The sequence below is a fragment of the Dermacentor andersoni genome, chromosome 5 (genome assembly GCF_023375885.2).
Source record: "Dermacentor andersoni chromosome 5, qqDerAnde1_hic_scaffold, whole genome shotgun sequence".
Lineage (NCBI taxonomy): Eukaryota > Metazoa > Arthropoda > Arachnida > Ixodida > Ixodidae > Dermacentor > Dermacentor andersoni.
This window is the reverse complement of record NC_092818.1, coordinates 52,766,609-52,910,787: the sequence shown is the minus strand read 5'-3', so window position 1 is coordinate 52,910,787 and position 144,179 is coordinate 52,766,609. Positions and strand designations below refer to the sequence as shown.

At 43.9% G+C, this 144,179-nt stretch overlaps 4 protein-coding genes across 7 annotated transcripts in view; 2 read left to right on the top strand and 2 right to left on the bottom strand.

Annotated features, from left to right (window-relative positions):
• The window catches only part of LOC126530282 (angiotensin-converting enzyme-like), a 19,905-nt gene extending 7,262 nt beyond the window's left edge, over window positions 1-12,643 (bottom strand). The window contains exons 1-8 of one of the 3 annotated variants that reach the window (XM_072288076.1): window positions 11,953-12,643; window positions 11,710-11,869; window positions 11,415-11,606; window positions 8,259-8,353; window positions 7,310-7,491; window positions 4,482-4,606; window positions 4,006-4,098; window positions 3,349-3,496 (exon numbers count right to left, since the gene is read on the bottom strand). In XM_072288076.1, coding sequence (XP_072144177.1) covers window positions 3,349-3,496; window positions 4,006-4,098; window positions 4,482-4,606; window positions 7,310-7,491; window positions 8,259-8,353; window positions 11,415-11,606; window positions 11,710-11,869; window positions 11,953-11,985 — 1,028 coding nt within the window. In that variant the 5' untranslated portion in view covers window positions 11,986-12,643. The remainder of the gene's footprint in view (window positions 1-3,348; window positions 3,497-4,005; window positions 4,099-4,481; window positions 4,607-7,309; window positions 7,492-8,258; window positions 8,354-11,414; window positions 11,607-11,709; window positions 11,870-11,952) is intronic. The other 2 variants (XM_050177598.3, XM_055070287.2) reach the window with 2 other exon arrangements.
• A 15,381-nt stretch (window positions 12,644-28,024) lies between these two features.
• Window positions 28,025-46,150, bottom strand: boca (LDLR chaperone boca). Its single transcript, XM_050177601.3, has 5 exons — window positions 45,733-46,150; window positions 45,498-45,651; window positions 42,125-42,206; window positions 37,482-37,629; window positions 28,025-28,467 (listed from the first exon to the last, which is right to left on the bottom strand). Exons 1-5 carry the CDS (start codon window positions 45,883-45,885, stop codon window positions 28,435-28,437), a joined length of 570 nt encoding a protein of 189 aa, XP_050033558.1. The 5' UTR covers window positions 45,886-46,150; the 3' UTR covers window positions 28,025-28,434.
• A 1,362-nt stretch (window positions 46,151-47,512) lies between these two features.
• LOC126530289 (beta-secretase-like) lies at window positions 47,513-88,779 on the top strand. The gene is made up of 11 exons (XM_050177602.3): window positions 47,513-47,676; window positions 47,786-48,046; window positions 48,235-48,323; window positions 48,516-48,726; window positions 60,164-60,271; window positions 61,164-61,286; window positions 63,775-63,870; window positions 68,592-68,729; window positions 78,579-78,654; window positions 78,767-78,901; window positions 88,359-88,779. Exons 2-11 carry the CDS (start codon window positions 47,834-47,836, stop codon window positions 88,547-88,549), a joined length of 1,380 nt encoding a protein of 459 aa, XP_050033559.1. The 5' UTR covers window positions 47,513-47,676; window positions 47,786-47,833; the 3' UTR covers window positions 88,550-88,779.
• Window positions 88,780-95,219: 6,440 nt separating this feature from the next.
• Window positions 95,220-142,817, top strand: LOC126530290 (protein maelstrom homolog). 2 transcript variants are annotated; one of them, XM_050177606.2, is made up of 15 exons: window positions 95,220-95,266; window positions 95,743-95,878; window positions 96,232-96,342; window positions 96,609-96,702; window positions 96,849-96,992; window positions 97,081-97,122; window positions 99,602-99,790; window positions 102,811-102,949; window positions 108,249-108,311; window positions 110,562-110,679; window positions 113,105-113,248; window positions 121,368-121,413; window positions 124,016-124,165; window positions 136,495-136,737; window positions 142,610-142,817. In XM_050177606.2, the coding sequence occupies exons 1-15, from the start codon at window positions 95,235-95,237 to the stop codon at window positions 142,630-142,632; spliced, it is 1,674 nt and encodes a 557-aa protein (XP_050033563.2). In that variant the 5' UTR covers window positions 95,220-95,234; the 3' UTR covers window positions 142,633-142,817. The 2 variants fall into 2 exon arrangements, with proteins under 2 accessions (XP_050033563.2, XP_054926263.1); XM_055070288.1 differs by lacking the exon at window positions 95,220-95,266 and having other exon boundaries at window positions 95,814-95,895.
• The last annotated feature ends 1,362 nt before the right edge of the window (window positions 142,818-144,179 follow it).

Sequence of the window (144,179 nt, the reverse complement as noted above, 5' to 3'; positions counted from 1 at the left end):
TATTAAGACGGCGATAGTCAGCGCAAAATCGAATGCAACCATCTTTTTTTTGTGTGTGTGTGTGTGACGAGAACCACCCGTGATGCCTACGGACTATATCAAGACCGAATGACGCCGCGCTGAAGCATGTCGTCGGCGTGCTCACTGATAACTTGACGCTCCTTGGCTGAGACACGGTACGGGCACTGCCGCAATGGTGCGTTGGAGCCAGTGCCGATGTTACGGCTGATGGTCGATGTACGGCCCCGAGTAGGCTGAGCGACTTCAAAAGAAGAACGAAAGTGGGCAAGCAGGTGAAGACGCTAGGAGTGTTGCTAGGAAATGAGGTCATCGGTAACGAAAGTTGCGAACACGTCAGGGGATGGCGAAGCAGAAGTGGAAAGTGCACAAAAGTCAGTGCGCTCTTTATACGAAGCATCTGGCACGTCGATAATAATCATGTCATCAAGGGGCTGAACACGGCCAAGTGCTTCGCCGCAGAGAGCCTTCAGTGTTGTAGAAACGAATTGCAAACAACTATGGAGCTGGGACCGGCTGAAATGTCAGTTGTGGCGAAAGGAAGAGGATCATCATTGTGGGTTATGAAGAGTTCCGAAGAAGTGAAGAGGACAGAGCCTTCATAGACAGCACAGCAGAAAACGGGAACAATGGCAGGCGAGTACGGCGGTAATGCGATGTGTTCTTGAAGGACCAGATTAGCGGGAAGCTTAGACCGCCCTTCTCTTCGTGACGGCTGACCTATATTTATTTCTTCAAAAATTGCGCACCGGGCTAAAATGACTTACCAGCTTATGACTTATGGAAGTGAAGTTCTAGCCCTAGACATTTCTATTTCAGGTCCTGTCCCACTGACATTAGTTGTTGCTCATTTCCCCGTAAGGCATACTGAATACTAGTGTTCTTGATACAGTAATTACGTCCTGTAAAAAAGAAATAATTTTTGCCGCGGTCTTTAACTCCCATCATACGTCGTGGGGCTGTAAGACCACTTTGAGTGGCAAACGTTTCATGTGTTGGGCTGTTAACAATAATTTATCATTCATTAACGCAAGCACACTCACAGTTATTTGTAGTCAGTCGTTTCCCGCGATAGATCTCACTTTCGCTGCCTCTAATTTGTCTATTCCCAGATGGTCTGCTAGAAACTCGGGCACAGGCAGTGACCATCCTCGTATAACTTTTTGAGCTTGCATGCTCGTTGACCCAAATTATTATGCATTCAAATACCTTTCATAATTTCAGCAAATTCAAACGGGTCTTACACATGGCGTTATCTAACCAGCAATAGGATAATGAAGAAGAAAAAGCAGAAAATTTCCCGCTCACATCACACAAAGGCGATAGTTGGACTTCAGCACGCGCATGGTTGACGACGCGATTATTTCGAGAGAGCGAGTCTTAACCAAGTATAACGTCGTGAGAGCAGGATGGCAGAACCACAAGCTCGACAATGTAGAGAACGCCCTGAATAAGAACTCTTGCTGTGCCTGCCACTGAACGCTTAACTGACTGGGCGCTTGCTGTGCGCAGAGAAAACCCAGAAAGTGGCGTCGTGACTTTTCGTAGAGCGCGAGAGAGGCGTTCGTTCAGTACACACACGGCTGCCCCAGTATCAATTAGCGCAACGGTAGGCACGCCGTCAGCAGTAAGGTCGACAACGTTCGAAGGCGACAACGGAGGACTGGTAAAGAATATTGGCGAATCAGTTGCTGCCTCCTGAACCTCGACGCTTAGTTTTCCTCTTGCGTGGATGAAGGATGCCGACGCATGGGAGAAAACGAGCGGCGACGCGGGGAAGGTGAACGACGTGCAAGTAACGGGCGCTCGGCTGTTGGCCTACTCGACTACTGACTAAAATAAGCGTCGTGTAAAGGTTGCACGTCGGCGCAGGGAGGTGTCTGCACAAAGCCATTAGAGTGCAGCATGCGGTGGCGGCAGAGTCGCGCAACATGTCCGCCGGGTATACCGCTAGGCGTAACATATGGGCCTGTTGTTTTGCATGCCCCAAGGATTTACAAAAGCGCGAGCAGGTCGGCTGACAGAATGATGAACGGGTGGCAGGAGCCGTGGATGTGTCGTAACGAGCGGTTGGCGAAGAGGCTGCGCAGGCGACGGATACGTAAGTGAATGGAGCAGCAACAGGGTACTGCTGATGCTGCATTCGTAGAGCCTCAGCAGCTTGCTCTTCAATAAACAGCCAGAGTGGCGGGCCGAGCTGTGTAGGCGGAGCAGCGGATGTTGTTGGGGCATCACAGTGATTGGCAGTAGAGAAAGCTGACGTGCAACTTCCTCCCGCATGATTGCTTGGATTTGTATGAGCAGGGGCGAGTGATCAGAGCAGACGGCCATGGCAAAGAGGGCTTCGTCAGCCACTGAGGGGCGCCTGGTCAAATCTCGCTTCCTCTTCAACTCGTCGTAGCTTTGGCACAAGTTTATGAGCTGCAACTACAGTACGCGGACTTTTGGCGATCAACACGTGAAAAAATGTCGTAGGCGATGCCCTTAAATATGTGCTTCACCTTGTCATTTTCAGGCATAGACGCATCCACACGTTTGCACAGGTCTAGTACCTCTTCAATATAATTGGTGAATGTTTCACCCGGTTGTTGCGCTCGCCCTCTTAACCGCTGCTCGGTGCGCAACTTGTGGGAGCGACCGAAAACTTCAGCGAAAGTGGAGCGCCGACCAGGACTTAAAGTCGGCTCCGTGATTTTTGTACCACAGGCGAGCCACACCCGCAAGTTGGAAGATGACGTTATTTAACTTGGAGGTATCGTCCCAGCGATTGTGCAAGCTCACCCGTTCGTACGAAGAGAGCCAGTCGTCGACGTCATGCTCATGCGTACCGCTGAATAGCGCTGGATCTATGTGCCAGAGCAGGCCACGGACGGTGTCGGCAACGTCTGCCGGATAGAGTCAGGCATGACTGGTGGCAGAGCCTGAGACCGGAGTTCCAGGTTGGAGATGTTCTTGAATACCCAGCACCTCCACCAATTGTAAAGGGGTGTATTTAATAAATCAGCTGGTAGCGTCAAGCGTAACCGAGAAGTCGGGCAACGTAGAGCAGGAATCGCTGGATGGCCGAGTGGCTCTCTCTCGTGCCAAGCGCTGGCGATCCGGCTGACTCACTGGTTGCACTGCAGGTATTGAATAGACAATCAGGCTGGCCCTTGTCCATGTCCTCTTCTTTTTCGTTACAATTCATTCATTCATTCATAAGTAATCGTTTGAGCAAGCGCACACTTCTCGCTTGCCTCATATCCCAGTACAGTGAGTCCATACGACATTCATTCATTCATTCATTCATTCATAAGTAATCGTTTAAACAAGCGCGCACTTCTCACTTACCTCATATCCCAGTATAGTGAGTCCATACGCTCGCGGCTTACAGGTTCGTCCAGCACTGTCCACATCCACTTGCTAGTTGCGATTCCATGAAACAGTTGTCCGACGTGGTCGAATGCGAGCGCCAGTAGGTGATGTGTCTCCGCAGCTGCTTCGTTGTAGCAATTGCGACGCGTTTCATCAATGGAAATAAAAAAATATGGGAGTTCAGCAAGAGCGTGTCGCTATCCTGGAGCTGCAGATTACGGTGCATTTTTTATTATTGCTGTTTTTATGGCAGTCATGAATGTCTACAGAAAAAAAAACTTTTCAACTTCGCTGTACAAGCACTAGCACTCTGTCGAAAAAATCTCGCGCACGGAGGCCACGTATCCTGGATAAGAATTAATGTCGTATGTTCACATGCTCTATATGATATATGTTATACCAAATAATGTTCCAAAGTTACGGGATATTATAATTATGCAGCATGTGGATTTCATTTCTATATAACTCGAAGCTGCCAGGTGCCACTGCAACAAGCAATGGAAAACAAGCAGCATCTTTCACGAGATAAATATAATAAACGGGAGGGGATGGAAATGCCTGCGCAAAAAGAAATAAAATCATGCAATTTTTCGCCCTTTGCATCAAGAAGCAACTTCGACTTTTTTTGCTTACCGGGATCTGTTATTCCAAATCCGAGATGTTCTCGAAGCCGTCTAGATTGAATCGCCAACCATGACAGCGCGTCTGCAACAGCTTCGTGGAATGCTGGTCGAACACGACCAGAACAGGTATTAGTCAAAGGAACAGAGAACTTAGTCATTTTGTTTGTTCTTGACTGTTCTTGTTAGCTAATTAATAATTTATTCGGGACGCAAAGAAATGTGGAAAGTGGCGAGAAAAAACAGTGCGTCCAAGGTTGATATAGCCTTCGTCTGCAGAGCTTCTTCTTTCTCTCTATATTTAATATTTCAAAAAAGAATACGAGTAACGTCAGTGTGCACGTAAATCGCTTCGGTTTCGCTATTCGTCCTTCCTTAGTTCATAGACTGCTGATGTTCCCTTGTGTCTAAGGAAAGCGCGTTTCCGAAAGAGAGAGAGAGAGAGAGAGCTGCGTTCAACTCTGTAAGCAAAATCTAATATTCACTTACCTGCGTTTGCTCCTGTTCGAAAGACATGCGGCAGCTCCGCGTACAGCATGAAGTAGTAAACGTGTCCCATCTCGTGGAACGCTGTTCTCAGGCCACCGACTGTTGCTTCGGTGCACATCTTAACCCTTTTTTCGAAGAGAAAGCAACATGGGCACACTGGTCAGTTAACAATGCTCAAGTACGTGCAGCTGCCAAATCTTTTAGCTATACCTCGCGCGAGCACTCACTTTCTGTACGCCATGGACAGGAACAAACCAAAACGGACGACTCTCGTGTGCGCACTAACTTATGTGAGCATGAGCTTTCGTAATCTTTCTTTGTTTATTAATTCCAGGCGTGTAGGTACTTGGGAGCACATAACGCCACTTGTACATCACGTGGCTGAGAAAATGGCGAAAACAAGTCGAGGTTATGCGGCTTGACACTGCTCCCATCCCCCTTGACCTTGCTCAATCTTGGCCCGCTTCGCAAGCTCGATTCATCGTATACTTCGCGCTGGAAAGCATAAAAAAAAGCCGCGCTCGCTTGAACTAACTAAAGATTTGGCTGGCCGTACATGGTATGAGAGCACACTGGAGTGAATCGGCTTCCTCATAACCACTCTGCAGACTAATTCTTCCACATTCGTGGATTACGTTGTTATAGAAGAAAGCCAGTGCACTTAAGCTTCAAGCATACAGAGTAGCTGTACAAAAATTCGTGTACTCCATTCGAATTTATGGAATTTGATTTTTTTCTTTGAGAATTCGTGTACACCAGTACTGGTGTAGCAAAGGACCATAGGTCCCCTAAGCGAACTTGCCACGCGTAAACATAAACCGCATATGCGGTAGCAAAATTGTGGACACAGCTAACTGAGTCACCTGCTTATGGTGGCCGAGAGCTCTCAGCAATAAGAAATGCGTCTCTATTTAACTACATAGAATGAAAGCGCTGTTATGTCAAGGATTTATTTCAGCATTTAATCAATTTAGTTCAGCCATATCTAACGTGAAAAAAAACGCTACCGCCACTGAAGCCGATCCCGCTGAGCTTGCTTTTCTACACAGGTACCTTGGTAGAATTTTCGCAAGGTAGATTATAGTTCAGAGGAATATTTTGTGATAAAGTAGTCGCCTCCTTCGCAATACGTTTCAAGAAACCCAGACGTAATGTGTCAAGACGGCTCCACAACGGAACACACGGAAAGAGGCATACAGGTGCATACTAATTTCAGATTTTTAAGATTTCTCATTTTAGATTTTATTACAGTAATGTTCTAATCGCGATAGGTTGCCCCAAGGTTAAAAATTGCCAGAACCTTACAACTGCAGTGCAAAAGACACAGCAGACTTGTGCGACTTTTGCAGAATGACAACCCAATCTTCAGCGAGGCTCTTCGTTTCGAACAGTTGTATTAGTAATGCTTTGTATATACTTAATGAGACAGCACATATTAAACTCTTCCCGCACATGTCCCGTAACAGGGCCTCCTCCAGCTAATGTGAACTCGATGTCTCATTTCTTTCTCCCGGGATAACGGGAAAACTTGATTATGTATAACGCATGTCGTAAAATGCGTTCGAACTAATAATAATTTACTGAAAAAGCCGGAATTAACCCAAGCCCTTTAAATTTTGAGCGCACATCGGCCATAACGTGGCTCCTACTTCCAACAAATATGATGAACATGGTATCATAGTCCTTTATCCAAAGACATCGCGCAAGCATTCTACAGAGTTCGTAAAACGCGCACAACACTTTGGATTACTTCCATCCGTACATTATTGAAAAGGATTTTCCTACTGAAAAGGGAAGACCCACTCACTTTATGTTCTGCACACACATAATCCCCGGCATGCCCATAGTTTCCATCAAATGCGAACCCGGTGCAAGATTCAGTTGTCCCAAGAAACGTTGTTTATAACGACTTTATAACGACGCCAATCACATGCATAAGTGTAATACTATGTGTTTTTAATTAGCCCGAACACCTTATACTTTGTTAGCACATATCGGCCGCAATGTGCACCCTCATTTTGCGCCAACGACGTCTCACTTCGACGTTACGTTACGTCCTCTAAGCAGTGGCTTCAAACTTATGCTGTTCTATATGTTGTACAGGTGATTTCAATGCATGTTTGCTCTGCTCGCTTCACTTTGCTGAGCGCTTGTAGCCTCAGCCTTGCGGGAGTACGAGCCATTGCATTTTTGCTTGGTTACGAAGGTATGAACCATTGCTTACGGGGGTATGAGCCATTGAGAAGGCCACGTGGCTTTTTTTTTCTTGGTGATGGTGGTCGTAAACATTATTGAAAAGGGGAAAGGGAGAGGGAGAGGTGGCTGAGGGATCGGGCTCAAGTAAGGCCCTGGGCCTGCTTGGCCTTCTCCGCCCAGTCCACCAGTTCAAGCTGTCGGTCGACGTCCCCGGAACTGAGCCAGGCTGTCCAGTCAGTCTCGCTGCTGACGGGGGGATGAGAAAACGGGAGCGAGGCGCATTCCCACATTATGTGTGTGAGTGTTCCTGTTTGTGAACACAGCCTACATAGGTCGCTTTCCTTGCCCCCTGTGATTTTGTTAATGTACTTTGGGTGTGGGTATGTGTTTGTTCGGAGTAGCCTAAACGCGACCGCTTGCGTTTTATCGAGTTGCTTGGCCCGGGCGAACTTTCTGCGCGTTTTATGTTACGTAACGAATTAATTCATTTATTCATTCTAACGGCATACGGCCTAGCCTGCTCCAGTTGTTTTCGTTAATTTCTGCCAACTTTAATCTGTAAATTACATCTTTTTTTTAAATGTATGAAGTAACACTGCTGCACTCACTCAATGAACGCGAATGTTTCCTACCTGTAATCTTGTCCATCGCAAAAGTCCCAAGCAGACGCCTCGCAAGGGAAATCGGCGTCCCGCGACGATGACGTTGCAATCATAGACTTCTTCCAAACACTCCTAGGCAGCTGCGGCAGCCCCAAAGAAACGTAGAAGTACTCCGCCTCTTTGAACGCTTTGAATGCAGTAAAGTTTTGGGACTGAAAGCAAAGAAGGGCAGTTAACTTCACACCATTCAATCCGTTAATGGCATCTGCCAGCCCAATACAGCACTTGTGTAGGCGTGACAGCGATGTGCTCCAAATTAATTGTCACGCGGATATAATGAGAGAGAGGTGGGTAAGCTGGCGCGGATTTCATAGTTAAACCTGTTAGTTAAATTTGTGAGCGGTGGCTCTGGCTAACACTCCCAGGGTTAGTTCTAGTAGTAACACATAAATGCCCCAGAAAGTGGATGGGCGAACGGCGCCGCGGTAGCTCACTTGGTTAAAACATCGCACGCCTAATGCGAAGACGTGGGATTGTTCCCCATCTGCGGCAGGTTGTTCCTTCATCCACTTTCGATTCCACTAATTTATCATTTCATTACTTCAATTGGTAAGTACAAATAATTTCCCCTGCGTTGTCCTTGGTGTCTTTCTTTATTGGATTCTTATGCTATGATTAATAAAAATCGGGTCCCTCGGTTAACCCCCTTTATTCACGGAAAAAAGAAGTGAGACGAAGGGCATCGACAGTACACGCGCTGTAAAATCACAACCAACATTTTTATTGCAGAGGAATGCTCCTATATGCGGCTAGTTGCAAGATCATATAAAAAGTAAAATAATTCATGAAGATAGGTTGACAGAACAAAGCGGCCGTAAAAGAATGACAGAACATGTTGAACTAGACGGCGTTGCTGGTACGGTGAAATACCGACGGCACGTTATTGTGCAAGACACCCGATGGCCAGGATTCTTCTTACCTTCGAATTCACAGGAGAGTTTTCATCATTCCATGCCGACGCCATCAAAGGGTCTGTCAAATCTGCCGCATTGCTTGTCAAGTAACCCTGCACGCCTAACCAAAAACGTAAGTCGTGTTAGGTCGTAGCGTTTACTAGACCGAGTGTTCTAGCGAACACTTTCAATTTAAGATAAAAAAATTCCCTGTGGCACAGAGCACAATTCTAGTTGATGAGGTCGTCTACTCTAAGAGGCGGGCACTACTTACACAAAAAAATTGAAATCCCTAAGCGACTAAATACCAAAGGATGCCTAATCATGTTTAACTAATTACATCATGGCCCATATTGCAATTTACAAATTCTCGCCGGCGAGTCCGCAAGGCGGATCCATTTGGAACGAATTTCCAGGATTACACCGCTTTCGATATATTAATTCCCGAACCTTGCGGAGAAATGCATTGGCGTTCCAGTTACTTTTGTGCTTCAACGCATAAAACGACGTTTTGTTAAAGAGTAAGTGGAACGACAGTGCATTTTTAGCGCAAGTTTGACGGCGCATAATTCGTAAATGATGCCATCCACGCACTTATGTTCAAGTGGATATGCCTTCCAGTCTCACTCGCTAGAATTTGTAAATTGCAATGCGTGCCTACGGTAATTAGTTAAAAACTTAATTAGTAATTTCCGTTAATTAATCAGTTGTGTATTTCAATATATTGTGCAAGTAATATCCGCCTCTTCAAGTAGACCAGCTCATGCACTAGAAGTGTGTCATCAGCCACAGGCAATACTAAAAAATTTTGAAAATGTTCGCTGAAACACGCTATATACTAGAGGCGGGCGAATATCAACTTTTTCGAATATGAATCGCATACAAATAGTAAGTATTGAATACGAACTCGAATATCAAATAGCCAACGCAGACGCATGTATTTGCAGCAGGAATATATATTTTCTAGTAATTAGGTACCACGCCTGTACTGACTAGTGAGAAAAAGGCAGCCAACTATCACGGGCAATCGGGATTAGTTTGAAACACAAATAACTAAACCTTATGAAATGAACCGCACGAATAGCCTCTCCATATCTTTAGAGCCTGGTTGCAAACAAGGGGCCTTTCCAAAATTAAATGGTTGTTGCATGGCTATCATTCCAAGAACGCTAAATTATTGGTCGTTGAAAATAAACCAGAAGAGTTGTGGAAAAAGAAAAGAAAAAATGGCTGAAGCACTTGCGTGCCGTAGACACACATAAAAAGGCCCGTTGCAAGGAAAACAGCTCTGTGTGGTTGTAGCCTAAAATATAGAAGTACCATATGACTAGATTGCAAGAAACACTAAATTGCAGACTAGAAGCAAAAATCACAGGTTGTCATGTAGGTTTCCGCCGCCAAAGTAAAAGAAAACTAAGCTTGCATTACCTATTTAGTTTCTTCCGTGATTAAAAACATTTGTCGTAGTTTGACTTCTGATGACATACGACACTTTGCTTAGCAGACGGAGGACAGTAACCGGACTTTAACAGTCGGATTGTGCGAAATGTTTTGTTAGTTTCGATATTCGGAAATACTGAATAGGTCATTTTTGAATACGAATACGAATAGTTAGTGTGAAATATTCTATTCGTATTGGAAACTTCAAATGTTCGCCCACACCTACTGCAAGCATTTAGAGGCAGCACAACTCGGGTATATTGCATTGCCAAACTATGCGTAAAAACTAACTGGAGCGGCTCTAGTTATGGATCACGCCATGCCAAAGCCGTGCGTTTGCGGGTGTGAACGCTCTAACCGATACCACAGCAATACATTATGGCTTTTTAAGGAACACTAATCTCTAAATGTTAAGAGTGAGAACATTCAGGCAATACTGGAGCCCACTGATGAAGAACAGGGGTAACTGGATCTCGCTGATAAAGTCCTTCGTGCGGAAGTATAGGCATAGACGGATAATGACAGGCGGTTTGTGTTTTAAGTATATCTTGAAGCCAATTCTTACAGCAATCGCTGAATAATGCTACGTTCAGAGCGCAGTCGCAACGTTAACAAATCATGTTATTTTAGAGTGTTGACCACACTAGGACGTACAATCGAAAGCGGTTCTGGCGGTTCGCATTGTCCGTCAAAATACGGGGCGCCGAACTGACATCTGCACATCCACACGTGCACATTTACCTGGACGTTGGCAGGCGCAGACAGAAACGTCAGCACCGGCGTAGCGCACTCGCATAAAAGACAGCACAACCAACAGAAGTACCAGCACTGGGCTCAAGCCCACTGTTGTCAAAAGTCCACACGGCTTGTACCGGCCAGTCGTTTCACAAAACGATAATTCCGGAACTCCTGTAACCGCAAAACGAAAGCTAATACTGTGGCGCTCATTGGCCACGTTCTGTCGCTCTGTGTTTGACCCTCCCAGCAAATGCTTTAGAAAATAGGGAGTATTGGTTTAGGGGACGCAAGCGGCTTGCGTGCGCAAGAAACTAGGGGCGACGATACTGCGCATGCGCAGCCCTACAAGTATGTATCTGCGCATGCGCAATACCGGCGCATGCGCAGTTGCGTGCGCAAGCCGCTTGCGTCCCCTAAACTAACACTCTCTAATGTTGAGGCTCTGGCACGCTTGAAGCCTGGTGCGACTGCATCTGCGCTCTTTGCGCTTGCGTTTCGCGCGATCTGTGCATTGCGTGTATTTATAGTATGAACGTGGGTAAAATGAGCGCAGTGAGAATACGTGGCTTGCCCTTTGGTTACGGCTTTTCGCGTATAGAATTAGGAGGAAGAATGTGCTCTCACGCAAGAATACTGCGCGATTTCACTCAAAACGTGCACGTTGGCTTTTCTGTGCAATTCTATTCGTTAGTACGCCTATTTTGCCAGCAAACGCACTTGTATCGAACACACTATTCCTCCATGCAGTATTATGTTCCTGCAAACCGACATAACAAAAATCTTCGCGTTTCTGTACTTTCCTTTTTTTTATTTGCTTATAAGTATTTCTAAATATTGCTCGAGATTCTTTAGAGGCAAATAAAGCAATAGTGAACCAATGTAAAACAATGAAAATTCATTCACGCCTTATTTATTGTCTTGTTCATTAAAGGGTGAAAATATTACAGAGTGCAAGAAAGCATAGCTTAAGTACAGTCAATAAAAAAAAGGTCAAAGCGCTTTACCCAGTAGGTGAACGTCTATAGGACCAGTCGGAGACACGATCTTAGAGCCATACTTTCTGATCAGCCTCTCTCGCACCAGGCGATGCATACGCTGGTACAACGGGAGCAGTTTGTTCCAGAATGCTTCCGCATCTTCCCTGAACGTCGGCCATTCGTAAGAATTCATGACGTAGTCTGCTGCGTTCCTAAAGCCTAAAGAGACAGTTGCCATAAAAGAGAGAGGGAGAGAGAAATAGAACACCAGAACGTCTTTTCATTGCGCAGCTATACTGAAGTGAGTACTGAGTATATTTACCATTAATCTCGCTTTCCATGGCGATAATTCGCAGAAGCTCAGAAAAGGCGTCTCCGAAACGCCTTGCCTGCTTCATCCGCTGCTTGAAATAATGCAGGAGCTCAGCGCTGTTCTCCGAGAGGCTGACGATGCGTTGCAAGTCTTGAAGAGAGCGCACAGGCTGCAGTCAGCAGCATAATGATGTCATGCATTCAGAAAGCGTGAAACTTACAAAAGTCGCTTACGCTGGGAACATGTGCATACCTGAAAAGGTGAGATGACAACTTTCATCGCCATCTTTCCAGCCACCTTTGTATTGGCACAAGGTGACGTTGGAACGAACGCCTGAGAGCAGCGCCTCTAGCCGAAGGTACTGGGAAAAAAAAGAAAAAGCAACAGGCAACCAGTGCCTATACGTCAGCTGCAGATATTGCGACCGACGTCCCTTTTGTAACATCGCGTGAGTTCGGAAATATGCCGGCAAACATCATGTGCCGTTCAAGAGAACGCCTAGCCATTAATAAAGCCAATATAACTCGAACTTCGTTTTTCGCCTTTGTCGCGAAAAAAAAAAAAAGCTGGCTGCTGTAATTAGTTTGACATACCAGGCGTCTTTTTTTTTTTAGCTGCATCAATATTTTTTTAAAGAGCCTGCGGCAAATGTCACAATTCTAACCTTTGAGCTAAATTTCACGGTGATGCGGTCTACAACAAACCAACATGCTCAGTTGAATAACTAATATAATTACGCTAATTAATTTTACAATTATTAGTTTACGTACGGCACATATTTAAATCTGCGAATTGTAGCCGGTGATTCGCAGACGAGTTCGCAACTTATAAAGAATTCTCAGGACTGCGCCAGTTTCGAGACATTAATTTTCAGTGCCCGATGAAGTGCAATGGCGTCCCAGCTGCTTTTGTGCTTCAATGTACGAAGCAGCGTTTTCATAAGAAAGTAAGTGGAACAACGGTGCATTCTTACCGCAAGTTTGACGGCGAACACCTCAAAACCAGTGCCATCCTCGCAATTCGTTCCAAACTGATATGCCTAGCAAACTCAAGAGCTATACGATTCGTAAATTGAAATATGCGCAATAAAGTAATTAATTAAAAAGTTAAATAGCGTAATTATGTTCATAATTCAATTAAGCGTTTCGATTTCCCGTAGAAGTAATGGCCGCTTCATCGACTAACTTAGCTCCAGGGTTAAAATTATGCTATCTGCCGCAGTCAATATTTAAAAATTTGGTGAAGCTAAAGAAACACCCTGTACGTACATTGCTGTATATGTACACATGTCAGAATAAACCGTATTTATTTTTGTGCATGAAAGGTTTGGGGTCTTTGTGTCAGCCATAACCTATGGCACAAAACTAACTGCATGCCAGTGTATACGAGTAAATACTCTGCGTGCGTTTGAGTTTCCTATCTACCCTCTCTCTGGTGAGTGGCTTTTGCATTATTTAGATTGCAGAGTTGGAACACGCGCACTTCAAATACTTGCAACCGGGAACTTAAAAACTGGTGCCGTCACTTAACAGTATAGCAGGTGTCCACGCCTGCAACTGCACCCGAGGCACTGCACCATGAATAGCAGCGTCAAATTTATGAGTGCACATTACGGGTAACTGCGGCGCCAGGCGTCATATTGTAACATGCACAGAGATAGCCTGGGTCCTTATTGTAACAACTTTGAAATAACTTGCTCAGGGAGGCATTGGTCAGCTATTTGGTTTGGCAAGAAAGGGTTCGCGCAATTGCCGGGCTATGTTCTCACTTCGCATCTTTTTTTTTTTTTCGCACTGGTCAAGACATTCGAATTTCGCACTATGAAATCGTAGATGGTCTCAGGCTCATTCAAGTCTTTACTTCTAAGATAGTTGAACTGTAGTCGTGAGTAAAATTACAGATTCAGAACAGGGCTTTCAGAAAGCTTGAGAACGCGCCGCAAGCTTCTTATTTTTGTTTAAATCTTTTCTTTAATTGCGCAGTAATTTAGACACACAGTTGCTCCTTCGCCGCGACGGCATACACATACAACCAGAATCGGCTCTCTCCACATTCCTGTCGCACCCGTAATGGCGCGCTATAGACACGACGAAGAGCACTTACCTTGGCGAGAATCTCGTCATCCAGGGCGTTCTTACCCAAGAGGGACAATTTGCTGAAAGCGCGGCGAAGGGTCGAACTTGTGAAAGAAGTCCAGTTGAAGCGAGTCGCATTGCTCCAGACCTCAGTTTGGAAAGCGGAGTAATGCTGCAAGGTTTCCGTCTTCAAGAGACGAAGAAAGGAAAGACGGTTGAATATTCGCCAAAAAAAAAAGAAAGGCGAATGCAGCGGAAAGGAAAAAGGGAACGATCGCCTGCTTCGGCGAAAATCTTGCGATGCCTTGGGCGAAGCAAGAATACAGCTTTTTGCTTCAGAATGCGTGCTACATAAAAGTGTTTGTTTCGAGCGTGAAAGAAGCCCGCACGAAAATACAAGCAAAATTGCCGTGCGACTGGCCGCTCGAGGCACTTTGCGTGCATTCGCGGGCTTCTTCAACGCTCGGAAAAACACTTTTATGTAGCACGCATTCTGAAGCAAAAAGCTGTATCAGGAGCTTTTCATGTTCCTCTACAATTTTCTCATTGACGCTTTTCATTTAATTTTTCGAGAAGTTTGTTAATTAATTAAGGCAAGTTATCCAGTTACATGGAATGAAAATAAATTTGAGTATCTCCAAGCGACGGAAAACAACATCACCTTGGTTCTGTCCCGCTACGTCTCATTTGCATATATTTAATATTTGGTCCAAGTTACGTGGGACGCCCTGTATAGTCAGAAGGACAGAGGAATCGCCCGAATGTGATCAGTGATTAGTTGAAGCGAATTTCCTTCTTCTTTCGATAGATGCACCTCTTATATTACCGATATAAGTATCAGGACGACCAAGTTTTCGCGACAGCGAAACTTTCTTGTACCAACACAGTCATTCCCGTTGCTGTGGATATGTTTCTCTTTATCACGATTACAATGCACTTCTCGGGAATCTATAGTTTCTTATATGATTACGAATCAACTATTTAAAAGAAGCATGTCAATTGATGCAATTTCGGCGCGCTATTTGATTCACGCGGGCATGCGGGTAGGTACCAGAGATTAATTTTCAAAATATGCTTGCGCTGCAGAGCGAGATACTTATGCGGCACGTATACTTTGTGCGTGAGTATCCCGTTGTCACGATACTTATAAACGCGGCGATTGCAAGAAAACCCGCGCGCTCTGCCTTGAAAACACCATACTAACACGGCGCATTGTGCGCGCAAGCAAACCACCAGGGCCACTACTGACGAAGAGGTCTTACGCTAAAAATGTTCGTAAGAAAAACATTCCAGTCAGTCCTGAGGTTGGACATATTATTACCGAAGGCGGTCAGTCAATGCCAAAGAGTGTAATTACGAACGAAAAGCTTTGCGAATTCGGCTCCGAGTCAAATAAGTCATTCTCAAGTGCGGATATTCGTGGGTAACAACTATACTCCATTCCAAACATAGCAATAACCGTTGTGGAAGCTACACAAAATGTTCGGTGTCAAAAAGTTATAATTCCGTGCTTTCAGTCCACGCTTCGGTGCGCGCCAACAGCGTATCGCTCGCGCGAGCATGCACGAGAGGCTTATTCTCGCGACTGGTTGCAAATTAAAAAAAAAATCTAAAGGAACAACAAAAATAAGAATGATCTAAAACAACGCATTAGCAGCCGTATATACTACAGTGTGTTTGTTTCGAAGGATTAAAACTTGTTTGCGCACAAGTGCGGTAAAAAAGACACCGAACCATATCCAAGTGCGAACGAAGCCACTGTAAGAAGTCTCTCTAGCCTCCAGAGCGTTGACTGCTATGTATGCAACGGAGTATCGTTACGCTGTATACGTATGTGTTAATCCTCGCTCACCAGGGTGAGAGCGCTGAGTTCGCTTGGCTCGGCGTTGTAATTCCACAGCGCGGTCGCGATGTCAGCGCACATCCTGTTCTGGGCCGACTCCAGCTCGCCCGTCAGATATCGCTCAGCCGCCGCCTCTTCTCGTCCGGCACTCTTCGAAACGCAGCGCTCAGACCGGCAGGCCGACCCCGCGACGGACATCACGGCACACAGAACCAATGGAAGTATGCGTTTCATCATCGGAAGCTCCCATCGACGGGTTGGCGGGCAGTTAACGCACAGCCCGAGTAATGGCCCAAGTCGAGAGTGTCGAGTATACGCGTCGGCGAAACCGATGGTGCGTGTAAGCAAGAAGGTTTCGTGACGTTATCGCCGAGGAAGCGTGCCCGTGGCGGAAACAACCCGTCAGCCCCGCGGAGCGACGCGGGGTCAGGGTCACGTCACGGACGATGCCAGTTATACGAAGACCTTTCCGGGTGAGCTCCCCTATGCGTGCGCTGGCTAGCACGATCCCACGCGTCGCTTCTCGGATGGAACGATTCCAAAGCCGCGCTGCCAACGGCCGAGTTTGCATAATGCGGAAAATTGTCCGTGTATAGTATATATAGGCATTGTACGGACAGTGTCTGTCACTTGTCTGCCGGAAATTCGAGCCGCAATAAGTCGAGATTCGTGACCTAAAAGACTGGCTGAATCAGTTGAGCACACGTATTAACGACAAGATGATGATTTAGTATACCGGCTCAGTGCGCACATACAACGTGGCTGTGCTAAGAAGTGTGCACGAACGCGTTGCGTAGGAACAGTATATGCTGAGCAGCTCTCATCGTCGACATCTTCCCCATGCCGGCAGCCTCCTTCCTCTTCGCATCCTATCCCTGTTATTCCCCCAAATCCCTTCCCCAGCGTGAAGTAGCAGGCTAATTGAGGCACTTCACTCAGGCCGACCTCTCCACCTTTTGTGCCATTAAGATATCTCTCCCCCCCTCTACGCTAAAAAAAAAAAAAAAACGACAGCGAAAGCGGCAGCGTGGCTTAGCGTCGCCCTTGAATACAGTGTACTAGAAGGTACACTGTACACTGTAGTACACTGTGCCTTGAACTCCTCGGACGGTGTTCAAACAATACGTGCACATGTGCGCGGCATATTGGCACGACCAAAGTTGCTGGCTCCACGACAGAAACGTTGGGCGCGACACAGGAAACGAGGGAACTTCTGCTGCGCCGTAGAACCTGCGTCCTGGCATCTCTTAGGCATCTCCCAAGCATGGTATAATGAATAGCACCGCAACCGGCGTTGCAAACGTCGTACCTCAATACTGCACAATATGAGACCGAAGAAAAAAAATACTAAGAAAAAGCCGTCAGCGTTTGTAGGTTCGTAGCGTGAAGCGCTTAAGTTACTGTATGCACCACGATGCAGTATGCGCACGGTTTCTCAGCAGAAACGCCATAGTGCATACCCTTGTGCGCATAGTGCTCACGCCAGCAGCGTAAATACAAAAGGTCGCAAGCCGTTCGCCACACGGAAGCTTGCTTGCGGGGCATCGCGCTACCACGGAGAATTCGTGCCGCTTTGTGCTCTGATAAGGAAATGTGGTTCGAAAGATCAGCTCCCAGATTTTTGTAGCGATCGCTCCCGCTCGATTGAATGCCAATGTTATTCATCACCCACCGTTCGCGACCAGCTGGCCCCCTCGATAATGCGGGCGGTGCGTCGCCCTGACCACCGACGTAGCGCGAAAAGCGTGAAAATGAATGTCATAAGAAAAGGCGCGGCCACGTAATCGCAGCCCTGTATGGACACGCTGTTCTTACAGCAGCGAATAAGTGCACTAGATGTGATGTGACTTAGGAGATCTTTATCGATTCTGTGGCCGTGTTATGCCAGCATCTTCTTTTCGATTCTTTTTATTTCTTATCACCCGTCGCAGCGAGTGGCCGACACTGGAGATAGCGAAGACCTGGCGTCATGCCACCAAATAAGGGCTACGTTAGGTTAAGTACGGTCACAGCACTCGTCCCCGTTTGCCTTCTGGTCCTCACCGCTACATTCGTCTTTTAACGCTACACCTAAAATCTTTCATTCCGTCCTTTGCACGGTATTTTACGTCTTCTCAAGCTTCCTTGTTAACCTCGAAGTTTCTGCCCCATATATGTTAACACCGATAGAATGCAACGATTGTACAGTTTTCAACATTAGTAAACTCGCGGTTTGATACCGGTTCAACCCGACCGATATGAGTACTCAGGTTGTTGTTGTTGTTGTTTTTTTCAAAAGGAACAGAAAAACTCATTTTTGCTCGAATGACGAAATTTTTCAATAAGAAGAGCCTGGTTACTGATTCACAATACGGATTTCGAAAAAAACGGGTCCACAGAAATGGCTCTTCTTGCGCTAAAAGAATACGTTTTGCAGAGCTTTGAAAATAACTATTACGCAGTTGGCCCTTTTATAGACTTTAGCAAAGCTTTTGACAGCCTCAATCACCAGATCTTTATTCGGAAGCTTTGTTTGTCCGGAATTCGTGGAAAACCGCTAAAATTACTCAAATCGTATATCAGATATCGAAATAACCATAATTCGTCCCTTTTACCTATTGTATGTGGTGCGCCTCAAGGAAGCATTCTTGGGGCACTTTTGTTTAACGTTTTTATAAATGGTATCGTAACTATAGCCAGTGGCGTTAAATTCATTATGTATGCGCATGATTGCACATTGTGTTTCTCATGTGCTGATGCGGACAGACTTGTGCAAAAATGTAATAAAATTATGGCAAATTAGTCCGAATGGACACAAGCAAATAAGTTTAAGTTCAAAGGAAACAAAAGCTGTAATATTTCATGCAAAAAATAAGCTATGTATACCTCAACATTGGTCATTCCATTTACTTTCAAAGGCAACGCATTGAATTGGTTGAAGAGTCTAAATTTCTTGGAGTATGTTTTTCTTCACATTTACGTTAGCATGCCCATATCAAACATCTCTGCGACAAACTCTACGGTTCTGGTGCTATGGCACGTTGCCGCACTTTTATACCTACGAGAGCAAAACTTCAAATATCCTATGGTCTCTTGCTATCGTATATAAATTACTCTTACCTCATTTGGGCAACAACATCTAAAACTAATGTGCAAAGGCTGGTAATACTTCAAACGAAAATCGCTCGATATATAGAGAACGTTATTCGGCGTACATAATCAGAAAATTGATATTTCTCAGATACATACTAAACCGGGTAGATAAATTATACGAACATAGATTACTCGAAACAATTTACTTCTGACCCGAATATTTTGCTTATTTGACATCACTTGCTAAGTTAGAACTCTGCGAAAACACACTACACGAAATCCCGAGGCATGGTTTCGAAATAATTACAGCCTCCTCAACACATAGTATCCCGACTGTATAAACAAATAAGAACACACAGCTACGCCAAATAAAAATGGTTTGCGTGATTAATTTCTTTCTTTGTAGTGACAGTTCAGTATATAGCGCTCAAGTGTGGACTGTCATTAGTTATGCGTACATGCGATGTGTAATGTTTGTTGCGTTTGTTGTGTGTTTGTTCTGTGTGTATGTCACGTGAGTGCTACTGCCATGTAAGCGACCCTGGGCCTCCGTCAAGCTGCTGCGACAGCTTTTTGCCCGGGTGTCCCTCCAGTTCCTTTTGTTTGTGGTAAGTAAAACTGATTGGTTGATTGATAACGCTGGTTGTATGATCTCCAACTCTTTTTTATTCTTCTGTAAACTTTGTAGTGATCAGGTTTCCCTGTGAGTAATTGGCCTATATAAATGTACACCTGCATCGAATCTAGAAGCAGACAACCGATCATGAATGCTTTGTCTTCAGCCAGTCTATTGAACATTAGCTTTGTCTTCTGCATATTAATTTTCAACCCTACTGTTGTATTTCCTTGGTTAAGGTCCTCAACAATTTGTTGCAATCCGTCCCTATCGTTACTAAACTGGCCAATGTCATCCGCAAACTGAAGGTTGCTGACATATTCGCCGCTGATCCTTACTCCTAAGCCTTTCCAGTCTAATAGCTTGAATAGTTCTTCTAAGCAAACAGTGAATACAGATTGTGTATTTTGCCTGGCCCCTTACTTGATCGGTAATTTCCCACCATTCCTCTGAAGAACCAAGGTAGCTGTGGAGTCTTTGTAGATATTTGCCAAGATACTCACGTATGCTTCCTGTACTCCTTGATTACGCAATACCTGCATGACTGCTGGTACCTCTAATGAAACAGATCAGTTTTCATTGTCTATAAAGCCACATAGAGAGGTTGGTTGTATTCCGCACAATTTTCAATTACCTGGTTCATGACATAGATGAGATCCATTGCAGAATAGCCCCTTCCTGAAGCCTGCCTGCTCTCTTCGTTGATTAAAGTCAAGCGTTGTCCTGATTCTGATGGAAATTACCTTGGGGAATATTGTATGCACTACTGAAACCACGCCCTCCTAGGTCTATAAATATCGTTATCTTTGACGTCTCCCTTCTTATGGATTAGTATAATGTTGACGTCTTCCTGCTCTCTGAAGTCATCAGACATTGCCTGGAAAGGACAGCAAGCTTTCCAAGCATATTATCTTTTCCACCTTTCATTAAATCTGCTGTTATTCCACCTTCTCCTCACGCTTTTCCCCGGACATGTCTTGCAAAGCCCGTCTAACTTCATCGCTATATACAAGGAGCCTGTGTCCTCTTGGTCACTACTTCCAATCAAGGTCGAGTGGCTGGTCTGAGTGTTACGCCAATCTTAGAGCGTAACAATTATACACGCCCTTGGGTGCTTGTCTCGTTGTCTGCAAACAATAACCGTCACAGACTCTGTTTACAGGGCCCATCTAGCCTTCAAACGATAATCGCCATGAGATCTGCTTGCGCTTCCTTGAAAACTCTGCGCTCGCTACTTTTATGCGCGAAATTTTGTGTCGCAATGTTAACATGCATGCCGTTCGTGACTCGAAATCACCGGGCACGCATCGTTAAGAAAAAGTCAATGCATGCGAGATGAATGAAGATTTCTGTTGTGGGATAAAAGAAACGCTTTAAAGCCCGCACACTCTTTTCAGAGTGTAAAATTTTATGCCATGTGTTGCTTGTCGTGTCCCCAAACAATAAATGTCGTACACTCTACACTCTTTCACAAATGTACCCCCTTTGAGGTGTATATTTGCCACACAACGATAATTGTCATCTGTCTTGCTCGCGTTTCCTGTCATGCTGATAACGCGTATATGCCGTTCGTGAATTGGAAGTACCGGGCTCGCAGCGTTAAAGAGATGAAAGGCGGACAAGACAGATGACGATTATTGTTGTGTGGCAAGACGCGACCCAAAGGGTGTAATTTTGTTTAAGAGTGTACACTCTTAAAAACACTTTACACCCTTTGGGTAATCCCGGTATTTCCAAGTCCCGAACGGCTTGCGCGTTATCAGCGTGACACCGCATTCTCGACAGGAAAGTAGCGAGCGCTGAGTTTTCAAGGAAAGAAACGCAGGCAAGGCAGATGATTATTGCTGTGGGACAAGATAAGCCCCGAAGGGTGTAAACATTTTTAAGAGTGTACACTCTAAGAAAAGTTTACACCTTTTGGTGTGTATATTTGCCACACAACAATAATCGTCATCTGCCTTGCCTGAATTTTCTTTCTTGAAAACGCTGCACTCGTTACTTTCCTGTCGGGAATGCTATGTCATGCTGATAACGCGCATGCCGTTCTTTACTGGAAAGTACCGGACTCGCCGCGTTAAAGAAAGGAAATGCGGACAAAACAGATGACGATTATTGTTGGCGCGCCGCGTTAAAGGAAGGAAATGAGGACAAGACAGATGACGATTATTGTTGTGTGGCAAATATACACCCCAAAGGGTGCAACTGTTTTTAGAGTGTACACTCTTTAAAAAGTTACACAGTAAGTCTGGCTTTGACCAATCCGTGCAAATCCTGCACCTTTCTCCGATTGTCCAGCCACAGGAATTACTGCCTGGGACCTTTCCTCCCTGGACACTTTCGCCTCTAGATATAAACCAGCTTGTACCCGGTGTAAATGGGATGAAGAGCCGCATGCCATAGGCCACCCTGCTGCAGACCACTCTGCTCTACGTAGCCGAGAAATATACCCAGCACACCCACATCTTCACTGATGCCTCAACCACTTGGGAGACTTCCTCCTGTGGCCTTTATGTGCTCCCAACAAGACAAATGCTTTCTTATCGGCTGCAGCGGAAGACATCCTCAACGACAGCAGAGCTTCACGTGCGGCATCAAAGAAGCTGTCCTCTATATACTGCGCCGAGCGCCTGACCAATGGACGATTTTCACTGACTCTAAAGGAGCACTACAAACATTGTGCCCCCAATCTGTTAAAAAACAAATCATCAGCCCGTTTCTTTCGACATCGCGTACTTTAATCACTTGGCCATTGCATCAGGCCACTGTGTCACATTTCAGTGGACACCGGCTCATTGTGGTATTCTGGCTAACAAAAAAGCAGATGAAGCCGCACGCAAAGGTCTTCAACACCAAAACTTTAAGCAGATTTATTTCACTAGATCTGATGCTTCCGAACTAGCTAAAAGATTTGCTTCTGAAGAAAGGGATCGGCTCTGGAGCTTGCCGACCCACTTTACTCAATCGACCCACATCTCAGATCCAGATTCCCATCCAGCATTCCTCGACATCTGGAAGCTCTATATCATCGCCTGCGTGAACACTGCCTATGGAAACGGGTTACGGTACCGCTTCGGTAAAGTGACAAGTCCACACTGGAACAACTGTGGCTCAATTGAAACCGTGGAGCATATTCTGTTTGAGAGTGTCGAACGCATGCCGACGAGCGTGCGTTCTATAAACATTGCATGCATTCACTTACATTTATCATTTGACTGTGCCTTAGGCCCTTCAGCCTGCCTCACGCAACAGAGGCGTGCGATGAACTTTTTATTTAGATACTTAGAAAACATTGATAAACTCAACAAACTTTAGTTCTGCTTTGTCACCCTCATGACTCAACAAACTTTAGTTCTACTTTGTCACCCTCATGACTCAACAAACATTACTTCTGCTCTGTCACCCTCATGACTCAACAGACTTTAGTTCTATTCTGTCACCCTCATGACTCAAGAAACTTTAGTTCTGCTCTGTCACCCTTATGCACCTTTCACGCGGCGAATTGCCACCTCGTTGTAGGACGGGCCATACACTGAAGGACTCTATCATTGCACGCCGTTGCCCATGAGTCGGAAAGCTCAGTGGCAATTTTAACTCGTGACTTTTTTTGTGCGCCTCTCTCCTTCTGTCTTTCTCTCCCCATTTCCCTTCCTCACGCAGAGTAGCATGTAAATTACCGATGTTTATGACCGGCTTAAATCACTGGCTTTAATTAAGGGGTTCTCTCTCTGCCTCTCTCTGCACCCTTTCGGGCTTATCTTGTCCCGTAACAATAATCCTTATCTGCCTTGCTTGCGTTTCCTTTCTTGAACCATCCTGGACCGTTTTCGTGTCGCAAAACAAATTAACTCGCGACGACGAGCACACGTGGACCCCGTATGTCGCAGCCGCGGTATGCCGCATGTTCAGTCGCATTTCACGCCTTGCAATTCTGAGACAAAAGAAATTATGCAACATCATGCTGTCTACCAAGTTGACATTTCCAAATTCCGCGAGTTTTCCAGGTTTTCCCTGAGTGCCTTTGCAAAATTCCCTGAGTGAAACAGAACTTGGTTTTATGTCAAGGCGGGCTGAGAGCATGTCGCCCGATGCTGTCACTCTAGCAAGCATATTAAAAAAATAAAATAAACGACTTGGTTCAGTTTTAATAGTAACGAGTAGCGTTTATTCAATTCAAGAAGAAAACAGAAGGGTCGGGTTAGTAAAATAAACAGCAAATAAAATGTATTCGAAAAAAAGGTAAAGCCCATTGCAAATCGAGCCGAACATTCTCAAATACGAATAAAAAGAGATGCATACAGAAACAAATATTTTCGAATATGAGCTATTTCTATAAACTGATAGCAAGCTTCTTGGCATGAGGCCCTAACTTTGTCACAAGTGAGATTCTCTCCCAACAGCCAGTAAGTCAGCCTCAACTGTCTTGACATACTCTCAGCCCGCGCAGAACACTTCAGTGCTGCGTTTCACTGCTTTAAAGAGTTAATTTTGGTTTGGATGAGGGACACCTGCATATTGACGTTCGCTAACGCTTTATTTTATTTCTTTATTGAGCTCAAGCTCCTTCAAAGAAGCGGCGGCACGCTTCATTTTCCGTTATTTCCTCAATGCATTCATTCCTCTATCCTCGTCCTCACGAGAACAGAGGAACAGACGTGCTCGCCCCACGGACTATTTGAAGCATCCTCTTGTGCAATCAACGTCCGATTTTTCGGATCTCCTAGGGGCCGCGAAAAACGTCCGAAAAATCAGGCTGTTCGAAAAAATAAATGCATGTCATTTACTGCCCTTAAGGGCTCAAATCGCCACAGGCACATCCGAAAAAGCTCTGAAGACCTGTCAGTACACTTATTAGGCATATCGGTGCTCGTACTGTAACAGGAGATGGCGGGTGCACGCGTGTATAATCTAAGGAATATACAGTTTCCCGAGGCAATTGCCCCTTCCCGCGTTTGTTATGCTTCACCGCAATACTTTCGCGTATGCTTCATTGCGTAACGTTTCGGTACTGAGGCAAAGCTCACTTTTGGGAACCGGCATTATGCAACACGCCGTGCTTTCCAAGCTTCGAAGCCAATCGCGAGGACCACGAAGATGGAGTCGGTTCCATTGGTGAACGCGGCAAATTCTTTCAGTGAAACACGCAGCATCGAACGTCGAAGCATCTAGGCCTAGCGTCACCGCGATGGAGGCTACCGCTGCCAGCAGATCTGCGTGTGAGAGCGCCAGTTCGAAGCGGTAAGGTAATCAAAATGATCGCGGTGTCGGCTTCGATTATTGCCGTTTCGGACCTGCGCTCACGGCAAAAGGTCCCGAATATCGGACGGCAAAGGGTTCTTGCGTCCGAAATTTCAGACATTCTTATACGTTGGCTCTATGGGGTACCATGGCGACGCCGCGAAGCTGTCCGAATTATAGGGCGTCCCATAAGTCGGTCGTACAATTTCTCCAGCCGATGACACGGCATCATAGACGATTCGTTATGATTCCTCTCTGTTATTCGAGCCAGCATTACCGCGACTTTCGTTCCCTTTCAATAAAATTACAGCCAATTTCCTCTGATAGAAGCACAATTTCCCCGAGTTTTCCCATACTATTCAAAATCCTCGAGTATTCCCGGTTTTCCCATTTTTCCCGGTTGGTAGACACGCTGAACACGTTTTTCCAGATTACATAGTCAAGTAAACAGACTTAATTTGAGAAATTGTAAAGAAAATCAATGCTGGCCTTTTTAAAGATTTTTAAAGTACTGCTAATTTAACATTAAGTGTAAACTTGAGCGCTTCCTGCATTTTCAGTGCCGCCTGGGGCCCCCCGAAGGTATTTGTCTCAAATTTCGCCGACTTTCACTGAGACAGGCTGAAAAAAATTGAGAGCAGCACTGCTCTTCTCAGATACGGAGAAAAAAAATCTCGACTTCGACCAATACTGTGCAATGTTACGTTACCACGATTTTTTTTCTCCCCATCACAACAATCACATCGTGTTATTCATTAGAATCTATGCTAACGACCCACACTCTATCATTCAATATTTTTAGCGCCATAGCCACAACACTTTTTCTTTCGAAGCTAACCAAAATTCGGCAAAATTCTCAAAAAGCGCTTCTGAATGACTGGGTGCTCCAATATTTCTTTTTTCAAAAAAATTTTTTCTCGCAACACTAAGATTTATTTAGTCTTTTTTGGTACTCGGGTAGCCAAATATATCTTTTCATTAAAATTAAAGATCATCACAGGACTTGCCCAGTCGAACTTACCTGAACAACGCCAAACAACAGCTGTCTATACATTTATCAATTGAGCTCAACCATAAGGTATCCTGCCTTGCTCGACACATACGTTCCGGGCAAAACGTAAAAATGTCTTAAAATTCGGGGCCCTGTTCAGAAAGTTCCCAAGACCTCTTGCCAAACTGTCTAATAATATCTGAAACATTTTTCTATAAAACCTCCATAAAACCACAGACATCTAAACAACCTTCAACACTTGCAGTTTATTTCATGTCCTTTAATTATAGTTCTCTTCCCCTTCTCGCCAATATAGTGGCCAGTATTCATCCTAGCAATCCATGCACCGACTAGCGTATACACTCATGTAAGGGCCGCACCCCTACTTTGGAGGGCAAAATTTTGGGAAAATATTCAAAACCTGCCACCAGAAAGCGATGTTAGTTCCGTTGCCGATAAATGATGCTAACTGCTTTCCCATCGACGTCGCTCAGGCCGGCACCGCCACACCATTATTTACTTGTGCGGCACGTCGTCTCGGCTGAATTGGCAGTGTTTCCAATCAGATCGGTGGCATTTCACCTCTAGATAAGGGAGTCCTGTTTGGGTCAACGATGGTCAGGGATGATGGACCTACATCTGAGGTCATTTGCTGCAGTGTTATGTCGTTTGCGCCTCTCTTACCCTCTGCTACAGTTGTGGAAACAGTATGAACTTTAGTGGGCCGTCACCAGCCTGATTCGTGTAAGGGCCGCGCCCAGCCAAGATTCTAGAAAAAAAGTGGGGCCCTTACGCAAGCACACACAGTACATCCCCTGGTTATGCACATTGCTTTCATTAAGCACAGGAATCACCACCACCATATTCCCATTAGCACATTTGATGGCAGCAGTCATGGAGGGTTGCATCGCTGGTAGACATGCAACACAAAAAAATTAGAAGTGTGCTAGACCATTTTCTAGTGCACTCAAGTTGGAGAGACCATGACATCAGACGGCTAGCCTCAGCAAGTTAGCCTCCTCAGACACCACCCCTCCCTCTCTTCAGGGCCCATCTGCACGTTGACAATAGGGAAATAGGCCCCACAATGGTTGCCGAACTTCTAAGGAATTGTTTGGTTTGTGGTAGCGTTCAGTGAAACCCTTGTTGCAAGTGTCCTTTGCCACCTGCTCTCCTCTCCCCTGCTGCACATTCGGCAGCTAGAAATCACCATTTGCATATCATGTGGTGAGGCTTATTTTCCATGAGCATTTCCTTCATATTGTTTTGCGACTCAGCCTTGAAATCGCCACTTAATGCTCCTTCCTATTCTTTTTCCTTCCTCCATGCTGGTAAAGGACCGAGTGATAGCACTGGCACTCAGCGTTTATGGCTGCCATGTTGAGAAATTTATATTTTCTGTAACAGCCAAGGATGAAGATAGTAAAGAAAATAGGTGAAAAGTAGAGGTTCCTTATAGTGAACGTTAATATGTTATGATGGGAAAGCTGAATTTTGCCTCTTCGAAGACACCGAGCCTGTTTTTTTTTTCTCTCTCAGCTAATCTCAGAGGTTGTGCTTACCTGCTCCCGTTATGCAGAGGTTGCCGCCAGTTAATGCACAATTATTTATGAATCATAGGACCAACATGACCTTTGGCAATCTGACAACTCAGTGAACTAACTCGCCGGGCTACTACAAAAAAGTTTAACCTCCTCCGACTCAAGCTCAATGAAAGTCTAGCGAAAATTCCTTTTACGATCACATTTTACAAACCTGAAAAACCCATTTCTCTATCATGTAGAACAGGCACATGGACACAGCAGAATGTCAAAGGCAAATCAGTTCTACGGAGGCATGTAAGGTGGAGGAAAGTTCATTAATGAGAAAAATTGTCATCCACCCAACTGTAGCATGAAGCTCCAAAGGAAACATATGAGCTTCTCAGCAAGGAAGGTTCACAGAAGAAAAAGAAATTGCCCTGATCCCTGAGGAGGACGAATCTTTTCATCAGCAAAGCTTCCATTCTAAGAACCCCTTATGGTTTCCCTTTGTAGCTTCGTGCTAGTCGGGTAGATGAATTTTTTTTTCCTTTCAGGCAGTACGTAGAATGACATGAGTAGAAAAGTTGCCTCTCTAGTTGGGTCAATTAAAAACGTCTTTTGGTTGCCTAAACACAAAGAAATAACATCACATGTGGCTTGTTGCGCTGATTATTTATTCTGGATTGCAGCATGTTCTTGCGACACCTCAAAATTCTATCACCAGAAGTACCAATTCACGTAAAAACTGATCATCTGGCAAGAAGCGAAGGAAGAAATTTATTGCTCATCAATTTTGGTTTAAATTTAAAAAAGGAAAACTAAAAAGAATGCCTGCTAATGTGAACACTTGGTCTGAGGAGGTCCTACATTTCCCTGCACAAAAAAAAGTGAGAAAGAAAAGTGCTGGCTACACTTGCAAGTTCAGTCATTGCCAGATGTGATGATGGCTTAACACAAAGCACCAGCATGTACAAGATCATATCTGTTTATTTCAACACTTTTTTTTTTCTGTCAAGTACAAAACACAAAGGAATGGTGGCCCTCTAACGAAGGCTGAAGCTTTAACAAAGGTGACACCAAGAAAAATGGAGCACACATTTCGCACACAGTTTGGTAGTACAATCTAGTCATTGCTTTAATAGTGGTAAACACAAGACTTATTTGTCATAAATTAAATAAAAATTCATTCATACGTTGCACAATCTTAACGTAAACGTTTCGAAATAAATAAGTACCTAAGCACTTCCAAACAACCGTGCCAGAAGACCAGGAGAAAAAAAAAACACCACTGGCACATATGTCAAAATGTGAAATTCGCACCATGAAACAAATGCAGATATGATGAGTGGCCTTGGAAGTGGCGGCAATGGCGACGAATGTCACAGCTCGTCATTTGCCTTCTTGCTTTGAGCCTGCACAGTGGGACAGATGGAAGAGTGTCATTTTGCAACATCCAAAGTGCAACAACGCGCAGTGAGGGACTAGTTGGTTGAATTCACAGACAGTGCAAACGAGAGCAACCGAGCTTGAAGCCATCATCATCGTTACCACTTGCGTTAATATTCTCTGGTGTTTGTCCGCGTACTCTCCACAGCTGTGCTGCCTCTACAGCAATAATCATCATCAGCTTGTTCTATGCACAAAGCAGGACAGGAGCCTCTTCACCCCGGTTTTGTGCCAGCTGGCTCTACCTGCATAAACTTGCTGATCCTGTCTCACCACCTAACCTTCTGCCACCATCAATGGTGCTTGTTACTTTAATCATTAATGAACCATCAGCTCTATGCACTACACCCAAAGCCATTCTTCCTCTTAATCTCCACTGGAATGTTGGCCACCCGTTTGCTTTTTATTACTTAGTGCCATCTTCCCGTCTTAACGCTTCACTTATTGTTGTCTCCATTGTTCATCATGCAGTACTTAGCTCAAGCTCCTTTATCAACCTCCAGGTTTCAATGCCCTAAGTTAGTAATGGCAGCATACATTTCCTAAGTACTTCTCTTCTCAAGGATATTGGTAAGCTGTCATTCAGGAATTGAGAATGCCTGTGACCACACTAAAATTAAGTTAAGCTTTAAGAGCTAAACCCACAGTCTGATCATAAGGCACGCTGTAGTGGGGGACTGCAGGTCAATTTTGATCAACTGGGGTTCTTTAACATGCATCCAAGTTTAGGTACACAGGAGTTTTAGTATTTCACTCCCATCAAAATGCAGCCGCCAAGATCAAACCCGCAACGTCCAGCTCTGCAGTGCAACACCATAGCTACTGGGCTACGGCAGCAGGTTCTGCCATCACACTCCAAACAAATAAACATAGGTGGAAGCCGATAGCTTGTTGCAATTACATGTTGAACATGTTGTGTGACTGACAACAAATATGGCAAGATGGGCACAATATTCAGCAGCTATCACTACAAGGGTAAACAGTTGCCAAAAAAGCTTCTGTCGCCTCCTTGCAGGCTTATACTGGTCCCTCAGGCGCAATAACACTGCACAGAAAGCGGAGATCGGGACTGGCTGCAAAAGACTTATTTCCTGTAAAAGAAAAATTGTGCACCCAGATGACTCTCTTTTATGGGCAATCATTGCTCAAACTGCGTCCAAACAGCAACGTCGTAATGCAGAGCCTAACGAGTGCTGGAAATGGTTTCTAGTAGGTCATGTTCCAACTTTCAAACTGACTGGGAGTGCATCTTCTCATTACAATGGACATGACCGTGAACTGAGCTTGGCTGGATTCATCAGGCTAAAGCCAAGTGTTGAAACAGCCGTGCCATCTAATGTCATTCAAGATGTGCTGTTTTCATGGCATCCCTATTGGTCAGCGTTAGCATATTTTCAGACTCAAACAGCCATAGTAACTTTACTAGTCAATGCTCCTGCTTTCGTGTACTTGGCTGTCATATTGAGTGTGCTGTTAACGATCCTCATTGGCAAAGTGCGCCTTCTAACCATGATTCATAAGCATACCTGCCAACCTGTGAACCTTAAGATTTGTGATAATTCCACAGATGGAAGGGAATGGCAGGGACGTTAGCATGCATATTTAAGAACTTTGCCATGAGTACACAGCTTTTGTGGCATACATACAAACATCATTAGGAACGATTCAGCTTTAGATGTAGGAAAGCAGCAGCAGCAAACTTGGCACAGCCAAGACTAACATTTTTTTTTAGATCATGGTTACTTCTTCAGTGACTTTGTCGTCACCGATTGAATAAACTTGCTAGAACTAAGAAGCCTTCCAGTACACAGCGTCTTCTGTTGGCGCACAAATGCGACGACACAATCACAATTTATTCTTTGCAGGCATATTTTGCAATCGCCTTTAAACCTTCAAAACTGTTTTATGATCAGCATTTTTTTTTTTTTTGTAAAATGTGACGTAAAAGTTGTGAAATGGGCCTGAAGTCATAAACTTTAGCAAAATTCAGGACACTTTGCAGGTATGTTCCGAAGTGCTAAGCTCCAGGCCTCAGTAGACATCCCATTTGTGTTGTCATTTTTGCATATCTTAGGCCCATTTCCATTCTAAATCAATTAAACTCAAGCAGAATGCGCATTTCACAGTATCACAATCTGGCTTGCCATTTCTGCAGGTCTCGGCTCAATATGGCACACTAACATTGACAACCTCACACCCGTCTTGCCATTCTAGGAGATTTTTGCTTTTACAGCTGCAAAATGGCATAGTTAGCAGGTGTGCTTTCAGCAGATTTTGAATGTAGTTCTTGTTTTTTATTTCACAAATTGTTCGGTGCATTCTAGCCAATTCTGATTGTCTTTAATTGAACATTTACTGAAAAGAAATGGCAACACTGACCTGCAGTGCCTGTCTTTTGTAATGACAGATGTTACAATAAAATGTTGGCTCTCAATACTTGTTGCAGCCAGTCACCCATGGAATACCATAACAATTTACATGTCTTAGATGTCCCTTCCTGCTATCTGTAGCATCAGAAGCCCAATTAATTAATACTTAGTACTTTGAGGCACCAATTTTTTTCTGTTCATTGAAAATTTATTTCACCACACATTTTTGCACCTTCGGAATCATGAAAAGCGTACAGCTTCAGAACAGATTAAGAATTTTAAGTTCTTCAGTAAGTTATGCCAAGTCAATAAAAAATGTGGAATTCATGCAAGATTTCTCAACAGGAATGTGAAACATGTTAACGTCAAGTATCTCAATGAGTGAGCCTGCAAAGCACACATCCAGCCACTTAAAAAAGCTGCCTGATGTAAAATATTACAAAAAACAATAAAAGAAGTGAATCCGCCACACGACAGCACGCTGACGTTGAGAGAAAACATCCTGCCATCTACCTCCCGGCTAGTTATACCAAAAAACTTTATCCCTACTACTGAAATTCACAAGCAAGTGCAATCAAAAGCAGTTGAAGATGTATGAAACACTTCCAATTATAATTATTGTTTAATTTTTGCTTTTGATGGAGTGTCTTGATGTCCACAATTGTGCACGCAGTGCCTCAAGGGGTTAAAATACTTAAAGGGGATATGACACGGTCACCCAACAATTTGTGGTTCCCCACGAGAAACTGTAGCAGAGGGTTTATTATGGCTATACGCGCATAAAAAACTGGGCAGTGAAAGCACATTTCTGTCCAAAATATGAGCTAGAACTCGGTGCTCTAAGCCCCGCCCTCCGGAGCCCACCGCCACATTACCAAGCCGTGTGCAACATTATGCACTGCATGGAACCGAGCCATCGTATGCTACAAAATTAGCCTCCACACCAAGTGAGGTCGGGGCATAGCTGCCGTTTCTTGCCATATTTGCTACAGATGTTGCGTGCCATGTTTTCGACACTGCCAACTTCACATGATTAAGCAAGCGAGGAATCCTTGAGTAGGACATGCAGCGATGGCGTAGGATATGCTGCGCATTCTGGCTTCAACCTCATCGCCACCAGCTCAAATGATAAAACACGGCCTCCGAGATTCGTGCGTGCCAGTTGGCTTGTGCAAATCTCAGAGGCCATGGATGAAGGCCATGTAGTAAACGTGGTCAACATATATGGTGACACTGGTGTTGCGCTAAATGCTGCAGATGCCTTTCCGCGCTCTTGGTATTTAATGCATTCAGCACTGCTTAGCCATCCGTTCACGGGAGGCGAAGTCTGGTGCTACTTCGCACAATGCAAATTGTTACGCGCGTAGATTGTTTGCTGGCATGCATTTCTCTAGGATCCGTACTCAACAAAACTATAATGTTGTTAAGCTGCCGCGTGTTCCCACCAGTTATTTTTTTCCCCCACTGTAGTTGTGTGCAGCATATGCAAACAAATGCCCTTGCACGTATCTGCGGCGCAAGGGTTTGGCGCGATGTACACTTTGGCTGAACCTTCACTTGAACTTGCTTTATTGCACCTGATATCCATAACACAAATAGCAAGGCTAACGCTTGGCCGGGGCGGTGCCTGCCGTACGGGTCGGTGCTTGAACATCGTCGGCATCGCGTCTGGCCACAGGTTCAGCCTTTTCCCGGGTATCCCAAATTTGACGAGCAGTCATATATCATCGTCGTAGCTGCCTCGCGTGAAGTGTTTGGAGAACAAAACAAAATCGTCACATAATCACCAGTCCTTCCTGCCCCCATTTATCTTCCAAGCCTTAAGTTTGACCGGCTCCTTGGGGAACCTGAAGTACGACACGGAGCACTCCTTGCTCCGTTCGCTCCAGCACCCAACAGTGCTACATAGGTGCCGCGGTGGCATTGTTTCAGCCAATACAAGTTGAACAATTCCAATGGCAAACTGAACAAAGCAGAAGTTTCCCACATGCGCGTGCAGCTGACACACCAATTCTTCGTCAGAATATACAATATACATGCTCACTCGGCAGGCATGCAGCCTGTGACGTCACGGCTCAGGAGCATGCCAGTGTTGCCCCACTGTTATGCTGTTCAAGTGTAATATAAAAAATGCAATTACAGATTACTTGCTAGCTCAAATGCGCTAAAATTTTGGCAGTGCATCTTGAACGCATAAAGATTATCTCACACAATACAGATTATGATCAAAAATTGGGGGTCATGACACCTTTACAGCAAATAGGTATTATACTTGCCGTAGTTTACATTCTGTCACAAAAAGACTTCTGCAAATTTTCAGTGGATTTGCAAAACCCCGAAAACATGAATGTATATTTAACAGCTTCTTGCAAATTTCAAGTGCTTTAGTGGAACATGTGCAAAAAATGAGAAAGAAAAATGGCAATGCAGTCTGACACCCAACATTGCGAGAAAGTCAGACCAAAGGAGCTTGCACTTTTAATGAGAATCTACAATTAGTGGCGTCGCATTAGAGGGTGCAAAATTTCGATGCTATTTCTTTGTTTTGCACATTCTTGAGTTCCGAGACCAAGTCCAGTTTGGCATATATATATATATATATATCTCCATTCTTAAGGGAAGCCTCGGAATATTGTATATATTCGATTCGCTATTCTTGCCATAGAAATAAACTCAATTTCATCATTGTTATTTCAGATGGAGTACAGTATCACTACTTATTTTTTTTTTATATGCTTATACTTCTCATTGATAAGATCTATTACATCTTGAAGTTCCTGGGAAAACAGAAAAAAAGATATGATTTGGTAGAACCAACATTTACTTTTAGGGTTACTTACAAAAACTGGTAAACACAACAGTAAATGACTGAAGGTGCACATTGCCATATGTGTAAAAACACAGAATATGCAACTGCAGGCCAGAGCTTGCATAATAGAAATCGCCAAAATTTGCACAGAGACCTCCCAAGAGTCACTGGGAGAGAAGGAGCATTTCACCAAGCTGAAAAGTTTCCCTTTCCTAGTGAACCAGCTGATAATTCTGACTGGAAAATGTTAGTTCTGAAGGAACACGAGGACTAACAAGGCCAGCTTGCAGCTAATAAAATGGGCTCCCAAGTTGATAACAGGGACAGAACAAACATTTATTTAGACAACCAATGTAGGGGTCGGCACAGGTTCCTAAGTTCAGCTGGAAATTCTGGGACAAGTCCTGACTTTAGAAGATACCGATGATGGTTACAACAAACAATAAATACCCCAAAAATTCTTTTCATGGGTTACCATCGACACTGGGGTCTTGAATTTACACTGAGCCTTATGTCTTTACACAGATGAGTGCTGCAACCGTCAAGATTTTCCAATAAGCGTCTTGCCACTTCACAAGACAAATAGGTCACAGGAAGACAGGAAATTTCAGTGGCCAACTGTAGGCAAATAAGGGGAGCTGACGTTTCAACAAGAGACCTGTCTTCGTCACATTGTATGCAGGTTGAGGCTGTCCTCCTTTGGCTGGTGCTGCTTGCTAGTTCACAGACATTCATGGGAGATCGCGCAAACAAAAATCAACGCTAAGCTTACAGACTAGTTTATGTTATTGCTAATGAGAAACGCTTTAACAATTTCCTTAGCATCGGTATCTGTTAGCATAATGAAATATAGTGCCCTGAAACACTGCCATGTAGCCACATTTTGAGCACTGCACTGACAAATGCAAATTAGGTATGCCTTTTAAACTACTATTACAGTAGACTTCCGTTAATTCGACCTCGGTTAATTAGAGTCCTTCTTTATTTTAAGCACACTTTAAAAGTCCCGGCAAGAAACGATACACTGCTATGGAAGAATAACTCATTTAGTTTGAACATGAAAGCATGCCGTTTTGGTTAATTTGACCTCCAACGATCCCAACTGGTGCCGTTCATGCATGCAGTTGTTACTAAAAACTTGGAAACACAAGAAATTTTGCAGATGGTGCTACTGCTTCTTTAGGCGATGACGCTGACAGCAGCAACTTGTCCTGCAGTGGTGGCGACGACTTGCACTGTGGCGTAGGCAATCTCTCTTTTGAGGATTTTGTCAGTGCCAATGACAGTGTTGAAATCTACGAGTGACTGACCTACTATGAATTGTACATTTATTATAATACTGTACTGAAGTAGCCTGTCAACGACAGACTACTTCGAGCAATAATTTTAAAAAATGATCTCATTTCTTTCATTTTGCTGCCGTTCGCTAATTCGTCCTTTCGGATAATTCAACCAAATCTTGCACTACCACAATGGCCGAAGTAATGGCAGGCAACTACACTATGCTCCTGCAGGCACTGCAGTTGCCTTGACTAATGTCTTTGTAATTTGACTAAACCATGTATTTTGAGGTAGGTTGGTACCTGTCTCACCTCGTCAGGGGACTAAAAGATATGTTCCCAGCAGTGGGATTTGAACCAGGGTCCTATATAGTCCAACAGCTGAATGCTCTGCCACAGATGCAGGCATTGAATGAGTGAATAACTCAAGTTTGCCACGCTGCTAACCTTTTTGTAGCCCGCACGAGATGGCTTGTGCGTATGCAACAGTGTATAGTGACTATCTGCTTACAGCAGCAAGAGTTTGCTTGAGGCGCACCAGTTTCCCCCATGGCTTTAATGCAAGGACTTAGAGCTGCTGAGAAGGAGGTGCAAAAGTAGTGCACCGAGCAAGCGAGACTTAAGTATGCCATGAAACAAGGGGTAGAGTGAGAGCGTGTCCTGGATCATCTGTTCTGCCCGTACTACTACCCACCATGAGCGCCAACCAAATGGCCTAGCTTTCTACCCTGCTGCTATCCAACAGAGACACCTGTACACAATGTGCCTTTCACCCACTGGTAAAATCTTTGCACCCATGACGACTGAGGGTGACGTTCTTTCGCATATGGTCCTACTGAATATGCAGTAGCGTAGGCAGAAAGAACTATCTTAAAAATTGGGAGACTGACATGTTTTTCAGCATTTTCCCAACCTGTTTATCTGCCCTGAAGGACTGTTGTCACCAGGCCACCCGTAGGCTAATTGTCATTTGCACAACATCATAGGCACAGATGGCAGCAGTACTCTTAGCAACGTGTTGAACTTCAGTCCAACCACACTGCGTTAGAAACAGTGTTATATTACATGTGCGTTCTTGTCAAATGAATAAAAGAAAAAAAGCCAACACGTGCCCATGAATGTTGCTGTCGTCAACCTTTGCACCAGCAGCCAAGGAAAACCTTATTTCAATTAATAGCCATGCGCACTCTAATTGAGCTCAGCATCACAAAATGGCACTACCAGTGCTGCCACTGACATCTTTGCCTCCAGTGTTATCATTCCACCAACAGAAACTAAATTGTGGGACTCAACATGTCAAAACTGTACAGCTGGTTATAAGGAATGCAATAGGAATGCACTGGTTCTATTTTTATAAGTTGGAGTTCTTTTAATGCACACTGAGAGCACCGTACACGATCACTAATGCTGTTAGGCACGAGCTAGTTCATTTCTAGATACTTGGTACACGTTGCCAACCTAAAATGAAACAGGACACCAAGAGAGAACGCAGACAACACAAATGCTGCAATACAACCGAGGTTTCCGTAACACGAGGCCACACAAGGCAATAACCGTAAAACACAGGACAGCTATCATGCACGCATGCCACTCATTCTCTGAAAATCTTTCTTTCTTTCTTTCTTTGATATACCAACAGAAGCAGTGCTAATGCTGCTATCACTGTCGGTTTTGATGCCAAATGCTTTCCGTCAGAATACAGTCATAGTGGCTGGGAATCAAACCAGTGGCCTTATTCCCAGCAGCACGACACCACAGCTCCTAAGCACAAGGCCGCGAGGTTGTAAACAGCAATGTGCACACGAACAGGCCAAATGTGTCTACTGAAAGGCAGCAGCAGCTGCACTCTTGCACAAGCAGCTTTCTCGAGTGACCACTTTCGGAGATGATCGCTCCCGCGAGGTATTGCGCGACCTGGCATCGGACACGTCGGTGCACACAGCTGGCAGCACTCCTGGCAGTGTGCCAAGCTTGCTAGCTTTGTACAGTGCCAGAAACGCTGTCAGCCGTCTATACTTTCGACACTTCTGGTGCCTAATCATGTGAAATCTCGTGAGAGTGATCGTACCTCTGAAAGTGATCACTTGAGAATGCAGCCCCAGCATTCGAACTGCTTGTTCAGGCAACCACGTCAACACAAGCCTTTGGACTATGCAGAACCAGATTTAATTAAATTCTGTGGTTTTAAGTGCCAAAATCATGATACAATTATGAAGCATGCCCAAGTGCAGCTCGCCGAATTTCGACTACCTTGAGTTCTCTAGCGTGCACTTAAACAAGTCTAAGTATATGAGTGGTTTTGTATTTTGCCCTCATCTAAATGTGGCAACAGTAGGCAAAATCAAACCTGCGACGTCGAGATCACTGTCACAATGCCTTAGCCACTAAACTACTGCGGTCAGTAAATTTTTAGATTGAGCTGGCTTTTTCTAGCGTAGTCTGATTTAATCTCGTGGCCATTCTTAACAAAGATGTTTCATATTTTTGCAATGCAAAGAAATGCAGCAGCACTTTAAGCTTACCTTGTCACCGGCATTCTTTCCATAATATGGCTTATTTTCAATCGTGATTGTTTCCAGCTGATCCTGCTGAATTAAATAATCTTTTGCCTCCCATGCCTGTGAACCATCCCTAAATGTGAACAGGGCTCGGTTGTCATCGAGGATGTACCTGAAAAGGCAGAACACATGTCCCTATTAATGAGCACATTGGCCACATTGAGATCCAAAACCAACAAAAATATTAATGTGATTAAGATTCTTTGGGAACTTCTACTAGTTTGTCGCATGCATTTAAGGAGCGCTGAAACCCTTTTCTAACTAAGTAATCATAGAGTGGCCTCAGTACTAAAGGACATCATCTCAAGAATTTCATGGCGCAAAATTTTTTCGAAACCATAACTGCAGTTATTGCGCCACTACCCAACTTCCTCTCTCTCTTCATCTCCGCCAACATCTGAAAGCTACGCAGTGTAGAAGCCAAGAGGGCAAAGCCTCAGCTACAAGTACAATGTTGCGGCAGCAAAAGGGCTCGTCACTGCACTCCGTGGCAGCCACAGTAGACTATGCTGTGCAGCACACCGCTACAATAACTTTGCACTGCTCGCAGCTGATGCAGCTACGCACAGCGCAAAGATGACATTACTTTCCTGTCTTTTTGAGAATGCAGACGCACAATTTCAATTTATTTAACTCAAAATTAGCAATAATGTATGTATTACTTAGAAGGCTCTCGTGCTCACAAAATCAGCCAATAGCGTTGGTGCGCCAGCTGCTTTCGATGACGCTACATGATGACATTGCAGAAGCGAGAGCAAGTGATGTTTCACTATGTTTGACAGTAAGTTGTAAGTTTCCTGCTGATTGCAGTGCAGTAATATTTGGCTCACATGTTCACAGCAGCAATGTTTCCTTCAGCAATGTTTCCTTACTATGTTCACAAAAACGTTCAGGGCCCTTCACACATTCGGTGACCCAAGTTGACTACTAGCTCAGGCCACTAGGTATGAGCTGGCTGCCGTCTTGCTGAGCAGACAACATGGGTTCCTGGGTACGTGGTCGACCAGACAACTTCTGCACTGAGAATGTGACATCGGTCTGTGCCCATTCTGGGCCAATCCATGAGAATGAATAGTGCCCCATCTGCAACAGATACCTCCGCGTCGAGTACAGCCAGTTGATGGATAGCCATTGCAATGAACTTGCAGCCAGGATATTAGGGATAGTGGGGATTTCTACGGAGTTTCAACGGGAGTGCAGTGATTACAACAAGATATAGTGTGTCGTGGTATCATTTGCTGCCGTCGTCCTACCACTGTCATCGCTGCTGCCTACAACAGTCTTACAAGGTTGACCAGCAGCAGACATAGTATGAACAGACACCGGATATAGTACTTATTTAGACAGCCCACAGCAGCAGGTGAAGCACTTGAGCATGGATGAGAACTCCAATGCCAACACGCCGTCATTGTCATGCCGTCGTCATTACATCACCTTCATATCATTGTGATTATTTCTTCGTTGTCATTGTCATATTTCCGCCGCCTTCACTCTGTCACTGTCAATGCATTGTCATACTGTTCATTTTCTTCACACCGTTATCGTCACGCCATTGTTGTCTTTGCATCATTGTCAGAGTCGCTATCATGTCATTGTTCCATCACCGTCATTTTGTCAATGCTCCATCACCGTCACCTTGTCGTAGTGATTCCGCTGTCTGTCACGCCTTTGTCATCTTTCCAGCATTGTCAATCCATTGTTGACATACCACAGTAATCCTTTTAGAATCATCTTATTGTCATTGCAGCTCTGTCATCCCATTATCGTCATACCACTGGCATCACGTCCCACCATCGTTCTATCATCTTTGTCACTCCAGCATTGTCATTTCACGACTGTCACATTATCATCGTACTGTCATCATGCTACCGTCGTCGTGCCGCTGTGGTCGTTCCAACTTTGTTACTCCTTCGTTGTCATACCACTGGCATCATTTCAGCACGACATCACATTGTCAACATGCCATCATCATTAATTCATCATCATAACGCTATTGTCACTGTAACGCCATCCTTCTGCTGTGGTCGTTCCATCTTAGTCATTCCTCCATTGTCATACTATTGGCATCATTCCAGCATCAGCATCATGCCGCTGTCATCATCACTCCAACGTACTCTCCCATGATCATTATGCCCGTCGTCGTCATGCTGCCATGTTCCTTCCATCACTGTTATATTGTAGTAGTGATTCCAGTGTCATCATGACATTGCTGTCATGCTGTTGTCGTCAATGCATCATCATCATACAGTCATCTTCATGTCGTCGTGGTCGTTTCATCGTTGCCATGCGTGGCACATGTATGACTGAGTGAAGCAAGTTTATGCAGAGTAAGGCAGTTCCGAGGGAAATGTGTCTAAACTGGGCCCTGTAATCTCTACTTGCAAAAGTGTCACTAAGCAGAAACAGCGCTTTTCACAAACACCAATGAAAGCTTCGCTTAAATCGATTCCCACAGCCCATGGTATTCACATAAATTTTTATCCAGCCTGATGTTGTGCACCATGGAGGTGAAACGTCTGCAACACCAGTGGTGGCGCTATTTGCATTATGGTTCAGCTCAAGCAGCCAGGTGCCCACGGCGAGGCACAGCTCTATACAAGGTGGCCACAGTCTAGCAAAATCTTGAACACAAGTCAAAGGTAGGAATGAAACCCCACCACAAGAAAACGGGGAAAAATGAAGATGCTTGAGCTCTCATCAGATATGCATGTTCATAATCTATTATCCAATAAATCCTTGGGTTCGAAACATTGAACTACTTTCAAGCTTTACAGCAGAATATTGGTGATCTTTGTAAAAATTGCTGAAGCTGTCAAAGCGCCAAATTTTTTGCTTCACTCTAATGGCGGGGTTTCTGCAACTGTTCTGAAATGTATGCACCTGTACCTAACCTAACAATATTACTTCATGGTTAACCACTCCTGCCCTGGCTGCCATAAGGCAACTGGTAATATTGCACAAATAAAAAATAAATAAAATTTACTGATTGTTGATTGACCTACCAATCCATCAGGTTTAACGTCCCAAAGCAGCACATAGAAGAAAATTTTGGATTATTTTAAAAAACATGAATTTTTTTAAATACATATAGCCACCGTCATTAAGCACCTTATTGCTTCTTCTGTTGGCAGTGCTGGAGATTTCTGGTTGGCACCATTAATACATTAGCTTAATGCATCTTCCTTCCAGAGCAACCAATGTTTGCTCCTTACAGCACGTGTTTGCTCAGTTAAGCTGTTGTAGATGTGCCTTCACTGCTCAGGTAAAGCCTGATGGTGGTTGTACAGTACAGAAGCATTTTTACATTCTGCCCCAAACAGGATGCAGCTGTCACCAATAGGAATTGAACATGTGACTTCACGATAGCAGCAGTACACCAAGCCACTGTAAGGAAAACCAGTAAATGGGCAACAGGTGAACAACAGTCAGCATGATTCTTCTTTGGCTTAGGGATCTGGAGCTGGCCAGAGAACCGTATGCCTAGGTCATTTTATCATGACATGCAGACATGCTGGCAGGCATTTGTTTTCAAAATTACAAATATTCGTGAACCCTGAGTAGCAAGTTAAAACACAAGAAAACTATCAAGCCAGGCAAGGCATAGAGGTAAATAACTGTCATTTTTAATTGAAGAGCAGAATAATATAGAAAATTAAAGCAGACCAAAAGACAATTTGCCGTAGGTGGGATCTGAACCCACATCTTCCACATTAAATGTACACATGTAATGTGGAATGTTCTTTTCTGCAGTACCACAGAAAAATGTGAACCGAGTTGTACTGTACATGAAGCTCAAATCATTAAAGCATTGCAGCCATGAAGATTGTGATGCGTAAAATGGTCAAATGCTATTGCAGACATAAGCATGTACACTTGAAGTGCTGTAGTTCTGATGCAGAAAGATGTGATCGCACTTTCACCCACACACACACAAAAAAAAAAAAAGAAACTCCATTACTGAGTATTTGAGAAAATTTTCTTTGTCATTGAAGGACCTTACATACATTCTTTCTATATGGAGGAAATGTGCAGCAACTTGCAGGACTACTAGCAATGGAAAAACAAGAAAAAAAAAAGAGAAAGCTTCACGCTAGGGGAAAGCTTCACGCTAGGGGTCCAATAACTTTTCAATATTTTAAACAGCACATACATTTAGCATGCAGCCTTCTACCACTTGTTTCATTTTCTCGTTTTCTGGCAACATATATGTAAGCATAAAAAACAATTACTTTTGTATTACCAGACACAATGGACACAAAGAATAACAGGAACAGAGGGGCTCGACTTTTATTAATGATAAACATATGCAGCTAGCAAACAATGAAGCCGAATTTACACCTCATCTATAATTGCCTCCAGAAGTCATAAATAAAGAACGGTTAATAGACACCTTGGCTTTCCTTGGCAGATTATTGACATTATTCACAAGGCACGCAAGTGGGTTGGTGGCTAAAGCATCAGTGCTCTTGTGTTTTTTCTAAATGCCCATTAACAACTTAGTGGCTTGAATTCTAGCTCAAGAAACTTTGTACAGTATAACATTATTACTTATACAAAAGGTACCTTCACAATTCCCATCAACATAAGCTGGCAGCAGACAGACTTACCTGTCTACATTAATATGGTTATTCATCAAGCTCGTTTGCCATATACTCGTTATCTCTTCGGTTTCTTCTCTTGTAGGCTTCCCTAAAACATAAGAATACGAAGCAAAACAAGTGAACTCAAGGCAGGTGCAGGCAAACTTACTGAAATCATTTTTTTTTTTATTTTGGATATGCAGGATAAACAACTTCGACTAGGGGCCACGCAAAGAGTGAAGAAACAGAAAATCATAGGCACGACATTAGAGGGCCTGCTATTTTGGCCTGCTGATGTGCCAATGGTACAAGTTATGCATCACGCAGCAGACAGGGACAACAGCAAGAAACAAGATACACACATGACACTACGTATCATTTGTTGTGTATGCTACATTGTTTGATTCCTGCTATTGTCCTGGTACATCACACACTACATGATCTGTAGTTATTGAGGGTCATTAGGACAGGCCTTTGTCTTCCAGTGGAGAGAAATAGGCCGATGACAATGATGAATTAAAGGGTAAGGCACACCTAACCCCAACCTTTTTTTTTTTTTTCTCTTACATATGTAACGTTTTTCTAAGGTCATAAGGCTGAATAACACATTTCGCAACTCCAATGTGGAGTTGGCCACAAGATTTACAGGATACAGGATTTGCAAAAAAGCTAATTCCCGTAAAGCCCGGGCACAAAGCTTCAAATTCAGTTTGAACATGTAGTAGGTGGTGCAACCTACAGAGTTATCAATCAAATTAAAGGCATCTTGCCTAAACAGAGTGAAAATTCAGTCTTACCATGGAACATGTGTCCCATAAACTTTGTGATCAGTTGTACTATAAGCTGACCTGCATCACCAGGCAGGCTCTCATAGCGTGTAGTTGATACTTGGTCGCAGCTGTTGCAATTAAAGCTGATCCTGCATGCCACACTTTGTGACAGAACAACAGTGCAGCTTGCAATTTTAGGTTGACCATGACTGTGGAACTCACTGTCACAATGTATAATTGTGCATATAATCGCTTAGCTCAGCCTCTGTTTTAATTACATTCTTAAGAGTCACTTTAACATGCAGGTCATTACAGCAATGCACTTTGGAGCTTCTTTCTGTACATTTGCTAACCATGCATTGTACCACATTTGAGACTAATAAACTGAAACATAGCTACAGCGTTTCATTGTTAAACTCAGCTGCAAGAACAATCTAATCTCACATTTAATTTAAAAAATTAAATTATGGGGTTTTACGTGCCAAAACCATGACCTGATTATGAGGCACGGCGTAGTGGGGGACTCCGGAAATTTTTACCACCAGGGGTTCTTTAACGTGCACCTAAACCCAAGTACACGGGTGCCTCACATTTAAAGAAGCATTGACTATCATTACTTGAATGTTTTGAAGGTTTGAATGTTGAAGGTAATTGAAGGAGGTTCTTTTTCTACCTAACAGAGCATAACATTGATATTCTTTGAATATGCTTATCACACTTACATACCTACAGAATAACTCCTGATGCAACAACTCACTGGAGGAGCTAACTGTTCACACTTTCATGTTTCCTTTCACAATACTATTCCCTTAATGATTGGCTGAATGGGTTTTAAAGTCCCAAAGCAATGCAGGAAGTTTAAGAGATGCTTTAGTGGAAGGCTCAAATTAGTGTGCACCTGAAGCTTGGTATGCAAGCATTTTTTGCATTACACCCACATACGAATGTGTCCTGCACAACTGGGAATCAAACCTGCAACCTTGCGCTCATTAACAGGATGCCTTAGCTCCTCAATAATTGTGGCAAGTTTAATAAACAATAATGAAGTTAAAAGCATCAAACTAAATGTTACATTCTGGAGACATGCCTACAGTGTAAGTGGCAGTCAGCAAATCATATGGCAAGCTTTCAAAAATTTCTTTGTTTCGCAGGAAGAACACAACACTCCTAGGAATACGAAGGAATGGTCTCAGAAAAGTAAGCCCTCGAACACACACAAACTACAGCCTAAGCTGAACATGACAAGTCTCTGCATCATGCATCCTTGTTACATATGCTTTAAAAAGAAACCTTTTCTTTGCAAGGGGTAGATAACAATTATGTTTGACAGCCTGGCAAAGTTAATGGCACTTTTCATGTCATAAAATGCCAAGTTGAGGATATCTGTTCGCAATGCAGAAAGTTACCCAAGTTTCAATTTTCGAAATCAAGTACTCTTTATCAGTCAAATACGCAGGTAATGTCGCTAAAAATTGCACATATTTTAAGTAGTCCTTGCTTTCACTAAAGTGTTGTCTTGTGTTCTAGATTAAAAAAGAAAAAGTAACAGTGCTGGAGTACTTCCTTTAGCAGTTATGATCACTTCTACTAATCGTATGTTTTCTTTCACCCTATTATGCCGCCAGACAACAACGTGAACAAGAGTGCGCATTCAACAGTGTACAGAGTTCTCGGAACTAAGCACACACACTCCTCCAATATGAAAGAGAACACTTCATATGTGTTAAAACAGTAATTCTCGCACATACAAGTAAGAACCTCACTCACTGCTGCTGGTTGTGTTGTGCCTCTGTTAAAGAATCCTGCTCATTAAACTTTTCCTCATCACAAGCACACACAAGGAGAATTACCGGCTTTAAAGACACATCCAGTGTTCCCTTTCATATTGGCAGAGAGTGTATACCATTAGCGGTACAAATTTTTTGACGCCATTAAGTTAATTCATGTGGCAACCCACGAATTGCATTACTTTAGGCGTTAGCTACTTGAACATGCCCTAGCAATTCCTTCTTTTGGCTACTGTGTCTGTACATCCAGAACTGGCAAGTCTCACGCCAACTTTACTTTGTGTAAAGAGAGCTTCGTTGGCCAAAAGGACAATTCTCAATGCGAGGCAGTTAATGTTACCATTAAACACTGATTTACCAAGTCACATGATGCACAACCGAAAATAATTAGGATAAAGACTGGCATCTGCAGAAACGTGCACACAATATGCAATGATGTTTGCGATTCTATCGGGACATGTTACATGCTACGCTAACGGCGATATCGTAATGACCGTTAGTAGCCTGGACTTCACATAGTCACTTTTACATGAAATTGTCATATGTGACTAAATATTTTCAGTGTGCACTTTCTTGCCAAAATGATAGTGTATTCCTTTGAACAGCGGAGTATGCATCTTACATGTATGCTGAATGGAGCTAAACGATATGTATTATGCCCACATTGAAAAGGAAATATATTTCGGTAGATACAGTTTCTAGGAACGTTTATCTTTTAATTGTGTGTTTGTGTGTGTGTGTGTGTGTGTGCGTGTGTGTGTGTGTGCGTGCGCGTGCGTGTGTGTGTGTGTGTGAAGCAGACCACAGCAGCGTGGGTCATTGAAGTCACCGTCAAACACTCACCTAGGAGGGTTATAAACGTCATAAGCATTCTGCCTTTCTTCGACGCTCTCAGTATGTTTTCCGGATTTGAAGCGTCCATCTTGCTCATATCAATCTTAGGAGCCGGCCGCATGTACTCTGGGAGTTCGTCAGGCTCTAGCGGCTCTTCGTCTTCCTACAGAAAATGGAAAATGCAAATAGGCGTCAATTACACGTACACGCGCACGCAAAACGACGAAAGCGTTGCAGCGCTTGCCTCCCACTGTTCGTAAAGTCTTTCCAAGTCGGCGTCATTGAAGTCGCGTACGTCTTTCTTGGCCCAATCTGGTTTCGCGCTTTCCTTCGATTTCTTCGCCGTCGACACCGCGAACAGAACAGCAAAGGCTGCAGCGAACAGAAGCTGCCTCATTTTAGCTTCACTCAACGACGCACCGAACGTGTCACGACTTCTCGGATGTGTATGAACTCATGCCACGAAAGTCTGAGCGCAGCTTCGCGAACTCGCTGCTACTTCGTTCAAATTTGCGGAACAGCACGGAAAAAGAGCGTCAGCGTAAGCGCCGGAAGGTGCCGGAAACACGCCAGACGAATAAACCGAACGCTTAAAATATTGTCAGTAGCACAACTCTGAACTGCGTACTTAAAAACCACAGTCCAAAACCAGCACGCATTGAGACAGAAGTTGACTGTTTACAGATCGTCCCGCCACCTATCATAGGATAATGAATGATCACAGTGGTTGTGGGTGTGGTTGTGGGCGCCACAAAGCAAAGAACTGCGAATACTCTTCAATTATTTTTGCCATAGATGACGCAATCATCGAAAAATCTTGAAAAATGCAGTCAAAAATGCATGTTTTTTTTTAAGAAACCGCAACAATGCATTAATTGGTCGCAATCACAATCATGTGCCACATAATTGTACTTATTATTTGCGGCATGAACCATTCATTTGCATATACGATGGAGGAAAGGCACACACAGTCTCACAAATTTTGCATACGCGGGTCGCATAAAACGATTCGCTTTATCATGGGGAGAGCATCTATATGCGCAGGACCTGACCAATATTTTAAGTTTTAAGAGGCTGGAAGCAAAAGGTTAAATATACACAGAAAATCAAGTTTACTATATTGTTTTATGTCTAGTACGCTGCAGTTCATAGGACTGCGCCTGGATGTCCTGCGATTCTGTTCTGAGCTAGTGCGCTAAAAAATTCATTTGTGTCTTCTAGAAGTATCAATTTATCGCAAATAGCTTGAAAGAAAAATATTGCGGGCATGTTTCCTTTTTCAGTGGACACCTGAACCATGCAGAAAAAGATACAGGATAGTTACAATAAATGCTCAGAAAACATTAGAGGATAAACAGAGTGACATACCCTGCAGTTACAGAATCCGTGTTCTTAGTTGAAGTTTCTTTCAACGTTGCTTAAAAGTGAAACCATAATAAGAGGAACGTACTTTCTCGCCATGGATATCTCAAGCAAGTTGATTAAAAATGCACTGGACATGTTCGTCACTGCCCCACATATTGTTTTAATTGGCAACTGGGCCCGTGTTCTACGTAAATTTAATCCCATAGTACGAACGTGACTTTATCCGCGCATCCTAGCTTGTGCGCGGCGCGCTTCGCGTGTGTGGACAAACGACCAGACACCACAACGCGCCAAAACCATGGCTTCCGAGATTTCAATGCTACGATATCTGATGCCATAAAAAACTTGAGAGTTGTCGTTGCTTCATAAAACCAAACGCCACAACACCTGTTAAACTTGTCGTTGGACTGCCGTAACTAAAATTAGAACACTCGCATATCGCTTCCATGATAAGCAGGCCACGGCACGACATATTGCACAGGAGAAGAGCTTGTCCTTAACCCTGGGACATGCCTTGCTGCCTTGCACTTGGAACGCACGTCGTCGCGCGGAAAAACGAACTGTAAATTTTCCCTAGAGCATTTTCTGGTGCATGTTTCTAGGGACATCTCGGAACCGGACGTTAGCAACTTCGCCGGCAATCTGCCGTCAACAGCACGGAGCACGTTACTTATGACGTTGCCATGGGTGTTGCATCGTGATTGCTGCTTGGTGAGCGCTGGTCTTTTGTTTGTAGGGAAGTTCCGCCTGCACCTCAGGCAGCACCTGACACCGAGCGGTGAAGTGTCGCTGGAAGAAGTCGCAGCGCGTCGTGCGTAAGCTCGTAAGTATTGCTGCAAGGGGGCCACCTGCGCGCTCTTTCGTGTTTAGAGTTCCCGCTACTCTAAACACGAAACTTGTGTGCGAAACTTCTGTGCGCTACTCTCTCGCAGATTTGAAGCACTCTTCATCACCGAGCCTGATGTTGGATCGTGGGTCAAATGCTTCTGGATTTTCACCCCGTAGCGCTCACTGTACTGTTGTTTGTCAGTGAAACGCTAGGAAGCGCCGCTGACAGCGATGGGATCATCACGTTTCCCGTGCGGCCTGCCGTGCGTCCGATCAACTTTACGAGCATCGAAGGCAAACCCATCGAAGGGGCCGCTGCGGAGGGCTTCATCGCGAAAGTTTACCTCGGAACGCCCCCACAACAGGTGTGCTTACATTTATCTGTTATTCATCGATCATGACAGCCAGCAAAAGTTGTGGTTTGTTGATGTCTGCTGCTGACAATGGTACTCGGAGAATTTGAAGAATTAACGCAGCCTCATCTGTAATAACATATTTGAACTTTTCTGTGTTCGCGCTGACTTTATCCATCTTGACTCTTTGCGCCTTTCAGATAAATTTATACGTAGATACAGGGAGCAGTGACATAGCAGTTGCAGCGTCTGATGACAACAACTTGACCACATACTTCTTTAGAAACAGGTGGGTTGTTGGAAATCCTTTGAAACTGATGCGCGCAAGCTTTTTAAACCACCTCATTTGTACACAAGCTAGTTTTGAATGCTAAAATGATCCCAGTAACTGACATTGCAGTGCATCAAATTGTTAAGGAGTCGGCTAGTGGAAAGTGTTAATTTTTCTTTTCACTGTTTGACACACACATCTTTATTTCAGGTCAGCAACTTACATGTCGGGTGCAGAAGATGTGTCAAAGAAGTTTGTTACAGGCGGATACAATGGAACTGTTGGCAGTGACATTTTGCGAGACATGGTGACGTCATCACTTAGGGTCCCACTTATTGCCATAGCTTCCTCGAAAGACATGTTCCCAGCACATGCACAACGACAGGGCCTATGGGGCCTAGCCTTCCCACACCTCACCAGGGTGAGCTCTTTTTTTGTAATAATGTGGACTGTAGATACGATAGATGGTTTTCACGTGACTTCACGGAGGCCACTTCTCACCATGGTGAGAACACATGGCTGTGCACCACCACCTCTTCTCACCAATACCTTAATATTGTGGCTAGGGTGACGTCAGTACACCAAATTATTGTGCTTGTATCGTTTTCTTTTTTTATAGTTACCGTTTTTCAGAGGATTATCGCTGTTATCGATTTGTTGCTCAGTGCAAGGTGCTGCTCACATTCTGCTCACATTCGTGACCAAGAAATAGTGCATCACATGTGAAAGGAAGTTATATAGGTATGCATCATGTAATTCAGTGTCAAATTGTCTCATGCTTTATGTCATTAAATACAATAAATTTATTACATGGAAGGCATTGTAGATCTGAACTTGTCTACTACTGAACAAACAGAATGACACGTCTCTGCCACCAGCGGCCATAGCTCACCACCTGTGTTGGGGAGCAAAACATAGTACGCCACATATTGGAAGCATGAAGATGCACACATAATACGGCATTTCACATTACAGTGGACTTTTTTTAAACGGAACCTCAAGGGACCAGGGAAATTGGTTCCATCTATCAGGAGTTCCATTTACTGAGAGACAAGGCTGAATACAGTTCCATGAACACGAAACCAACCAACCATCAGGATGGTGTTCCATTTCAGAGGCACTTCCGTTTAAGCTATTTCCGTTTATCGAAATTCCACTGTACTTGTGTCCACAAGTTGTAATATATGAAGTAGCTATTCCGTAGAAAATGTCACAGATCAACAGCAACTGCTCTGAAAAACACTCGGAGGGAGACTAGTATGGCATCACTACCTGCGTAGCTTTCAGTGTTGCCCACTATGTATGAAGTCAACTGTGCTATCACGGCTAATCTGTATAACTAGAAACAAAGTTGCTACCAGGCGCCCAGCTACCAGAGAGCAGGTTTAGAGGGACCCTGATACGATTTTGACAATGTTATACAAACATACCGAGTCATTAGGGTAAGTGCTTCTGATCATTAAATGGCACATTTAAGCACACCGTGTACAGCATGTAATTCATTAAAATGTCTTAAAAATCTGTATTGCTACCTATTGCAGCGGCACTACTCCCCTGAGTTTTCAGCTGCCTCATTACAATCTACATAGCTGGTGCAGTTGGGCAAGCTATCCGATTGGCAACTCGGGTTGTGTCATCGATAATTGTAGCGGGTAGCTCTTAAGACGCCCGTTCCTACAGCGAGCATCAGTGTAACTGAGCAAAGGATGAAAGAGCTAACGCAGAGCGCGGAATGAAAGATGCGAGGAGGAGGATATGGCAGAAGCGTGAGAAGAAAAGCGTAGTGCGGCAACGATGGCTACAAGATGGCACCAGAGTAGCGCACATTGTCTGGGAGGTCCGTCTGCAGTGGCTGCTGTGAATCCTGCCCAAGCGTCGCCCACACGCTGCCTCTCGCGATCTCCAGATAAACGAGGCAATCGCTCCATTTGCAACAAGCCGCACGACACAGATGGTCTGCGCCTGGCCAGTATATCACGAAATGAAAACATGTATAGAGCTGCATTCAAATTTTGCATTATGGAGTATCATAATTGTCGGTGAATTTTTCCAAGTTTATAATGAACAAATGTTGTTCGTAATAGTTGGAACGTTGGTTATTTGTTTCAATAAAAATTTAACAGAAGGAGAATACACTTCAACAATTTGTGATTACACTGAAGTACCGTATTTACTTGCATAATGATTGCACTCGCGTAATGATTGCACTCGTGAATTTTGATGACAAAATTCGATTTTTTAGATTTCCCGTGTAATGATCACACCCCGAACTTGCCACAGCGATATGTTGTGTGCCAAGTCTAGGTAATAATGATCGCGCTTACCATCTGTCGAATGCTACGCGAACGACTCTTCAAGACAAACCAAGCGGTCTGCATGCACCATTCTTAAGCAGATGCCCTATTTCATTCCTTTCATCACTTTCCGCACTTCCATGACAAAAAAAAAAAAAATAACTACAGCCACACTTTCCTTTATTATGTGTACGCTTTATAATGGTTGTGGTCAACATCAACAACAACAACAAAAGGGCGCCTTTCGATTCTTCTCGTCTGCACTCGGTATGCAACAAACCGCGAGCGGCTACGATAGCAGCCACATTTACACTGATACGTTAGAAGTATACCCTATTCATACGCCGACGCTTGTAACACAGCTAAGATATTCACCCACCCTTAGCAGAAACGTACCGCATTAGGATAGTAGTGAAGACAACTTGCGCAGTTTCCGCAGCATGCCCGCCATGTGTTTCTATGTCACTGGCAGCTTAACGCGCCCATCTGTCTCTGTCCCCTCAAAGTAGACATGGCTACGTTATTGCCGCAAACTTGCCGATATTAATGATGTTATTCATTGCACATATGGAAAAAACTGTTTCAATGCATGTTATGTAATCACGAGAAGAAAAAAAATCGCATTCGAAGCGTTTGGCTTGCTCCGCCGGCTGCCATTTCTTTTTTGGTGTCCCACACTACATACAGCGGCAGCCGCCTATTTGTTGACCTGTTGTCATCCCGCAGCAAACGCAAAATGAAAAAGAATATATATATATTATTTTTGCGGGAAATTTAACCCGCGTAATAATCGCACCCCTGAATTAGCATGAATTTTTTTGGACAAGAAAGTGCGATCATTATGCGAGTAAATACGGTACTTCCGGCAGGCAGCCGGTGTCTGCTTGCCTTACAATGTGCTCCGTGTTGGTGCAAGCTGCACAGTCAGTGTTCGTCTCAACATTTCTTTTCACAAGGACCATGAATGTCCCTTGTTGCGTTTTGGGCAGCAAACCTAGCAATTGGGGACATGTCAAGTTGTGACACTGTGATCCTCTGCAAGGCAACAGGCTGGTGGAGTGGCTGCAGCGAATCGAGCCGTCAGTGTCCGATAGGCACCAGGGTTTACATGTTTGCGACTGGCACGTCACACCGGAAGATTGCTACCACAATATAGAGCTTTAGTGTGAATGCAGGCGGACTGCAGGCGTATGCAGGTGGCCTAGGCATTTTGCCAGATGGGCAGAGGCACAAATGTGAGTGGCCTGCAGGGTGCAGCCACGTGGTGGCACTGAGCTCAACCAGATAAACATAGAGCCTGTATAGCAGTAACCAAGTGTATTCTACTTTGCTGCTGGTGTAAATTTTTGGCAGAAGCTTAATCGTGAACATGTCTTTTAAATGTTTAAAATGTTTTACACTTGGTTACAGCAATAGTATTAGCTCTGTGTTTGGCTGGTTAAACTCTGCGCCACCAGATGGCTGCATTGTGCAGGCCGCTCAGGCTGCTCAAATTTATGCTAAAGCCCCTTCATCACAGTGGTAGTAGTGTGGAGGGGCTTTAGTTTATAACTTTGCCCATCCATCAAAACGCCCGGCTTGCCTGCAGTTACCAGAATACCGGATATGCTCGGCGTTGCAACAGAACACTTGTAATGTGCGCTGCTTAAATAGCTCTCGCGGGGAATTGATGGCCAGGTGGCTAGTGGAGAGGTTGAAGAGGCTTCATGCGCTGGCTCCAAGACACTGGAAGCAGTAACCACAACGTTCCATCATGACGCAGAGCTAGTAAAGGTGGAGCTCAGCACCTATCAGTCGTTCAACGAGTTGAGGAGAAAAAGCGTGGCTAGGAAGTAGAGTAACTTGTATTCATCCATATTCCTTTTGATATGAGAAACCTCACTTAAAATTGTGGTGCAGATGTTTAACTGTAGCTGTGCCCTACGCATCTACAAAATTTGTCTAAACCGTTTCAAGGACCCTTTAACCTTACATATCATCTAGCATACCATACAAATTATTGTTATGCCATTCTTTAACCACACATATCATTTACGTATGCTACACTGAGTTTAGTACCACAGAATTCTGATTTAAAGGGCCCCTCACCAGGTTTGGCCATTTTAAACAGACAAGCTGAGTGTATGCAATGATGTGCGCCCACAAAAAACACCCGAAGTTTCAAAGGAAACGCCGAGCGCCTTCCCATTTGAGGAAACTCTGCTTCCACTCGGAGAGTCAAGTTCACGTGCACAAGTGTGCCAACGTAAAACGCAGTGCTAGCTACATCACTCACCATGACAACGCTACTGCATTTTATCATTAAGTGCAGAAGGCGCAACACCCTTATCTTCAAACTAGCAGCATGACCGTGATCAGACACAGTCTTGATCACATGGCTACTTGCATTGCTCTGAGAGCATCTGGGACAGGCTTTTGATGGCTCCAGTTGTGAGAGGGCTCCGCATTGCTGCAAACCAATTTTGCACTGCTACAAACCAAGGAACCAGCCAGTTCAGAATCAGAAACAGTTTTTATTTTCCTCAAGGAAAAATGGACCCCATACAAAAAGCTGCTCATTGAGCAGCTTGACGAGGCCTGGGGCCTTACAGGCAGAGGCAACAGCGGCAAAACAGCAGTGTATGTCGTACACGCCGTACGAGAAAAAAAGAAGAGAGATTGTATGATTAACTGATAAAACACTGATTGCACAGCGCAGGACATATGGGTTGGGCTACCACCTGCAGCAAGTTCTCATTTTGCCTACTTTCATTTTACTTTTCCTTATTATTTCTGCATTTCAATTACCCATAACATATTCGCCATGGTGGCGTAGTAGCTGGGGCATTGTACCGCTAAGCCCAAGGACGCAGGATGAAATCTCGGCCCCTGTGGCCACATTTCAGTGGGGTTGAAATGCATTAACGCCTGTCTACCATGCATTGGGTGGACTCCAGGTGGTCAAAATTGGTCTTCAGTCCCACACTACAGTGCACGTTATAATCATACTGTGGCTTTGGCGCGCAAACACCCCAGGATTTAGTTTAGTTAACCATAACAATTAATTTCCCCTATGCTTTCCGTAGCCTCATTGTCTGTTTTCTTCATGTGGATGTAAGTAAAAAAAAAAAAAGAACCCCTTGAACCTCCTTATTCTTCTCGTTCAACTCAATTCAATCAATTTATTTCAGTGTAAGGGAAAATCTGCTTTCGACTTTCGATAATAATCATGTAATTTCAGAAGAAGCCGTCTATTGTAAGCTCGCACTCGGTCGCGGCTGCCCGCGTAGCAATTAAACTTTGGCCACCCTGCTTATCGGTGTTGTAGCCGTTGGGTCTCACTAATTTCGACTAGTTTTCAATGCTCAACTGGCCTCAAACCCCATGAAACATAAGGCCAGACCACATGCATGCTTGCCAGCATCTGCTCACCCCTGGCCGCTTCTGGTTAGACATCTTGCCAGGCTTATTGATAGCGCTTCAAAATGTGCAAGTTCGATGTGGCTACTACTATCTGTCGGTCAAGCTATGGTGAAGGCCAAAGCCGTTCTGCACCATGTATCATGGTAAGACTGTAGCATGTATACGCAAGCATGCACTCAAGCCCTGTTGTGCATAAAGCAAACACTGTGCATACACGCCCCAGTTGCATGTAGCTGCAGTCTGCTACGTAGCTTAGATACCGCGGCCACTGCGGGGCGCCATGACGAGTCCATTGGCTCGCTGGCACTGTGGCTTGCTGAGGACAACCGCATTTGTATTACATTTGGCGTGTTGTAGGCACCAAAATCGGTAGTGGTGTCTACATTAAAGGGCCCCTGAAACAGTTCGGACAAATTTTGTAGACGCGTAGGGTACAGCTTAAGTAGAACATTCGCACCACAATTTAAGTGAAGCGTTGCGTATTAATGGAGCTACAAGTGATTACAAGTTACCCTCCTCCCTAGCCATGCTTTTCCTCCTCAACTCGTTCGCCAAGCGATCGTGGCTAAGCTCCGCCTTCACCGGTTCTGCGTCACGATGCGACGTCACATCGTCCACTTCCAGTTGTTTTGGAGCCCGCCCCCGCCAGCGCGGAACCTCTCCGCTAGCCGCTTGGCCGTCGACCCCAAGCGAGAGCTATCAAAGCAGCGTGCGTTGCGAGCATTCTGTCGTAGCGCCGAACGTGTCTGGTATTCCGGTAACCACAGGCAAGCTGGTCATTTCGGCAAATGACTGGAGGCATAAACTCAAGCTGATGAAGGAACTTTAGCATAGACGTACGTGAGCGGCCTGATCGGTCGGCACGGTACAGCCACTTGTTGGTGCAGCGCTTAACCAGCCAAACAAGGCGCTAATATTGCTCTAACCAAGTGTAAAACATTTTAAACATTTATAAAAACAATGTGTTGATGGTTACAGTCCTGCGAAAAATACACACCAGCAAGAATACACTTCGTTACTGCTACTGTGTATGGTTGAGCTCTGTGCCACCAGGTGGCTGCACCGTGCAGACAATTCACATTTGCGCTTCTGCTCATCCCATGGCTCATCCCGTTACGGCACAGTCAAGCCGCCAGACCCTGTCCCCTTGCTCTTGCGTTTGCCCTAATGCCGGACTCGTGAAACGCCATTGTGTTAGTAATCTTCCGGTGTAAAGTGACGGCCACAAACGCGCAAATCCTGGCGCCGATCGGATAGCGGCAGTCCGATGCGCAGCAGCCAGTTCGCTTGTATGCTGCCTTGCAGAGGGACACGATGTCGCAGCTTGACATATTGCCAGTCGCTACGTTTGCAGTCCACAAGGCAACAAAGTCGAATCATAGTGCTTGCGAAAAGACTGAGACCAACTCTGACCGCGGAGCTCTCGTCAAAATGGAGTGCGTCGTAACACAAGCAGATGACACTTGCTGTGTGCCGGAAGTGCTTAAGTGTACTGAAAAATTGTTGTTGTGCATTCTCTTTATGTTACTTTCTTTTTATAAAAACAAATGAACTAACATTCCAACTATTACGAAGATCATTTGTTTACCATAAAGTTGGAAAAATTATCGATCACGCGCCCTGGTCAGCCAATCGGATAGCTCGCCCCAGTGACGTCATATGGGTGATTTCCGTCATATGGGTAGGGGCGGCTTAAAGTTCCGCCGAGCAGTGTGCTGCGATCGGAAGCGATGTGCATTTTTAAAACCTTATAATAAATTACACGCTTTGCGCGGAGCACTTAGATGTATCAATTAATGATCAGAAGGACCTACTCTGACTCAGTATGTTTGTAGAAAATCGTCAAAATCGTTTCAGGGTTCCCTTAATATCCAAAATCAAGTTCGAACTGTGCATCCCGGTAATCTTTCGTAGGCGGAGCATTGTGGCCCGAGCCTGCTCCATTGTAGCCTTCACAATGCAAGGCATTGAAGAAGGAGCGGAAGTGCTGTGAAGGGGGTGTTTGATTGCCAATAACTCCTCTTCTGCTGAACACATTGAAGTACCTTATTATTTATTTATTTCAAGATACCTTACAGGCCCCATGAGGAGCATCGAGTAAGGGCGGCATCACTGCATGAAAGTTGTACACGAGAATACCGCCAAGATAAGCGGAAATAATTGCTGGAAAATGGGGTTACAAATGCAGAGTTGCGGTAGTAAACAAACATGGATAAATTTTATCCCGCACATTGCTCGCACACATAATCAAACATTATGTAAAAAAAGTGTACTATAAAGCATGAAAATGAGATAAAAATCATAACTAGCAGTACTCATGTAAACAGAAATTGCATTTTGGTGTAGCGTACAAAACATCTGATAAATTTTATCACGCACATTGCTCGCACACATAAGTAATATAAATGTGCAGTTTCAAAACATGAAAGAGAAAAAAAATATGCGTGACGATACAGAGGTATACAGAATATGACACATTTTTAGGACAGAAACTGCATGTTCAGGAGTTGCCTAAGTTTATCTCTGTCCATTTGTGTGACAGTGCTCTCGGGAAGGGAATTTCGTAAATGGATGGCTTGTGGCAAAGCTGACAGATTAAATGCATCAGTGTTTCCGTAGATGCAATTGAAACTTAACTCGTTCTTCAGTCGTGATATAACACTTGCACATTCCAGCAGCAAAGATGATCACTTCATTTGACGAACATATTTATGGAACAAGGACAGCAATGCCATTTCATGACGGCGAATTAGTGCAGGAAGTGAAAGATCCAGTTTGATTCGAGTTATGCTGGACTGCCTATCGTAATTGCGGGAAATGTATCGACTAGCTTGGGTTTGGATGGCTTCTAACATGCAGATTAAATATTCATGATGAGGAGACCATATCAGGGATGCGAACTCGAGCTGCGGATGGACTGACAAAGTATTTCTGAAATAGCCTATTTTACCTTCATATGCATTTCTCCACTTTGATAAAAAGTAGTTTGAGTCCCCTTTAAGCATTTTAAAAGAACTTACCATAACACCATAAGATGAAGCGTTTCTCCAGAACTTGTCATCACTTAATGTAAGGCATGGGAGAAATCACTTTGTTTGGGGTTGACTGAATCAATTTTCAGAGTTCAGAGTTCTTTATTTGTGCATAATAATAAGGTTACTAATGGGGATCATACGTACATACAGAGGGAGGTCCCTTAGTCAACAGACTGTACAGGTGACCTCCCATTAGAAATTGGTGGGATATGTAAGTACAAAGCAGCTATATGCAAACACACAAAACACCATATTAATTTAGTCAGTAGCTAATGCTGTAAAATATTTTAATAACACAAAGCAATTATTAATATAATAGTAATGATAAAATGATTATATTGAGTGCAAGAACTTACGAATGTCTGATTTGAATGTGTAAAAGTGAGAGTATCTTAATATGACACGGTAATGAGTGCTAAAGTAGTGTGGCTGAAAAATTAGTAGTAAGTTTACCATAGTTAGTTTTAGTTTTTGGTAATAAATAGTTCTGGTGGAAGCGAATCGGGGGGTAGACAGGGAGTGTGGATACTGGCTGTTAGTAATTATAGGGAATGGGAGCTTTCTGTTATCAGATTTATGAACAAGTATTCCAAGTGAGTATTTGTTTAGTTTCTGTAATGATAAAATAGTGTTAGACCTGGGCAGTGGAGATGCTTCTTGATGTGTAGCTGCTACGTGTAATGATGCGAAAGCTTTATTTTGGGTATGCTGCAGCAGGGCTAAATGTCTGGAGTACGTGTTCCACCATGATGATATGCAATAGTTAATATATGTGTGAATAAAAGTGTAGTAGAGGGAGATGAGTGTCTTCACACTAAAGAAATCGCAAACTTTAATTATTATTCTAATCCCATATGCTGCTTCTGTTAAGGATAAAGCATGCTCATCAAATTTTAGGTGTTTATCTAATACGACGCCAAGAAACAGTACACTGTCAGTAGGATAAAGTGTGCTGGAAGCAAAGGTTAGCAATAGAGACCCTGAGATAAGCTTTTGTTTGGCTGTGAAAATGATGAAGTTAGATATTGTAGTATTAATGTGTAGTCTGTTTATTCGCCACCAGGTTACAATGTTTGCCGTGTCGTGGTTAAGCTTGCATATTAATAAATCGAGACTTTTGTCTGAGGAGAAGATAGTAGTGTCGTGAGCATCAAGGTTACAGTCAGAGGACTTCAGGCACTGTGATAGGTCATTAATGTATATTAACAAGAGAGGTCCTAATGTAGATCCTTGCGGTACACCAATGTTAGTTGTTTTAGGGTGTGACTAAGTGCTAGATTTTGATACAGTATATTCTCTATCTCTCAAATAGTTACGTAATGATCGCAGTGTCGGGCCAGTTATACTAATAGTCTAATTTAGCAAAAAGTATGTTATGAACAAGTGAATCGAATGGAAAATTATTGCATTCTATAGAAAGTATAGCCTACAGACTCTTAGGGGCAGCTTTTTCATGTGGCCATCGATATTTATTTTATGGAAATTTCCAAAAAAGATAAACTACAGAAAGAATGAAGCATGAAGTTTACAACTCGTAAACTACCTCCATTATGACACCTAAAGTGAACAAACCTCATACATATCATAGAGTGCTCTAATGATATTACTTAAGTTGTAAAACTAATGTGTTATGTTTAGGGGTGAGAGTTTATTTTAAGTTTTGAGTATGAATTGAATATTACACACTAAATATCCATATTGAAAAAAACTATTTGGAACTTTTGAATCTCAAAACTGGCCAAATATCTTGCAACAACCTACTGTTAAAGTCTTATTACGTATAGCGAATTATCAGAAGTGAAGCAACAAAGTTTTTCAAACCAGTGCGTGCACAAAATTGGTAATGTTGGTAAAGTGACAGTGACAAGAACTTTATTAGAGTGTCCTGAGGAACTTGATTGGGGGTAACCGAAGGCTCTCCGATCAAGTTGGTGGCTCCGCCCATGACGGGACAGGGAGGTGGTGACTCTCCGTGACGTTGCGGGCCCTGTTTTCTTTTTTTTTTTCTCCAATACTCGATGTCAGCGCATGCGCAATAACGTTCCTTGTGGTTCGTTTCTGAACGTAAACTTAGTTGCAAGTGAGTGTCTGTTCTGCCGAGGTCTCCCTTTTTTCCGAAACACTTCTGCGCTCCACTTTGCAAAATCAGGATAACGCAAGATTTTTTTTCGGTTTCGCGGCGGCAGCCAATGTGATAACCTGCGACTTTTGCTTCAAATCTGTCGTTTAGTGTTTTTGGCAGTCTAGTAAGTAACAGTTTCATCTTTTATGCTACAACCAGTAACATTTTCTTTGAAACGGGATCTTTCACTTGTGCTTGTGGCATACAAGTCCTTCAGCAGTTGTCCAGTTTTCCATTTTTTAATTTTTGCACAGGTTCTGTTTCTTTTTTCAGGAACCATTGAACTATTTGGCATTTTTTGGAAAGCTTGTTATATGGCAGCCATCCATTCTTGAAAGCTTGTTTGCTGCCAGGCTCTCAAAATGTGAAGCTATCCCTGCAGTTCTTTTAATGATGATTAGCGCTATTGTATTTAAAGCTGATCTGTTGTCCTGGATGGTTAGTTGTATTTCTTGCACTAGTCAGTACAGGCGTGGCACATAACTATATTGAAATAAATATTCCTGCTATAAATATATGCATCTGCATTTGACTATTCAATATTTGATACTTACTATTCGTATCTGAAAGAGTTTGTATTTGCCCACTAATAATTATATTCATTTGCTTTAGGTGATTCAACAGATACAATTTACAGAATTATGATTGTCTGTTTTTGGGGCAGAGTTACGGAGTTGTCAGTTTCATACTTCAATTTTTTAATTGTTCGCCAGCCTTCTGCAATTGTTAAATATTTGAGGCCTTAAATAAGAAACCTGCTTCCAACAGTCCATCGAATTAAGTGTTTTTTAAAGGCAGCAAAATTTGTTCAAATTGGTTTAGCACTTGTCTTACGAGAGCATATTTCACACATACTGATTCAATAAAAAAAAAAAAAACTGAGTAGGCCCTGTGCTAGAGCTCACTTTTGACTATTTTTTTTTTTTTTTTTGTTGGTGTCTCTTGAATGTGTAATGTGCCCCCCCCCCCTCCCCCTCCCCCTTTTTTTTTTATTTTCAACCACAGCAAGAAAGTTTCATGGAGGCCCTGAACTCCCAAAAAGGCATCAGTCATTTTGTGCTCTCATACTGTGATAAGCACGAAATGGACTCGGCACAAAATTTTGGAACGCTGGTGAGTTTCCATTGTGGCTGAGCGTCTTTCACTTTACTCATTTTGTCTGCTGTTAACTTGGAATAATATTTGCGGGCTTTACTATATTGAGTTACAACTTTTTTACCAACTGTATATTGTGCTGGTTATCGATATCATTGTTATTTTATTAGGCATGAGACTGGCAATGTATGTATGTGTAGTCTCTTTTATTAGGATTACTCAGATGGCTGCTACTGATACAATCTGTCCTATTTGGCTAGCATTATGTATAGATGTGCTTTTTTTGCCACATGTATTCTGTTACATTACATATTTTATTACCTTCCTGCATTCTATGATTTGATTGGAAATATGCCTTGAATGAATGAACGAACTAATAAATGAGTGAAATAATTAATAAACTTGCAAGTCATCTTGAGCAGGCAACCAAATGATGGTTGTCCAAACCTGGTGATAAGAAATTCAAATAGCTGGGATGCCAGGTTCTTTTTCTAGAGAATATTCTAAAAACCTTTGTGGCTATATTTTGTGCCTAACTTGACATAATATGTGTCAACTCTATCCTGCACCGTGGGAGAGGCGAATAGCGCTAGCTGCAGGTGGATCTAGCCTTGCAAGGGCATACTGTCAGTTACTCTGCCCACTTTAACCTGTGTGGGGTAGATATGTTACAGAGTTATGTAGGGGGTGTGACCATGGCACTTATTAACATTGTTTTAACAGGCTATGTACTTGACCTTCTGATAATTTACCCACATACCTACTACTGTCTCTAGGAGTTCAATTGGTGCAGGTCAGTTGTATTTCGTTTTCCTTATGTATATCTGGGATATAGGCGTTTGCAGATGACTGTGAGGTTTGTTTCATTTTGACATTGAGCAGTTTCTTCTGCACTCCCTTTTCCTTGCAGAGCTTCAAGGGCAGCATTCCTAATGGAACACTTTTTACACCCGTGTTTATGCCTACATTCTTTTCGATTTACGTGGCAAACATTAGGGTCGGTGCAATCGAATGGCCAGGCTTCTGTAGTGAGGTAAGTTGCCTTCAGCTCATGCATACCATTGTCTAGTAGACATATCATAAGAAGCCAACAAACACTGACACCAAGGACAACACAGGGGAAATTACTTGTGCTTAATAAATGAAATAAAGAAACGATAAATTAATGGAAATTAAAGTGGATGAAAAAAACAACTTGCCTCAGGTGGGAAACGAACCCACAACTTACGCATTTCGCGTGCAAGTAATTTCTCCTATGTTGTCTTTGGTGTCAGTGTTTGTTGGCTTCTTATGATATGACTAATAAAAATCGGGCCCCTCGGTTAACCCCCTTTCTTCTTGTTGATTGTCTAGAAGACACAGTCAAGAAGAGCAGAACCAGGCAAGCTGAGAGAAACTTGTCAAAACAGAAAATTAGATGAGTCGGGGTGTGATTGAATATCATTGTTCGAAGCGCGCATTCGTTTGCACCACGCGCGATTGGCCTAGGTGGCGCCAACTTCGTCAGCCACGCGAAGTCGCCGTGGCCTAAGCCAATCGCGCATGGTGCAACCGAACGTGCGCTTCGAAAACAATCTCGATCGCACCCTATGTATAACAGGGTCTGTCCTGAAAGTGCAATGATAAAGTATAGAAAACACACTTTGTTTGACAAGATCATTCAGTACCCCTAGTGTCCTTCAAAGTAAGAACCTTGGACACTGACATATCAAGCCCAGCAAGTTCCCCACTGTTTGTAGGCATCCTGGACATCCTTTCCTGGAATCTCATTGAGCACTTCATTGTGCCCCTTGGACCGCTTCTATGGCGTTGTATTGGTGTCCTTTCAACGAGCGTTTCATCCTCAAAAACAGCAAGTCACAGTCACAGTTTCATCTTTCGTTTTCACAATCCCTAACTCTTCTGAAATCATATGGACATACATTGATCAGTGTTCACTAAAGCACGCACACAATCAACATTAGCATCAGTAACCATCGTTGACGTGTGCCCAGACCGTTGCTTGTCGTGGACATCTCTGTCATCTGTTAAGGCTTTGTGCCATTTGAACACTTGCAATTTGCACATTGCATCATTGCCATGTGCTGTCTTGATCATGTCAAACACTCAGTTCCCTCAGTTTAACACAAAACTTCACCATGCAGTGCTGTTGGAACATTTGCTCCATTGTTTTTGTAATGTAGTGATGAAACAGGGGTGCACTCTCAAACATGTCCACTCGCTTCACCTGTTCAGAGCCAGCTGAGCTCGTTGCATTGTATACCCCCACCTTCCCCTGCCACCGGTTTCCCAATCAAGTGCACGTTGGTGCAACGTCACAACTTGTCTCTTTACTTTCAGGGCAGATCGTGTAGGTTGATCATATTCCACTGTAGCAAAAAGAAAGGCAAAGCACAAAGGGATGAAGAGGACCCTCTCCTCCTACTTGTGTGCAGTCATTTTGTGCTACAGTTTGGTCTGAAAGGACCAATGTTTCACCAATAATTGAAGCAATAAGCTGAGTTATCCAAACTGGGGTTACGATTAAGGCATCTGTCTTCTCTGTTCCAATGGGCTTTTTGCATCATCTTTGTTGCCATTTCTCATATTCATGTTGGTGATGCAAAACTAATATGTTGTATTCCTCTTTAGCATATCTGTAGGTGCATGTTAAAGAACCCCAGGTAGCGGGAATGTATCTGGAGTCCTCTGCTGTGGTGTCTCTCAAAGACCCATTGTTGCTTTGGGGCATCAAACTCCATTAATGAATAAATCATTTAATCAGTCAATCACACCTCCCCCTTGAGGAGCATGAGCTTAGTCTTGAGGCTTTGAGCAAGATGCATTCATCATCTGCTTTGCTTCATCTCTCTATCCTCATCATTACCTATCATGCCTTTCTTTCCCTTTTCCTCCAGCACAGAGCGGCTGGTTAGACTAATACTAGGGTCAGCTTTAAACCGACTGGACTTGGGACCATTCACCAAGCCAAAGATACTCGAACCGTGGCCACAACCGTCACTGGCACGAAAAGTGATTTGTGCACTAGTACACTACTTGAAGTGCACTGGCATAAGAGACCTTTTATAGTGTCCCTGCGCATCCTCCTACACGCACTCAGTGCTCACTCTCCCTCTTTTCCTCTTTTTGTTCCCCTTTCCCTCACCCCCAGTGTAGGGTACGTAGCAAACCGGGTGCTCATCTGGTTGACCTCCCTGCCTTTCCTGTCTTTGCTCTCTCTCTCTCTCTCTCTCACTCTCTCACAGGGCCACTTTTCATCACGATTGAGACTGGTCTGGAACGAAATTCATGACCCGCCAACTGGTTTCCTCCCACTGCTTGGACAAAGGAGCCAATCTGGCCAACAAATTAGATCCCTATCAGGCTCAATCGTGATCGACAGTTAACTGGGTGACACCCGTGTTACGAACTTCAGGCTGACCTTTTTGTCCTTTCTCATCGGCAATCTTTCTTTCTCTCTCTCTCTCTCTCTCCATCTCAAGGTGCATTGAAGTAGGTGCTCTCTCTTGGTGTACTTTCAGCTGAACGACGACCCTGCAATAATCGACACTGGGGCCACAAACCTGCTGCTGCCGAAAGACGTGTTCCTTTGGGTGTTCGACACTCTTAACGCACAGGTTCGTAGACTTAACCAGGATAGCAGTTTGGGCAAGCTGGCGATAGTTCAGTTAGAAAGGCAGCACAAGGCACAACATGCACAAAGAATGGTGAATACTTAAATAAAAGAATTACAGACACTAGCTTCACTAAACTGTTGAGGTCAACTTGTGCATTAAAAATCGCCATATTTGTTTGGTTATCAGGCACTCCGGATTATGAGACAAGGGTGCAGTTGGAAGACCTAGGAAAAAGAAAAAGTACGCACATTGATATAAGGCGATTCACAGTGACCGATGCATTGTTCTGACTCGCCGGGGATTTCCCTGAATTGGCAGGTTGAAACAATCACTTCTCCAGAAGTCCTTATTTCTCTTGTGCCAATGAAACTTTGTGAATGCAGTGCTGTACACTTACAAGCTTGCAGGCTACCACATAAGTCTGCATTTCGCCCATTGTCATGCGATCCTCTGGCAACTTGAACATAGGCTGACTGCTTTTCACTAGCCAAATGATTGCGATTTCTTATTTTGACTTTGTATATGAATATTGCTGTATTTTACAAGACATAGCTGGAGCACGTACAGAGTGAACAAACAGGTGCGGTGTTATTAATCAAGGTCGAATAGCAAGAAAAAAATTTGCAGCAAATAATCCGAGGACACCTAAGCACTTCTGATGAGTTATGAATTTGAAAGCGTTCATGTCCAATTGAACACTGCTGAGCGGTCCTTCTAGTTATGAACTCCTTGCAGACATGCAAGTGCGCTGAGACCCTTGGCCAGTGCCTCCTAGATAGCGCAAGGCTGGTGCACTTCGATCCCCGACGTCAAGCTACCTTCCCCGACTGCCATATAATCTAATGGGGATGCTCCGGAGTAAGCCACAGGGATTTTGACGTCAACGCTTTTGTCACACCGGGCTTGGCAATGGAACTTTAGGTCCAAGTAGCGTGATGTCATAAAGCGGAGTGCACAGGCCTGCTATCTAGAAGGCGCTGGTTTAGCCCAGTGGGTAAGACATTCTGCTTCTGAGTGTGGAGTTATAGGTTCTAACCTCACTACCACCACCGTTTTACGTTTCGAATTTATTCTGTTTTTTTTTATATATCTTAATTTTTTATAGCGATTACTGAGGTGAAGTTAGAATGCAGGCGAGAGCGTGCACGGACGAGGAACGCACGGATAACACAGGCTTCTGAGAGCGAGGGTGACGTGGCGTTGTGGTGATGGCCTCTCCCCTCACGCAACACCTGGGGCGCCAGCGCAGGAGCAGGTGTTCCCTTTCTCCCACTCTGCTCCGTCGAGGTGCGCATGTGACGTGGTGTTGCAGCCAGTGGGAATTTAAGTGACGTTTCACTGCTATAGACGCCGGCTTTTTCGCTCAGTGGGCCATTTCATGATTTTGCATCAAAATAGTTCCTTCGCAACTTTCATCCTAGCCTTCATAGGCACAAACAGTGAGGATGGAGCTAGAGTGACTTAAAGCTGCCTGGAAAATTTTTAACAGAAAGAACAAAGTCGCTCGAAACCGTGATTCTATTTGTCGAGTTAATTAAACAAGAGTTGTTGGACTTGCACATGCAAACAGGCTTGCAAGTCCCAGCTTGGCTTGGCCTTTGCCTACATTTAGTTTCACAGAGAAACTGGCCATGTTGCAGAACAAAAACATTGTCTTTCTCTTTTTCTCGTGTCAGTGCCCGAGTCTTTCCATTCTTTTGCATAGGCACAGCCCAAAAAATTTTATGGCTCACTGTAAGGTGTCTGAAATTTTGGTTGCAGTTAGGCGTTGCATCTAGTACAAGGGCTGGTGATGACACTGCGATGATGTTCAGGTGATGTTGAGATTGTGCTTATTTTGAAAGTTTAGTGCATTCAGAATCTAACCTAAAAAAAGACCACCTCATAATATATACACATCCTAGTAAGCATGACTTGTAAACATTCTAGTAAACCATACCCATATTTGTGCAAGGTCCCACCCAAGAAAGTCTGAACCAAATTAAAAGAATATATAAAAGGAGTTTCACTCTACATCACTTACTTGCAGACATCACAACATTCAAGTGGGAACATTGCTTGAAAGAGGGTTAGAGAGAGACTCAGTTTGCATTTAGTACTTCATAGACAGAACTGGATAACATCCTAGGTGTGTCCCAAAAGCTTGGGCAGTGAGTCAGGAAAAAAAAAAACAGTGGGAACTGTAGTGGCATCTCTCTCTTGCTCTATCCACTCAAAAGGACCCGGTTGATCTCTAGTACTAGCCGAACTGCTGTATGAGAAGGCTGAATTTTAAGTACGCACTTATTGCACAACCCATTTTTAGTCTTTGCTGAAATGGAGATTGACAGATGGACGGCACGAAGAATCGGTGTCAGATTTATTGTGAAATTGAGCAAGAATGGTGCAGGAGTTCATCTAACGTTGCAAACGGGCTATGGAAAGGATGCCCTAAAAGAAAGAACTGTGTTCAAGTGGGTCCAGCACTTTTGGGAAGGCCGTGAAGACCCCAAGGATGATGCAAGACCAGGACGTTCCTCCGCCTTGTGCGAAGATGAAAGCATGGACTGTGTGCACTCTCTTTTGCTCAGTGACTACCGAGTGACTGTTAGAATGATAGCTGAAGCATGTGGTGTTGGAAAGTTGTCCTTTGGCATGGAAGCAATAAAAGAAGAGGTGGAACCAGCGTATAGTAGACTTCCATTAATTTGACTTCGGTTCACTCGATCCTAACCGAAGGTTCCAGCCAGTGCCCATACATTTCTCTGGGCCCAAACTTTAGTTATTTCGATCCTAAGGTTGGCCTTTGCTGGACAATTTGAACTTGACTGCTCAGTATGCATGCGCCTGAACCCAACGGTGACCCCAATAGCGGCCCCCTTAGGGCAGTATCCTTCTCTGCGGAGCCTAGGGAACAGTGAGTGTGTTGAACGCACATCATCTGCCACCAAAAAGGCCTATTTTTAGCTTGCCCTTGCAAGGTTTTTCAAGAAAGAACAGTAGCTCACAATTAATAGCAGTACTTGCCCAATTCTAAGGTGCGGCTGTATTTTTTTTTTCCAAGAAATTTGGTCAGAAAATTGCTTGCACGGTGTCAATTGGATACGAAATCAAAACCGCATTTGCTGCATTCACAACACCCTACCTACCATCACAGCCAGCCAAGTCAGCGTCATCGCTATATCCATCACAGGATGGTGACAGAAGTAGTTATCGCGTAGCATGATCGAGACAGTGTGCCACTTGCAGTCTTTGATTAATTGAACACCACGTTAACTCATTTCAAAATTAAGTTATTTTGCATGCCAAGCTAGCAGCAATAAGTTTTGTCACAGTTTTTTTGGCATTCCAGCAAATTGCATATGTCAGAGGACGAAATAGCAGAGTAGTTAGTGCAGGCATGGGCCACTATTCCATTTGCATTTGTTACAGAGCTGTTCAGTAAATTTAGAATATCAAACGTGCAATGTGGACAATATGGAGGACATGCTGTGTTTCATAGACAGCAATGGAGTGCTATCTGAGAGTGATGATAAGACATTAGGTTCATTTAAGTTTCTATTCTGTAAAGGCAAAGCATGCAGCTTTCTTCTTCCTCTCTTGCTAAAAAAATTGAGTACGTATTAGATTTCTTCATTGTTTATTAATTCAAGTGTAATTTCTGCATCAGTTCACAACTTTGAACACATAGAAAGTGGATGCATATTCTATTTTTGGCCATGTTAGAATTGGAGCAAATGCTGCCAAAGGAATAAACGGTGGGTTTTGGTGTTTTTTTTCTGCCCCTTGTTTAATTCAACCCACCGTATAATTAGATCAATTTCATCAGTTCCGTCAGGGTGAAATTAACGGAAGTCTGAAGTCGGCTGTCTAATGGGGATTATTTTGAAGGCGACAGCATTGATGTATCCGAGTTTGTGAAACAAATTTCTTTTAAAGATACTGCACGAACGTTTAGGACAAACTTTGTGCAATGTCAGCGATGAATATGAGAAAAGCAGTGCCATGCTTTATGTGCAGTTACACAAACTTAAAGAAATATATGCACATGTTGGAAGTTGGTAGCATCCTATTTTATGGGCAAGAATACTACACTACATCAGAGGGAGCGAAGAATTAAACACATCCGTTTATCCTGCTCAGTGGTGTGAACAAGGAAATGATGCAATTCATCACTGCCATACTAATTTAACCGTGCAACAACAGTAGTTCTTGACACAGTACTCTGAAGGGTTCTGAATCGTACGTGCTAACGGTGTTATTTTGAAGAATACACCAAAACTTCATTGTACAAGCGATGCTAAAATGTTATAGTTGATAACTGGCAAGATTATGTTGACATTGTGAAGTGTATTGTTGCTGGGATGATCAGCAATATTTATTGATGATTATTACTGTAAACTTTTCTGTGTAAGAGGTAAAGAAATGCAATATCTTTACTGTGCTGAAAAGATTGGAATACAGCCTAATTTAGTTAACAAATTTGCACCTGGCACAAAAATACCTTCGTTATATCCTATAGCTGTTAAACATGCATTCGTTACATTCCAGTATCGGTGCGAAACATTTTAGATTTAATACATTTTATATGATAATTTGTTATATGCATGTTCGTTGCATAGAGATTACAACTGTGTATGACAGTGTGCAATGTTTGTGGCATGAGGTATTGAGAATTATTGTGTAAATAGAGAATCAACAATATTGAATCAACTTATTTGTAACATGCACATTCTTCGCAGGGCAAGTACAACCTTTCGGCAGACATCAACACTGTTTACTGCCTGGAAGATGGATTTCTAGTGAATGACTTCCCACCCCTGGAGATACTTATGCCGGACGCACAGGGCAAGATTTTCATGCTGATTATCCCGCCGTCTGTAAGTTACTTTTAAACTTCATGCTCACATCTGATAATGCTTAGTGCTTTATTTACCCAGTTTTAATGTGCGCCCGAATTTTCATCATGCATACAATTGTCATTAGTTAAATGTAAGAAACTAATGTGTGCGCAGATCCAGTTTTCAAAAAAAAAATAGCATGCCAGTGATTTTTGCTGTCAGGAACAGATAAAAACTACAGGAGTTACCTTCACAGAATGGAAATTTACTCACACCTATGGTCCGTCGTTGTATCTGTCAGACAGCTCTTTGAAGCTGTTGATGAGTTACACTATGTCCTTTGTGCAGCCCATTGCATTTGACATACTGTGTTCTGATATTCTGCTCTTTGCAACCATTATAAACAGGATGGTGGTCCATGCTTCAGCTACCGTATTTACTCGAATCTAGGCCAGCCCCAATACTAAATTGACCCCCCCCCCCCCCAAGTCTGAAGCCAGAAAAAGAAAAAAAAAATATTTCCTCGAATTTAGGCCGAACAACAAAGTGAGGGCAGTGTTCACAAAATCAAAACAGCATTTAATATGAGCATGCTGAGCCCACTCTACATCATCATCGCTGCTAGCCTCGTCGCTATAGCTCAGACCACACATACGCGTGCAGACGCGGGCAAGCTCGCGACCATGGATGCGCAGACACTGCGGCATGGCTCGTACGCATTGGAATGCGGCAGGATCTTGGTGAACAGCTTCTCACTGTTATCGTGGGCTTGTATTCCTTATCGCTGGCATCTACTCGTTGTGGCACACGCAAAGGCGTCTCCCGTTGCCCCCTCTCACAACGGACGTTTTTCTCGTCGGTGCTAAAGTGCTGCCTGACTTGAACATTTGACAATGCCTCTGCGGCTAGCACAACCTTTCATTTGAAAAGCGGCACTATAGTAGTGGCATCGCTTGTTTGATGCCATTGCAATAACGCGACGCCGCACGCCGATATGGTGCTGGTCAAAATGGCAATGTCACTCAGGAACTTCAGTTGGCTACTGGCATGGCTAGTAGCGGCTGCGATACTGACTTTTCCAGATGGCACTAGCTGTGCACCATATTTATCACATTCAATTACAAACTGGCGCGTTCTTTTAAATCTCCGAATCTAAGCCTACCCTAGAGTTTGGTACATGATTATTTGAAAGAAAAAAAAAAGACTATCGGCCTAGATTCAAATAAGTGCGGCAGTACGTCTTGCGATGCAGGCAAGTCTCTGGAATGACGGCAGTATGCGATGTGTTACTTGAAGCTTAGCGCTTTAAACTTCTCTTTTGAATGAGCTTTCATAGTGAAAGCTGTGCATTCTTCTATAAAAAGTGCGTGTTTGGCTCAAGTAAACACTGTAAATTGTAGGTTTTACATTGCACATATCTTCAGCCAACCTGGTGTCAGGATTAACAGAGCACCCGTGTGCGAAATGTGCTGCCTGTAAAACCCACGTTTAATTGAACATGCACGTGCAGAAGGCACTGTTTGTCCAGCCATCCCCCTGTCTATTCCTGTAAGTGAAGTGTTGATACACTCAAGGCGAATATTCAAGTGAAGTCAGTCTGGTTGGCAAACTCTCCAGATTAGACTAATAATGTAAATTAAAACCAATGTAAGTTTATTAGCAGAACCTAACGTTTCATAGTCATTCTGACTCCTTCGTCATGGTGTTTTTGGGAAGTTGCAACAGCCTTGTATGGATCCAGTGCATGGCCCCTCTGACGACGGTTATTATGCTCATAGTACGCGTCATTTGTCATCACCATGATCTTATTACACATAGACTTTACACACTTTAGAGCGACCATTCTTAAGGCCCCTTTACAGCCACGTCACATCAACCTCATAGAAATCACAACTCCACCGCAAACTCATTACCACGGGCATGGGGCTCTTTGGCCATACCTGGCCCTTTCGCCATTAAACATCAAACATTCATTATGGGAGGCCAGCTTGTGAAGGACGTGAATGTAAGCAGGCATTGAAACTCTAGCTGACCAGTTTACTATCGCAGTGGTTGCCTGAATGTGTTCCGACTCAAGGTGCTGCTACTTTCATACTTTTGGCTAGGTTTTTAGAGTACACAATCATAAAGCAGCGCTGTAAAAGTGTTATGTGTTCATATTCAATACCTAACAACTCCCATATTTGCAGTAACATTTTCGAATTCTGAATTGATTAATGATTTTACGAATGTCGAGTCTGGCTCTACAAAACATAAATCCTATTTGTGCAAGTCTCACCCATCAGTCGCTGAAGATTCCATTATTCGCAGTAGTAAAGCTGCTAAAAGAGTTGCCATGACCTATAAGCAATTTGTTCTTTGTCAGTTCAAGTTTGCTGCTGCTTGTATGCTGCATCTAGAGGTGCACACCTCTGGAGAAGTGCCTGTGTATCCCTCAAAAGGCATGTGCTCTGGACAAGCTTTAGAGAAATGCATGCTGCAGTCGACTCCTGTTAATTACACATCAGTTACATCGACCTTTTGCTTAATTCCAATGCACTGAGAAGTCCCAGTGAGAAATCATAAATTGCTGTGGAAGGAAAACTTGTTCAGTTCGAATGCAAAAGCAGGGTCCTTCTATCCTTTCCTTCTGGTCACGAAACTTCCCTGAAAGCTTCATGTAGGGACAGAAGGTGGCACCACAGGCACTGGTGTAAGTAGAAGGTGAACGATCCGCTGCGCCAGGTGGTTGGGATGCGCAAACATGCAAATGTTTCACCAGGAAAGGTGCCTCACCCACATTTATTTCAGCATGCTTGCAGAGGGAACATGTGATGGGAACTTGTACCGGGACCTTGTGCCAAAATAATTTAGCTTGTAATGCGTTTGTGCTTAAATTATACACGGCAGCATTGTGGTGATTGACGTGGCCCCCGAGTAGCATTCCATGCACAAAAAGTTTCGGACAGCTGTCTCTATTTACACTATTACCCACTTAGATAAGTTAGTTATAATAGGCTAGTAGAATTAGTAAGTTTGTTAGTTGATTAGTTAAGTTGGGTCAGTTTAGTTAGTGAGTTATCTTTGCTTAGTTATTTTAGTTAGGTAGTTAAGTTATATATACTCAAACAGCAACAGATACAAGGACACACAGACACAAATACCACAGAACAAGTACTGCCTAGCTTAGTTATTAGTTAGGTAATTTGTTAATTAATTCAGTTAGTTTATGGTTAATTAGCTCAGCACTTGTCCTTTGGTATTTTTCTCTGTATGTCTTTGTATCAGTCGCACTGTTTGAGTATAGTTCTGAAGAGGAACCAACTGGCCCTCACCTATGTGTTACTAATACAAATATAGTTATTAGTGTAGCAGGAATAATTAGTTTAGCTAAATATTAGTTCGATGATGAGTTTGTTTAGTTATAGTATGGTTAATTGGTTAGCTAGTTTGATTACCTTTAGTTTTGTTAGTAATTAGTCCACTTTGCTAGTGGGTTAATTCATTCTTTCTGTTAAATTAGTAATTCAAGTTTGTTACTCATAGTTATATTTGGTTAGGTTAGTTATTATTCTTGTAGTTAGCTTCATTAATCTAGTTATTAGGTAGCTTGGCTAGCTAATTTAGTTAGTTAATTATTTAGTTTCATTTGTTATTAGTTGCTTTAGTAAGTTAGCTTATTGTTTAGGTAGTTCACTAATTCATTTATGTTTATTAACTTGTGTGATTTAGTTACTAGTTAGTAATTAAATTAGTTTATTAGTTCAATTAAGTGTGTTACTGTAGTTTGTTATGTTAGTTATTATTTTGTTAAGTAAGTTAGGTTTGTTATTTAGCTATTATAGTTAGCTATTAACTAACTAGTTATTTAGGAATTAGTTTACTTAATTAGCAAGTTATGGTAGTTTAGTAAGTTATTAGTTTGAATATCATCATCATCATTTATTATCCCTTAAGGGCCCTGGATTGGGCATTACATAAGGGGGGGGGGTTAACAAGAGAAGTATTCACATGGTCATATAATTATAAAGCGAAATAAAAAGGCAGACAGGCAAAGTAACGTTATACATTGTTATGGAACCGTGGTTGAAGGCAAAGACGGAAAAAAAAGACGAAAATAACACCCATGCAGTTGATCTCTGCATATGTTTGCAATTGAATAAAAAGGTTACAATACAATTCAATATGAAATTCAGTTCAATACAACATTCAATTCAATACACATACATATATACACAAGTCAAAGCAGAAAATGTGACATATATGTTATGTCCCATCTTAGGGAAGAGCCACAAAGTGAAATACGCGTTGGATATATGAGAAAAGCAGGAAATGTTTACCGATTATGAGATTATTTGGCAAAGTGAGCCGATATTAGCTGCCTGAATTTTGAGTTGTCACGTTCATTGACTAATGGTTCTGGAATCGAGTTCCATTCTTCAATCGCCAATGCTAAGAAAGACTTATTAAATGTGTTTGTCGAACCAGTTATGCGTTGTACACTCATAGAATTGAAAAGACGACGTGATGTCCGTACAGGTGGCACTAAAAGGGAGGTTCTCAGGTAGGGCGATTATAGTATAGATTTTGAAACAGGCATAGCCGTGAAATCTTCCTTCAATGAGCTAACGATTTAAGATTAATGGATGATTTAATGGCACTAATGCTAACCTGTCTATTGTATTTGGAACCGATGAAGCGAGCCGCCTGATTCTGAATGCTTTCAAGTGATTCAATTAGATATTGCTGGTGAGGACTCTATATTGCGCTGGCATATTCAAGTTTCGGCCTAACGTACGCTTCATAGGCGAGTTTTCTGATATAACTGGGGGATAAAGAAAGGGCACGCTTAATGAAACCAAGTGTTTTGGATGTCTCTGCCACTAATTTCGTGATGTGTTCAGACCAGTTGAGTTTGTTGGTGATAACAACACCTAAGTATCGGTACAATTCAACACGTGATATGGCAGTGGAGTTTAACGAGTATGAAAAGTTAAAGGTGGAAAGCTTTCGAGATACTTGCATGCTCTTGCATTTGGATATGTTTAGATTCATCAGCCAGGTGGTGCACCAAGTTTCTATTATATCAAGGTCTTTCTGGAGGAGTCTCTGGTCAGAGGTGGTAGTTATGCGACGATAAAGAACCCAATCGTCAGCGAAAAGGCGAATTGTGGAGGAGATATGCAGGAAGGTCGTTGATAAAGACTAAAAATAAGAGTGGTCCAAGGACAGAGCCTTGGGGTACGCTTGAAATGACTTTGGAGGTTTTGGAGCGGTGGTTGCCGATAACAGTAAACTGGGTGCGGTCTGAGAGGAAACAAGAAATCCATGAGAATATTAAGGGATCTAGAGAGAGAGAGGAGAGTTTAGCCATAAGACATTGATGTGTAACCCGGTCAAAAGCCTTAGAGAAATCCAGGTAGATGATATCAGTTTGAAAAGATGAATCTAAGTTCAGGTGAGGGTCGGTAGTAAACTCGAAAAGCTGGGTATCGCACGAAAATCCAGAGCGGAATCCATGTTGTTTGGTAAAAAGGAAGGAGTTCCTGTCCAGGTGAGAGCAGACTTGTGAGTATATGATGTGTTCCAGCATTTTACAAGCAATACATGTTGATGAAATTGGTCGATAGTTTGATGGATCGGAGCGGTCACCAGCCTTGAAAACCGGGACAACCTTACTTAATGTCCAGTCATTTGGAATTGCTGAACTTGAAAGTGATTGTCTAAAAATTATTTGTAATATCTGGCATGAAATATCTCTTGTACCTTTTAGTATCTTGGTAGTTATGTCATCCGGCCCGGGAGCGCTTGATGGCTTCAAGTTATCAATGAGTTTAGCTATGCCTTCGACTGAAATGGAAATTGGAGGCATCTGGCTGAAATTATGACTGGGATAGCTGGGTACGTTTAGCACTGGTTCCCGAGTAAAAACTGAAGAAAAGTAAGTGTTCATGACATCTGCACAGTGATCTGCGGCGACGTGCGAGCCATCTTGGTCGTGCTAGATTATATTTTGAGGCGAGTTTCGGTTTGGCAACAGGATATTCCAGAACTTTTTAGGGTTATTCCGAATGATGTTATGCAAGTCTTTATGGAAAAATTTCTTTTTGGAATGCCTCAAAAGATTTGTATAACCCCGGAGGCATTCAAAGTATTTGTCCCATTTTGAAGCAGAGGCAGAATTTTTGGCAGCTCGGAAAAGTCGTTTTTTTTTTCCTTAACAACCGTCGAAGGCCGTTAGAAAACTAGTGCTTATCAGCACCTCCGCGAATACAGATCAGCGGACATATGTTTCCATGAGCGAGAGTATTTTTTGCTTGTAAAGTAACCAGTTACTATTAACGGTTCAGTTGTGAGCAGTTTTACTAAAGTGATAAAGAAACGCCTCCAGTTCAAGGTTAATTTGCACATAGTCGGCTTTGTTATAGTCGCGAATATATTTTAAAGATGGCTTGCGGGTGGGAATGGGAATAGCCAAATTAAAAAATAGTAGTTTGTGATCACTAAGGCCACTACTAGTACACGAGAGAGACTGACATAACTCAGGCTTTGAGACAAATACTAGATCAAGGACGTTGGTACCACGGGTTGGGATTCTAACAGACTGGAACAGATTAAAGGTGAGAATTAAGTCAATAAATTTCTTCGACTGACGAGAAGATGCTGACAACAGTTCCCAGTCTATATCCGGATAATTAAAGTCTCCGCATAGGACCAAGTTCGCTCGCGGAAAGCGGGTTTGGAGGTGGAAAAGGACAGAATACAGCTCATCAACAAAAGAGCAATCTAAATCTGGCGGACGGTAGCAGGCGATAAGCAAGGTGTTACCAAATTTAAGGGACTGGTTAATACATTGTAGTTCAAGGCTGCATTGGACGGGCACCAAGTGTGAGACTACCGTTGATTTAAGTTAACCATTAAGATACCTTTGATAGGTAAGTTAACTACTTACATTTTACTAGATATGTTACCTACTATTTAGATTAGTTAGGTTAGTTCAGTGTGTTATTAGTAAGTTTAGTTAGTGTAGCTAGCTAGCTTGTTATTGGTCGGTAATTAATGAATTAGCGTTGTTACTTGGTTGGTGTAGCTAAGTATGTTAGTTATTTGGTTTACCCTATTTACTTGCATAATGATCGCCCTCACGTAATGATTGCACCCCTGAATTTTATCATGAAAATTCGGTTTTGTTTCTTTCCCGTGTAACGATTGCACCCTGAACTTGCCGCAGCGATATGTTGTGTGCCAAGTCAAGCTAATGATAATCATGCTTAGCATCTGTCGAATGCTACACAAACGACTCTTCAAGACATACCAAGTGGTTTGCACGCACCAAACAATCTTAAGCCTATGCCCCATTTAATTCCTTTCATCACTTTGCAGCACACTTCCATGAAAAAAAAAAAAGCTATTACCAAACTTGTCTTGGCTTTATTATTTGTAGGCTTTATAATAGTTGCGGTCAACAACAACAACAAAAAAGGCACCTTTCGATTCTTCTTGTCTGCACTCATGGGCACGCAGCAAATCTCAAGCGGCTACAATAGTAGCCACGTTTACACTGATGCGTTAGAAGTGTACCCTACGCTGACGCTTGTAACACAGCTAAGATATTCGCCCGCCCTTAGCGGAAACGTGCCGTATTAGGATAGTAGTGAAGACAAATGCCGCAATTTCTGCAGCATGCCCGTCATGTGTTTCTATGTCACTGGCAGCTAAGCACGCTCATCTCTGTTTCTGTCCCCTCAAAGTGGACATGGCTACGTTATTGCTGCAGACTTGCCAATAGTAACAATATTATTGATTACTGATATGGAAGAAACTGTTTCAGCGCGCGTAATGTACTCATGAGCAGAAAGAAAATCGTGTTTGGCACGTTCGGCTTTCGCACTGTTACAGTGGCAGCCGCCTGTTTGTTGACTTATTGTCATTCCGCAGCAACTGTGGGATGAACAAAAAATTTTTTCTTTTCGTGGGAAATTTAAGCCACGTAATGATCGCACCCCTGAATTTGCGTCAATTCTTTTGACAAGAAAGTGTGATCATTATGCGAGTAAATATGGTAGATAGTTAAGTTCAGGATTAATGAGTTTAGTTAGCTTAGTTCGTTATTAGTAATGGAATTAGCATAGCTAATCAGCAAGTATAGCTTTTGATCATTTAGTTAGGTTGGCAGCTTAGTAATTTAGGTTAGTTAGGTGCCCTTGCAACTGGACCAGGCACGCAGGCAGACAAAAAATTCTAAACATTTTGTCGCTATCATGAAACAAGCTATTACTACATGGAGAGAGATGTACTGTGCAGTAACTGAAACCTGAGCAGCTAAAAACAGCAATGCAGGTCTTTTATGCATAATTACATAACTATGCCACATGCAATTGCTCTTAGCCGTTTTCTAACGATGGAGTAGTCCGGAGTGTACTTTTCGAATTCTGAATTATGCCACCGTTATAAACGTAGACGAACATGGAAATGAAGCAATCCATTGCATTTGTGCTGAAATCGTCTGCATTGAAATATTTAAATGCTGTACAGAAAAGGGGGATCGATTTGCACGTTGTGCTGGCAATGTTTGCACACCAATAATGGCAGTTGACCCTTGTGGAAAAGCAGGAGCACACGCAGAACGCCTGTGGCGTTTGTATGGCGTCCGCTTCGACATTGTCCTATTGTGCCAGCACCGTGGTCTGTCCACAGCGGGCGGTATATGAAATGCTCCCATAGCATTACGCAGGAGTTTCGTGACCAGAAAAAAATATGGCAGGACCCCGGTGAAAGCATGCTGCCTGGGCCAATTCGACTCCACCTGACACCCCTCATACGCTCATAACGGTTAAAACACCGTGAATTCTGCAGATGGCAGTACTGCTTTTGTCTCTTTTGAGGGTGTTTGGGACAGTGTGGAGGTTTGTGGTCCACTCTCCGACGACAACACTGTCGGCAGCGCAACGATCCAACGCTGAGGCTATGTTTGAAGATGTCAGTGGGCTCTTTGCCACATGCTGGTTGAGTAGTGCCTGAAGAGGAAGAAGCAAAAGAACATTAGACTAGTTCAAGCCATAGAAAAAGATTTGAATTCCTTCAATTTGCCAGTGTTTGTTAATTTGATCTTTTACATAATTCGACCAAACCTTGGAGTCTCGCAAGGGTCAAATTAACGCGAGTTGACTGTATTCATCCCTCACCCTTGTGGTATTGTGTCCCATGGGTTTCACAAATTGGCAGCATATTGCAGTGTGCGCTTCCCAAGCCAAAACGCAGAGCCACCTTCAGTTGACTCGCTAGCAGCATCAGCGGCGTCAGTTGCTGCCATCTCTTTGCCGCGCAACGTTCCTATGCACCTACACACGCTGCCACCCGCGACCTCCCTATAAGCGAGGCAGTTGCACCAAGCTATGCTCCGTTTGCGGCAGCTGGTGCGAAATGTTCCGCATGAGACGGATTGTTCGAAGCTCACAGACGGTTTATATGTATTATAATATAATCTGTCTGCCTATATATAAATAGTTTATTCTCAGCCAGTTCTTTCTGAGCCATGAGCGAGGCAGCCGGTGGAAGTCCTTCGTCTGTCGCTGCTGCTAAATGGGCTGCACAAGCAGAGGCCCAGCACCGTTGCTGCCAGAATCCAGAGGTGTGCTACACCGAACCAGGCATTGATGCAGCAAGTCGAGCATATATCCATTTATTTCTCCGACCACAAAGCTTCTTTCAGGACAGTCAAGAACTGGGAGTGGAGTGTTTCTTGAAGGAATACGTGTGAAGATTAAAAAGTTGTCTGTAGCTGTACACACATGTCTTGCTCGAATTCTTACCCTCAATATATTGAAAAGCCGAAACAGCTGAAGAGCTGCGCTCAAATTTTGCACTAGGAAGTAACGTAATCTGAGGCAATATTTTGTTATTTCGTAGGTCTACTTTCAAGAGGTCGCACTAAAGCGGGGTGACCACGGTTGTTACAAGCTTGCAGTCGCTCCGTCACCATCGGGTGAGTATTTTCTTGGCCTCAGCAGTTTAGCTGTCGTGGTATAGCAGTGCCAAAATTTGCAAATGCTTCGTTACGAGCAATCACGTTCTAACCACCAACATCTCCTTTGCAGGCATTATGATTGGCTTTGCTGTTGTCCGAGGGCTGACCACGGTATTTGATTTGGGCAACAGGCGTGTTGGATTCGCACCCCTCCTCTGCAATGCGAACGACGTGATAGTCAAGTATGCTGACAAGGACTATGCAGGTACATTCCATGCTACTTGTGATCAGACGCAACTGACTCTCCTTACCAAGGTGCAAGGTTATCAATTCACAGCAACATATTTTATATTGCGTTATGGATAGGGTTCTGGCCATCATTTACCCCATCATTTGATTTCTTTAAAGAACCCCTCACCAGATTTTAGCAGTGCAAACAGACAAGTATGGTGCGTAGATCATACAGTGACATTGCGATTGCAAAGTGCTTCACTGACTTGCATCACAAAAACAGCAGGAAATTCAAACTAAAGCTAGTTTAATAATGAACAAGGATTACATAGAATTCTGATGAATCCAAAGAACCCTAGTCTGAAACATCGAAAACTACTTTGAGATTTGTGATGCTATACTAAATGTCTTGGTGCTGCTGTTTGTACAATAAATTAAGAAAGGGAACTTTCGCTCTTCGTTATTGCCATTACTAAAAAATTTTCTGCTAAATGAATGGAAACCGAGTCTTTAAAAGATAATACACAGGTCTGCTGACTTGGCACTGTCTCTTCGGTGTCCCTCAAACATTTCTTGTGTAACAGATGTGCCTGCTGTAGTAGGAATTTGTTCTTAGCATTTTGAATATATATGTGTCATGTAGGGGTCATGTGCATACCGTATTTACTCAAATAAAAGCGACGGTTTCTGCGCTGCCATGAAGCCACAACATAAGGCGAGATTTGTGCTGCCGTAAAGTCACGCCTCAAGGTGAAATTTGCACGTAACCTGCTCTGATCATCCCAATTATTTGGTATTTCATGATATTCCTGCCGAGTTTTACTAATCTGTTGGCTGCTTGATATTGCCTTGTATTGGTGAGCGTACAGAATATCTTTCTTAAGCCTTCTACTGCACCCTTGCCTTATAATCGTGACCACCTTATAATCGAATGAATACGGTAGTTATGTTGAAATTGCAGACGCGAGATCCAAAAAGCAATGCCAAAGCAATTGCCAGGCTTTCTTTATCTTACCTGTTTCTGCATTTGCATAGAACTGACCTAATAGTGCAGCGTAGACCACTTATAAGATATGCAGAACTGGCTAGGACGCAGCCTTTTGTGACTCACGTTTACCTTCCCACAGAACTCCATGTACGCATACCGATTATAATGCAAGCCCACGAGACGAAATACCGGTTCTGATGTGGCTTTCGCGGGATTCCCCTGCGGAAACCGCATTATTTCGCTATGACAGAAAAGCGCAGTAGCGAACGCGCACTTCTCAAGGAGAGCACCAGCAGAAGGGGGCGAAGACGGTACGAGCGGCGAGCGATGAGGGAGATGCAGTTGCAAGCATAAGAGTAACGAAGTGTAATTTGTTTTCTAAGGCACAAGGGACGAACAGCCATCGAAATCCACGGGGAAATGCAGTCCACATGTATTGGGAAAGGTGTCTCACTTGAAGAAGTGCGAGGCGGTGGTGTTGTGAGTTCGCAAAAGGCCATGAAGACCTGCATGGCAATGAGCGTTCGGGGAGGCCGCGTACGTCGCCGACTGGTGACGCAGGGGCATCTGAAATTTAGGGCTGCAATGGGACAGATGTCTGAACCGGTGTGGGGACTATGTGGCAAAATAGTGTAAGGTACGTAGAATAGTACGTATATGTGTAACTACCGGTATGTATCTTATTTTGGCTGATGAAAGATAGGGGTAAAGACTTTCTGATTTGCCCTCATACATGTTTTGCATGTGTGCATTCTTTAAAAAGAAATGTTGTTTTGGTTTAGTGCGGTACCGTTTACAGGGCAGATATTCGCAGCTCCGGCGACTTATGCTATAAGCAGTCTGTGCTGTATCACTCTAGGGATGGAAAATTTCAAGAAATCTTGAGCGAGAGGAAGAAGGAGGACATTTTTCTTCCACTTTTTTTGTCTGCAAGATGCTTCGAGAAAAATTGAAGGTCCAGTAAAAATAAGTTATGTTTATTATTCCGGCAATAAAAAAATAATTATCCTTGGAACGTGAAGGCAGTGGAATTGAGCACCTTGTCCTCTTCTACGAAAGATTGCTCATCTGATAACTGCGAAAAAGGTCGCTGAATGTCCGAGTTACTCTCACATTAGAATTGATTGCGGCTGCTTCCACATTCAAATTAGGGGTGTACGAATAGTGATCTTTGAGACCGAATCGAATATTGAATAGTTTTCAAATAATGAACAGCCATTCTCACAATCAGTATAAAACGATGTTCAAATCCTAGTATTCTTAAAGTTGGCACGCTTCTAGCATTACATAGTACATTATGAAGCATTGTTTATTAAAAGCGCAAATCGAGCATTAGGAGCAAGCATGTAGTTTCTTCTCATGTACAGGACTCTTCAGAGAGTGCAAACGATCACTTGTAAAGTGCGGCTACCTAAGCGGCGCAGCCTGCTCCACTACGCACGTTCTCATGTTTTATGTCTACTCTGTGCCCGTGCGGCTGAAAAGTTACTGTAATTTTATTCCAATTTTATGTTTAATGGAGCACAGTTGACATTTTGGGATATCCGAAAAATATTCGCGTTTACGAATACTGACTATTCGATTTGTTATTCGAAAGTTTCAAATATTCGCGCACTTATAATTCAAATTCGACTGTATGTAGGTGAGTTTTCAAGCATGTTTGCTTGGGAGTCTGTGGTGAAGCTTTCGGTGAACATTTTCAAACAAAAACCAGTTTCGTTCAGAAATGGCAGATGGCAAGGGTATCTGCGGCAGCCTTAAAGGAATAGGCGTCAGTGGCTGATCAGTGCAAGGGCCTTGCCACTAGGTTGATCGTTCCGCACGTTTCGCAGAGTCCCAGACGCTAGTCCTGGACGAAAACCCAGAGGGCGTCCTGTATTCTGCTACGTTTTAAAGCTGTTCTACCTTAAAAAAAAAAAAAAACGAAAGCATATAATGAAGAAGCTCAAAAACTGTGCTGCCGTTTTCCTGTCGTTGTCGTCGCTTTTAGGATTGTAGACTGCATGGCAGAGAATGGAAAGTATAACTGAATGTGAAAATTATGAATGTTTTTTTTTTCTTTTCAACTTTTTCTGTGCTGAAGAAAGAAAAAAAGAACAAGGAAAATGTTTTTTTCCCAATCTTTCTGTATTTATTCCCGGTCCTTACATTTCTAATCACAATGTGCTAAAATTTGTACGATGCAAAGCGCATGATTTGTGCACACATTTGCGGGAGTGATAATTGTGGTAAAACGAGTGATGATGAACGCCCAGCAGGATTCAAACCACGGAGATATCAGCCATGCATGAATCTTTGAACTCTTTTCCGGTCCGATTATTCCTGTAGGAATTGTAATGTGTTGCGCAAAATATCTGGCTTCGAGAAGAACAAACAAACAAAACTATCTTAAAGAATGTAAGTGTCAGCAATGCCAGTTACATAATTTCTCGACTTCGTGCTGATGAATATGGCTCTCTTTGAACTTTCACAAGTGTATGTGTTGCATCGTGGAGAGGTTAGGCCTATGTCTTCTGTTTTTGGAGGCTCCAAGTAATCTCTGGTGACATTTCACACCATTACTATTGTGAATTGAGAAATCTGAAGAACCATGCGCTGCTTACAACACAATTTAAGTTTTTGGCACTTCATGACAAAAAAAAAAAAACCTTCGATTCATTGCCAAGAACTCCAGCAGCTTTTATCATTAAGATGCATGTAGCATAGAATTGTAACTTCAATGAGAAAAATTTCACCAGAAAGGTTTAAGAAACCAAGTACAGTTGAATCTGGGTAGAACTGTAGGATTCCAACAGCAAGAAACATTGTTAAATTGCAATTTCATTAAATTGAGGTTTCTATGTCCTGGCAGTAAAAATTACTCTGCAGCTTCTTAGAACAGTCCTGCTGGATCGTGCTTTGTCAGTAAGCGCATACAAACAAAATTCTGTAGGAACTTTACTTTTTAATTATGAAATAAAAAGCTCTGGCACAGGTTGTAGAGATTGCATTAGAAAAGGAAAAAAAAAGGAAATTTGATGACAAACTCTACTGGCAAGAAATTTCAAAGAAAAAATTATAAAAAATTACATCGCAAAGGTGTCTGCATGTTCGACGCGTTGAACATCGAAGGAGACATTTGTCAAAGTCAATATATTTTTTTTTCTGCACTACAGAACAAGGTACTGAACCAGAAGTGAAAACCAGAACATTTCAATTTATTTCACTCCGGAGTGAAACCGAAAGGAAAATAAAACAGTTTTTGGTTCAGGTTGGCCACCCCTCCTGGAGCTTTCAGTCCATGCATTGCCTGCACTTGTGGCTCAACTATGCTTACCTCATTTGTAAATACAAACTATCGTCCTGTGACTTTAAAAGTAGCAGCACCGTTAGTGTGATTTTCAGGATACAGCATTGCGTCGGTGTTTAATGCGACAATATTTGCATTGCATCCAATGCATGTGCTCACCAGACTGTGATGTGTGCAAAGCACTTGAAGTGGTGTACATATAATCATAGTAATAATCAATCAATCATTTATTTACCATGCCCAGGAACAACCATGAGATGCATATATAAAAAAGGGGGGGGGGGGGGAATAAACAGCAGGGGAATATAAGTTTTAAAAAATGAATAAAAACAATCTTGAAAAGAAAAATGTGCATAAAGGAATGCACAAAGTCAATATAGAAGAAAAAGGAGGAGAAGGGCAGTAAATTTTCTACAAAGTAAGCTGGTTACGCCAGCTTGGAGCACTCGGTGCTCACGTGTGTAGGAAGGAGTAGAAAACCTTCTTACACACGTGAGCACCGAGTGCTCCAAGCTGGCGTAACCAGCTTACTTGGTAGAAAACTTTTCTTCAGCTGTCGTCGTCTCTCCTCTTCCATCAGAGATGGGACGCCATAGACGTTGCACTTGGAGAATGGACTTTATGTACACAATATTTACAGTGGGTCTGACGTATCAACTCGACATAGCCGATAGTGCATAGCACCGTTCGTACGTCAAGACCCTTGGGTTACACTGGGACCGGCGCCTTAACTCGGCAGAGCCGAAAGTGCAGAGCACCTTTCCTGCGCCCGGAACCAGTGTAACCCAAGGGTCTTGACGTACGAACGGTGCTATGCACTATCGGCTATGTCGAGTTGATACGTCAGACCCACTGTAAATAGCTGTCAATGTAAATATTGTGTATACATAAAGTCTATTCTCCAAGTGCAACGTCTATGGCGTCCCATCTCTGATGGAAGAGGAGAGACGACGACAGCTGAAGAAAAGTTTTCGACCAAGTAAGCTGGTTACGCCAGCTTGGAGCACTCGGTGCTCACGTGTGTAAGAAGGAAGAAGTTAGAAAATTTACTAGGGCATTTGACAAGTATGTAAAACTATGACAGAATAACTCAAAGCTCGGAAAAGAGCAGTGACAGTGAGTTATCAAAAATATCAAGATCATGAAAATAAGAATTATAAGGGCCCTGTATTCCGTGGATGGTTGAGTGTTGGTGACGACAGGCAGGAACATGGAAAAGTCTATGTTCTCTGGTGATCTTGCGCGGCATACGAAACATGATACAACTGAGGAGTTCAGGGCTGGTGAGGATGCCAGGAAGGAGTTTGAGAAGAAACAGAAGGTCAGCACAATTACTTTCGTAGTAAAGTAAGGGCAACGACAATAATCCAACAGTGCTAATAATAATAATAATCCCACTCCTGACTCCATATCACGTGGCGTTACTGTCAGGCCGTGCTGGCAGTCGACGAAGGTGTGGAGCATGCGAGACAACAAGCACACCCTTTGACAACCAAATGTCAAGTGTTTTATTCTTCATGCGCTCCATAGCTCGTGCCCAGAGGGCAGCACTGGTCAGCTGATATGTGGCGACCACTACAGCTTTCTTCTAAAGTTCTCTCATTCAAGGATGCTAGCTGACCATCTGAAGGCAAAATATATTCATCTACTGCGCTAAAATCATCTTCGAGTTTGCTGAACTCACGGGAATTTCACCTATAAATCATGTGCAGAAAATGCCGCCACAATGTCTGTGTGAAAATCCCTTCAAGCATGGCAGAAGGAAAAAAAGAAGTGCTGCCCTAGTCTGGCGACATTGTGAAGTGCATTTAGTAGTTAAGGAATTTCCAGAAAGCTGGTGCAACCAACCCAAATACTAATCGGCGAAAGCGAGCACGTGCGTGTATCGGGCGATTCCTGAAATATGACTGGAATGGGTGTTTTCGTGTATCGGAAGAGGCACATGACCTCAAAGATTTAACAGTACTACTAGAGAGAACGCGGCCATCTTTGTTAGGGCAACCTAAACTCATGGACAACTTTCTGTGTCAATGAAGGGAAAGCTACGGAGGCAAAGTGCGCACAAGTGAGAGCGCTTCTGAAAAGAGTGCCGCGTTTTCATCCACATTAGTTTAAGCTGGGGAAGAGAAAACATAGACACCTTATTAGCAACAGCTAAATAAGATAAAAGACCACTGAATGTAAAAGTTTACTTATTTTGTGGCTTTTCCCTTCCGCGTCTGGGCAACCACGAAAGCGTTGCACATGAAACTGCGTCGATTCAGCGTCTGTTCCGAGCAACCAAAAGCACTGCCATAAGCTGCTGGACTACTTGGCACTGTAACACATGTGCAGCAGTCACGCGCCCGTAGCTTTCCCTTCATTGCCATGGAAAGTTGTCCTCGAGTGTAGATTTGTGGGAAAGCCTTGCTTATGATAGTTTCGCATATCATTTGTTTGTTTATGAACATGCAAACATTGTTTGGCAGCAGACATTGTTTGGGATATCATCGGGCTTAGTCAGATTAGAACTGGTGAGGCTTATACGTTGCTGAATAACAGCCATGTCCTCTGCTGTAGAGGTCTCCCTGATAAGACGCAATACGGAGTAGGATTCTTAATCCATAAGGACATAGCGGGCAACATTGAGGAATTCTACAGCATTAATGAGAGGGTAGCAGTAATCGTAATCAAACTTAATAAGAGGTATAGATTAAAGATAGTACAAACCTACGCTCCAACATCTAGTCACGACGATGAGGAAGTAGATCAGTTTTACAAAGATGTTGAATTAGCGACGAGAAAAGTGCAAACTCTGCATACAGTAGTAACGGGTGACTTCAATGCAAAAGTGGGGAAAGAGCAGGCGGGTAAACAGGCAATTGGCAACTACAGTGTCAATTCTAGAAACGCTAGAGGAGAAGTGCTGGTAGAATTCGCAGAAAGGAATAAGCTGAGAATAATGAACACCTTTTTCAGGAAGCGTAGCAGCAGAAAGTGGACTTGGAAAAGGCCTAATGGTGAAACAAGGAATGAAATTGATTTCATACTTTCCGCCGATCCCAGCATAGTGTAGGATGTAGAAATGATAGGTAGGGTAAAGTGCAATGATCATAGGTTAGTGAGGGCTAGGATTCACCTCAATTTGAAGAGAGAAAGAGTAAAATTGGTCAAGAAAAAACAGGTCAACGTAAAGGCAGTAAGGGCAAAAGCACGCAAATTTAGGCTGATACTTGCAAACAATTTTGCAGCCTTAGAACAGAGAGATAATGATGATGACATAGAGGTAATGAACGAAACTAACGAAGCTGGCTTCAGAGGCAGCATCTGAAGTGGGAGGCAAGGCACCAAGGCAACCAGTAAGCAAGCTCTCCCAAATAACAAAGGACTTAATAAAGAAACGACAAAGAATGAAAGTGTCAAACTCAAGAGATAAGATAATATTCACGGAACTGTCAAAACTGATCAACAAAGCGAAAATAAGTGATATTCGAAATTATAACGTGAGAATGACTGTGGAAGCCATAAAAAATTGACGCAGCCTGAAATCAGTCAGAAGGAAACTTGGCATAGGACAAACCAAGATGTATGCACTCAAAGATGAGCAGAGTAATATCATTAGCAATCTCGAAGGTATAATAAATGCAGCGGAAGAATTCTATACTGACCTGTACAGTACCCAGAGGACTCAGTAGAACTCCATTCGAAACGATAATGAACAGGATACAGAAACTCGTATAGCTAGAGATGAGGTCAGAAGGGCCTTGCAAGACATAAAACGGGGAAAAGCGGCAGGAGAAGATGGAGTAACAGTCGATTTAATGAAAGATGGAGGAGATGTAATGCTTGAAAAACTGGTGGCTCTCTATACGAAATGTCTATCAACTGCAAGGGTCCCGGAAAACTGGAAGAATGCAAATATTATACTAATCCACAAAGAGGGAGACACTAAAGAACTGGAAAAATATAGGCCTATTAGCTTACTCCCACTGTTATATGCAGTATTTTTAAAAATGATCTCCAATAGAATAAGGGCAATACTGGACTTTAGTCAACCAAGGGAACAGGCGGGCTTCAGGAAGGGATACTCTACAATGGATCACATCCATGTCATTAATCAGGTTATCGAGAAATCCGCAGAGTACAATAAGCCTCTCTATATGGCTTTCATAGATTACGAAAAGGCATTTGATTCAGTAGAGATACCAGCAGTCACAGAGGCAGTGTGTAATCTTGGAAAATATATAGAGAGATTTCACAGCCACCTTAATTCTGCATAAGAAAAGTAGGAAGATACCTATAAAGAAAGGAGCCGGACAAGGAGACACAATCTGTCCAATGCTATTCACTCCGTGCTTGAAAGAAATACTCAAGCTATTAAACTGAGAAGGTTTAGGAGTAAGGATTGATGGCGAATACCTCAGCAACCTTCGGCTTGCCGACAACATTGTTCCATTCAGCAACACTGCAGATGAGTTACAACAAATGATTGAGGACCTTGACAGCGAGAGTGTAAGAGTGGGGCTGAAGATTAATATGCAGAAGACAAAGATAATGTTGAGTAACCGGGCAAGGGAACAAGAATTCAGGATTTCCACTCGGCCTCTAGTCCATGAAGGAGTGCGTTTACCTAGGTCAACTAATCACAGGGAACCCTGACCATGAGAAGGAAATTCACAGAATAAAAATGAGTTGTATCGCATACGGCAGACATTGTGAGCTCCTGACTGGAAGCTTACCGTTATCATTGAAAAGGAAGGTATACAATCAATGCATTTTACCGGTGCTGACATATGGGGTAGACTTGGAGACTGACAAAGAAGCTTGAGAACAAGTTAAGGACTGCGCAAAGAGCGATGGAATGAAGAATGCTAGGCATGACCTTAAGAGACAGAAAGAGAGCGGTTTGAATCAGAGAGCAAACAGGTATCAACAACATTCTAATTGACATGAAGAGAAAGAAATGGTGCTGGGCACGTCATATAATGCATAGAGTAGATAACCATTGGACTGTTATGGTGACAGAATGGGTACCAAGAGAAGGGAAGCGCAGTAGAGGACGACAGAAGATTAGGTGGTGCGACGAAATTAGGAAATTTGCGGGTGCTAGTTGGAATAGGTTGGCGTACTTGGAGATCGCGGGGAGAGGCCTTCGTCCTGCAGTGGACGTAAAATAGACTGGTGATGATGCTGATGAACATACAAATATACAATGTGTTGCTCCGTCTCTTCCAGGCCACTCATGTGTCTGGGAGCTCCCGACAATGGGTCCCAAGACTTGGACCGTCTTTGTCTACATCATCGTCTTCATATGCATCATGTGTGCCATGCCAGTTGTCATCGTAGGGCTGTTGTGGCTTAAACGTAGGATACGTATTTTCAGGTCCAGGGGATCTTCCGACGGAGTTGGGCTTATCAACATTTAGCCAGAGTATGTTTGGCATTTATTTTTCTTTCTTTTTTTATGGGCACTTAATCTTGTCTGGCCAGTGCCAACGTTTTATTGTTCACTAGTTGCATCTTTTACAATTTTTACCTTTGCACACCTTTATTTGTTGCTGCTTTTAACCTCAATTTTACCTGGACGTATTTTCAAACATTTACATTGTGACTAGGAACGCATTTTGTACTGCAATAAAGGTGGTCTGTTACATTCTGTGCTGTTCAGCTTGCATATATCCCTGGAAAGGGCCCCTCACCAGGTATGGATGTTGCAAAGAGACAAGTGCGGTGTGCAGACCACATGGTGATGTCTTCATCACCAAAGTATTATGCAGCTGTAAACTGAGAACAGCTGAAAACTTGAACAAAATCCCATGCACCCTTCTTTTCAGGAAGCCAGTCTCGCTACCTTCACAGACGACGTCACCTGCAGCGTACAGGTAGCCAGCAATAGCACAAGGAACACTGGGATTTCCGTGAAATCCAGAGGGAACAAAATTTGCAGAAATGAGCTACACAGTAAGAAAAAATACTAGCCCCAGCTTAGCACTGCCAGCTCTCTCGAGTCTGCAATTGCATACTTGGAATGTGACGTCTCGACAGCCAAGCGCACGTGCATCGCAGGCGAGCTTGTATGCTCATTCATTGAAGGGACTTTTCTATAGTACTCCGTGTCTGTGACGAAATTGAGATTTTAACGCGACAGCGTTAAGGAGCTCGTGTCGCAGAAAATCCGGTGTCGTCGGTGTTGGCCGTGAGCGATAAATCCCGTGAGGCACGTCATAAATAAAAAACAACTTGTAAGATGGGCTGGGTGGGAATCGAATCAGGGTCTCCGGAGTGTGAGACGGAGACGCTACCACTCAACCACGAGTTCGATGGTTCAAAGCGGTACAAAAGCGCCTCTAGTGAATGCGTTGTTGCCTTAGAAATGTGCCATAGAGAGTTATACTGCAGTGTATATCGGTAATTATGAGCATGTAACTTACAGAAGTCGCAGTTACTTGAGTAGCGAAGTACGTTTCCGCTACATTTGTTCTGCGCACACGCAGAGCCATCTTGCGGCAAACACAAAAGACCCCCTCCTCGGTATGTGCGGCTCTGCCCCAACATGTGGCGCACCACTCGCCCGCTTCTCCTCTTCGGGCCGTGTAGGGACCGGTGCGAAGATGCCCCACTACCCTTGTGTTTAATAAGTTTTCTCGCTCTCTCCCCTTTCAACTTCCACCGTGCGTCACTCAAACCGTCGTGTTTAGGCGACGCGGCTCCTCTTTCCGCTCACAGCACGATTCCCAGGTGCAGCGTCCGATGCGGGATGCCTCTGACGTGATCGCTGTGCCGTAGCGCATCTGGTGGGAAAGCATCCCCTGTGATGTGTGCTGAGCTGCTTCCGAGGAGTCATGCGTGTGCGTAGTGCTCCCATCGAGGCGTCGGCCCCATGATCGCGTCGGCGTTCATGGCGCGTCGCGGCCCGGCTGTCCATGCCGATCACGGCGTTTGGCTCGCGTAGATCGTTTCTCCCTCTGAGACACCGAGTTCTTTGGTTCGTTCCGCTTGCTCAGGCGCACATTTCGTTGCCGTGCCAAACTCTGCGTTGCTTGGCGCTCACCGTGTGATTGGTGGGTGTAAAGTCCGATGCGGGACACCTCATAAGTGATCGCTGCGCCGTAGCGCATTGTCTTACAGCCCTTGGCGGGTCGACGGGAACGCTGTCGCGTTCCACTCTTGAAGGCGAAGCTTAAGCGTCCTACAATTTTTGTGCACACTGGGATGCGTGTGCTCAAAACACCTCGACTTTTCCTTTAGGTACCTCCAGACACCCACATTCCTGTGCTCAGCAGTGTAACCCACTGAGAGATTGTCCACATAATAAATTGCTTTGCCTACGTCCATGAAACAGAATTTATAAACCTGCCATAAGGAAAGGCATGAATGGCTGGAAATTGATGAGCTCCTTCATGGAGTTCCTGCATGCATCAAACTGGTGCCTCCATGCAACAACCACGGTGCTCCTGTAGCAGAATTGTTCAAGAAACTTGCCACCTGCATTTGTCTTGCTTCCCGTAGACTCCATTAACCATTGTTAACCCTGTATATTGAATAGAATTGGACATCCTATAAATCTGAAGCTAAATGTGCAATGAGCATGCCATAGTTTGCACAATAGCAAGGACTAGTCGATTTGTAGTATTTTGAAGTTTCGAATATTCGCACATCCCATCTTTCGTGAAACGATTCCTCCACTTTGCAGATGAATGCAGAACTGATTTGCCAAAATTATGTTTGAGGCATCGTGGAGATTACTGCATAAGTCGACAGGCATAGATAGAGCTCAATAAGTGTGTTCAGATAACAGATTGGCTTTTGTGACTTCCTGCATGTATGCATAGAAATTTCAGTGTCTGTAACAGTGGTAAGTTTTTTAAAAACATTTAAGGCCACTGGATGCAGCGATCAAAATGCCACCATCACGTTAGACAGAGCAGTTGTACCTGAACATTGTGCTATAACTCTTAAGACATTTGGGTAGGTAAAGCATGCCATAGTTTGCACAAGTGACCAGTGAACGTAAGGAGACTGATATAGAAATGGAGTGATCAATGACTAGGATGCAAAGCCTTTTGCACCACTGTTGCAAACCTTTTCTGCAAAGTCTCGGTATATGCATGGAAAAGCCCCTCAAAGTATTTCTACAAGGCTGTTCCACAGCACCTCATGTGTATGGTCATGAGTGCTGGCATAGTTGCAAACCTTTTGGACACCTGATATTTCGACAGCTGAGTTCCTGATATTCGCTGCTGTGCCTTTAAAGGACGCTATATTAGGGCTGGCAAATTGTTTGACTAACCTCCTGAATAATCTGTTAATGCTTTCATCGCAATTCATCGGTCGTGGTCAAAAATTTGGTTGCCGTTTAAATTTTGGACGCAGGTGTCAAGCCTCTTGAACACTTGGGGTGTCTTGTCTTGACATTATATGGCTCATTGACATCTATTAGCTAAAGCTTAGTAAGCTATTAAGTTATGTCATTTAAGCAATCGGAAGTAAGCTACCAAATTAAAGCATCCCAGGTTGATCAGCGGAGGTTCCCCTTCCATGCCACTGGTTGCTGTCTTGGATACTGTATCTACTGCCATTTGAAAGAGTACTATGTCGGACATTATTTTTATCGGCAACTTCGTCTGCTGGATACTTGATGGTTCCCACGCACGCATGCAATCAACCTTTCAGTGCAACTCTAACGTCCGCAATATTTGCATATGGTCAAACTGTGGATGACCTTTACAAAGTGCTGCGCAATTGGAAAACTGTAAGCTGAAAGGCTTATAATATATGTTAACCTGGCATGTTACACACAAAACGATGATATATCACTATATACGGTGTCTTGTCATCTTAAAGTGACAAGTTCCTTTAAAATGAATTGTGTCAAATTGAATTCCAAATAGATGGCAATGCACTTAAAATGAACATTTGATAAAACAAATTTCCATGGTCCCTTCATGTACAGCTTAATTAAATGAAGTCCATACATGCCACATGGTGTACCGTACCAGATGAGAAGAGGCAAGGAGGCTAAACAGGTACAAGTTTGCCACAATGCACATGGGGGTGCATAAAGAAAAACTTGATTTAAAGCGACAGAATGAAGAGAGAGAGGGGGGAAGGGGGCAAAAGAAGATAAAATTTCAGCAGAAGCCATCGGAGATGATTGTCGAAGTCAGTCGTAGCTTTCCACTTACCCTGCTGCTGCTCACCCTTCATGACATTGCATTAGAATGTTCCTGCTATTCGGATGTGGTGGGTAACCTGTTGATGGTCAGTCGGTCATGTCAAATTTTACACTTGAGATAATTTGAAAATGAATGCCTCCTCCACATTGAGCATAAATGCTTACGTGCGGTCTGACTCCTTCATCCTAACATCCTTATACAACTGACCATCAGTTAAGCCTGTCACGGGGTTGTCATCTTTGTTCGAAGCAATTCTTTTTTTAAAGCCAATCTGGAAGGGCAGCTACCACAGATGTATTGGCAAGGAGATAGCCAAGTGGCTGCTTGAGCGGCAATGGAAGAAAGAAAAGTGGCCATCAAGAAGCATTCTGCAGCCCCTTTAAGTTTTATAACAGACTTAATAGCAGCCCTCGATGCTGTTTCTTTTTTCCTTCCAAGCCACATTGAGCATTCCGTGCAGTAGAAGTGAAACTTTCCAGTTTCAGCACCTCTGCCGATGTACTCCTTAAAATGGTACTTAATTACATCTACTCTAACTCAAGATCAGCCATACGAGCCTTTCTATCTGGCCTAATCTCGAAAGAGGTGGCGGCTATAGTCAAGCAAAGACTGCCTGATGCTTTTCACGCTGTCGTATGGTTCCCGGTACACATGGGAACCAATGTACATCCCAGCAAACCCAACCAGAATGAGCTAGCTCATGACCAAGCGCAAGGTCTAACATTCTGCAATGGTCCTGACACACTAAACAGTCAGGATTGTGAACATAACTCGGACCCATTACTCTTTTCATGAAATAGTCAAACACTATCATCTTGGGCGCAGGCAATTCCCACTCCCACACCCAAAGCTAACTAGACCTCAATCTTCCGCATTGAGAATGTTACAAATGAGATCTTTCCCTTCGAGAGGAAAGTTTAGCAGCTTTGCTACGGACATCGACCCACGCTGCCTTGAGTGCAATGAAGAGTATTGCTCATTAGCACACATGCTCTGGCAATGTTCTGCGTTACAAAACGCCTCTTTTAATAAATAAGAAGACTGAGAAGAGGCCCTTAAAAGCGGCGATCCCCAGGACCAACTAAGGGCTGTGCAAAGGGCCCACAAACGGGCAGAAGACCATGGTCTTCGGCCCCAACGTGGAAGTGGCCCGCAACTACGACTTATTAGCTCCTTAGGACCTTAATAAAGTTTGTTGACTGACTGACTGATTGCAGGAACATAGTACCTTTCAAGAACATATACAGTCAGGTTCTAAAGAGCTTTGACACCTTTTCATAAAAGCCCATCCTCTACAGCAAAATTAACTGTTGCGGCAAGCAGGTCTTGTAGCGGGTGACTGCCGTGTGCATTTTTATGGCCACCAGTACCTTCTGCAAAAGCCATTTCGGTACTGTTCTGGTCATCAAACTGATAAAAAAGAGCTATCTGTTTGATTGGCAATGTCACCAGATGCCTTGGAGCATTGATTTATATTAGTAGACTGAGAAACCAGCTTGGCTTGACTGTGGTCATTATCATCCAGTTCTACAGCATGGCTATGTGACCCACTGATTCATTCAAATCACATTCAGCGTCACCACCAACCCTGGAGGCTTCTTTAGACTTTTTAGATTTATTTGTTTTCTATAAGGACTACGAAATCGCCAAGTAGTTGCGGATATCCTGAAGACAACCAAATTTTTGTTGGTTGGTCAAGAGCGCACCCATGTGGCCCCACACGGGGCAGACGCAAAGTACCATTGGCGCATTATTGTCAATTGCTGTGTCACTTCTTAGGCAGCATGACTGTTTAAACAAAAAATATGTGGATTTATATGTGGAAAGAATCACACTCCTACAAAAAGGAAGAGGTTGCTTCACCAGCCACCTGAATGCTCCCAAGATGTGTTCAGATGCCAGGCATGGAATATAAATAAGAGCACAAAATATAGTACACTAGAAAAACTACAGCTATTATGTTAATAAATTGGAAGGTAACCCTAATGCTAAAAATGCGGAGTGTACCCTAATGACATACACACACTGGAAATGTCCCAGTCGCACAGCACATCAAAAGAATTCACAAATGCACACACCCCTCCATGCGAACTCCTAGGAACAGTGAACTGCTGATTGGTGGATTATGCAAAGCCAATATATAGCTCTAGAAATCCGCAGTGTACTTCATCGAAGATAAATGACGATCAAATAAAGACATGTTTGCTGGGACATGTAACGTTTCAAATTCCTACAGCCTTTACATGAGCAGGTGGTAATCATAATTTTTGCCAAATATTTCTGCTTCAAGCACGAGTGTGTAATGCTAGACCACTCTCTCCACTTTTGCTGAAGCCATGACTCTAAAAGAATTGATAGTACTGCTACTTTAACATGTATTGGCCTTCCCTCATGTTGTGGTGCAACCAGCCTGGGTCGCACCCGGAAGGAAGCTTGTGAATTAATGCACGGCCTCATGTACCGTTGTGCTACAGGGATCGAAATGTCATAGTGTCAAAAAGTGCCACATACACTTTGTCCACATTATAAACATAGGTTTTCTTTCCATCTCTTCCGGATACATGGCAAATCGACCTGAGGGCCGCTATTTTGTAGCGATGCCTTATGCCTTATTCTATGCTATTCTTATCCACCACACACGGCAGCCTGATCCCGTTGATAATGTGGGCAGACCGTCGCTCTGACCACTGGCCAGGCGCGAAAAGCCTGAAAAAGCATAGAATCGGAAAAGGCATCGCTACACCCGTATGAACAAAGTTACTCAGCAAATTTTTGAGCGAAAGTGGTCTCTTTGTGAATGAAGCCTCGTACCGAGGCGCCCATGCTACAATGAACAAGCCGTATACCGCACCTTCTCCATATTCATTGCGCTTCTGCTTTATTCTTGGGCAATAAAATATCAAAATCCGTGCATATGACACCCACTTCACCGGGGATGCCAGCACGACGACACAAGGCGACGACCGAGTACGTTCTGATGGGAACCATTGAGCATGGTTAAATAAGTTGCAGTGGCCTTCAGCCCAAAACGGACGAGGCAAGCTCAGCGATACAGGTATAAGTGTTTTTTTTTTTTAAACATCCAAACATGCAAATGGCAGAGAATGGGCTGAACCCATGGGCTGAACCCAGGATATGTAGCTCCTCCGCTCCAATAGGTGATGGATACGTCTGGATGAATAAGACCCTATGCAGGGAGATGCACGGAGGAAGGAAGGAACGCTCCTTTCTACATGCACAAACAAAATGAAGAACAGACTAATTTCCTCTTTATGGCGAGGAGACAACTGCGGTCACCCCGGCCGGCACAATGGCCAGGGCAGCTTCTAGTTTCTGGCATCATCATCATCACCACGCCGAAATGACAATCGCAATTGCCGCTATCATTTGGCGAGTTTTCAAGCGTACTGTGGTGTGTACTGTGGCTCGTGGTTCACGCGCAGGTTACACCACGCGATGGCTCCGAAAAAGAAAGGGCCGTTCTTCTTCCTCATGCGAGAGCTTCAGAACGAGCGCAAGGAACGCAACCTGCCGTGCTCTCTGGACGCCGTCCGAGAAGAAGCAGGAGAGAGGTGGAAGGTATGCCGGCGCCCTAGGTCCGTTCCTTTAGTCGCTAATTTACAGTTTCGTTCTGTGATTTCGACATTATTCGTTATTCGAGGGTCCGGAGAGCAGTTTTAACCAGCACAACGGCGCTGTCAGCGACGCTGCGGTAACGCCATGCCATTTGCGCGTGCAACCGCCGCGTTCTTGTGTGTCTCAGCCGGTGTCTCCCGGTTTCGATACGTGAACGCAGCAGTCATGTGTTGCCGCACTTTCTGCTACCTGTGCGGATGAAGTTGGATGCTGTGAAGCGTCGTACTGCATTGCCATTCATCGCTGTCGTTCTGTATTACGAGCTCAAAAAAAGAAAAACTGGCGTTACTTTGCAGACTCTGACAGAAGAGCAAAAAGCCGTGTACGAAGCCATGGCGAACGACTTCAAGGAGCGCGGAAAAGGAGGATTACACAATAAGTTCACTTCAGATGGTCGCAGCATCGCCGTGAGTAAACATCGATACGGTAGCCACATGGACTTGTTGGTCTGGCATGTACTTTTCAACAGCGCAGAGGTAACGACAGGGATGTAGAATGGCACATCAGACGAACACATAGCACTGTGTTTGTCTAATGTGTCATTCTATGTCCCATTCTATGTCCCTGTTATGCCTGCACCATAACCAAGTAGAAGATGCTGACAAAAAACTGTGCTCGCTCGTTCTGGCGCATTTGTCATTCTGAGTTCATAAAGCAAGTGCACCGTTTTCAGAGTGTATTGAAAGAAGAAGATGAAAGGATACAGCTCCGTCGGGACATGATAAATAGTATTCATCGTTACGTTGACGATATTGGCACAGTTGACGGTACGCATACTTTTGCCATTAATCATAGTCACTGTGAATGCAGTGTCAAGTAACAGCATGCTCGTCGCCGTTGTGTTGTCGTTTCACCTGATTGTGATTTATCAACTCACCCCCCTATGACATTCCTCATTCTTTTTCACATCTAGAGATTAAAAGGTGGCCATTTTATATAGTGTCCTTCAATATACTCTGCGAAGCAAATGGGATATACTACCCACTAGAGATTGGACTTATAGAGTACTCAATCGAACAAGGTTTTATAAGAGCCTACCACAAGTTCATCGACCCAGGTATGAGCTTGCTTCTTTTAATTTTTTTTTAATTGGAAGCTTTGTGCTTTGTAGCTTCTGATATTAATTGCCAGTAACTTGTTCTCAGGTCCAATACCTCTTGGATTTGCAAGTGCTGCAAAAGACCACAGTAAGTTGTGCTATTGTTTACATTAGCTTTGAGCAGTGACTTGTTCCCTAGCACCGTGCATATTGGTAATACTAGGACTCAAGTTTACGATTTACTTAATCTGGTTTGTGCAGTCACCATCTGTATGAAAAAGGGAACATGCAATCACATGGCCAATAGCCTGGTTGGCCACATGTTGTGTGGTGCTGCGGCAAGATGGGAAAACAAAATAAGAAGGGCACTGTTCCTTTTTCTGCTTGCGTAGCCTTCATGAGCATTTCTTTGAAATATTGCACTCTTTCTTGTGCCATGCCTGCGAACGTGAACAGTTCTATGTGAATTTGATGTGGATTTGCTGCATCTGACGTAGCTTCGGAAGCGTTGGAAGTTAAACCGCGAGTCTGATGGGCAGCGTGATTGCCCTAACAGATTCTTCCATTATTCTCCGCTCACAAGCAATATCAACACAGAAAGAGGGAAGGACTTTCAGACTGACTCCAACCAAATAACTGAATTTTATTAGCCCGATGTTTCGGAGCCCATTCGGCTCCTTCCTCAGGGGGTAGTTCTTCGGGGGGTGGTGGTGTGCAGCTTTTCAAGGTTCTTTTGCAAAGAAAGGAAGGGGAGCACGGAAGGTGGGGAGACACTTCGCAGACAGGAAGGTGGGGAGAAACAAAAGGGGGGGGGGGAATTGACGGCTGCCGTGGCGCTGGGGGGGGGAGGGGGGGATGAGATGACCGGTGCTGGGGAAGCTTGGCCCTCGAGAGTGCTGCTGATGGGAGGCGAGGGGGTGGGGGAGGTTACAGGGCCGCACCGACGTTTTTGTGTTGGTGAACCGAGTGGGAGTCTACCTGGCTGGGCATCCTTTTCTTCTTTTCGTCATGTCGCCAAGGTCATGGGCATACACCGAGGGTAGGTTGCCCTTCAAGCGGTTTATGTTACCCCCCGAAGAACAACCCCCAGAGGAAGGAGCCGAATGGGCTCCAAAACGTCGGGCTAATAAAATTCAGTTATTTGGTTGGAGTCAGTCTGAAAGCCCTAATCAATTTCCCTACCGGACAGGCAATTCTGTCAAAATGTTTAGCTTGAAGAAAGAGGGAAGCGTGCTAGAAGAGGTGCAGACTAACAGGAATGACACCGCTCTCTCCTTTTGTTTTTCTCATGTCACCACAGCACTGTGTGACATGCAGCTGGCTGGGCTAGTCCCTACGCGCTTACACGCTCATTCATAGGGATAACAATATTACTTTATAAGGTTGCCCCGCAGGCACCTTGACTTTCGTCAAGCTTGTAATCTAATGCTTATCTCACCAGGAAAAAAAAAGGCAGTATTTCGTGGAAATAACTTATTTCACAATTAAGGCATTCTTGTTATACTTAAACGTACACTAAAGCAAAAAATAATTGAACTTTTACACTTTTAAAAAAGGCCACTGTTATAACAAAAAACTGAAGGCCAATGGTGACATTGCCTTGTAGTTCCCCCCACCTGCCAGTTGCAATGTCACTGATTTTGACGGTGCCTGTTTGGACTTTTTTAATTGGTAAATAGGGGCTACGTTGTGTTCTAAAGAAAGCCAAAGGCAACTTGACAAGATTCAAGAACATTTACCCAGCCACAATGGTCCAAATATGAAATTACACTTTGAAATTTGTGATGTCACAGTGACGTACTGGTGCTAGGTTTCTGGTGGAGAATAAAAGGTGTAGGTTTGGCTTTCTTATTCTGTTCTAGTAACCAATTAAGTAAAAGCTTAAGAGCACAAGAAAACACACATGCATGTGCTTACATACAAACACCGAAGAAAGCACTCTGCTTTTCACTTGTGAAAGGGTTGGTGTGAAAAGCAGGGTTCTGTCTTGGGTTCCTGTGTGTGTGTGTGTGTATGAAGGTGTGTTTTCTTGCATTCTTATGCCAAGATGTGTTACCAACTAGCCCAGCTACAAGTTATCCTAGTAACCACTGTTCTACTGTGAAATTAAATTAAAACAGGCTTTTGGAAGAATACTTCAGTCTGAAATGATCTATTACTTTGAGTACGACTCTTTATGCAGTAATAGTGAAGCAATGCTACAAAAACACGGACGAGGGAGGAACACAAGGATGAAGGCTGACTGCCAACAAAAGCTTTGTGTGTGCGCAAATATGCAGTCGGCACTCATCCTCTTGTTGTTCTCTCGTCCCGTGTTTTTCTAGCGCTGTTTCACTAGGAAGGTATCGTACCAACTAGCTTGCTCCCAGACCTTATTAATTTCTTTGTACAGGTTCGTCATGGTAGAAGTGTCACAAAAGAGAGAAAGACTACACGACATGGCAGGTGCCCTCACGACAGGTCTTGTGTGTCGTTTTATTTTGTGCCATTTCTGCTAAGAGGGATTTAGCACTTCTCTTTAGGGACCATTGAATTGACCAAGACTATAGGCTGCTAGTGAAGTTGTTCGCTAGATTTCTGCTAATTATTGCCTGACGATACATTTTTTTTTTCTCTTTTGTGATTAGGCGAAAGCACGCATGGCATCCCCATCACAGGTTTTGAAGAAGGCACAACCGACTACAGGAGCGTTGTCCGTGGCCTGATGGCATATCTTCGACTCCCCATTGAAGATGCGATTCTTCCACCGCTCTTCTGCATGCAAGACCACATCCCACAGGCCGCTGGCTGCATGCGGTGGCTCGAAGAACATGCAAGTGAGTTGTTAGTCTGTAGTTCGCCTGCTCATTATCATAAAAACCCATGCATAGCTTGGACCCGCACATATTCCAAGGCGTAAATTAGGGATAGCAAAAACGGAAAAATGTTTTGCTTCTGCATATAGTTAGAGTAAAACAGTCACTGAAAGCACTTATTTTCATCAAATTTCGCTCTTCAGTTGTTGTCGTCTGTTGCTTTTCATTCCAAGAGTCCATTGTCGGAGATATCCTCCCATAAAAGCATGTCTTTAGTGTCATCAAATGTGTTTAATATCGAACATTTCTTGAATGGGAGACGAATGAGCTCCTCGGGAATGCAGGCCCAGGCATCAGCGACTGGCCACGTGCGGTTACGCGGACTTTATCTCGAAAGCGATCTGCTTCGGGGGCGCATTCTAGGCGGGCCGACGGCTCTTAGCTTTGCGTGTGCTGTGTTCTCGCTGCTCAGTTTGCGTTGACGCGACAGACAGCAGGAAGGTGGCTTTGCTCGCTGCTGCTGCCACACTTCCTCACACCGGCATTTTGACAGCGAGTGTCCACGGTCATCGAGTATGATGTGCTCATGCCTGTTTGTGCGTGCTGACACGGTGCTTGTTAATTTAGTAAGTGAGCCAATGTCTACTTAATTTTATAGCCGACAAAACTACTATCCTTTCTTCGTGTGGATGTCTACTAATTTGCTATTGCAATTGATGCTTCGCCTTTGAGGCGAAACTGCAGCTTTTTCTTTTGTCAACTAGAATATCAGCTACCTCCGATTGCCCTCTAATCCACATTGCTGTCTCCCTGCCTCCTAACATTGCCCTTAATATTTTTCATTCCATCGCCCCTTGCAAGGTCCTTAGCTACTTGTGAAGCTCCTTAGGTAACCTCCAAGATCCTGCTGCATGTGCTAATACTCGTAGAATTCAATTATTGTACACTTCGCTTTTCAAGGATAGCGGTAAGCTGCCGGTCATGGACCTGGTAATGCCTACTGTATGTGCACCAATTTATTTTTATTGTTTTATAAATTTTATGCTCAAATCAGTGCCCCTGTGACTAATTGGCCTCGATTAACGTTCCCTTGCACTGTTCTCGAATTATCATTGTCTTTCCAGGCTGTTGGACATTACCTATGTTTCCTGCATATTAATCTTCAGTCCTACTTATACGCTTTGTTGGCCAAAATCCTCAGTAATTTGTTGCCTGTCACCTCCATCACTGATGAACAGGACAGTGTCATCTCCAAACCAAAGGTCGTTGAGATATTTGCCTTTGGTCCTCCCTCCTCTTGTTCTTCTCAGGCTAATGGCTTGAATACTTCTTCTAAGCACACAGTGAATAACATTAGAGCGAGTGCACCTCCTTGTCAGACACCTTTCTTGATCAATATTTTGCCACTTTTCCTGTGAAGAATAAGGTAGCTGTGGAATCTTTATAGGTATTTACCACATTGCTTGCCCGTACTTCTTATACTTCCTGACTCTGCACTTTCTCCATGACTGCTTGTACCTCTACTGAACCAACACACTTCAGTAATCTGTGTAAGCCGTAGGCAGTAGAACTTAATTGACCTGCGATCGTACGATGCGTTTTTCAGCCGCCAGATCCCGTGTGAGCAAGAAAAGGCGCGAGGCACGCATGATTGAGAGCAGTAGGTGCCAGTCACGGCAGCTTCTCTGCAGTGCTCATCCTTCCATGTCACATGAAAATGCCGGCATGCACACAGTTGCTTCAAGTCGCGTGCACGGCCATCACAGTCAACCCTATATTGTGATAAGCATGTTTATCTACTGTTTCACAGCATGTGGCATAGAGCCGTTGGAAGCGCACTGCACACTTTTAACAACAGATTAAATGCACTTCTGTTCCCAGCTGCAGAAGGTGTCAAGTGAGCGTCATGTTTTGCTTTGGTGGCATCATATTCTGGCTCGATTTCGTTTTGGTTTCTCTGGTGGCTCTCTTGAAACACAATGCAATACGAAGACAACAAAGTGCATCTCAGGCTGCCACAACTGGCAGTATGCTTTGCGTTATGTTGATGTAACTACAGTTCGGTGTGCCAAATTTTTTAGTGACTTTGGGTTGTACGTTTACCTGGTTAGTATGTCATTTTTTTTTTCTCTTCATTTTGCAAAAATTACGAACGAGATTATACTGTATATAGTTGGTTGTACTCTTTCAATCTCTCAATTACCCGACTGATGACGTGGTGTGGTCCATTGTTAAATACTCCTTTTAGAAGCCAGTCTGTTTATTGGGTTGAATGTAGTGTTGCCGTGGTTGTATTGGAAATCATTTTTGTTAATACTTCGTGCAATACCGAAAGCAAGCCACTGGGTTTATAATTCAATTCATTAACATCTCCCCTTTTATGTATAAGTATGGTGCTGGCATTCTTCCAACCCTCTGGTACACTTGAAGTTCTGGGGCATTACAATAAAGGGTTTCAAGCCTCCCGAGTATGGTATGACCTGCACCTTTGATCCTACCATCTTTGTTAGTACCAAATATGTGGGCACTGTCATAAATATATGGCAGGATGCTTACTTTCAGTAAAGCACTCTAATGTGATGGGCAGAGGCATGCAAGTGGCAACCGTATTCTATCTCGCCAGGAGGCACTTTAGTGAATCACAGGTGGTCAAAGTTAATGTCAAAGCCTTGTCTACGGTGTCTCACACTGCTAATGTGTTGCTCTGGAATGTTAAGCCCGATCAGTTAGTCAATCTATCAGCCAGTCAGTCAATTTTCTTGCCTTGTGCATGCTATGTCACAAAGTCATCATCTAAAACTATCATCCCACAAGTCCCCTTTTTTTGTTTGATGTTGCACGGGCTGATACGACAATGGCAAGCCTTTTTGCGCTGCGATCGATAATAACTCCTTGCACAGATTTTAATCACGCTACAGTGACTTAATTCCGTGCTTTTGTATTTTGCTAAATGGGTGTTGTTGAAACACTGACAGTTGTGAGTAGATTCATACTAGTTTCAGTTGTGCTGTAAATGGCACTGTTTATTTGTCCTTACAAAGATTTCACCCTGGACTTTCCAATCTGGGACATCCTGCCACTTCTGCGCAAGCTGCGAAATGTGGTTGGAGAGGAGATCTCACATGCCGAAGCAGAGAACATCCTCAACTCAGCCTTGTTCGACTACGAGCTGAAGTCTCTGTAAGTATCCTCCCTCCTCACATTGTATTGTGCATTGCCATTGATCCTCTTCAAAATTAACTCTGTAAAGTGGGACTTTTTTTGTTTCGGTCATATTCGCGACGACCAACATGGCGATCTGCTGCATTTGCCACCAGCACGTCTATTCCATGTCTGGCTGCAGTTTAAAGCACAACGCTGTCTCATCAGCATTAAACGTATTCCTTGGCGAGTAGCTGTCATGGTACTGCTTGCAGGGTGCTACTTTTCCATGTCGTGCATGTGTCAACGTCCACGTCCTTTGCCTTGCTGTATAATGTGTGGAAGACGGTCTGTGTCGTTCCCTAAAATAGTGGAACCAACCCTAGGAGGTGATGATGTATTGGGTGTCTGAGCCGCTGGGCAAAAGCGGCTGCCTTTGTCATGATTAAGGGGCACCTCGGAGCGATGTTTTGACTACAAATTTCTTTCACCCATATACTTTGTTTACTTGCATTATGATCGCACTCGCGTAATGATCGCACCCCTGAATTTTGTACATTGCAGCACATTGCAATCGCAACCATTCAAGCACGTAACTTCCGAGAGTTCAATCACACCCCTAATCAAAGAAGGTGAAACTTAGTGATGACGTCATCGTCGTTAGAAAATGTGAAAAAGTTACCGTATTTACTTGCATAAGGATCACACTCGCGTAGCGATCACACCCCTGAATTTTGTCGTCAAAATCAGTTTTTTTTCTTTCCCACGTAATGATTGCATCCTGAACTTGCCACAGCGATGTGTCCTGTGCCAAGTCTAGCTAAGGATGATCGCGCTTACCATCTGTCGAATGCTACGCGAATGACTCAAGAATACCAAGTGGTCTGCACGCACCAAACAGATTCTTAAGCAGATGTCCCATTTCATTCCTTTTATCATTTCCCGCACTTCCATGAAAAAAAAAAAAAAAGCTGTAACCAAGCTTGCCTTGGCTTTATTATTCTTAGGCTTTATAATGGTTGTGGTCAACAACAACAAAAAGGCTCCTTTCGGTTGCTCTCATCTGCACTCGTGGGCACACAACAAATCACGAGCGGCAACGATAGTAGCCACGTTTACACTGATACGTTAGGTGTACCCTATTCATACACCGACGCTTGTAACACAGCCAAGATATTTGCCCACCCTTAGCAGAAATGTGCTGTATCAGAATAGTAGCGAAGACAAATGCCGCCGTTTCGGCAGCATGCTCGCCATGTGTCTCTATGTCACTGGCAGCTAAGCGTGCCCATCTCTGTTTTTGTCCCCTCAAAGTGGACCATGGCTTCATTATTACCGCAGACTTGCCGATATTAACGATGTTATTCATTACTGATACGGAACAAACTATATCAGTGCACATAATGTACTCACGAAAAGAACAAAAAAGTTGTTTGCCTTGCTCCGCCGGCTGCCTTTTTTTTGTTTTGGTGTCCCACACTGTTACAGCGGCAGTGTTGTCCTCCTGTTGTCATCCCGCAGCAAATGCAGGATGAAAAAAGAAAAAAAAGAATTCTTTTCACGGAAAATTTAACCCACGTAATGACCCACCCCTGAATTTGCGTTGAATTTTTTGACAGAAAAGTGGGATAATTATGCAAGTAAATATGGTAATCATGGCGCTCTGAAGTTGTGGGCAGTACTTGGCTGTGCATAGCCTTTTTTTGGCTGCTGGGAATCTCTTCAGCTTCGTAAACATCTTCGATTGCCTTCATGGTGTGGATGTACGTAGAAAGCATGCTCCGCGGCATGCCGTACTTTGCGATCTTGAAGTTGCTGGCCATCTTTTCGTTGACTTCTTTCAGAATTTCAGCTTTCTCCTTGACAGTCTCGGGGCAGCGCCTGCCTCGCGAAGACATCCTGCAGCTTTGATGCAAGCTAAGGAGAATTGTCATGCGGAAACTTTACCTACCAACACCAGCAGCACGTTTCAGTGCACAAAAGAACCAGATCGTGCAGGTCTCAGCTGCTCTATTGCCGATGTTGATGCCCATTGTGCTTTCTTCTTTAGATTGGGTTGCCATGCGTTGAGTGCAGCTAGCCAAATGCCCCAATGAGAATAATGCTTCTACAATAATAAAAGCTTCTAGTGAAGGTTTAAAACGACAACTCTTGGCGGCACGAGATTTCGAATTATCAGTGGAGGTGCCAATTCTTTAACGAAATAACGAGTTCTATTACCCATAAACTCCTATGAACTGTGTATCGGACCGCAGCGACTAGTTCATATTATAAAAAATTTCAAATTAACGAGTGCTGAATTAACGAGCTTCCACTGTACTAACACACCTGCCAACCCTCCCAATTCGCCCGCGAGACTCCAGATTTTTTACTGAACTTTCCGATTGTACGATCACTGTCTTATATCTCCCGAAAAGTGGTCTCTGTTTGCGCAATAATGAATTTTGTGAAACTGGCACCGCTGAATCTACAGCCACATCGTAATCATTAGCATCACCAACAACAGTCGCACCAGCACCATCGGTATCATCGACCAAGCAGCCGACTACGGTGCCTCGTAAGCCGACCAAAGCCAGAGCCAATGTAGCTGTTGCATTTCGTGCCTGCATTCCTCTATGGTGCATTGTTACTGCTGTTTGTGTGTATGATTAGTGCTGGCTAGGCTGTGTGTGCGGTGCACCATGCAAAGTTAGAAACCTTGTGTGCTTGATGCCATGGAGCTATCAAAGCGCAAGAAAAGGTGTTCGCAGAAGTTTTTGCGATCTTACACTTCTGAATTTCCGTGCTTTATGACATCAAGAAAAGGAGAACATATTGCACAACGCGTGGATGCGACGTCAGCGTGCCTCTTGGTGTCAAAGTGACTTCAAACTGCATGTTTCTACGGCGAAGAATCAAAGCTATGTTCGCACCGCTGAGCAGCAAGACAACATAGTGAACTTTCTCCGGAACAGCTGCGACGACGGTGTCATACGTGTGGAGTGTTTGTTTACGAGATTCCTCGCCGAACACAACCTACCCCTTATTATCACCGAACACGTTGGGCCTCTTCTACGGAAAATGTTTCCAAAATGCAACAAGGCGAAGCGTTATGGATGTGGACGCAACTCCGAAACGCAACTCTGAAGGATGCAAAGGTGGCCAACCTGAAATTTATTTCACAGGCATTGAACTCGAGTCTTCGTTTCTTTATTCAGAGTTTCCCTCAGCTGCTGCCCTGAGAGTGCAATGAATCTGCTGAAGACGCTTTAGCTGCTCTCGAAGCTGAGTTTGCCACTCTACAGGCATTCAGTCTTCCAGAGGGCATTCTGAATGAAGAAAGGTGGGATGTGCAGTGGTCTGTGGTTGGAAAAATGAAAAACACTGATGGAAAACATGTTTCGCTGAGTTGCTAATGTGGTGCTGGATTTAATTGTGATACCGCATAGCTGCACACTGTGTGAGACTATTTGTAGCATGTGCGAAAAACTAGGACTGAATTCCGCTCATTGATGTGCAACACAACCCTCCAACACCTGCTGCTAGTGAAGGGTCGTCAGTCTGGACCATGTTTTGAGTAAAGCTACTCCGACAAATTTTGGAAGTAAGCAAAGTCTGCTACTGAAAGGTCCCTGTGATAGGACTCAACGAACATTGCCTGAAAGTTTGAACGAAACACCCCGCACCCCCCCGGTCCCACCGGAAGTAGAAACATTCAGTGCACTCCCCCCCCGTTGGCGCGAATAAAAAGTCTCCCTATTTTTGATCTCGCCAGGTTGGCAGGCATGCTGTAGCCATGTCAGTACAGGGGCGGATCTAGGAAGGAGGGGTGAGGGGGAAGGGACAATTTACGGGTTGATTTCTGCTCGCGTGCTACAAACCGCCTTCACGAGGGTGAATGAAAAGTGCTCAGCACGGACGCTGTGGGCCCAGAAATCGTGCACTTATGAATCTTGCATGCTTCAACTACCACATGGGTCTCTGGCACAGACTACTGGAGTGCGCATGTGGCGTATGAGGGCTTTGTTTAATCTGAAATGCACTGTGAAATTCCTTCTCCAAATTATGGAAGTGAATGGGGAGAAACGGGATGGGGTTAGATTCGTTCTAAGCGCTCGTGGAGCCCTAAGGTGCTGTTTGTGGAACCCAGTTTGATAACCCAAGGTCTGGGTAGTTGTGTCGTCACAAGTGATGATGACACAGGTGATAAAAAGTACCTGTGGTGTGTGCATCGAATAAAGTCTAGGATCCAGCACCAACATTCCACCGCACCACATGGTGTTAAATCTTCATCTCTGTGTTTAGGCCATTGTGCCCAATACTGTCAGCGCTGAAGTACTGTGTCTGTGGGGAGACCAGGGGGGGGGGGGGGGAGGGGGGTATTCTGTAAGTGTCGACCTAGTGGACATGTCCATTTTGTCTGCTGCTGAAGTTCTGATTGGCTGGCCTGGAGTACAGGTCAGAAGGAGACAGGTGCCCCCAGACAATCGGCACTTCATCAGGAGACGAAATGTACAGGCGCCGACAAAAGTGGTAGACCACGCAGTCGGAGCCGGAGCAACGGCAAACTGCATCGCAGCACCATCTACAGGCAGCATCTGGGATCGAGACAGCCAAGGGGTGCCCTTTATTATCTGCAGGCATGTCGCTTGACTCGTGTCAATGTAGATGGCGTTGCGATGCAGTATGCCGCTACTCTGGCTCCCGCTGCGTGGAGTATACCACTTTTGTCGGGGCCTGTACATGTCCACTAGGTGGTCACAGAATGGCCCTCAGGGTCTCCCCTCTGTATTTGCCAGGGGCTTGGGGAAGACATTAAAAATTATGTGTGCTACTCACCCTGCCCTGCCCGTATAGTGCTGTGTTCATGTCATATTGCAAATATTGAAGTACGTAGTTTGGTAGGTACAGCCGAACCTAGATATATGGAACCCACATATAACAAATGATTGTCTATAATGAACAGCAATAAAATCCTCTTGAAATTTTAATATAAATTTTTTATTTTATATATCGAATTACCTATATATTGAACCTTCTTGTGATCCACTTCAGATTCGATATATCCATGTTCCTCTATATATATTAAACAAAGATTGAGGCAACTGACTTGTTTACCTGTGTGGGAAGTGTGATGAAATCAGTAGGTCGACTTGGGAAATGTTTGAATCAATGAGTACAGATTGGGCGTCTTCGGTTATCTGACCCTGACAGTCCTGGCTTTCCCGAAACGGTGCTTTCAGGCAACGAGTGCTACGTACGCTGTGTCTAGCAGTCTTGGTGCATTGAATCGAAGAGGTCCATTGATGCATGGCACGTGCTCCTTGTGATTTCTTCTTCCTTTCTTTTCATCACCCAGCTGTCCTTACCACCTGGACATTGACAACAAGAACTGTGCCTTGGGAGAGTGTAGAAGGCTTGGGTAAGTCCAGTCGAGTGTCCAACCATACAGTCACAAGTGCATGCCTGGTGCTGTTGAAGTAATAGCTGCGCAAGATTGAGTTCCGTGACGTAAAAGTGTGCGTAATTTTTTTGTTGATTCCATGCCACGTATTGACTTGCACAGCAAGCCGCCAGTGGAACATCCAAGTCCGCAGATGGCACTTTGTTTTCCTGTCGGGTGCATCTCGCTTGTGATTCTTTCATATGGACCTGATCGATATTCCTTTTTCCACTGATGTTACCATGTATGCTTACAAGAAATATTCGATATAAAAAAGGTACCCTCTTTACTAGGAAATAGGCTGAACACAAATACAGGTCGACCCCTACATGTTCAGCTTGCCGAGAAACAAAATATTATAATCTGAATATAGGTTGACCCATATCAGAAAGACAAACTTTGAACCTAACATACATGACTACAACTCGAATAAAGAAGGTTAACAGAGGGGCCCAATTTTTATTAGTCATATCATAAGAAGCCAACACTGACACCAAGGACAACATAGGGGAAATTACTTGTGCTTAATAAATGAAATAAAGAAACGATGAATTAATGGAAATGAAAGTGGATGAAAAAACAACTTGCCGCAGGTGGGGAACGATCCCACAACCTTCGCATTTCGCGTGCGATGCTCTACCAATTGAGCTACCGCGGCGCCATTTCCCCATCCACTTTCTTGGGTATTTATGCTTCCTAGTAGAACCCTGGGAATGTTAGCCAGCGCCACCACTCAGAAACCTTGGCGGCGGATGTCGAACATCTTTTCTGCCGCAGGCGTCACGAGAACGTGATCTTAAGAGTAAGGATCAACGGTGAATATCTCGACAATCTTTGTTTCGCAGATGACATTGTCCTGTTCAGCAACACTGGGGATTAAGTGCAACAAATGATTGAGAACCTTAACTCAGAAAGTGCAAGAGTGGGGTTGAAGATGAATATGCCGAAGACAAAGGTAATGTCCAATTGCCTGGCAAGGAAACAAGAATTCACGATTGCCAGTCAGCCTCTAGGGTCTGTGAAGGAGTATGTTGGCAGACTTCCAGCTCTCTGGTACACTTGAACTCGAGAGGCATTGCGTATATAGGGCCGCAAGCTTATCAAGCATAATGTCTCTGCAATCTTTCATTAAATCCACTGCTATTCCATCTTCCCCTGCCGCCATTCCCGGGGACATGTCTTGCAAGGCCCTTCCAACTTCATTGCTGGTTATGGCAATGTGCTTTTGTGAGGCTTTTATTGTGTTCTAAAATTGTGTTGCAGTGGGCCTTTGATTCTTTCCAAGTATGGTGGTTATTAGCACCAACAGCCACCATTTAATTAAAGTTTTTTCCCTCCCCTACGGTCTCGTTGCTCTAAATTCTAGGCTCTGTAATCATCCTTGCAGTACAAGTGAAATCTCAATGTAATGAATCTCAAGGTACCAACTGCCATGGTGGTTTAGTGGCTATGGTGTGATGCTAAGGACGAGGTTGTGGGGTCACCGTGGCGGCCACGTTTCCAGGGAGGTGAACTGCAATAATGCCTGTGTGCCATGCATTGGGTGCACGTTAAAGAACTCCAGGTCATCAAAATTAATCCCTCACTATGGCATGCGTCATAATCAGATCCTCATTCTTGCACGGGTTTAGTGGTGACTGCGGTGTTTCGAGGCCTCGTCGCAAAAGCGGTTTACAAGTTCATTGTTGTGAGGTGCACAGAAAAAAGGATTAAATTTGATTTGGTGTTCTGAAATTCATAGTATTGAAACATTTTTACATTAAGGTAATGGGCTTCTGTCGGGGGATTTTTCGAACCATTGTTAGTCTGGAAAAGTTGTTTATGAAATTCGTAGTTATGAGATTTCACTGTAGTCACTCTGTGTAACTTTTCTTTGCTAGGTTCATGAGAGCCATGGATCTCCTAAGCACCTGGACACTTCAGTGGTCTGGACATGCCAAAGAAAAGAATGATTACAAAGGGCTTTACAAATCTGTTTGAGAAAAGATAAAAAACTGCTCAACAGAGTTCTATTGGGGGAACGTGGATCATCCCACTATGACAGTCAGGCTAGTTGTTCGCTCTTCGAAAACTACTTTAAATGTATTGAATGTGCAATTTGCTTCTTGTACTATTGATTAATATTTGATTTAGCCTCTAAAATGAATACTCACACACCCTTTTAATACCTTGCTTGGAGGAACAGCTATGTTCGCACCATCAACGTTGATCCCTCTTGTGGTTTTGCAGGTACAAAATGTCGAATGCCCTGCTCAACGCATACCGGATCGAGCGCTGCATCGACTACCAGCATCTCCCACCGAGGTTTGACCCATCGCTCAACTTTGAAGTCTCCCAGATGAACCTGGTGGGTGGCTTCACTGTCTGTTGAGCTGGTGCTATAGAAGCTGATTATGAATACATTGAGTTGCATACGAGCAATGTTCAACAAGAATATGAATGCGACAAAGCCAAGAAAAGCACTGGAGGACATTGACTGTTCTTTTAATTGAAATGTAAGCATTTGTATTGCAATTTTTCGAAGTGGAAATGTAAACTGCTTTTAATTTACATGTAAGAACAAGGAAAGTAGGTGGTTTCTTAATTTTAATTTATATACATTTCTGTGGGACTGCGTCCAAATTTCAACGTAAACTGTTTTTTAATAAAGTAAAAAAACAAAAGTTTTTAATTGAAATGTATGCACTTCAATTAAGTTATAACATATAAAAATGCACAGGTAATACCCCTATGCTTTGCTTGGCTTTATTGAAGTCTGTTGACTTCAAAAGTGGCTAGTAACAGAAAATCGGGGCCCCCTCATTTCTCCTTGTTCTTTTTGTTCGTATGGACAGTGTTGTTGTTTTACATTTTCTGCTAGATCTAGAGCACTTTTGCCTTGTGTAGCAGCAAACATCCATATTCAGCAAGGAGTGAATTTTGAATGTTTTTCTTAGTAGACTAAAATCTTTAGCAGATCACAGTGCATGTCGGATAATGTTTCCTTGCATAAATCTACATAATTTATGCCAACACCTTTGGGAAGGCATTGCTAGCTTTTGTTAAATGTTTAACTTTTTTGGCGTTTTAAAGGAGTACTGACGTGATGTTTATTTTTTTACTTTCAATCTTTTTTATGCTTCACAAAGGTGCTGGACCCATAACGTTCCCAGACTTGTAAACATTGTTTGTACATTTTGAAGGAACTAAGAATCGATGTGCACCGAGTACAATTAGAAGCACTCATGTTATGGATGAATTGTTAAGGTTCCACAGGATTCCAGTAGTAACGCACAATGCGTATGGATATTTAAAGCTGGAAATGATACTCGAGTGAAAATCTGTTTGACCATACCCTCTGAAGTCTTCCGTTGGTGAAAGAGTGCCAGCGAGATGATTGCTTCGAATAAGTTTAGTGCTGAAAAGTTCCTGTAGCAGGCAAAAATGAGCAACAGCAATGCAAGTGATGATGTCACTGTGATCTCCAAACAATACGTTGCCTATCAATGTCTGCTGTCCCACGTGTGGATTAACGGTGGATTAACGTTAATAAAGCACATATGTATCCCTCAAAAGACATCTGTGAAAGCTTAGGCAATGTTAAACAAGTGCCATACCACTTCCGCCCCCTCTCCTGGTGTCCTCTCTGGATGATTTGATTGGCAGATATGTACAGTAGAACTTCATTGATGTGATCCCTTTTGTACGATTTTGCGGCGGCAAACATTCTGGACCTAGAATACAAAAACATACCAATACAGTTAACGCTTCTTGTTTGCGGGGTAATACGTTCCGGGAAAACTGTGCCAACGTGCTGAAAGGTTGCAGGATATGGTTTCCGGCCGCTGAATCCCTCGGTAACAAGAAAAGCTGCGAGGCACGCACGATCCAGAGCAGTAGGTGAACGCAACAGCAGCTTCCTCGCAGTACTCGCCAGCCCGTGCCCCCTGAAAATGCCGCTACGCGTTCGGTTTCCTATTCCGGTACTATCACATATCCTTGACGGTCCTTGCACATCGCCACTTGCAGCTATCTATCACTGCCAACGCATTGTGATAAGCATCTTAACCTATAACTGTTTCACTGTGAGTGTGACGTAGTAGGAAGCATATTTGCACATGTTTAATAGGCGATGACCCAAACGAGCTCGGTTTCCTCGGGCCCTACGACCACAACAATTGTCGCCAAGTGGGCACGTCAGAACTTCCCGTCAAAAGGCTCCACCCAAAGAAGCTTCTGACCTAGGCTGACTTCGAGGAGTGCGAACGTAAGCTTTCCAAAGCCACAGAAAGAGTGCACGTCTTGAGCAGCTTGGACCCTACGAGATCGGGGAGTGTTGGCGTCTCATGCTGCAACAATTCGCGCACCGCTTTGCATTACGTATATATCAACTACAGTTGAGTGTGCCAAATTTTTTAGGGACTTCGGATCGTACGTTTTCCCAGTTAGTAAATTTTTTTTCTTGCTTTTTATTCCTAAATGTATGAATGAGGTTCTGCTGTATTAGTCATTGAGATTTTCCTTAGCAAATTTTCAGTGGACTCTCCAACAGGTTTAGCAGATTATAAGCACTTTATTGGAGTGCAGCAAAGTAAATGAGCAGGTGATTAGTAGATGAAATCAAGTTCATTGTCTTCGTTAAAGGCAAAAGGTTTGAAAGAAGAAAGAAAAATGGAGAGAGTGTGGTCATTTTGTTTGACATACCCATTTGCTCATGTGGTTTGGTCAAGGGGTTGACTAGAGTATTTTGTTAATACTGTGGACCGTTCTGCCCCTATGCTCTCTCGACTCAGAGGCCAGTTCGCATGGGCGTGTCGCGGCGGCCCCTTGGGGCCAGCGGAGACCATGGCTCGTCGTATTACCAGCGGTCAAGCGCTCCGGCACCATCCTTGCCAAGGGAGACCAGGCGGGTCGAGGACTACTACGCCGAACAAAGGGTATAAGGCTCTTCCGTAGTTTTGCGACAACTGTGCTATTGCTACGTGCAGGGACACTGCAGACAGGGTGTCGAACCGAACTGGGACTGAATAGAAAAATTGGAGCTAAACCATTATTTTCAGCCAAACAGAGACCCAGCTACGGTGGCTAGGTGTGTGGTTGGCGCTTTGCTGGTTCCTGGCGACAAGCGTGGCATCGCAGTCGGAGGCCCGTAGCAAGCGGCACGTGCTGTTGTGCTGCTGCGGCCATATTACAGTACAGATGCACCGTATTTATCACTGTATTTAAAACTGAAAACTGTCTTCACGGTGATGCTGCAGACAGTTAAAGATTACTGAGTGCGGCGGAGCGCTGTCACTTGTGAAGGTAACGTGCTTACCTCGTTCTTTGCTTTCTGGTTTGAGAGGCAAAAATATAGAGCTCTTAACGCAGCTTTTGTTCTGTAAACATGGTAAAATGGAGTTTACGAAGAGCAGCACAAATTCTGCACGTGACGAAATAGCCCTTCATCAGTTCTTGTAAAGGGAGAGCTGGAGTTGAAATTCGTTCGAATCGGTATATAGGTGCTGTGTGCGAATGTAATTTGCGCAGGGGATACTATTCATATTCCACGAAATGCGTAATGAAAATGACTTGATTTGAAGTGGTGTAAAATACAATTGAATAAATATTGATGTTCGCAGAACTAAACTCCCTGGCTTTGCTTTTTTGCCTGTATGGTGCTGTTATAAACGAGATGTGTGGTAGTATTGTGTTGAGCTGTACAAGTTTGCAAATAAGTCAACAACCTTTTTTACCAATAGAAATGTGCTTTTATCTAAAAAAAATGTTTCTTTGTTTGGTGATTTATGATTAACTGTATGATCTATGATGAGAGTAGCAGCTTGTAGCATATGCAAAATAATAGTTTGGACTCTTGATGGCTGTTTACGTATATATAAATGTAATCGTGCGAATGTTCGAGAAGTTCGAATATTATAGAATATTATATTTTTAATATTCGTATTTAATTCGGAACATATATATTCGAATCAAGTCGAATATATCGCTGGCTGTGCGGGAGCAGACACTGTTGTTAGCATTTGTTTGTATCTAATCTAAGAATACTGGGGCAATTTCGTGCTGCTAGCAAAACTCTGCCTGTAAAGCACACTTGGCCACTAAGCGACTAAACGCTGCGGGAAAGCGAGTCTCTCAGTACTAAGGGGCACAAGTTTGTGAAAAGCGAGGGTACATTTTTCTTTTCTTTTTTTGCAGCGCTGTCCCCAATTCTGAGCTTACTGCTTGACAGCAAGTGCGATGAGTGACAATGGGCACAGAGTCAAATGCCTCCAATTTTATTGGTATTTTATGCGGTATTATAAGGCACAGCCTGAAGAGGACTGCTAGTGCGAATTACTAAAATTTCCAAGCTAACATAAGCCAAATACACAATGCATTAGTATATAATGGGTTAGTAGTCTAGACGTTTAAGTTTGGCAATGTAATTGCAATGTTTCAAAATAACAAATTAACCCAACTTGCTAATATATCACGTGCATATCATTATGCACTATTTGATTCAATATTCGATGCCAAGTATTCGTGTTCGATTCGTATTCGAAAATTGTGATATTAGCACACTGCTAAAAATAGGCTAATTCTGAGGTCACACGTGTAATGAGCAACGCCAAGCATTTGAACCACCTATAGCCTGAATGGAAACGTAACACTGCACCACAGCACTCGGAATACGTGTAGCATAGTGTAAGGTGCTTTTTCTTGTCTGGAGTTCACAGGTTAGCCAAGTTCTTGCTCATCACAGTGAAGTGTAGGGGAGCCATTAGCTTGACGAGGCTGTTCATATGTTCGATTTTGTGCTGCTCACAAGTGACCAGTCCAGAATGCTTGAACTGGAAAAAAGGAAGAAAAATCTGCCAGCTACATTGTATGCTGCAGTCGTTTCCTTGTGAACTGTGGACGCTGCACTTGAAGGTGAATTTTATTCTGCTATGTGACTGTTGATATCTGTCGTTGCACTCACAAAACGACTCCAAGCTTCTCGCACAGAATTAATTGGTTGACTGCCTTTGAACGGGTTCACTTCATTGCTTGTGTACAATACTCTTTCTTCACTTGTTCAACATGCGTCATTTTCATTAGCATCTTATCAATTGCTTGAAGCGTGTGCAAGCTTGGCTCACTGTCTCTTCAGGAAATGCTTTAGTGACCAGCATCCCATCGAAGTCGTGCTCCTTCTTTGTGTGGGAGTTTTCTTCTGCTACAGTGTTGATTACCATCAAAGGAACAGTGCCATTCATCGGGCGCAGATGCATCCTCGGAATCTGCATTGAAATGCTACTCTAAGTGGCGCTCGCACACGGCTAATACAGTTGAAATGTTCTGCTGCCATGCGAAGTGCAAGCTCGTGTTTCTCGGCAAGTTCTGGTTCTCTTGCATCAAAGTTGCTGATGTTTTAGCCCGCAACTCGCATGTTGGTAGCCGAACTTACGATTCGATGCAAAGTACGTGATGCCCCTCCGGCTAGTTCTCTTCTGTGCTGGAACACTTTCACTGCCGCAAAGCTTCGTACTCACAGACATCACCCAAAGTATTTGCTTTGCTCCCCTAGCTGCTATGCCGTTGCGCTGCTAAACACGAGGTCACGGGATCAAATCCCGGCTGCCGTGGCCGCATTTTAATGGGGGCAAAATGCAATAATGCCCATGTCCTGTGTATTGGGGGCACGGTAAAGATTCCCTGGTGGTCAAAATTAATTCAGAGTTCTCCGCTACGGCGTGCCTCACAATCAAACCGCAGTTTTGTCACATAAAACCCCAGAATTAAATTGCTTAAACTAAGTAAACTACAGGAACTCGGAGAACTATCGAGAGTGCGAGGGCAGTGCACCAGGCCGTCACCATGTTAACAGACAATATAAATGACAGCTCTTGAAAATTACTCATTACAGCAGGATAGGATAGGGTACACTTTATTGCTCTAATTTACAGAGTAATTCAGCGGTCAGACCGAGTGCTTCCATCTTCTTGTCGATGGTGATGCCCGCCTTGCAGGATTGGCGCCCCTATTCCAGGGCACCACTGAGCGTGGCTGCTCATCGGGCATGGTGTACCAGCCCCCGTTGGAGGCATGGGTTGCCGCTGGAGAGCACACTCTCCCACTGCTCCGCACTCGGATTTTCTATATTGTGGAATGATTTGTTTTTGCTGCATTCCCATGTGATATGATAAAGGGTGGGTTTTGCGCCACACCATGGGCATATGTCCGTGTATTGGTTTGGGAACATTTTGCTTAGTATGTGTAAATTTGGGAAGGTTCCTGTTTGCAGCTTCCGCCAGCAAACTGCCTCTTGTTGATTAAGCATGTTATGGGGCGGGGAGTATTTGACCCTCGTTCCTCTATGATAATTTAGTATTTCGGAGTACGTCGGGATCACACTCATGAAGTCCTCGGGGTTTCCATTTAGGTCCGCTCGGTTAGTATGCTCGCGAGCGGTCCTATCGGCCCTCTGGTTGCCCTCAATTTCAGTGTGTCTCAATATCCAGAAACTGTTGTGTCTAACTCGTCAACTCGTCTTTCGTGTTGGCCAGCGCGGAGCAAGATTTGGAGCGCCTTTTGGTCAATTCTGCCAATGGTGTAGTTATGGCATGCTGTTTTGTAGGCTTTCCTTATGATGGTGTTGGCCTGGTCCCTCTCGCCTTTGTTTGCGTTGTAATAGGGGAGGGAGTACGTGATTTGGCTGATTACGAGGCTCCTAACCAGCTTGACCGTGTTTCCCTCCTTCATGCCGCTTCTTTTTTGTGATAGACGGGTGATCATGTGCACCACCTGTGTTGTCGCTTGCTTGAGTAGGCTTATAGTGTGTGTGCAGCGTTGGTTACTTTGCACCTACATTCCCAGAATTCTGACGACTTCTTTTTCTGGTAATTTCTGTCCTTCAAGAGCGACGTTGAGTTCCTTTTCCGAGCGCCTTCTTCGTCTGACTCTCGGGAGCTCGGACTTCTCCGTCGAGCAGGTGAGGCCCCTTTCCCTGACGCATTCTTCCACGCATGTTGCTGCGGTTTGTAGACGTTCTTCTTCTTGGCTGAGCGAGCCTTGGTTGGTCCAAACGGTGATATCGTCAGCATAGATGGCATGTCATATGCCTTCGATCCTTTTTAGCTTCTGGGCTAATCCAATCATTGCGACGTTGAAGAGGATCAGTGAGATTACGGATCCCTGTGGGGTTCCTTTATTGGGTGTGCGGAACTTGTTGGTCCGCAGGTCTCCTAATCCCACCGTGGCTGTTCTATTTGATAGGAACGCTGTCACGTAGCTGTGGATTCTTTGTCCACTGTTGAGGTCGTCCAATCCCTTGAGGATGGCCGCATGGCTAACGTTGTCAAATGCTCCTTTGACATCTAGTGCCATTATTGTTTTCTCCATTGTAGGGAATGTTGTTTAGTACCTCCTCCTTGATTTGTAATAGGACGTCTTGAGTTGATAGATAGGGTGCGGAATCCAAACATGCTGTGGGGGTACAGATCTTCGTCTTCCATATGTGGTTGTAGCCTCCTCGTCACGATTTGCTCGTAAAACTTGCCAAGGCATGAAGTGAGTGATATCAGTTGTAGGTTTTCTACTTGTAGCTTCTTCCCTGGCTTGGGAATCATTACCACTTCCGCATGTTTCCATTCTTCTGGCAATGTCCCCACTTCCCGATGTGTATTGAGGAAGTCTGTCAACTGTGTGACCGCTTCATCACTTAGGTTGCGGATTAGTGCGTTTTTAATTTTGTCTGCGCCTGCCGCCGTGTTCCGGGTCGATGCCTTGATTGCTGCGAAGACTTCCTCCCTGGTGATGGGTCTGTCCAGGTTAGGGTTCTCTTCGCTGCGGTATCTCTCCGTATACGCGTCGGGTTGATCTTGCCCGTAGCACTTCATGCGGACTTTCTCCAGCAATTCTTCATCTGTTCCTTTGAATTGGTAAACCAATCTTTGGATGGCTTTGTTGCTTTCTGACTTGGTTTTGGTTGGGTCCATCAGAGCCTTGAGGATACGCCAGGTCTTTGCGGTGCTAAGGGTTCCGTCTAGCGAGTCGCTAAACCGTTGCCAGCTCTGCCTTGCCAGTTGGGCTGCGTATTCCTCTGCCTCCTTGGTAACCTCTGCAATCTTTTTCTTTAGCTTCCTGTTTAGTCGCTGCTTCTTCCACCTTTTGGTTAGTCCGCGTCTTGCCTCCCATAGCCTGACGAGCCGCAAGTCCACCTCCGGTGTTCGCTCTGTTCTTTCCACCTCTTGGGTGTATTGCTGTTGTATGTCCTTTAGTTGCTTGCACGAATCTTCTATGGAGGTTATCCCCCTCTCCATTTGCTTGCATTCCTTGCGGAAGGCGTTCCAATCTGTTATTCTGGCTGCTCCTATCTTGCGCTTGTTTTCTGCTGACATTTGCGTTCTTATTATGTAATCGTCGCTACCTAGATTCTCCAGCAGGTTCTCCCACATGGCTTGCGTCGCTCCTCTGACGTTCGTCAGGTCTGGGCATGTATCGGGGCTAACACTGTTGCCTAGGCGCGTCGTTTGATTTTTATCCGTTAGAACGGTGCAATTTGTGGTTTCTGCTGCATCGCTAACTTGCGCTCCCTTCTTGTTGTCTTTTTGGTACCCCCAGCTCTGCCCGCGGGCATTGAAGTTGCCCACGATGAGCAGGGTGTTGTATTTAACTAGTTTGCTAGCCCCTATGAAAAGTTTTAAAAGTCGCCATCCCTTTGTCGTGGTGGACTATATAGATTTATAATAAACATTCTTTTCTCCTTCCTCTTTTTTTTTGGACTTATCTCTGTCACAATGTGTTCTATCTGTGTGCCCAGGATTTCATCGTGTGCTATAGCGACTAGTTTTTTGCTAATTAAGGTAGCCGTGCGTCCTTTTTCCCGGCACGTGTATCCCTTGAGCGTCGGCACGGTGATCGTCTCCTGCAGCGTGAGTATATCAGGAGAGTTTTGCTGTGAATTTATGAATTGCTGCAGCAGGTCTTGTTTGTTACGATAGCCTGTGCAGTTCCACTGCCAGATATCTAGTGTGTTGTGTCTAGCTATGATGGTTTGTCTTTGATTGGTGCTGTACTTTGGTTTTCGGTGCCGAATCTTTTTTCATGGTAGAGTTTGTCTCTGGCCTCATTTGTTATCTTTTGCGTGTTTTGATGTAATTGCGAAAATTTTGATCTTGCATCGCAAGTTTCTGTTGTAGTAAGTTCATTTGTCCGTGCATTTTTTTGCATAAAGAACTGCATTTGTTTTTCGAGTGTTTTCTGGTTGCTGTGGCTGTTTCTCCATTACTGGCGGCGTCTGCTGTCGCGGCGGGCTACCTGTCTTCTGCTCTCGCATCTCCCTGATTAATTCTTTAATGTGTTCCTCGAGTTGCTCTGATCTTTTCATGTACTGCTCTAATTCGCGCCTCAGTCTTATTTTCTTCCCTTGGTAGTTTGAGTTCATTGTTATTGTCATTTTTGTTATCCGAGTGCGGAAGCAGCGACTTGGGAGGGCCTGCTCCCCAGCTCACCTTGACTCCGCCCTTCTTCTGATGTTGTGGCTGCTGTTGTTGCTGCCCCTTGGCAGCAGGTGGCCCCCAGCGGTGGGAAGAAGCTGTCCCTGGACTGGCCAATTATTTTAAATATAACAGGCATGCAATAACAACAGACTCAGTAGCAGACAATGTGTGCTTTTACTCGTTTAATGTTTTACTGTTTAATGTTTTACTCATTTAATGCTCTTCTTGATGAGTGCGTCGATCTTGTTCTCCTCCAACCGCGACCAATTTAGCGCAGAAGCCACGTAGTTATGGCTCACGTGCATGATATTGAGCTGCGATTGTCTGCTGACCCTCGCAAGTCAGTCGTCGGCCCATGTCGACACGGCAAAGGTACATTTTATACGCCCGATTTTGACAAAAGTTGCGTCTAATTTCGTCTGCTGTAGCCGATAGTCCATTGTAGTGTGGTCCGTTAAAATTGAACTTCATTGCATTAATAAAATAGGTAGAACAAACTAAGGCTGAAATAATGGTCTGTTATATCCAAAAATCTGTTGTACACTGGCCTGTTGTAACAAGCGTAGACTGTATCTGTTGTTCTGATGCAGCTATCCAAAGCCAAATTCTAGGTTTGCAATTAGCAGAATAAACGGTACGAGGCTGTCAGATTTAATTCATTTCAGTAAAATATTAAAAATAATGTTTTGAAACCCTTACTTTATCTGAATCTGCACTAAATATTTAAAATCCCGCTTGTTCTTACCAGCTTTTGTGAATTTTTACCTGTGCCTAAATGATGAAGCTTGGAGGAACAGCAAAGAAAAGAAAAAATAGGATGAATTTGTGATGTTATACTAATGTACCAAAGCTGAGATGTCGACACGAAATTGTAAAAATGTGCCTATTTTCCAGACTTTAAGTTGCATCTTTTCTTTCCCAAAAAATTTTCGCCGGTGTATCTTATGCAACAGTGTGCCGTGTATTTATATAAAACCATGCACATTGGCACGACCAAATTGAGCACTTCTTTTCCGAGCAAGCCCAGTGCAGAGGCAGTGGCTGCGACGAGCCTAAAACGTCGTGTAAAAGTTATTCAGGTGCCGACGATGGTGACCCAGCGGCATAGTTGAACTTCCTGACTGTATCAGAGAATGAAGCCTACAAGTGAAGTGCAGGGTTGATTTTTTTTTTAGCTCTAAGGGAAGGGAGTTGGTTGAAGATGATTTTTCTGCTAGAGTTCGCAGCTCGTAAAAAATTCATTTACGAATATTTAGTGCGCTAAGCGGGTACGTGCGGGATTTTGTGATGAGTGTATGAGCGTTCACAATCACATTTCGTCTTGCTTTAAATAACACTTATTTCTACAAAAATCTTCTAAACAAAGGCGTCACTAATAGTCTAGAAAATATGTGAACTTCGACCATTTTCTCATATAATTATCAACTTCTTGCCGCAAAGTCAATGAAAATGTTTTGGAAAAATAAACTACAAGTTTAACTTGATCTGGTGTTTCGCTTCAGTGTCCCTCTGTAACGCCTAAGGCAGGCCGACTGGCTTTGCCTTCTTCCACGGAGGTTGTCTTCACAGCTTGGTTATCTTTGCCTTTACCCAGGGCCCAAGAGTGATTCCATCAGCACAGCCTGGTCCTTCCAAGGCCGGTGAGTTTTCACTTTGATGAAAGGTGTGCTTGCAGCAGCAAGCCCATAGCTAAACGCATGTTGGGACAGGGTGCTGGGAGGCCAAACTGGCGATTTTTTTTTTTTTTTTAAAGGAGAGGTTTCAGTTCTCATTCAACTATGTAGAGAGAAAACAATTGTTAAAGGACGTTGGTATGTTGCGCGCATCCTGAAGGTATAATGACAGTAGAAGAGTACATTTTCTTTTTGTATGATGACTGGAATGCTCAAATCTACAATCTGAATTAATGGCACGAATGTATCCATGCTGTGATCGTGTACTTATGCAGCAAAAAGAACGCACGAATGATGGCAATAACAAGTGGAGGTAACAACAATTGTAGTACTCCCACTTCTAATTTGACAGCAGACCTGCATACAAAAGTAATTTACATTTATAGGTAATGCAGCCCTATTACAGGCGGCTTCTGTTAGTTCGACTCCATTTAATCCGATTTCTCGCATGGTTCAATCCAGGCTGAAGGTTCTGGCCGGCACCCTTGCATTTCTATGGGCCCAAAATTTCTTTATCTCGATCCTAAACCTGACCTTGCCGGATAATTAAAACCTGACCAGTCGGCACACACGCGCCTGACCCCAATAGCAACCTCTTTTAGTTGCAGCATCTGTCTTGGCGAAGCTTAGGGAACAGTGTCGTATGAAACCTGTAATAAAAAGTCTCCAGTCGAAAACGCCTATTTTTCAGCCTGACGTAGGAAGGTTTTCGAGCAATAGCCGTAGCTCACAATGCCTAATTATGGTATTTGCCCAATTCTAACACGTGTCTGATGTGGCCGAGCCATCTCGCATGCAGCGCACCAGCGGCCAGACGTGGGCTCCCAGTTGAACTTAACGGCCTTGTACTGGCAGCTCTCTTGCTTGTGCTGTAAATTTGAAAGGGGTCATTGCTTGTCACAAAATATAAAATTAAGACAAAAAAAAAAAGACAGTGAAGCGCCACTTCACTTGTGCTTCACTGTCTTCGTTTTTCTGTTCCTTTTCACGAAGTCTATTTTGTGCCATAATGAAGTATACCTAGGAAATCCAAGCACCAACTTGCTCAAGAAGTTCTTTTAAAGTTAAGACATCAGTTTATTCTACCACCACTGTTTTGTGCGAAAGACAAACTGTAGCCGATGTCTGTGTCATCAGTGGCCAATTTATCTGGGCCATTCAGTCTCAGGGCATCCTGGTCATGAGAATGAAATTTACAAAAGAATAAGAATAGGTTGGAGCACATACTGCGAACATTACCACATGTTTACCGACAGCTTACCACTGTCTACGATCATTGCATTCTGCTGGTACTATCATATGATCAGAAACTTGGAGGTTAACAAAGAGGCTTGAGAAGTTGTATGAAGACTGTGTAATGAATGATTGGATGAATTATGTTAGGCATAATCTCAAGACACATGAAAACGGCAGTGTAGATTTGAGGCCAATATAGATTAGCCAGTATTCTAGTTGATGCCTGCTGTAGTGGTTGAGCAGGCTATATGCGTAGGGCAGACAGCCGGTGGACCATTGGAGTTACACAATGGGTTCCAAGTCAAGTGCAATTGAGGATGGCAGAGAACTAGGTGGTGTGATAAAATTAGGAAATTTGCAGGCATATAGGAAAATCGAATAATTTCTACTTTTTCTCTGTCCTCAGCAGGTGTACGCATTAGTCAATTTTCATCAGAATCGTTCATTTTGGATGTATTTGGCCATACACTGGCTAATTCGGACAACTCTGCGAGCGCAGAGCACCGCAGCTGTGCGATGCAATAGCGCGGAAATGGCGCTATCGTCCAACAGAAAAAAGCGGCAGTTTGCAGCGCCATTTTCATCAGCGGAAACAGTACGGGAACAAACAGCAGCAGAATGCAGTGTGCCTATTTGGCCATGACCTTTATCCTTTGCTAACCGTCATGCGTGACACCGTGTCAGCCTACTGAGCTGCATAGTTGTCAGCCGTGATTGTGTTAATAGCGACCATGGTTTCATCTGCAGTGGCTACGGCAAGCAGAAGTTTCCTTTCGACTCAATGCAATGCGTGCACAATGTCACAAGCACAGCAGTAGCTGTCGAAGATGTTGAGCTGTTCTGCCGCGGTGTACATGCCGGCATCAAACCAGCTGGCTGCACTGCCAAGCACAAACGGTTTGTTATCTCACTGGTGGAAAAATTGGGATGTGCATGCGGTAATGAAGGCGCGGGTCATGCGCTGCAGCCACGCTGTGAAGGAAGTCGCAAGACCTTCACCTCTGCAAGTTCCATTCAGTCCTGAGATGGCAGTTGCAGGTTCCGCGCTGCTTTTGCGCAAAGTAAAAGCAGGATTTGCTGGTTTATTGAGCAAATAAAATCATGTTGATGTAGTAAGCATTTGTTTACTGTTATCTCGATACATTCGGTTGTTCGACTGTGTTAATTTGACCAAATGGTCAAATGATGGTCCCATGAAATTCGAATTAATGAGGAAGTAACGAGTAATTGGAGATGGAGGCCTTCATCCTGCAGTGAACATAAAATAGGCTGGTGATGACGAGTGTGCATATGGACGGACAGGCTAAACCGAGTTTGCTGTCGAAATGTGCAGGTGGGGCATGTGCATCTGTGGATTCCTTGGTGGACGAGTTCCCGTCCTTAGGAGACTCCATGCTGGGCCGCAAGCCCCCCGGCTACTTCGGGTATTCCAGCAGCACGCCGTCTTACTCGGAGTTGAGTGACGCGGCCAGTGTCACATCGGGTGAGTGGTGGGACAGCATTTTTAGCGACGGGAAACAAGAGCTCAGCACTATAAAACCACCGAGGAAGGAAGTACTAAGAGCTTTATTAAAGAAAATTTCCAATGCATAATGGAAAGCAAGAAGGTACGAATGTTGGACGAGTGTACCTTCTGTCCTGTAGCTTTATATCCTTTTGTTGTACTCCCTATTTTCCAGCCGAGCACTGGAAATTTCTTAAAAGTTTAAATTCCAACTAGCTGAACGTTTTGTGCAGTATGCTCCCATTAATTCAACCTGTGTTAATTCAACTTTTCAATCAGACTCAGCTTCAAATCGCTAGCCAAAAACCATGCATTGGTGTGGAAAGAAAACTCGTTAAGTTCGAACTTGATAGCATGTTAGTTCGGGTAATTCCATCCCCACTGGCACTTCATCATGGGCCACAGTGCTTACTGAAAACTTGAAATCAAAAGAAATTCAGCAGACATTCGTACTGCTTCCTTCAGCATGAAGCTGTTTTAGTTTGCTCTTTATGTATGAGTGTTGCCTAAAAGCAACATAGACACAACATACACAACATACAGGCAACATACAAAAATTTTTTTTTATGTGAAAGTGTCAAATGGCCCATTGAGCGAACAAGCCTCGTGTCTCGTCTGTAGCATCAAAATGCCACGGAAGCTCCCATTGCCACTGGGTGCCACGGCATGAGCGCGCCTTGATTGAGCAGAGGTAGGGAAATGGAACACCCTCTGCCTCGTTGGCGAACCAGGTGTTGAGTTAGAGGAAAGTGCTGCGGCGTCTTGCACCAAACCACCGAGCTGCGCCAAAACACCTGCTTCGAATGATGTCGCCAAATTTTGTGGGATGTTCGTATTCAATGACAACCACACAGCCTTGTGTTATCTAAAGCTAAAGCAATCTGTTTGAGCGTCGACGTCTTTGGAGTGTGGGTCTGTTTGGTGGCACATTGAAACATGGCTGCAGGGAAAGGAAAATCCTTTGTGCTATCAGTGCATTGTGAATGTTTTATGCAAGTCTTTATGCAAGTTTGCGTAATATACGGACCAGCTAAAGGTGATTTGAACTGGTGCTCTTCTTTGGGGCGGTTGGTAAGGAAAGCTCCACTCTCAGCTCAACGAGTAAGTTGTACAGTCTATCGGTGTACATTTCAGGGCTCACTTGGGCTCAATTGTCGGTAAACCTGCTTTGATTAATAGTGAACACCATGCGTGTAATGATAAAGTGTATTTCACATGTGCACCACGTCCCATTACCACGACGGTAGGGCACTATGCTGACAATCGAGCTGCTTGCTTTCATGAAACTCCTTGACCAGAAATATCCAATGGCAACCGTAATCATCACTCAGATTTGGGCTCCGGGTCCTCTACATTCTGCACAACCGTGTCATACAAACTCGGGACTTTTGCGGCTGCAAAATGCAAACGGAGGATGTAAAGTTTGGTTTTAGTCTACCGCTACGGCTGAATGGAGTTCGTAAAGGGTCGGACATACGTGAATGACAGAAATTGCGTTGGTGGCAACAATATTCACGACACAACTTGCTCAGATTGAGCCTGAAAATTTTAAGAAATCATTGTTTGGCATTCAAAATATATCAATCGCATTTTCACATTTACTTTATAGGGCAGCCCTAATAATCGAGCTTGTGGAAAATATTAGTTGGCGATGTTGGTCAGAAAGCCATTGAATACATTTTTCCCCCTTCATTCCTTTCATAGCGTTTGTGAAGAAACTAGCGTGTATGCTACTACTTCACCTGTTGATCCCTGTGCCGCAGGTGGTTCTGATGATTCGAGATAGCTGGCTGGGCGCCTTTGTCCGCGTGCGCAGCCGATCTCTGGAATTTCAGTGCTGTTCACAAATATATGCAGTGTTGTTCGCAATCGCGATGACCTTTCCAGTGCCGCTGATACCACATCGGCCGACATTATTGTCCTAACGGAAACGTGGCTGAATGATTCTGTTAGAAGCATGGAAATCCTCGCTACCCAGAAGCGATACTCCATATTCCGCTGTGATCGCGCAGTCGCACATGGTGGCGGTGTTCTGGTTGCTGTCTCTGATCATCTCAATAGCGTTCACATTGATATTCCTACGACACTAGAGTTTATGTGTGCAGATCACAACTGAATATCAAAAAATTCTATTGTGTGCATGATACCGTTTGCCCTCTACTGGGATTGGTTTTTCCAGCAACCTTCATGCCGCGCTAAGCGCTGTGTGTGCCAAATGTCCGAATCTTCCCGTTTTTTTATTTTGTGATTTTAATTTCCCTAATATTACCTGGTCTAGCGTTTCGTATACCACTATCAACTCTTTGTCAGAATCCTCTAATTTGGAAATCTTTGTTCCGACTTTTGTTTAACTCGGGTAATAACGCAGCCTACGAGGGTCACATCTTCAACATCCAATGTACGAGACTTGTTGCTGACAAGGACCCCTGATGCTGTTTTCAATATTACCTACTTATCAGGTATAAGCGATCATTCTTTATTACATGTCACGTTGAACTTCCCTGCTCGAACGTTGCATAATATAAAAGTAATGTATGATTATGCTAAAGGAAATTACACTGCAATCAATAAAACACTTGAAGACTTCCTTGACGAATTTCTGGCAAACTTCAACGAAAGATCCATAAATACCAATTGGCAACTTTTCAGAAATAAGCCTTGCGAATTGGTCGACTTGTATATTCCTCGAAAAAAGCTTTTAGCTAACTGCCACTAACCATGGTACAACCGCTCATTAAAACGTCTGGCAAACAAAAAAAGGAGGCTTTTCCGCAAAGCTAAGTCTTCTGGAAAGTGTGAGCACTGGTCAGCACTCCAAAAAACTGTTAACTGTTACAAGAAGTCCTTGAAGGAATCAAAGCACTACTGCTTTAATGTGACGTTGCCAACGCTTCTAACGAGCAATCCAAAAAAATTTTGCAGTAGTGTCAATAAACGAGAGTAGTCATTTATATCCCTCGTTGACCCTCAGTCAAACCCTATTTCAAGCACTGATGTCGCTGAGATCCTTAATGAGACCTTTAGTGCAGCTTTTTTCAGTACTGTAACTGACATTACTGATGTTAGAGACTATGCGTGTAACATAGTAAGCTCTCCAATGGACCCTGTCAGGTTTAGTTATGACGGAATTATCAACATAATTAACAATTTGAAAATCTTCTCCTCTTGTGGGCCTGATAACATTAACACTAAAGTCCTGAAGAATACTAAAGTGTGCTCCGCAATTTTTTTACTGAAGATATGTGAGCAATCGCTTGAAACAGGAGATATACCGCACAAATGGAAACTGGCTAAAGTGATTCCACTCCATAAATCTGGCGACAGGCATGCACCCTTCAATTGTCGTCCCATATCATTAACTTCCATTTCCTGTAAAATCATGGAGCGTATAATATTTTCTCAATTATCTGGTTTTCTTGAATCATTTTCGTTTTTCCCGCCTACGCAACAGGGTTTCAGGAAACAGTTTTCCACATGGTAGGCTTCAGGCCCTCTCTTTCCGCGTGAGACATCATGCTTCTCATCAAAAGGCAGATAATCGACGTGAACACCAGGGACGTTAGAGGCATTTTAGCGTTAGATATCGCCAAAGCCTTTGACACCATCACACACAGATTCATTCTGGAATCCATCTCGCACCTAAACTTAGGGAAACGCTTTCACGCTTACGTCAGCTCTTTCTTAAGGGACCGTAAAGCCACTATTAAAATCGGTCAACTAAGATCCGACGAGTTCAAGTTAGGGGCTCAGGGCACTCTGCAAGGTGCAGTAATATCACCCCTCCTTTTCAATATAGCGATGAAAGGCCTCTCGGAAAGACTGGCTAGGGTCGAGGGCGCGAATCATGCGCTCTATGTGGACGACATCACCGTTTGGAGCGGTGGGGGGTCCGAGGGGGCCGTGGAGCGTGCCCTTCAGGAGGCCTTGGATAGTACTTAAAAGGGACGGGACTCTGTCTATCACCCTCAAAGTCAGAACTACTGCTTTATAGACCGGATCGCAGGGGCAAGAGGCACTCTACCCCTCTCGAACAGATTCCTATTAACCTATACGCAGAATCTGGTCAGATGATCCCTAGAGTCGAATCGGTCAGGATTCTAGGTCTGATTCTAAATGCAAAGGGAAGCAACAATCAAACTGTTGTCCGCATCAAGGCAAAAACGGAAAACATGCTCCGATTAATCACAAGAGTCTCGAACCGCAGAGGCGGCCTCAGTGAGAGCAATCTTCTTAGGCTGTATCATGCATTCCTGATGAGTCACATAAACTACGTAGCATCAGCGCTCAACTGGTCCCGCTCGGAGGAGGCCAAAATTGATGCGCTGATGAGAAAAAGCATTAAACACATACTGGGAATTCCCACTAGCACCAGCACGGAGAAGCTCCTACAATTAGGGGTTCACAATACCCTGATGGAGGTAATCGAAGCATAAAGAACGGCACAAACCGTCCGCCTCTTGTCTTCGAAGGCAGGCAGAAGCATATTAATGTCCGCAGGTCTAGCCCCCTTGGTAGTTGACGAGAATGCCATCATGCTCTCTCACACCGTTAGGGCAACCTTTCAAGTTAGCCCTTTCCCTCGGAATGTACACCCCCAATATAATGCAGCTAGACGCAAGGCACGAGCCCGCTCTCTCGTTGACTTTACGTACAAAAACCTGCAATTAACCACCTATGTAGATGCTGCCCAGTATGGGCGCACAGATTCATTTGTAGCTGTTGTAGCTGATCCTCATGGGAAAATTCTTAATGCAGCTTCGGTAAGACACACCACGGTAGCGGCGGCTGAACAGGCTGCCATCGCGCTAGCTATGAATGACCCCTCGCGGCCTTACATCTACACTGACTCGAGATCAGCCATACGAGCCTTTCTATCTGGCCTAATCTCGAAAGAGGCGGCGGCTATAATCAAGCAAAGACAGCCTGATGCTGTTCACACTATCGCATGGTTCCCGGCGCACATGGGATCCAATGTACATTCCAGCAAACCCAACCCGAATGAGCTAGTTCATGACCAGGCGCGAGGTGTAACATTCCGCAATGGTCCTGATACGCTAAGCAGTCGGGATTGTGAGCATAACTCTGATCCTCTACTCTCTTTTAATGAAATAGTGAAACACTATCAGCTTGGGCGCAGGCAATTCCCGCTGCCACACCCACAGCTAACTAGACCTCAATCTTCCACATTAAGAATGTTACAAACGGGATCTTTCCCATCGAGAGGAAAGTTTAGCCGCTTTGCTCCGGACATCGACCCACACTGCCCCGAGTGCAATGAAGAGTATTGCTCGTTAGCACACATGCTCTGGCAATGCTCTGCGTTACAAAACGCATCTTTTAATAAACAAGAGGACTGGGAAGAGGCCCTTAAAAGCGGCGATCCCCAGGACCAACTAAGGGCTGTCCAAAGGGCCCGCGAACGGGCGGAGGACCATGGTCTTCCGGCCCCAACGTGGGAGCGGCCCGCAACTACGACTTAGTAGTTCCTTAGGACCTTAATAAAGTTTGTTGACTGACTGATCGTTGATGAAGGTTCAGAGGTTGACATGATCATCTTAGATTTTTGCAGGGCTTTCGAAAAAGTGTCCCATAGTCTGCTGTTGTATAAGTTTGCTCATCTTCATATCGACCCGAATGTTCTAGCATGAATTCATTGTTTTTTATCTAATCGCTCACAGTTTGTCCACGTTAACGGTCTTCAATCATCTTCAATGCCGGTTACGTCTGGGGTACCACAAGGATCGGTACTGGAACCCTTGTTATTCCTTGTGTACATTAATGATCTGCCTAACAATATAAAATCTTCTATCAAACTCTTCGCAGACGATTGTATGCTATACTGTGAAATTAAAAACACTAACGATGTCCACTTATTGCAAGCAGATCTTAACTGCGTTACTGACTGGTGTACTAAATAGAAAATGGTTTTAAGCGCATCAAAATGCAAATCCATGCGCTTTTCACGTCAAGGCATCTCGCCACCAGCCTCTTACAGCATCAACGATGCTTCGTTAGCCCCGGTTACCTCGTATAAATACCTCGGTGTACATCTGACATCAAATTTATCCTCTAACCAGCATATCACCTACATTACTGGAAACGTGAACTGCATGCTAGGTTACATAAAAAGAAACTTTTCTGATGCACCTATTTCAAACTCCTTCTTTATAAAACACTGGTTCGTTCAAAGCTTGAATACGCTGCGTCGATATGGGACCCTCAAGCTAAGTCACTTACATCTGTGTTGGAAGCTGTTCAAAACCGTGCCACTTGTTTTATCCTCCACAACTATGACTGCACATCAAGTGCCACACTAATGAAAAACACTTTGTCACTACCATTACTTTCATAGCGCAGAAAAATTTCATGACTGTCTTTTTTTTAATATCTACAATCTGCATCCTGTTTTGAAAAACGCTTTGCTCCTTCCACCCACCTATGTTTCATCACGCATTGACCATCCACACAAAGTGGGCGTTCCACCTTGTCACACTACCGCTCGCTTAAATTCTTTCATTCCAACTACGTCATCCGAGTGGATTCGCTTGCCAGCAGATGTGGCACTTGCCGACGATCTCGAGCATTAAAAAAAAAAGTGTCTGCATTTCTTGTTCATGACATGTGTGCCCTTCGTTTCGTGGTCCCTCATGAACTCTGTGTTGCTGAATTCTAGTTTGCCTTGTTAGTCTTTGTTTTCTTTTCTCATTATTTTTAGCTTTCCATGGATGTGCACACTTGCTGAAATCTGTAAAACTCAGTGCAGTGAGCTATATATGTAATGCTGTGACCCATGAATGTATTTCCATTTCTTGTTATCTGTGTTATTGTATGTCTTGTTCCACTCCCCTCAATAAGGCCCGCAGGGTCATGAGGGGATTTGAAATAAATAAATAAATAAATGTTGTTTTTTGTTCACCCCAAGTTATGTGGAATACTGGCAAATGTGCAATGACCAACAAAATAACTTCGCATTTATTCTATGGAACTCTGCTATGCCAACTGAACGTTGCCAAGAATTAAAAAAGTAACTGAGGGTATTACGGTAACGGCATTCACTGCACGTTTATGGGTGTTGTTCATGGTTGTCACAGTCAGTATTTCTTGTTCATTGTGCACATATACGTCTTCTTACCTAATCGACAAAATGTCAGTGAAAAAGTTGTGGAGGATGTTGAAACATGAGCGATCAGTGGATTCAAAACAACCTAGGATTTTCATTATCTAATATATGCTTGTCCAGTAAGTGAGGTAACTATTGTTAGCTAATTAACCTTAATATTAGTTGCTGGTGCACAATAAAAAAATATCTCGACTAGCAATAACAAAAGCCTATCAACATACAGTGGGTGCTGTTTGCGTAAATCCCTTGGTTATAGTCTTTCTTGGCCACATTTAGTTGGCACGTCTGGTATGTAACTTTATAGTGATTTCCGAGGGACGTATGTAGGTTTTCTTTCTTGGGTGCATGACATTTTTTTCCTCTACTGAACTTTCCTCCACCTTGAGGGCTTCCGCAGAACTGATTTGCCGTACCCAGTAGTGTTCTCCAAAGTCAAATAGAATGCATCTTGTCTTGCTTTTTCTGTGTTTCATTCATGCATGCCTTACCTAGCATGCCCCAAAACGCGTATCTTCTGCTCCAAAATGAGCAATTCCTGCTGCAAACCTGCTCCAATGTGTCACATTTGCTGCTCTCCAAGCTGCTCCAAAACTCCCGTGGCCGCTTTCATCTCTGGCAAAGAGCATTGATACGACATCACATCTCCCTCACTCTCGGAAGTCTGTGTGATCCGCACGTTCCTTGCCTGTCAAGCTCTCACCTGTGTGCCAACTGCACCTCGGTAAGGCGAAATCAAAATGTGCCAAGCGTTTCAATGCACTCGCTTGCCCGCGAGGAGTTCATAACTCGAAGGATCGCTCAGCAGCATTCAGTTGGACAATAGTGCTTTGACATTCACAACTCGTAAGAACTGCTTAGGTGTCCTCAGATTTTTCATGTCGCGTTTCAGTATTGAGTACTAAGTTACTAGAGAAATGTCTTTGGCCAACACTTCCTGCAACGGCCATGTTACGATGGCGGCAGGCAAACATAGTGAGTTTTTTTGAACTCCCTAAGTGCTGCGAAAACATCCGAAAAATCGGGCAGTCTTAAATAAGAGAAAAACGAATGTATCCCTTTTACTGCCCCAAGGGCTTTCTAAAACGCCACAGGCGCGTCCAACATAGCCCTAAAGGCATACCAGAACACTTATTGGGGGTATCGGTGCTCGTGCTGTGATAGAAGATGGCGGATGCACACGTGTATAATTGAGGAATACATACCGTGACTGTTACAATTGCCCCCTTCCCACTCATGGTATGCTTCACCGCAGCACTTTGCATATGCTTCACCGTTTAACACTTCTGTATTGAGGCGAAGCTGACTTTCAGGAATCAGCATTATGCAACGCGCCATGCTTTCGTGCTTTGAAGCCATTGGTGAGGATTACAAAGGCGGAATCGACATTGCTAACAGTGGTGAATTGTTTAAATGAAAAACGCGGCACCGAACAGCAGGAAGCTAGGTAGTGGCCTAGCGTTGCCGCAGTGGTGGCTACAGCTGCCAGTAGATCTGCGTACGAGAGCGCCGGTTCGAGGTGGCGAGATAATCAAAATGGTAGCGGTGGTGGCTTCGATTAATGCTGTTTTGGACCTGCGGTCATGAAAAAAAGTCATTGATTGAAATTGTTTTCATACTTTCTGCCAATCCCAGCATAGTGCAGGATGTAGAAGTGTTAGGTAGGGTAAAGTGCAGTGATCATAGGTTAGTGAGGTCTAGAATTACCTCAATTTGAGAGAGAAAGAGTAAAATTGGTCAAGAAGAAACAGGCCAACCTAGACGCAGTAAGGGTAAAAGCAGACCTGTTCAGGCTGGTGCTTGCAAACAAATATTCAGCCTTAGAACAGAGAGATGATGACATAGAGGTAATGAATGAAACCATAACTAGGCTGGCTTCAGAAGCAGCAATTCAAGTAGGAGGTAAGGTACTAAGGCAATTCGTAGGTAAGCTCTCCTAGGTAACAAAGGACTTAGTAAAGAAACAACAAAGCATGAAAGGACCCAACTCAAAAGATCAGATAGAATTTGCGGAACTGTCAAAACTGATCAACAAGGAGAAAGTAAAGAATATTTGAAATTATAACGTGAGGCTGAGAAGCAGTAAAAAATGGATGCAGCATGAAATCAGTGCGAAGGAAACTTGGCAGAGGACAAACCAAGATGTATGCACTGAAAAATAAGCAGGGTAATATCATCGGCAATCTCGAAGCTATAGCAAAAACAGCAGAAGAATTCTATACTGACCTGTACTGTACCAAGAGCAGCCATGCTACCTCTATTCGAAGTAGTGATGAACAGGTTATAGAAGCTCCTCCTATAACTAGCGATGAGGTCAGAAGGGCATTGCAAGACATGAAACGAGGAAAAGTGGCAGGGAAGATGAAATAACAGCCAATCTAATTAGTGATAGCGGAGACATAATGCTTGAAAAACTGGTGGCCCTTTATATGAACTGTCTATCGACTACAAGGGTCCCAGACAACTTGAAGAATGCCAACATTATATTAATCCATAAAATGGGGGACAATAAAAAATTGAAAAATAATAATCTCATTAGCTTACTCCCAGTATTATATAAAATATTCACCCAGATAATCTACAATAGAATAAGAACAACACTGGACTTCAGTCAACCAAGGGAACAGGCTGGCTTCAGGAAGGCACACTCTACAATGGATCGCGTCCATGTCATTAATCATGTATTAAGAAATCCGCAGAGTACAATCAGCCTCTCTGTATGGCTCTCTGTATGGCTTTCATAGATTACGAAAAGGCATTTGATTCAGTCGAGATACCAGCAGTCATAGAGGCATTACATAATCAACGAGTACAGGACGCTTATGTAAATATCTTGGGAAATATCTACAGAGATTCCACAGCTACCTTAATTCTCCACAAGAAAAGTAGTAAGATAGGTATAAAGAAAGGGATCAGACAAGGAGACACAATCTCTCCAATGCTATTCATTGCGGGCTTAAACTGGGAAGACTTAGGAGTGACGAGCAATGGTGAGAATCTTGGCAACCTTCCATTTGCAGATGACATTGTCCTGTTCAGCAACGCTGGGGATGAATTACAACAAATGATTGAGGTCCTTAGCAGAGAGTGTAAAAGTGGGGTTGAATAATATGCAGAAAACAATGATAATGATCATTAGTTGGAGAAGGGAACAAGAATTCAGGATTGCCAGTCAGCCTCCAGAGTCTGTGAAGGATTACATTTACAGTCGCCGACCTCACGGGGACTCACGGACCTTACGGGGACTGCGGAAGTGTCCGAATAAACAGGAGTCCGAAAAAGCAGATTAAGAAAAAAAAGAAATCCTTTATTTCCACGCACTTATTCAGACTCGGCAGTAGGCTTGAGGAAATCGTGAATGCGCCGTTGCACGCTGTTCCGTTTACGCGCAATCAGATAAGCCTGGATCTCGGAGAGGGTCGTACGGTTACTATAGGCGGCTGAGAGCACAGTCACTGCTTGTGCACGCTCCGCATGCGACGGCAGCATAGCACATGGTGCGTCATCTTCCGACTCGGAGTCATAGTCCGGCGGTGCAGCAGAAACCTGATGAATGATCTCGCTGTCGTCGAGTTCTGAGCATGTCAGTACAGCAGTGTGAGCACCTGTGAAACTGTCAAATGAGATGGTGTCTGGAACCACTGCACAGGTCTCGGCAGAACACTTCCGGCGTCAGTAGGGTGCACATCAGAAGGTGACAAATGCTAGGCCTCCCGGCACCCGCTTGCCGGCATTCCCCAGTGCAGTCTGCGCGGGCACTGTCAGCGCCATTAGACATTTGACGCGATGTTTCCGTATACCACGTTGCATCACTGCAACCTAGACACAGCACACAAAGCAAACATCATCATGCCGATACCAGTCGCACAAACGAATAATGTGACCTACTCACAGCGTCGTGCACAAAGAAACAAACAAATAAGCTGCTGGATTGTCTTGACATGGCTTACTAAGCTAAGACCGGAACTGCTGTAGCCACGAACCACGCAGAAATGATGATGATGAGCGGGGATTTGCAGTAGCGCCACTTCGTGGGGCAGCAAGGAGGCTTCGTTCAAAACAAAAATGGCATTCAGCAAGTCGAACCAGGCACCAGTCAGAGTTGGTGCATGGTGCTTTCGATCGAGTTGGCTCAAGGAGTGTTTGAAAAATCGGACGACAGGTTGCAAGGTGTCCAAGCTTTCGGCAGTTATACATTATGGTCTATGGGGAGAATGGCGGTGGAGCGAAGCAGACCGAATAATCGAGCATGTCCGAATTTTTGGAGTCCGAGAAATCAGTCAGCGACTGTAGTTAGGTCAAGAACACACAGGGGACCCTGATCGTAAGGAGGAAATTTACAGAATAATGGGTTGGAGTGCACAGGGCAGACATTGCCAGATCCTGACTGGAAGCTTACCGTTATAATTGAAAAGGAACGTGTACAATCAGTGCATTCTACCAGTGCTAACACACATATGGCAGAAACTTGGAGACTGAGAAGCTCGAAAAAAGTTAAGGACCATGCAAAGAGCGATGGAATGAAGAATGTTAGGCATAATGTTAACACAGGAAGAGAGCAATGTGGATCAGAGAGCAAACGGGGATAGCCAATATTCTAATTGACAATAAGAGAAAAAGGTGGAGCTGGGCAGGTCATGTAATCCGTAGGTTAGATAACCGGTGGACCATTAGGGTTACAGAATGGGTGCTAGGAGAAGGGAAGCGTAGTCGAGGATGGCAGAAGACTAGGTGGGGTGATGAAACTAAGAAATCAGTTGGCGCAGTACAGGGGTAATTGGAGATCGCAGGGAGAGGCTTTCGTCCTGCAGTGAACATAAAATAGGCTGCTGCTGCTGCTGCTGCTGCTGCTGCTGCTGCTTATGATGATACATTGACTCTATGGAGTATGTGGAGGTGTCGCGAAGGCGTGTGAATTATTGGGCATGTCCAAAAAATTTGGGTGTTTGGAAAATCAGTCGTAGACTACAATAATGCTCAGCGCTTGTGTTTGCCTCTCTTAATTCCTGTCCTCATTTCTTGTCTTTCACATAATGGAACCTAACCAACTAGCCCAGCTATCAGTCATAATGTTCATATATTGAGCATCTTATGTTGGGTATTTTACCAGGCGAACATCTCCGTAGCTAATTAAAATGTATCTCGTAATGCTATGAATAAATGATTGAGTGAACCAATGAAATCTTTGCAGATTGCAGTGTGTCAAGTGGTGCCAAACCAAAGGTAGGAGCAGCTCCATCGCGGCTAGCAGCCCAGTTTTCAGACACCTCGTCAGTCCTGCAAGGCATCGGCCGGGGGTTGCCAATGCCAGGTATAAGGGGCACACAGAGCCCAGGGAGTGGCTCCACTTTCCAAATGCCAAGGCAGCCCCGCACTGAGCCAGCTTACATCAAGATCCGAAAGCCATCGTCTCCTGATGACTCTGTGGGCAAAGGTAGGTTGGTTCTGTGTGGGCTGAGTAATAAATGGGGTGGTTGGTTTGAGTTTTAAGTACTCTGAATTGGAGAGGCAGTCACAGGGTACAGGTATAGAAAGACAAAGCACGATCAGTGACTTTCTAGTTGTGCTTTGTTATTCTGTAGCCTATTCTGCTATTCTGTAGTTATTCTGTAGTTATTCTGTTATTCTGTAGCTTTGTTATTCTGTAGCTGTTCTTCGTGCTGTGCTCAACGATTTATCCCTTCAGTAAGGTGTTGCAGGCTTTTCTTTTAGTTTCTACCATCTTCACTACGGTGCCCATGCAACCCTTCCTAGGGCTTATTCACAACAGTGACTTGCAAAGATCGCGTAAACAAGTTGGTCGTGAATGGTTGCTTTGGTCGAAAAGTGACCATTCAGCCACGCTATTATAGTCGCAGAACTGCTCAATTAGCAGTGCAGGGTGCAGGAAATCTGTATATGCTGACGCTCTAGTTTCATGGAGATGTTGGTACAGGCAGATACGAACGGGGCCTAATGCAAGACGTTTTGCTGTAACGCCGGGCAGGTCACACAAGCTGGTTAGAACACAGGTTTCTGTGAGCCGCTTCTTGGCGCCAGTGACAGTTTGCCATGCAGCCTCTGTCACTTGCCGATGTGAATGTGTCCTTGGGATGTTGAACCTCCATAAATTATAATTGCACCATTTCTCGCAACACTTCTGCACTACATTACATCTACATTAATGACTTACCCATGAACATATCTTCCAGCATCCAGATGATGTCATTGTTTACTGGGTTAAGGATCTTAATGACCATTTCACCCGTAAAAACATCCGTAACATTCTCATTCCCCGTTTAAATGACTAATGACCATGAACTCGACTAAAAACGAAGTAGTTGCATTGATTCACAGGCAAACTACACCTAACTTCGCTTACTGTATAAATAATGCAGTATTACTTAAATACCAGTCTAACAACCTTACTCCTTGAAAGGGCACATAACTGCTGTTTGATTTTTAAAGCATCGAAAATAGTGATATCATATTTACTCACATAATGAAGGCACACTTTCTTCTAAATATGGTAGAACCTCGTTGATATGTTCCCGTTACGTACGTTTTCCCAGCGCCAAGATTTGCAATTGAGAACACAAAAATGATCCAGTAGTGTTACGCTCATTTTTACCAGTTCATTCGTTCCTGGAAAATAAAATTTTTCGGCACCAATGTTGAGTACGTCACCAAACTGCAATTGTATGCTACGTTTTCCAGCTGCTAGATCCCGTGCGAACACCAAAAGGCGTGAGGCGCGCACAATCGAGAACGGTATATAGCCGCCCGTCTCATGTGAAAACTACGCGCACAGCTTCTTATTCTGGCAGCAAGAAATCTCCGCCCGGGTCATTGCAAACTGCATTCACAGCTATCGCCGTCAATCCTATTGCGATAAGCATCTTTACTTATCTGTCTTACAGTGCATGGTGTGTAGTGCCATTGGTAGCGTACTGCCCGATTTTAGTAGCCAATAATTCAAACGCGCTGCCGTTCCCTGCTGCATGGGGCACGATGTGGGCACCAAGTCTAGCTTCAGCGGCATCCGGTGGTGCCCACGAGCTCGATTTCGCTTCGGTTTCCCGTCGCCCTCTTAATACACCACGGAATAGAAAAACAACAAAACGCGTCTCGGGCCGCCGCAGCACCACCAGCTCGACATGCGTCGACGTCTCATGCCGCAAGAATCCACGCTGTGCTTCACAGTACTTAGATGTCAGCGATAGTTGTCTTTCAAGAAAATTTCCTTAGTTACTTCGGATTTTATGTTTTCCCGGCTAGTACGCTTTTCTCGCGGGTTTTTCCAAAACATATGAATGAGGTTCTACTGTATTTACACAAAATTAGAAACTGCATTCATAATACAGGTTAAAATTTTCACCGATATTTTTTTTTCTGCGGCCACTTGAAGTAGGAAACACACTACAATCAGGCATCCTAAGAGCGCCTGACACACCAGAACAGAACACCAGCTGGATCTGAGGCATTTTGCTGGTCCGTAGGGTCGGATTGGATGCCTGGCGTCCAACAAAAGCAAGAGACACTGTACAATTTGGTGACCGATAATAGTGTCTGATGTGGCAGAACTGCAGTCGGATCTGAGGTGTTTTGCTGTGTAGTACCGGATCAGACACGTGGCGTCTCAACAAACTGGGCAAGAAACAGACAACCGCACAGTCTTTTGGCCACAGTCAATGACAGTGCGGCTGGCTTGTGATGTTCTGCGACGTTCCCTCTACGGAGGCAGCACAACAGGAGGGTTTCTCACCACTCCGAGTGTTGTTCACCTTGGTTGAGGCGTTCACCTTCATTGTTGTCCACGGCGTCATAAAAAATGGCTACAATTTGCTTCTGACACGAAATAGTTACTAATTGAATAAAATGATCTTGAAAGCTTACCTTTTCTGCAAGGCAACGCCTCATACTAAGCCACTGGCGAGATTGGGAGCCACGATGTGCGGGAATTTCGCGGGTGGACAGTGCACACTGATTGTTTGAGCGAGGCTGCTCGCTTGGCTTGCACTTTTGCTCTTCACATCTGCGATCTCGAGTAAAGAGATTGTATTTAATTATGCCTGATATAAGTGCGTAATTGTTAATTGTGTTGGCAAGAATAAGGACTCTTTGACGAACTTGGGCTGGATCGCAAGTGCCGTTGGCTGAGCTGTTCCAGTCTGTGCGAGTGACAAACCCTTCACAACATCAGTGGAGTCGGTGGACGACACGCCGTTGTGAAGGGTTCGTTGCTCATGCAGATGTGATATTTTACAATGTTCATGTAAAGTGAAGCAGCGTTGAGCAAGGTTGTTTGTTTTGTCACCATCTGTTTTTCAATGTGGTCAGTAAAGTCTTGCTTTTCATCTTCAATTTATAATTACGGCCTTGCTTTAGTAATGTCAGTGGATAATGACTTGTCACCCCTACAGCATAGTTGAGTAGTTACTTTGTTGGTGGGGCCTGTGGAAAACAAGAAGTCGTGCAGCTGCTTTCCTCTTGTCATTGTTGCTATCTGTCCTCGTTTACATTTTTTTTATGCTAAGATTGTATGGCTTACAATCTCTACTGCTTCAGTCACCAGTGTAGGCCTTTGGGCCACTCTCACATCCTGAAAAGTGCTGGGAAGCGTGATGTAGTCAGCTACATAGCCAGGGAATGACTCAGTCTCTGCACCGACGTGTGAAGAGCCGCTCTGCATCACATATGTGCTGCATATCTGCCAACTTTCTTCAATTTTGAGTGAATTTTACTAAATTAAGCACAATCTACGATTTTACAAACGTTGCACCAAGTTTAACGAAAAATAAAATTCTGTTTGCAAAAATGTCTTGAACTTCCTTTGGTACAGGATTTCAAGAAATGTATGCAAAAAATAAATTGTGATTGTACCTGTGCTTGCCCTCCTGTAGCAGTGCAGATGCCTTGTAGTACCAAAGGTGTACCTGCTGTCAGTACCGTATTTGCACGATCCTACCGCACCACCGCTTGTAATGTGCACTTATATTACTGGCTAAATAGAAAAAGAAAATAACTTGGTGCCTATTCTACCGTGCACATCAAGTAACGAAACTTGACGTGTACTGTGTTGAAATGATTTTATGGAACATAATATAGACATACAGACATGCACACTGGTGAATCTTGGTGGCTAGTCACTATTGGAGCCCGACGACACCTCCTTTTTGCTGTCTACTGACCGCAGAAAGTCATTTCTAGTTCCATTTAATGCATTAGAAATGCCACACTTCTTGAAGGCTAGCGTAACCACCATCTGCGGGAGGGCATTCCACGCAACATAGAGCCACCTTGCGATGTCTCCGATTGTCGCCTTCTCAGACGACCCATTCTATGACAGTGTGGCTAGCTACCTTGCATTGAACTTTTTTTTAGTAAGAATCTGTGTCGTTTTTTATTTTCAGTAGAATTAGTTATGATTGTAATGCATATGCAAATTTGAACGCACCTTTTATTGAAAGAAGGTGCATTAGAATTGTGCAAATATGGTAAGTTTACATTAAGAAGCATTCCTGGTGTTGGCACAATCAGCAGCAGCAAGTTCGCTGCAGTCATTTGTCTGAAAACAATGTTGCCGGTCTCAGCTGTTCCAAGTTTCCTGCTGCTTGTGCGCTGCGTCTAAAAGTAAATCATCGTTTATAAAGTGGTTATGCATCCCAAAAGATGGTGGCGAGCTCACAGCAAGTGAAACAGAACTTGGGAGACGGTTACGCTTCGCTTTTTAAAGACGAATGTGATAGGATTAAAGGGTTACTTTCCTTTGGTTACAGGAGCTGCCCTGAGAAATTTGGCGTCAGTGCGAACATTGTTTGACTTCTTAACGAATTTTATCAATTCTTTACTTCCATCGGGAGTTTTTGCTCATGTTCAACGCACGGTCAATGCACAAACGCCGCCACCACTGTATTTTCTACGTAATGGGACCCTTCAAGCTATCGCTTAAAATTCTGTCAGAACCCATCTCACAATGAATGTTTGTGTTAATGGGATTAGCATTAAAGCAATGTAGCATTGCTACATTGTATTGTGCATACTATACATTGTACAATGTATTGGCCACTGTTAAAACTCGCTATGTATGAGGGGTGTATGCAGCCAAGTGGAGTCCTGTTGCTCTGAATTCCTGTTGCTGCTGCTTGTGGCAGTGACCAGTTTGGCCAATGTGCACTTAGTACAGCTGAGCATAATCTTGCAGACGACTTCTGGGGCACAGCAGATGAATGCGATGATGTGTATTGCTAACCGCATTAGCGGCGACTGTCATTTTCTTCCACTTTGGGCTCCCACTGCTGCTTGCGTGCATAAGCAGCAGTCCCCCAGATGCCAAAATACACATATGCTTGCCGCATCGGCCTTGCATTTGCTGCGCCTCGCGAGGAATGGTGGTTTGCACCTACAAGATCTATAAGTGGGTGTGACAGTCTGCGTCCACTTGGTTCACTGATAGACGTTTTGACAGGCATCATCTCGGGCTTTGTTATTGATAGTGCTTCAAAGTGCTGAAATATTGGTATACACAATTTCGATATTTTTTAGAACCATTAGGTCAGCGCATAAAAAGCAAAGAAAAAGTATATTCTTGCTTGACACAAATCTGCCTTACCAAGTATTGATTGTGCTACGCCGTTGCTCAGTAACCTGGCGTGTGGAAACACGAGGCAGGCAGAGCCCGATAAAAGAGTAGTAATGTCAACGTTCACCAGGAGATATGGGTTCGGCCAGAATTTTTATGAATTCTAAAGTTTGCAGGTTGGCAGGTAGGGCACTCTCATAACTTAAATATCAAACAATAAGCAGCAAAACAGCTAGTGACCAAAGCTATAAATCTTTAGTGTTCCCTCTTTCAGTGGGCATTCACTCGTTAGTGGCTTCAGCCACTAACACGTCAGTGAGTGCCGACACTTGCTTTGGATGCTACCAGTAAGTCTTTTAATGCACACCTCGATGCAGCAATCACACAGCTGCAAATTATCAGGTGAATGTGTTCATGTGACAATCTCACTGCGTTTTCTGAGTGCACCACAGGTTCACTGCGAGCCCGTTGACAGACTCGCTTCTTCCCAGCAGTGCTGGTCCATGGGGATCTTGCATTGTAAGGTAGGACACCACTGAGTTGAATTTATTGAGGTGGACATACGGAATGGAGCTGACACTCTTAAAGTGCCACTAGTTTCAGCAGTGGGCTCGGTGTTCACTGCTACAAATTTGATTTCCGGAATTATTACAGCAAAGCGCTCGTCTTGTACTGTGAAAGTAAATAAGTAAAACGAAATGAGGTGAAGTGGTGGTTTCAATATTATGCTTGTCCTATTTTCCAGGAATGGGAAGAGGCACCTTCTGAATGTTCCAACGATCCCGTCAATGTGCCTTACGTCGAGAAAACTGTGATGCAGCTGGTGACACTGGGACAAAGGGTGTCTTCAACATTTCCTTTTAAAAATTCTAGGGTACCTGTTTGTTTTTGTTCATGTCAGAAGTCTTGACCTGTTTCGTTGTGTGAAGTAAATGTACCAGTTTTATGCTTCACGTCTTCGTTTGTGCTTTTACATCTGGTTTCAAGCACCCTAATTTTACTGTTTCACTGGCTAGCTGGCAGATAACACATGGTTTCCCAGTTGTGTTCTGTTGGGCTGCCATCACCTATGAAAATATGGTCATGTGCAGCATAAGGCAGCGCTGCTGTACAGGTGTTACATGTGCAGCAGCACTCGTGAAAGACAACGGTAGGGGCCTTGTGCAGGAAGACGGTAGGGACCTTGCGCAGGTAGGGGCCTCGCACAGGAACTGTAGAAAATACTTTGGCTATTGCCTGTGTGCAGCATCCTCATGTATTCATGCAGTTTCGAAACAGTGCAGATTAGTATGCATCATTCAGATGCTGCCGTGTAACAGTACAGATTATTATCGTAGAACTAGGTGGGTATTACATACCATGTGGCTCGAAGCTGTTAACTCTTCTAATATCCTCTTCAGGTATAGTTTCGTATATTAAAAACACTGGAAATGTGTGCTCTAACCAAGCTTGCGCTAGTTGGTATGGATATAGGTAGTTTAATGTAGAGAAGGCAAGGGACAGAGTGTCTGCCACTTCTAGTCTGTTTTTCACTGCCGATAGACTTCTTATTGTCAGCATCCGTGCAGCTTCACAGAAAGCTGGACTGGGCTTATGCCACCGTAGTGAAGGATAGACTTGAGCATAAGTTCCAATGTGAACTATTTTGAAACTACTACAATGTGTTGTTTCGTTTTCACGTTCACTTGCACTTAAAAAGAGCCTTAATTAAGGCTGGAAAATGTTCAAATTTGAACTACTGCATGTTTAGAAACAGGATACCGAGTGATTACACATCGCACTACATTGTAAATAAATGTAACAGGCTTTCTGGTGACACCCCAATCTCGTTTCAGTGTATGCCTATAGTACTAAGCACAAGCACTGGACTCTCATAGAAATAGTCCATGGGCTGCGAGAATTCTGCTACAGGCTTTGCCAAGCTTGCTGTGGTGTTAACATAGCATGTTCAACACATAACATGGCCTTGCCAAATGCACGCTTGGTGTCCCTGAAAAGGATGGGTGGAATAACTTAGCATATTCCTGCGCTTCAATTTCAAATGCATCGTTTAATAAACGGTGAAGGTGGTGATGGGGAGAAGCGTTGACTGTAGGATCTTAAGCTTTGTTGAGCCTTACGTCATGCAAGATTCCATTGGAGCGAACTACACAAAAAGGGGAAGCAAACCAAGGAGCTAGACAGGGTAAATAATTGCTAAATACACCTTCGTACTGCAGTGGACATAAATAGGCTGATGATGACAAGTAGGGCACACAGGGCGCGCAGTCGCCCCCCTCCCCCCCTCGGCATTTCTGTGTAGCAGAATGCTGCTT

Bases quoted from the DNA above. Each gene is read 5' to 3' on its own strand.
- boca (XM_050177601.3), bottom strand. From the start codon at position 45,885: ATGAGGCAGCTTCTGTTCGCTGCAGCCTTTGCTGTTCTGTTCGCGGTG. The intron at 42,207-45,497 runs GTGAGTGTTTGA...CTTATGTTTTAG, and splicing joins GACGTTTATAACCCTCCTAG to GGAAGCCTACAAGAGAAGAA. The intron at 28,468-37,481 runs GTAAGCTTAAAG...CCCACTGTGCAG, and splicing joins GAAAGAATGCCGGTGACAAG to GCTCAAAGCAAGAAGGCAAA.
- LOC126530289 (XM_050177602.3), top strand. From the start codon at position 47,834: ATGCTTCTGGATTTTCACCCCGTAGCGCTCACTGTACTGTTGTTTGTC. The intron at 48,324-48,515 runs GTGGGTTGTTGG...TCTTTATTTCAG, and splicing joins ACATACTTCTTTAGAAACAG to GTCAGCAACTTACATGTCGG. The intron at 61,287-63,774 runs GTAAGTTGCCTT...GTGTACTTTCAG, and splicing joins GGCCAGGCTTCTGTAGTGAG to CTGAACGACGACCCTGCAAT.
- LOC126530290 (XM_050177606.2), top strand. From the start codon at position 95,235: ATGCCAGCACGACGACACAAGGCGACGACCGA. The intron at 96,993-97,080 runs GTATGAGCTTGC...ACTTGTTCTCAG, and splicing joins CCACAAGTTCATCGACCCAG to GTCCAATACCTCTTGGATTT. The intron at 99,791-102,810 runs GTGAGTTGTTAG...GTCCTTACAAAG, and splicing joins GTGGCTCGAAGAACATGCAA to ATTTCACCCTGGACTTTCCA.